The sequence below is a fragment of the Acinonyx jubatus genome, chromosome E4, assembly GCF_027475565.1.
Source record: "Acinonyx jubatus isolate Ajub_Pintada_27869175 chromosome E4, VMU_Ajub_asm_v1.0, whole genome shotgun sequence".
Classification (NCBI taxonomy): domain Eukaryota; kingdom Metazoa; phylum Chordata; class Mammalia; order Carnivora; family Felidae; genus Acinonyx; species Acinonyx jubatus.
In genome coordinates this window covers 35316466-35430725 of record NC_069395.1, presented here as the reverse complement: position 1 = coordinate 35430725, position 114260 = coordinate 35316466, and the positions used below count along the sequence as shown (strand labels likewise).

Sequence of the window (114260 nt, the reverse complement as noted above, 5' to 3'; positions counted from 1 at the left end):
ATGCGGTTGTCTTTCTCCTCTGTCTTCCTTCCTTCAGTTCATGTACTCGGAGAAGCCACCAGCACACCCTGATCTCTCTTTTCTGTGAATTTCAGCTGCCTTTGTGGCTCATTCTGCATGGGTTGGCACTGCATTGTGTACTGTTCTCTACAGCTCTCTCATTGTTCCCTGTGGGCTAGCCCTGTCTCTGTGGAAGACCAGATCTTTGTACCTTTCATGGTGCTAATGTATAATAGGGGCTTAATCAATACTAGCTAGATTGACCTGAAAGTCAGTATTGAGACAGAGATTACAAAATGATCAGACTCTCTTGGGATGTCATTTTAGGCACAGTAGCTTGTCCTTGGCTCAGAGCCTTGGGGTCAAAATTGCCCAAGACCTGGCAACTTGGCTTAGTTCCTTCCACTCTGTCTTCCTCACCTTTCACTTCCACTCCCAACATAGTGTCTGACATTGCAGTGATTGGCTTATTCTGGGGCACTCCTCCAGCCTGCTCCTGGGGCCTCAGGGTCTTGGCAAATCAACACTGATGAGCAGACCCTTGGTAGACATTTTGCTTTAGTCCCTCATGGCCTCTGGCCAAGCAGAGTCACTATCTGCTGGGCCATGCAGGATGTGCTGGGAGCAACACCCTACTGCCCACATACCATGTCTGAATCGCACTGCTCTACTTTGTAAGGTTGAATCAGCACAGGGAATTTTTCTCAAGCTCAAATCCCAGCTAGACTTAACAGAATAGGGTTCTGGAGTCAAAGAGACTTGGGTTCATTCAAGACCTGTCTTCTCTTACCAGGCTCTGACCTTGGACAAGTGACCTAACTTCTCTAGTCTCCATTTCCTCATCTGTAAAGTGGGGTTGATGATAACACCTATGAAATGAGATGTGGTAAAGACTGGATGAGCTAGAGAACTGGAAAAGGCTTAGCAGTCTGGCACAAATGAAGCAATCAATGCATGTCATTGATTCAGTCATTACTCTGTTGTCTTTGCCCCCTGCTTGTGTCAGCAATTCTTGTAGTCCTTTATCCCAGCCCAGGTCATTCACATTCTCTAGGTGACATATAGTCAGCAATAAGATCCAAAAACACTTGTTGAAGGGGCGCCTGGGTGGCTCAGTTGGTTAAGTGTCTATTTGGTTTGGGGCACCTGGATGGCTCATTCCGTTAAGCATCTGACTTAGGCTCAGGTCATGATCTCGTGGTTCATGAGTTCAAGCTCCACGTGGGTCTGTGGGATGACAGCTCAGAGCCTGGAGCCTGCTTTGGATTCTGTGTCTCCCTCTCTCTCTCTCTGCCCCACCCCCCCAAAAAATAAATTAACATTTGGGGAAAAAAAAACCCAAAAACATTTGTTGAAGCCAGCCATGTATCCGTTACTGTGTTAAGTATAGTTATAGAAAGCAAAATACAACATTGTTTAAAAAGATATATTTGAGGGGCACCTGGGTGGCGCAGTCAGTTAAGCGTCCGACTTCAGCCAGGTCACGATCTCGTGGTCCGTGAGTTCGAGCCCCGCGTCAGGCTCTGGGCTGATGGCTCAGAGCCTGGAGCCTGTTTCCGATTCTGTGTCTCCCTCTCTCTCTGCCCCTCCCCCGTTCATGCTCTGTCTCTCTCTGTCCCAAAAATAAAATAAACGTTGAAAAAAAAATTTTTTAAATATATATATTTTAGAGAGAGAGCAAAGGGGAGGGGCAGAGAAAGAGGGAGAGAGTGTGGAGCCTGATGCTGGGGCTCGATCTCACGATCATGACCGAGCTGATATTAAGAGTCAAGACACTTAACCAACTGAGCCACCCAGGTGCCCCAGAATACAACATTGCTTTTGCCCTCATGAAGCTCATAGTCAAGTAGAGGACTCAGACATTAAATAAATTATTACAATATCCTAGGATAAGCACAATAATAGAAATATACACCAGGGAAACAAATAGAGTAGAATGGGTACTATATTGATTCAGTTTGGGGAGGAAGTTGTCAAAGAAGGCCCAAGAGTGGATGATGCCTGAGCAGCTGAAGGTATTAAAGGATGGATGATGTTCATCAGTGACTCTGGGAGTGGGGGCTCAGAGTTGGGGGAGGACTGGAATGAAAGAGGGCTGCATATAGAAAGGGTAGGATGTATGAAAATACATTTCGGGGTCCAAGAGAAGTTAAGCAAAATTGGTGTCAGAACATAAAGGATGGGTTTTGGGAAATGAGGAGGAAGTAGTAGGCACAGAAACCATAATGAACAATTATGCATATGGTCACCTACATATGTGATGTCTAGTAACTAATGACCACTCACGTCTTCTAGAAATACATTCTTCTTGGCTTCCATGTCATATTCTTCTAATTTTCCTCCTATTCTATTCTGGACACTCTAGTTCTTTTTCTCACTTTTGCCTTTTATACAACCTCTATACGACCTCTTTTTCTCACTTTTGCCTTTTATACAACCTCTATACGACCTCTTTTTCTCACTTTTGCACTTCTCAGGACTCAGTCTTGGAACCTCTTTCTAAACTCTACACATTCTCTTCAGGTGATTTAGTTTCCTTGCAAGGCTTCCATTATTGCTCTGTAAAGATGACGTATACATCTGAGCCCTAGACCTCTGTATCTTCCTGCCTAGTCTACATCTGGACTTGGATATCTTGCAGGTATTGAACTTTTCATATCTGAAGCCAAAATTGATATTTCCACCTCCAAAACTTGCACCACCATCTTTCCTGGTCAAGGCTTCACAATCTATCTGGTAGCCCAGGTTGTAAGCCTGGGAGTCATCCTTTTCTCTTCTCTCTCTGTCACCTCTCATACATGATCATCAAGACTTGTTATTTTGGGGCACCTGGGTGGCTCAGTCATTAAGCATCTGACTTCAGCTCAGGTCATGATCTCATGAGTTCACTTGGTGAGTTCGAGTTTCACATCAGGTGAGCACAAGCCCCACTTTGGGTAAGCACAAGCCTGATTTCGGGTGAGCTCCAGCCCCACTTTGGGTAAAAACATGAGCCTTAAGCCCTAGGTGAGCCCCACTTCTCTATCTTTCTGTCTCTCTCTTTCTCTCCACACCCTCCCTCCCTCTCTCTCTCTGCCCCTTGCTCACTTGCCCCCCCCTAAAAAAAAAAAGAGTTATCATTCTGCCTCTTAAATACCTCTTGACTTTGTTTTCTATCCCCCTTGCCACCCTCCTAGTCTAAACCCTCATCATCTTACCTGCACTATTGCTGTAATCTCATAACTGGTCTCTCTGCATTGGGTCTTGACCTATCCAATCCAGTCTAAGCCAGTCCAGTCCAATCCAATCCAATCCAATCCAATCCAATCCAATCCAATCCAGTATAATCTTAAAAAAAAAAAAAAAAAAGCAAACTTATCATGTCATTCTTCTTTTTAGAAACCTTCGATGGCTCCCCTTCTTGCCCTTTGCATAATGCCCTGGATTCTTAGCATGGTGTATAAGTTCACTCATGACTTTGTCCTTGCCTTTTTTTCCAGTTTCATTGTATATCCCTCAACCCTTACTTTCTAGGTGCCAGCCCCACTGGTCTGTTCCTTCATAACTTCAGATCCTTCCTCATGTTGTTCTCTCCACCTGGAACACTCTTCTCATTTCCCATGATCTGGTGAACATTTACTCATCCTTCAAGTGTCACTGTCCTCTCACTGTCTCAGAGAAGCCTTCCCTGCTGCTCGGATGAGGGAAGCACCCTGTGCTGCATGGTTCCCACAGATATTTCACTTTCCTTCTCATGACCGTTGTCTGTTTCTATTGCAAGACTGTCAGCTCGATGAAGGTGGCAACTATCTCTGTCTTGTTCAGTACACTGTTCTCAGGGCTAGCACAATGCGAAGTCCACTGAGTTATTTAATCATAGCTATCAATTTATCTTATATTGAATTGGTTATCCTGCTGGCGGTCAGAGAAATTGATGGATTTCAGACAGCACAGTTCAACAAGTTTGGCATTTTAATTAGATCACTATTAGAGTGAAGAATACATGAGTGGAGCAAGAGGAGAGGCAGTGGGTGGGATATTTTTAGAGTAATTCAGGTAGTCATGGACTAGGCTAAGATAAAGGTAATGCGGATAGAGGGAGACAGATTTGAGTGATGAATTGTAGGTAAAGCTGGAAGACTTAGTGCTGTAGAAGAGAAAAGGAGTTAGAGGTGTCTCCCAGGTTTGGAGAGAAAAGAAAGAAGAACACGTTTGAGGAGGAAGAGAATGAGTTCCATTTTGGTTATAATGAGTTTGGGCTGTTTGTGAGACATGCAAGCAAAGATGGTCATTAAGTGGTTGTATATGAATCATGAATCTGGAGCTCTGGAGAGAGATTGGGTTGGGAGTTGAAGATTTGAGAGGTTTCAGTGAGTTGAGAGTGGCTGAGATCTTGGAAATGGGGAAATACCCCATGAGAGAACAGAGACAAGAGAGAAAGGATGGGAATATGGGGACTGTGGAGATATTGTTTGCCTTGGGCTAGGGGTGAAGCAGAGCAATAGGTCTTATTCCTAAATCAGCTTATGGAGTAGTTGTTCTAAGAGTATGTATCACCAAATCTGATTTTCTCCCTTCACATCCAGACTCTAGACCAGGAGCTCTCTTGGAATAAAGGACTCATTTCTTTATTTCTTTATTATTTTTAAATTAAAATTCAAGTTAGTTAATACACAATGTAGTCTTGGCTTCAGGAGTAGAACCCAGTGATTCATCTCTTACATATGACACCCAGTGCTCATCCCGAAAATTCCCTCCTTAATGCCCATCAACCATTTAACCCATCCCCCCCACCCACCACCCCTCCAGCAACCCTCAGTTATTCTCTGTATTTAAGAGTCTCTTGTGGTTTGCCTCCCTCATTGTTTTTATCTTATTTTTCCTTCTCTTCCCTTATGTTCATCTGTTGAGTTTCTCAAATTCCACATGTGAATGAAATCATATGATATCTGTCTTTCTCTGACTGACTTGTTTTGCTTAGCGTAATACCCTCCAGTTCCATCCACGTTGTTGCAAATGGTAAGATTTCCTTCTTTTTCATCGCCGACTAGTACTGGTAGAATCACATCTTCTTTATCCATTCGTCAGTCAATGGACAGGTCTGTCAGAGTGGCTAAAATTAGCAATTCAGGAAACAACAGATGTTGGCAATGATGCGGAGAAAGGGGAACACTTTTGCACTATTGGTGGGATTGCAAACTGGTACAGACACTCTGGAAAACAATATGGAGGTTTTTCAAAAAACTAAAACTAGGACTACCGTATGACTTAGCAAAGGACTCATTTCTAATGTGATAGACAGAATTTTAAGATGGCCCCTGATGTACAAGACCTTTAAAACCCCCAGCATTTGTGAATAGGATGGGATAGTGCCCCCATGATTAAGTTATATTATTGGACAGCTGATTTAATGAAATTAAAAATTCTGGTGTACCTGAGTGGCTCAGTTGGTTAAGTGTCCAAATCTTGATCTCAGCTTTGGTCTTGATCTCAGGGTTGTGAGTTCATGCCCATGTTGGGCCCTACGCTGGGCATGAAGCCTACTTAAAAAAAAAAAAAAAATCAGTTCATCAGTCACCTCAATTGCATTTCAAGCATTCAACAGCCACAAGTAGCTAGTGGCTACCATGTCGGACAGCACAGGTATAGAACATTTCCATCATTGCAGAAAGGTCTATAGACGCAGAGCACTGGGTCTCAATCTATGGAATGGTAGGAAATCATCTGAGAAGTGGTTCTCAATTCTGGCTACAGATGCTGCCTGAATTCTTTGTTCCTCTTTATAACTAAAATTGTTTATTAACAGTTGTCTACAATCACTGTATCTATTTCTTCATCAACCATTCACTCTTTTGCCCATGTCCATCTGGCTTCCATTACCACCACCCCACCAAAATCCAATGGGATATTTATTGAATGAACTGGGTTTTATCATTCAACAGATAATAAATATTTCTTCCTTTTAGAAACACCTTTTCTCTTTGCTTCAGGGACACTGCACTCTCCTTTTCTTCATTGTTCCACCTTAGTTTCTTCTTCCCAGATTTCCTTCATTACATCTTTCTTTTCTATCAGTTAGTGGTTCTTAATCTTGAACATGCATTAGAATCACTGGGGAGCTTTTAACATTTCTGAAGACCAGGCTAGATCAATTAAATAAAAAATCTTGCCAAGTAGGACCCAAAGATCAGTGATGTTTAAAGGTCTAAAGGTGATTCCAATGTGCAGCCAAGGTTATGAATTACTCTCTTAATTCTGGGGGTTTTCCAGTGTCCTACCATGATTCCTCTTCTCCATCTACCGTATTTCCCTAGGTCAGTGGTTTTCAGCCCTGGCTCCACTTTAGAATCATCCTGGGAGTTTTTAAAAGCCATCATTGCCTGGGAGGGCCCCAAGGTGGATCCACCTTAATTCCTGTGGGTGATTCTAGTATCTCCTATGGCTTAAACAAGACTTGAGAGGTCCTAAGCCCTGAAAAGATTGAGCTTTCCACCCTGCCCATGTAAATAAAAATAATAGCATTAAATTTTAAAATATATATTGGGGATTTACATACAGCCTTCTAATTTTGCCCAAGATGTTTACTTCCATATCTTTAAAAAAAACTTTAAATATAAAAATTTGTTAAAAAAAATGTTGGTACCTCTACTTTGCTGGCACCTTAAATACACATTTAACCTCCCTTTGGAAGTCCAGCCCTAAATCTCATCCCAAAGGTCGCCTCCTTGGAGAGACTCCTCTCATCCATCCTTTCTAAAGTGGCACTCCCAATATCCTGAGATCCATATCTACTATATCATCCCATTAAAATAATATTTCACAAAAATGGTGAAATTTGTAATTGTCAGATTTAGTCTTTGGTTTACTTGTTTATTGTTTACCTCTTGTCTGTCTTTTTTTTTGCTGCTATCTTGTTTGTCCTCATCTAGCACAATGCCTGGTACAAAATAAGTGTTCAATAAATATGAACAGAATGAATGAATGAATGAACGAATGAATGAATGCTGATGTATGGCAAGTAGCAGTGAGTAGGTTAATACCAAGGCATGTAGGCCACCTTGGGTTGTTACCCGTAAAAGTCTGTCTTCATGGGGTGGGATGGGAGAAGTGAGTTCATGAAAAGGGAGGACCCTGACTGGTTACACGGAGGGAGGCCCTTGGCTCCAGTAACCTGGTCAAGGCTTAGAGCAGTAGGAACATGCTATGATGTTGGGTGAATTCTGGGGCTGATGAAAACTAGTATTTATTTTTAGGTTGTAGTTTCCCTGTGTCACTTCCAAATTTTCAGTACAATTTCTTAAACTCAGCAGCTATGTGTTTTCTTCTTTGGGGAATGGAGGTAGGATTGTGTCTTTGGGTTTGAGGTCAAAATAGGCCAGAGAGATGGTTAAAAGAAAGCTGTGAGTATTTGAGGACAAATGGCAACTAGAATGAACTTGTATTATCTGCTAGCATTTCCCTAGAACTGTCAGCATTATGGTTTTTTTGATAGTAGAAGAAAGGGTGATTTGGATGGCTAAAGAAGTTGAGATCACTGTTGTTACATAATTAATAAATTATTTGGTAATTATGTGTTTAGCATCTGTGTCCCATGAGACAGCAGTCTCCCTCCAGACAGTGATTCTGTCTGACTTATTTACTACTGGTCACTGGGTGCCTTGCTTGGTGGATGCTCAGTAAATATTTGTTTTGTGAATGAATGGTTATGGATGTTTTTGTGTTTCTGGGTCAAAAGTCAGAAGAGTCTGCTGACATGTGATGAGGAGAGCCGGAAGAAAAGCCCAGGCTCTGAGGATGAGGAGCCGATAGAAGCTGGGGGTGGAGGGGTGTTATGTACACAGTCTGATTTGCCGGGAGGGTTCACATCCAAGTCCAGGACAGCTGGAGGGATAACAGGACACTGTTGGCCCTAGTTAATGAACTTCGAGAGACAACTATTCTGAGACCCTGTTGGGTTGTGGGAAGGGGTTTTTTAGTGTCTTAGGCTTGGTGCTCATTGGCCCAGGGTTGGAATGGGCCTACAAGTACCAATGGAATACATTATCTTTGGCAGCACAAGGACAGGTAGAGGCTGACAGACGTTAGGCTACATATGTTCCCTGATTCTCTGAGAGTAACAAAGAATCCTTAAAACATGTTGAGGAGTTCTTGTGTCCTAAGAACCTCTCTCCACTTGTGTCCTTTCCTCCCTTGGACCCACATTTATTCCTTTCATTGCCTCTGACTATTCTAAAAGCTGGGTCTTACATGCCTTGAGTGGCCTGGGTCCATAGCCTGAGCACAGAAGTATTTCAGTTCCCCAAACCAAAAATACTGCCGTTTTGATTCCTGGCCTTTCTCTCCCCAAGTACCAACCATGGTAGATGGAATAGGAAGCCTAACTTTGGGAACCTGTTGGTCAGCAGATTGGCTCATCATGAATTTTCTTGGGTTCTAGTTCTTAGGAGAAAAAATATTTACTTTTCAGGATGAGTTTCTCTCTATGTTGTCCTGAAAGGGAATTATGTGGCAATATTCATGACAGCATATTTTTCAACACTTTTTGTTAGGTTTTCCCTTGCCCTATGGATCCATACTAATAAATCAATATCTGTTTTTGAGCACCTACTATGTACAAACACTGGGCTACGCACTCATTAGGGGATAAAAAGAATGGCCAAGGGTCATTCCTGTCCTCAAAGAGTTTACAATCAAGATTTGGGGACAAATCACAAAATAACTAAAATTTGAATAGGTGTTAATATGTAAATTTGGTGTAGAAGGGATTTACAAACAGAACAGTGCTGATTGTTGCTTGAATTGTATAAGTAAGGTCTGCTGCTGGGACTTGGGAAGGATTTACAAAGCATAGCTGAGAAGTCATCACTGATCCAGGAACCTGATCCAACTCTTGGATTTAGAATTTATCCAAGTACACAAGAGATGGAGATGGCCAGGCAGACAGGCAGAGCTGAATGAATTGAGCCTAAATATGGTCAAGGGAATGGAATGGCTGGATCAGAGCATTTATTTGAGATAAGGTCAAATGTGCAGCTTTTTCAGCAGCACCTGAGAGTCTGGCTGTGGACTTGGTATTTTAATCTGGAGATGATGGAAAACGTACAGGTCAAAGTGCATAGCAAATCCAGCTCAGCAAATGGAGCGCTAGGCGAGTGCTAATAAGATGAAATGTACACTGGAAAAAGCGCAAAGGCATGTGTGTGTGTCTATGTGTGTACGTGTATGTGCATTTACCTCTGAAGAAGGGCAAAAGTTCAACGTGTAGGCCATGGTTTTAACAGTATTTGATTTGAGACAAGATAGAGATGTTAATGTGTCTATAAGCTCAATGTGGGTCCTTGGTGTGATTTGGCTGAGAAAAGAGCCTCCTGTACTTCAGGCTCCAGCAGCAGGAGTAGAGTTTCCAGAACAAAAATTGTACTGGAATGCTGTTTTCTTTCCCTAGGTCCTTGAAGACAACTGCTTTGATAAGATGTCTAATATTCATACAGGAGCTTCACGAGCTCTTCCCTGGGGGAGAGTCTTATTCTCATGTGCTATTCCATTCGGGTTTTTCTAGGACTCAGAGCCAACTTCACTTTCTCGAACCATCGCACATCTTCATGCGGAGTTTACTGAGCCACCTGATGTGACATGTTCAAAACTTGTCTGGGAGAGGAAGTATCGATGTACAACCAGGTGAGCAAGCATTTGTCTGAGGCAAAAGAGTGTTCTCTGAGACATAGAATTTCTGGGGCTAAAACAAGGAGAATCCTGGAAAACTGCAGTGGTTAGTCACCCTACAACATACCAGAATCTTTTCCTTGAAGATTCGCCCCCAACCCCCGTGATTTTTCTCTCAGAAACTAGAGCAACCTGCCTGTCTCATAGATATTTATCCTCTATCTACATCTTGTACAGAGCCGTGAGAACGGGCTATGTTTCTAAGGTTTTCCAAGGGGATACCACTGGTGATGCTTTAGGTTTTGCAAATCTAAAATATTCACCAGGCCATTTTTTCCTATCACTTTCCTTGAGATGTTGTATTCCACAAACTATTCCATGTGACTTTTCCTTTTTGTCAAAAACAGATTCCCTTAATCTTGGGAGGACCAGATATGCAATGGAAAGAATTTGGATTTTTGGAAACTCAAAGATACGCTGATGGATTCTGGTTTCACCATATACTAGTTGTGGTAGACAGTGCTATTTGTTCACCACGCTGTATTGCATTTTCCTTTTCTGGGCACAGAGGAAGATCACTTAGGCGCCCTCTGAGCAGTTCTGGCCAATAAGTTGTAAGCCAAATGACGGTGTCACTTTAGAGCTGAAGCATGGAATATGGGAGAACTTCTCCACACTCCTCTATCCTTGCTGTCATGGTCATTAAGGACATGTGTCCTTGTTGGTGTAGCTACAAGATGGCAGAAGTCCCTGAATGGCTATAGAACAGAGGACCTCTCCCCTCACCATTGTCTCCCATTTTACTTTGTACGAACAACAAATAAATGTTTGTTGTGTTATGCTGGTGAGGTTTTGTGGTTAGTTTATTACTGCAGCATAACCTGACTAAAATGCTAGTTCTGTGTCTTCATCACCTTGGGCTACCCAAATAATATACTGTAGATTGGGTGGCTTAAGCAATAGGCATTTATTTCTCACAGTTCTAGGAGGCTAGAAGGCCAAGATGATGGTGCTAGTAATCGGGTTCCTGATGAGAGCCAGCTTCCTGGCTTCAGACAGGTGTCCCCTTACTGTGTTCCCACACAGTGGAGGCAGAGCTCTGGTGTCGGCTCCTCTACTTATAAGGTCTCTAATCCCATTATGGGGACTGTACCCACATGACCTCATCTAAACCTAATTACCTTCCAAAGGCCCCATCTCCCAATACCATCACATTGAGGTTAAGGTTTCAACATATGAATCTGGCGGGGGGGGGGGGTGCAGACATATTCAGTCTCTAACACCTCGTAAACTTTTCAAGCTACCTAATAATGCTGAGGCTATAAAAAAGGGAAATAATATCTCCTTTAAAGAGCTTCACCTTCTAGGGCTTCTGGGATACATAAGTGAGATACTGTAGACGTGGTGTTTAGAATGGTTCCTTATACATAGCAAAAGCAGAAAAATATTTTGTTCCCTTCTGTTCTTTCAGGGAAATACATAGCTATTTCTTTCTGGAGTAATACTTAACCAAAGGAGTAAATGCAACCTCTCATGTCCAGGGAAGCATACACAGAGTCTCCAGATGATGCAGGTTGTTTAGTTCTCTATACTTTGTTTAGTTCTTGGTCTTTCACCTGGAGAGGTCTTTGATCAAGGGACTCATGCCCAGAGCATGCCGCCATGATGTCAGACATTGGACACCAGGACACCCGTGTTCACTTCTAAGCACCATATCTTAAGAAGATTGCTGACAGATGGAGGAACTTCTAGAGGAAGGTGTGCAGGTTAGGAAAAGTCTGGAAGCCATGAGTGAACCATCTACTACAAGTACGTTTGCCAGATTCAGAAAATAAAAATATGAGAAGCCCAGTAAAATTAGAATTTCGGATAAATAATGGATCCTGTTTTAGTATAAGTATACCTCATGCAATCTTTGGGGTTCTACTTATACTGACAAGGTGTCCCTTGTTTATCTAAGATACAAATTTAACTGGGACCTCTGTATTTTATCTGGCAGTGCTAGCTACAAGGATCGTTGGGGACAGTGCACACACATCAGATCGAGAGATGCAACATCACAGTTAGGAATCCAAATGTGTGATTATACTTGAGCACTGGGAGCTGCTGGGTATGCAAATTTCCGAGTGAGCAGTGGGGAAGTTCAGAATTAGGTATGTTATTCTGGGAGAATTGCATGGGAAAGGCAAAGTTGGGTGAGGGTGAGAATTTTAGTTATCCTCACTTCCTCTTTCCCCTCAAAATATAGATAAACCAGAACTGACTCTTTCTTTCTTTTGATTTCCCCTGAGACATACAAGCAGGAAGATAAGGTGCTGGTAGTTACTTGTTACATTTTCTGCCCTCCCTCTCTTTTTTTTCTGTTCTTCCTTACACGTTTATTAGCACATACATTTATTGAGGAACTATGCTAAGGGCTTTCTTGACATAAGAACTCTAACAGCCCCAAGAAGCAATCTTTCTTAAGAAAGGGAAGCCATATCTTACAAAATCTACAATGATTTACAAAATTTGTAGTGAACTCCTGGGCGGTCCCTGGGTATAGTGGTTCAGAGGAGGGAGCAAAGAGAGATGGATTAATAGTTTGTAGATGAACAAAAATTACTGTCTTCACCCTGACACTTTTTACTTTATGTTTACTGATTATTCTAATAAAATATGCTCATTATGCAAGACGAAGGCATGCAGAGAAATAGAAACAGACAGGAAGGGGAGCCTGGGTGGCTCAGTTGGTTAAGCATCCCAATCTTGATTTCTGCCTCAGGTTGTTATCTCACAGTTGTGAGACTGAACCCTGTGTCTGGCTCTGCACTAGGTGTGGAGTCCGCTTGGGGTTCTCTCTCTCCCTCTCTCTCTGCCCCTCCCCTGCTGGTTCCTCTGCACTAGGTGTGGAGTCCGCTTGGGGTTCTCTCTCTCCCTCTCTCTCTGCCCCTCCCCTGCTGGTTCCTCCCTCGCTCACACTCATTCTCTCTGAAAGAAAGAAAGGAAGGAAGGAAGAAAGGCACCTGTGTGGCCCCAGTTAAGCGTTCGACTTTGGCTCAGGTCATGATCTCACGGTTCGTGAGTTTGAGCCCTGTGTCAGGCTCTGTGCTGACACCTTGGAGCCTGGAGACTACTTCAGATTCTTCGTCTCCCTCTCTCTCTGCTCCTTCTCCATTTGCACTCTGTGACTCTCTCTCTAAAATAAACATTAAAAATTTTTTTAAAGAAAGAAAGAGACAGGAAATATTAACATGGCTATTTTCTCCCTGTCTTCTCTCTGAATATTAGTTTTCTTTCGAGTTAAGTAGATTTTATGTACGTTTATTTTCTAAGTCTCCACCCCCCCCCCCGCCCCACTTAACAGTATCCCATCAACTTTTCCCTCTTTATCAGTATTAAATCTCTTATCAGTATTTTAGATCAGAAGGGAGTCAGTTTTGACTCACATTTTCAGGGGAAGGAATGAGATTGGATAAAGACTCATCACCCTTCTCTGCTGGGATATTGCCCAGGCTTTGATCTGTGTAAAACAAAGGCCCCAGGAAAAGAAAGTGCCTTTTATCTATCGCCCTCAGATTTGCTAGGCAGCTGCCCTGAGTTAAGAACAAAACATCTGCCCGGACCAGCTTTGACTCCTATCTTTATCAGGTGTTGGACTCTGGTTTTGCTAAATCTTGATGGCCGTAAAACAGTAAGTCTGTTATCCTTACACTTGTTCCTCTGCCCTCTATCCTCTGTTTGTAAACACTCCCTGCCCTCTACCCTCTGTCCTTCCCTGTGCAGGAATGCTGGGAGCATCGCCCTGCTCTCGGGAGCTTAGCTCGTTGGCCCCCGGAGTGTCCCCTCATCCCTTCTGGTCCAAGTCATGGCTTCTGAGGACTCTGCAGCCCCTAAGGAACAGAGTGGAATGCACAAAGCACAGATTTTCGGGTTGGGCCCTGGGGCTTCCGTGGATGGCCTGCTGCCCGGTAAGTGAGCTATGAAATATCTGGATGGGATTGATATTTGCATTTTGATAAGAACAACTGCCGATTCTGCTTATCATAGGCCTTGACGCCTGCATGTGATGTGCACGTGAGCACAGACATCTTTTATAGAGGACGCACCTAGCCAGGCCACAAGTTTGCATTGTGTCCTTTAAACTTTATAAGGATCCACGAGGCAGATGGCTAATATTCCCATTGTAGGCAAGCCGTTTTGGTTGTGCAAAAGCACACAGCTGGGGGTGCAGAGTCAAGACCTTCACCTTCACCTCGCTCACCTTGAGGTCCGGGCTTTAACTGCTGTCCACCCTGAGAGCAGAACATTCTGGAGCTGGAGAGGGCTTTAGGGGAGATTCAGAAACATTGAATGCCCCAGCCACTCTGCAAGCCAATTAAATTTGGGGGTGGGGCCTGGCTTAAGTCTGTGATTTTGTAAGTCTTGCAAGTAGTTCTGAGGGACAGCCTGGATTGAGAACCAGTAAAATCCAACACCTGTATTCTCAAATGATGAAAATGAGACCCAGCAAGGGGCTTGCCCTAGTCTACACTTTAGTTGAGTAGCAGAGCTGGAGCTAGGACCAGGATTTCTGAGATGTTCCAGTCCATACGTGGACCCTATGCAGCCATAAGCACTGCAAGGAGGGGCTGATTAAAAGCCTTTAGTTGGGGCTAATTCCAGATGTGAAGCCAGATACACCGATGCCCCCCTCCCCCCTCAAACCTCGAAGTGCTCACTTCCCCATACTCCGGCAACAAACGCCAGTTTGAACATTTGGATGTTCAGTTTGTCGGCCTACTGGCCCTTTCAGGGATTGTATTTAGAAGTTTGAAGTCCTGTTTGGCAGCCCTCTGCTAGCTCGGGGAGCAGATCTCCTGAGGCAAATGCCCACAGTCCCCCTCCGTGTCTTCCCCAAATGCTGCTGACCTGCCGCGTGGCTGCACGTTGCCCCCTTCAGGCATCTGTCTCTCTCCTCTCCGGCTGGGCCATGGCCACATGGGGAGCTCCACATGGCATCTCTGTGGCCAAAGGTCACAGAGGTTGGGTGTAGATCTCGAAAACCTAATACCCTGAGGACAGTGACTGGACAGCAGAGGTAGAGGCGGTTGGGGTGGAGAATGCTTGGTCATGAGCCGGCTTGTCTGCTAGAGGAAGGTCAGGAACCCACAGTACAGGTGGTAGAAATACCAACATATTCTTCCCTCTTCTCTGGGAAGCCAGCCAACAATGGGCCAGGCATAGGCCAGCTTTCTACTCTAGCAAGCTGCAGGCTACACTGAGCTGTACCCTCAGAAGGGAAGGGTGGAGCATTTGGGGGTGTACCCTGGGAGATAGAAGGAGCTGAGGTGACCCAGGAGCCTGACCTCAGGGGAGGGGATTCCCCCTTCCTGTGGCGAGGCAGAAGTTGTGTCATCCTGTCACATACACTGTGTTTAGGTCACTGTGATGTGTTTCCGGCTACTTTCTCTCTCTTTCCATTCCTTATAGGGTACTCACGTCCTCAGTCAGAACAGCTCCCTGTCAGCGTGGTGGGGAAACCCTACCAGTATGTGCCTGAGCCTCTGAGATGGGAAATTTGATGCCAGCCCCTTCCTCATCTCTGCCCACACAAGAGAGCCTGTCAACGTGGAAAACAAACAGGAAGGCACTTAATGGTGTCTGTTCTGGATGTTCCTACAGCATCATTGCCTCCCCAGGAGCCCCCAGCGAACACCAGTCCTCCACTGGAACCAAGTTCCTGAAAGTGTGCCTCATTTTCTTCATCTGCATAGGAAGGATGATTAAGTGCCATCCTCTACAGAGATGTAGTGAGTATTAAATGAGTTAATACATACAAAGGGTGTAGAACAGTGCTTCCTGAGCACTTGGTAAAATGTTAGCTGTAGTTATTTTAAGTTGACTGCCTGATTTCTCCTGGACCTCAGGCCCAAGCTAATGTGTGCCGTTGTCCTTTGGGCAGACATTCAGGCTGAGGAGGTGAGGGTAGGGGAGAGAGAAGGGCACGAAATAGAGTCAGCCCCTGACAGGCATCCCAGGCCCCTGTTCTGCTGGCCTCTGTCTGAGGCTGGGTTCTTGCCTGTGCTCAGTAACATAATAAACTGTCTCTCTCTGGTTTTGGGGGAGGCGCACGGAAGAGTGACCAATGTCTGGGCCACTGAGCTATGGTGCAGGTGTGAAGGGCCACGCCAGCTTGAGTCACGTGGCGAATCCCCAGGGCTGTTCCTGGAGCCTACCCTGTCCCACAGACGAAGACTCAGCCATGACTCGCCATATTCAGGTGGTGCCTGGGCCTTAGTCACCTGGGGCCCTTCCTACCGACACCTGTGATCCGGCATTCACAGCCTGCACCAGGCTCTCTTATCCACCTTAAACTCCTCTCCTTTCTTCTCTCCTTCCCTCTCCTTGCTCCCTATCCCTTGATCTCTCATGGATCAGATCTTGGCTGATCTCCCTGACAATTTGGATGGGTTGAGCCTGACAGATGGATAATGGAGACTGGAGATTCTAATGCCACCCCCACACCCTGTCAGAGACATTGCCAGGAATGACTGATAAGCACACAGGATGCTGCCTACATCAACATGGTGACATTTATGTAATCTGGGGGTAGGTGCCTCCAGAAAGACCCCCCTCTCTGCAGTTGACTGCCACAGGAATTTCCACTATAAGCCGTCCATTCCGGTGACTAGAGGCCCAGACTGTCCCCTCTGAGAACGCAAATACACCCACAGTGCATGGGGACTCCTTAAACTATATCCCTTATTTACACTTTGGTGTGAACCTGTTCGTTACACAAAGAGTGAGCGCTTGCTAGGTGCCAAGCACTATTTCAAGGCACTTGGAAAACAGTAGTGAACAAAAGGGACAAAAATCTCTGCCTTCTTGAACATGTCATTCTGGTGGAAGGAGTCAGAAAATAAACGTGATTAATAGGTGAGCTATATAGTTGGTGGAAAGCTGGTAAGTGTTGCACACCACAACCAGAAAGACCCAGCCCACCAATAATGTAGGATAGGTGGGGTTGGGAGTGCTGGGGGCTGGGGACAGGGATTGGGCAGGGAAATTGCTTGTCATTTTAAATAGGGTGGTCAGAGTCATTTAGAAAGTAACATTTGAACAAAGACTTGAAAGAGGTAGGCCAGTTAGCCTTGTAGACACCCAGGGGACAGTGTTCCACGGGGAGGAAGCACCCAGGCAAGGCAGCAGAGTCCTAGGACGGAAGCAGCCTGGTGGTTTGGAGGCACAGTTGGGAGGCCATGCCCCTGGGGTGAAAGGAGTGAGGGGCAGTATCAGTAGAGACAGAGGAATCATGGGGGTGTTTGGATCACGTAGGGCCTCGCAGATGTCTCTAAGGGCTTTGGCTTTGACCCTGACCATAATGGGGAGCTAGTGCACAGTTCTGAACAGAAGAGGGTCTGTTCAGAAGAGGGTCTTCTAAAGACCAGTTGGGAGGAAGAAGAGGAAAGTTCAAGGATTTGCAGAAGTCTGAGGAAGAGAGGCTCAGGCCAAGAGGGTGGACGTGATTGGTTCTGTTTGCCTTTGGAAGGGGAACTAACAGCATTTCCTGATAGGATGATGTGGGTGCAAGAGACACCGGAGTCAAGGATAACTTGAGTAGCCATTTCCCTAAGCTCAAGTTCTAATGAGCCAGGGCTGGTGGGAGGGGTGTGTGGGGGGTGTTGGTGGGAGGGTGGTGGTGCTGAGGGCTCCAGAACGAGATGATGGGAAGCAGTTAGAGAGGGAAGAGTACACAGAAGGGAGGCTGGGGCATTGTAGTGATGCCCCCACCTGCCCTTTAACCCTGGCCAGGTCCTAACCCAGCCTCTGGCTCTATTTTAGGCTTCTTGTCTCTGAACAAATTGGGTTCTGAAGTTCAAAGCCTGTGCCTGGGGCCCTGCCATCCTGAGGGTTCTAGATCCCCTTTGGAGAGTGCTCAGTATCCCTGAGGAGTGAGGCTGACAAGCCTACCCTGGGGGTCTGCAGAAACATTGTCCTGGGTTTGGCCCAGAGTGTGGGGGGTGCCCAAACGGAGCAATTGCCATTTCCCTCTGTGAAGCGAAACCACTCCTGGGGCCTGCCCCAGCCTGTGAAGTCTGAAACACTAACGGCTTATTTACCCGGGCTCCTGGCCTCATAAGGGAGGAGAAGGAGGGGGATTTGAAGGGCCCCAGCCACTCAATGTGCGGCCCACCACACACCTGCCCCACCTCGTCTGACAGTCTGGGATTGCCACACCGGCTCCTTCTGCTGGTTAACTATTAACGAGTTCTTTGTCACATCCTCTTTCCTGGTGGTGGGCAAGGGATGGGGCAGTTCCAGGAGGGTGAAGACTTCCTGGAAGCTTAGAGTTCAGGGAGCTGGAGAAGTGGGGAGACACAGACCAGGCGGGTGGACTCTAAGCCCCAGGAGGTGGGGTGGGTGTCAGCAGTGACCTTTCTCTGGAGGATGTGATGGGGGTCTCTCTGTGTTCTTGTTGCAGAGGCTGGCCCATGTAGGGGAGCTGTTTGTACTGACTCTGGCTTGTTGAGTTAAACCAGATTTCACTGGAATTCTTACAGGGGTCAAGACACTAACATTTATTGGAGTGTTTGTTATGTGTGTAAATAACTTATTGCCCATTTGCTAATTATAGTACTTCCCATGCCCACCTAAGCTTACTGGACTAAATTAGAACCTAAGATTAGAAACACCCGGTTTAATCCACAAAATTCTACATTTTCCCCTTAAGGGTTCTCCAACCAATTTCTTGGACTTACCCCTCAAACTGTAGAGAACTTCTTGCTTAGGAGACACTGACAGACTGGACTGGATAGTTAAGAGTCTCCTTTAAATAGAAACTTTGAGGCAGCGAGTGGTGTTCCAAGACAATGCCAGTTCAACAGTGCCAAGATATGGACTGGGTGACCTTCCAGATCTCTCTAAAAGCCCTCTCTGACCCTAACCTGGGGGATGAGTGTCCTCTGAGACCAGCCTTTCCATTTGGGTCTGTTACTGCCATTTACAGTGGCTCTCAGCCCAGGAGCCCTAAGGCAAGGGTGCACCGAGAATCCCACAAAGGAAGCTGTGTTCTCAGGCCTGGTGGGGGGAGGGGGCAGGCAGGGGAAGTGGGTCTAGTTGTGGTTAACCTTTCCTTCCACCACTTGTGGTCAGGTCTGTTTTCTGGCCCTGCAGGCTGGCATTCCTGCCCTGGAAGGGTGGGGCCCCGAGACCAGCCCTTACTGAGCTGGGGGCAGTGACTCACAGGTAGTTACCTGTCCTGGGGCTCCCTGCCAACCTGCAGAGGAAGCCAGAGGGTAGGCATTTAGAGTTTATTCCTGTTTATTCCCCTTAAGCTTTCCTTGGGCTTTGACCCCTTCCTGATGAACCTAAAGGGTCTGCAAATTCCCCACGAAGTAGGGTTTTTCCACTTCCCCTCCCCCCTCCTTGGGAGGGGTCTGGTGCTTTCCAGGGTCCTGGATGTTTAGTTCTCCTCCCCTTGTAGCCCAGTGACAGGTCTGGGCAATAATACCCTGTATAACAGCCCTGACCTTTGTGTCCTCTGCTTGGTCTTCTGCCCAGGGTGGTCCAGGACACAAGAGGAAGCTGACCCCTATAGGCCTTGGGAAAGTGCCAAGTGTGGTGTCTATCACAATGTGAGTGCCGTTCCCTGCCCCCCTGGAGTCACTGACATTTGTCTGGTGCTTTCTGTTTGCAGTGGCTCCCTTCAACCACCCCACCCAGGACACCCATGGGCAGCCAGGGACTGATGAGCTCGCTGTGAGGCCTCTGAGACCGACCCACTTGCCCAGTCCTGTCCTGGGGGGGTGGGGGTGCTGTGACGGCAGATGGGCGTGCCAGCCGCCAGATTCCTGAGGCCCGCCCTGCAGTGGGCTACGCCCAGCCAGGGAGTCTCCAGAGGTGAGGCCGTTCTTTAAAAACTGGGAGCCAGGAGAGGAGCCCCCACATTCAAGGGGTGCTCTCAGAGGCCATCTGGAGAAAGAAGAGCAAGCAGCACGGAGCAAGGTATGTTACCTGTCTTCACCTGCCTTCACCTGCCCGGTGAGGGCCAGACAAAGGGGGGAAGGGCTGTCTGTATCTCTGGGTGTCTGGGGCCTGACTACAGGGCCTGATTCAGTCGTCCCTGGGAGCTCACCCAAGCAAGCAAGCTCACCTCCAAAGGCTAGGTTAAATGTCTGCCATTGTTTGGGCTGCTTTTTCACATCTGATAAGAGTCTCGGTGACATAAAAAAGCAGCTTCAGATCGGGGCTGAGCACAAAGAGTAGTAGAAAGTGTGGGCTGGCCCAGCTAGAGCTCTTCCAAGGGCCACTCAGATGCCTAGTTGTGGAAGATTCTAGCCCGGGAGTGGAAGCACAGAGATAGCACCGGATGAAAAACCAAAAAACGGGTCTTCTCTTAGGCCATGATTAGCTGCGCAACATCAGGCCACCTATCTCCTCCTGGGGCCCCTGAATCTTCTGGGAGGGATTGGAAAACAATTTTGATGAATTAGGATGTATAATTTAAAGATTCCAGGAGCGTCCCCAGGTTCCTCTGTGGCCATGCCTTGTCCTGCACGCACCCCCACCCCCCGCCTCATTCTTCCACCCCAGCCAAGGGAGTTTGTGGCTGTCACTGGAGCAGGGCACACATCCAAACGAAGACAGAGTTGGGCACTGCCTGAGCTGGGGTGGGGCTTGCCTCAGCACAGTAGGCCTGCCTGTCCCCCGGAGGGACCCTTTGAGTATCCAGCCTCAGCCTCCAGAATCCCCATTCTGGGGACTCCCTCCTGCATGCCCGGGCCAAAATGGGAGACATTTTGAGTTGCTTTCAGTTCAGATGAAATCGTCATTCACTTTTTAAATTCTGCTAGGCTCCCCTTTCTTCCCATCACATCCCAGCTACCTGCTTAGCCCAGAATTGTGGCCACCACAGTCTCACCCTTAGGGTGGCCTGGGTGGTACTGGAGACCATGGCAGTGGCAGAGAGAGCTCGCTTCCAGGCCCTCAGTCACTTTGACCCACTCACCTTTGGGCCTGGATGTTGGGCCAAGCCCTGAGAAAGGCCAACTCTGTTTCTTGGAGTAGTAACAAGGCCTCTATAGCTCCTCTTCTGCAAAGGGCCCAGCCCTTTTCTGCTCCCCACGATTGTGTGGGCAGGGTAGGGCCAAGCCTCTTTCCCTTCCATCTCAGGGGGGAAGACGAAGTCTGTGAGGTGATGGCATTTTCCCAGGTTATGCTGTGAGACACACGCCAGCTCAGACATGGGTTCAGGGCTCTGACATTTTCCAAGCTTTTGGCTACAAATGTACCTGTTGCTCGGAAGTATCCTAGGTCAAGACCCTAGGTAAAGGGGGCTAGTATGCCCCAGAGGTTTTATGGATTTTTTTAATCCAAGCTGCTTTGTTCTGTCCCAGGTGAGGGCCTCTGTGGGGATTCCCCTATTGGCTGAAAATGAGGCCACTCCTACTCCTGGGTTTTGGTAAGTATCCATTCCCGTCTTTCCAAGCCCTGTTATATAGCAGGGAGGTGACAGCCATGGGTAAGAGGATAGCTTACCAAAGTACGAACATCATCTGTCACCCTGTAGTCCTTGAGCTTGGAGCACTTGTCTACTGGGGCACCCATGAGGTTTCCCTGCTCATTTGGGCCTTTGGAGAAGATGAGAGGTTCCTAAGTGTCTTCTTATTTCTACCTGAGGGTGGCTCATGGTTTCCCAAGTGCCCTGCACAGCTGATTTCCTAGCCTTTCACTCTGGCTGGTTTCAGAGCCATCATGGCTTGATTTTACAGTGGTCTGTAACTGGGCACTCACTAAGTATGGCTGGGTCAACTTTGCAGATAAAGGAGTAGAAAGAATGCAGGCATCTCCTGGTGTTGCACAAATGGCCAGCAGCCAGCCCTGCTCTGGTTGCTGACAGAGGCCAGGCTGCAAGTGAAGAGATTGAGGAGTATGTCCTGGTGGCTGAGCATGTGCCTGCAACTTGACTCTAAAAGCCACATATGGATGCCACATTTCAGGATCATCCAAGGTTTTTGGTTGCCAGTGTTTCCCCTCCTTTCCTTTTTAAGTTATGGGTTATGGAACATGAAATCAGGGTTTTGTTTTGTTTTGTTTTGTTTTGTTTTGTTTTGTTTTGTTTTGTTTACCTAGCAGCATCAGGATTGCAATCCTCACCACCACCACCAAGTGGGAGCATGCTAGTCTAGCTGATTTATGCTTCCCTGGGGGATACTGGGTGGCCTGGTGGACCCTCCTCTCTCTAGGCTGTATCTTAGCACCCTTGTGATTTCAGTCTTGCCCAGTTTCCTGTGTGCCCAGCAAGCCTGCTCCCGTGGGGCCTGCTACCCACCCGTTGGGGACCTGCTCATTGGGAGGACCCGGTTTCTCCATGCTTCATCCACCTGTGGACTGACCAAGCCTGAGACCTACTGCACCCAGTATGGCGAGGTAGGCCCTACCACCATGGCCTCCAGGGCTGGAAAAGGCAAGATTGGGCTGTGTGTGAGTCTGCCATTTGTTCACAGAATGCCTGGAATGTACTTGGTATAGCCCCAGCTTCATGCACTGTGGAGAATGCAAGAAACATATAAGGCCAGATCACTGCCTTGACAGAATTTTCTCCTTCATTGGGCAAGAGAAAATGTACTCAGAATTAGCGGGATGGCTCTTTTCTTCTTCTGCTTATAAAACTGAAATCTCTCCCTAGTCCTTGGGCATGGGCAGGACAGGTTTTCAAGTCTTGAGAACAGACAATGGGATGAGTATTGATCCTTTAGTACGTAGAGTTTAACATGTCTGTGGTGGATGAAGTCAAGGCTGATGGAGCATAGGTGGGGGGATGTGTGCACTGGGTTGTGTTCTTGCTGTGGGATGAGCTAAGTTGTGCCATGGTTACTCGTTTGCCACCATCTCTTTGGCCAGTGTTGGGATATGAGTGGACAGAGCTAGCGGGACAATGTATGATTATAAGCTGGAGTTTACCTTCTGTGTTTTGCAACTATCATGTATGAAGAGCCAGCTTACCTCTCAGCCTCATTGGTCCACTCAGGCAAAGTGGGAAACATCCCAACTGCTCTTGGAGAACATACATCAGCAGGATAGACCAAGAAGTGATGAGGCCATAAAGGAGGTTTGGCAGCTCAGCTGATAAGTCAGAACACAAGCTGAACAAATCCAGAAACTCAAACGCTAGGACCTGTCAATTGACATTGCCTGATTAGGAAACTGAGTTTTTAAAAGAGCTTTTGTGTTTTTTTTTTTTTTTTCTTCTACATGCCTGTGGACCTTTGTTGTAGGAACTTTGGCTTTCTTTTCTTTTTTAAACTTTTTTTTAAATGTTTATTTATTTTTTGAGACAGAGACAGAATGCGAGTAGGGGAGGGGCAGACACCAAATCTGAAGCAGGCTCTAGGCTCTGAGCTGTCAGCACAGAGCCTGACGCAGGGCTCGAACCCACGAACTGTGAGATCATGACCTGAGCCGAAGTTGGACGCTTAACCGACTGAGCCACCCAGGCGCTCGTCTTTTCTTTTCTCTTTAATAAGGTGGGGATCATTCTTGGTGCCTTATGTTTACCAAGGTTGAAATCACTTAGCATTTTCTTGTTTCCCAGCTGCAGGTCTCATTTGGCCATCTTTCTGCCCCAAAGACAAAGATTTGGACAAAGGAGTGGGTGAGGAAGTGGTTTTCCTCGAATCTCTAGTCTTTTCAGAAAAAGAGAGAAAGAGAGAAACAGACATAAGGGGAGTAAGAGAGATTCATTGCCATGAAAGAGACTTGGGTTCACAGAGAGCCTGTGGTGTCCAGACAGTCCTTGTCCTTGGGATGATGGAGGTGGCATCTGATACCGCCTCTGGGCCTCCCTGGCCTTCTTGTCACCAGTGTTCTCTTGGCTACTTTTAATGACAGATGGTACTGGGTAGTGGCTTTGGAGGCACTGAACAGAGATGGCTGTGGTTTCTGCTGCTCACCCAGTTGGATATAGGAAACCCTGTTTGACAGTGTTGGGTAAGATGGCCAGCATAAGACAAGTACTCCCTGTGGGCCCAGATTACTCCACATGCATCAGGGGACCTGGAAATATTGAGCTTTCTAGGCAACAGAATGGTTTTAGCCACCCCCTTCCTACACACCCTCAAAATATCATGCTACTAGGGTATGTCTAAAAATTTCAGGGAGACTTCTGCTGACCTCCTTCCTCAGGCTGGCCTGCCTTCTGGAAGGAGAAGCAAGGAGAAATCAGAGCCCCTGTCCTGGCATGTCCCCTCAACCCCAGCCCTGTCTGGACAGCCTCTGTCCCCAAAGCCTTGGGCTTTGGGCTTCACCTTGGCCGGCCCTCTGCCTCTCTCAGATGCCCAGGGTGCCAACTCCCTTCCCTGCTCTTAAATAGCCCCCTGAGAGCAAAGTGGTGCTTGCAAAAGAGAAGTCTAGACTTTTGCAACCCTGGGGATGGATAAATATCAGCTATTTTGCCGCTGTGAAAGTTGAGAAGGATTGGCTTTTTTTTTCTCCTTTTCTATAAGGGGGAATAAAGCCATGCAACCTCTTTTCAAGAGTAGAGGATAGGGCATCTTGAATGCAATGTGTAGTCCCAGGTCTGCCACTAACTTGTGGCAAGATATTACCCCTTTCCAAGACTTCCTTCCTCTTCCATGAGTGAGTGTTAGATGAAAGTGTCTGCAGGTTTGCTCCTGGCCCCAACTTTCTCTGGAAATTAGCTGTCGAAAACCAGCTTCTCTCCCCCTACCTTCCACTCCTCCCTTATGTCATTTCTCATCCTCTCTCTTTCCTGTCTCACCTCCTAGAGGCTGTTGGGTGGCAGCCATGAAGACATACACTAAAGACACACACTGGGTGCTGTGGTGGCTGTGTGATGACAATTAGGAATCAGTGTTTTAACTCTGCTGAGTTCCAATTCCAGTTTTTAAGTTTAATTTATTCTATCATCAAATGGTATGTATAGCAGCTATAATTTATTAGGCACATATTATGTGTCCCAGACATCATAGTAAGAGGTTTATATGAACTATCTCAATCTATTTTCATGATACTTCATGTGGTGACACTTGTTATCTCTGTGACCTATTGGGAGGGCCTGGGTGTGTGCTGGGACCCCAAATTTCTGATGGAAACACACAGGTGTCGAGTTTTCTGAGTACTTAGAGATGGGGGGTGTCCTGGCCAGCCCTGGCTGGAGATGAGACATGATGCAGAACCTCACTGCTAGTGCCCTCCCCTCCCCCTTCTCCCCCTCACCCCTTTCTACCAGCTCCTGCCCTGATATACACACCTGCCTTAAGTCGAAGCTTCTGGTTAGTGCCTCTGTTCTATTTCTGTGACATGGCGAGCCCTGAGCCAATTACAGCCTTACCCAGCACCTGCTGCCTGCCCACTGATGTGGCACGAATGCAAGCTCTCATTGGAGATTTATGACTCTTGGACATTCTGCACTGCTCATTCCCCTGCTGTCCACCCCAGAGGGACTCAGTGGAATGGGAATTGCAGGAGCAGTGGGGACTCCTTCCAGTTCCAAAATTGTGTCTCCCAGCTCCTGGTTTCAGAGTGTAGCTCCTTTTTTGTGTGCCAGTCTTTGCCTGTTGGCATCCTACCTCCTCTCCCTGATTTGGTCTCAGTAGCTAAACCCCGTCAGCCTCAAGAGCTTGCTTCTGAGATTTTGGGGTCCATATTGCATCCCTTGCAATGGACATAGGACTTGGTCAGCTTGGCCTTATGGCACCCCACCCCCAACTTTGCCCCTCTGGTCCTGACCTTTAACTATCTAAGCTTGGGCCCAGTCTGTTCTTTACCAGGATGGCCCTGTTTCCTCGCTCTCCTTCCTCTAGCTCCTAGCTAACCTCTGGATAAACTCACTGTTCCCTAAAGCTCCAAGAACATCTGTGTTGCCCCCTTATCCTTGTTTGCTTCTGTGCTCTCCCTGAACGTCAGTTCCTCATTGGAAAAATGAGAGTAATGACAGAACCCACTCCAATGAGTTGTTGTGAGGACTGTACAAAGGAATGAGCAAAGTGACCATGGCTAGTGTCTGCAAGATGCTAAATGTTCCATCCCCTCTTCCCTTACACACCTGCCTACTGGCACCTGTGTCTGCGTGCAAAGGCTGCCTCATCTGTGAATCATACTCCTGAGCATTTCTTCCCTGATTAGGACACACACTCACATACTTATGGAAATCAACCCATCCTTGGGCCAGCCCACTGTGCTTCCAAGTGGCTGCTGCCAATCTGATTTGCAGTGGACTGTTGGAGACTCTGGAGACAATTATGGTCAATGAAGTCACCCTGACCGGTAGTGAGGACTCTCTGGTTCTGATCTTGGCTGTGACACTTAGATTAGGGATGGAACCTTACTAGCCCATGGGTTCCCTCTAGACCACCACTTCTCCATTTGCAAGATAAAGGAGTTGGGTTAGTTGGCCTTCATGTTTGCTTAGCTTTAGCATCTCTGCCTGCTTCTCAGAGATGGCTGGGCTGTGTGTGACCCTTTAGGTTCCTCATGGTCTCTCTCAGGCAAGTACTGGCAGGGGCTGAGCCATGCCATGTGATCATCTCTGGGCTGGTGCAGGCTCCCCAGAAACCAGTGGGTTTTGCCTGGAAGCTTCCCAGCCCTGATTTCTGCTTCTGACAATGTCTCCTCTAATGTTGTGTCTGCTCCCCTAAATGCTTATTTATTTCCCACTCCCTCCCTTTCTGGGGAAAACTTAATTACTCAGCTGCCTTAATAACAGTTTTACATAATGCACACCTCAGGTTAATTAGCTGTGTAAACGAAATAGCTGTCATTTTGATCTCTTGGAAACAAGCTGAAGAGCAGTAGCCAGTTCACATCCCCTCCTCCCCAACACACACACACATACAAGCACACACTTGCACACATGCATGTAAGTGCACCCACACCCACATGCACAAACCCCAACAAACACTGACTTTCTTTGACAATTGTCTGTTTTCTTAACCTTTGGCATGGCTAATGTGTAGACAGAGGATATGTTCATATATATCCTGAGATCCTTATCCTGTGCCCACAGAAGACTTTGAGACTGTCTCTAACCAAAATGTCTGCCCTCCCGTTTCCCAGAAGCTCTCAGACATTCTGAAACTTCCAAAGCTCCTGCCATTGGGGATTCACTCTTTTGGATGAAGCATTGTTGAATTCCTTGTTTAAAATACAAACGCTCTTGGGAAAGGCACCATATCATCAACCATTTATATTTCAACAAGGGTTTGCTTGTCAGAAAATGCGCTGTGGCTTTTGAAAAGGGTTCCAAGAAAGTGAAACCCAGGATGGGTAAGTTTTGAGGGCTAGAAGGAAATGGATAGGGACACTGGGGGATAATGTTGCTAACAGAAGGAAGAAAAACCCGGGTTGGTGGAATGTGAGATTCTGGGTGCCTGGTTGTTATGGGCTGGGAAGCACAGCTTGTAGGCTAAAAGTACAGAAGAGGAGGGAAAGATGTGATGGGAAGGCCTGGACCAACCAGGTGGCCTCAAACTTTGCTGGCCTGGTCTCTCACTCAATTGCTTTTGGGGTTCAGGTCTCTAGAAGTCTCTAGGCAACATTTTACAGACCTATTTTACTTCTTTGTCTTTGGAGGCTATAGGAACCATTGTTACTGGCAGAGCCTACAGAGGTCCAGACAGGCAAAGGATTCCCTGCACTCAGGTTTAGGGAAATATCTCTGTTTCTGTAAAGGTCCAGGATGGGGCTGAGGCTGTCCTTTCCAGGGAAGAAGGGAGGGAGCATCCTGACAACCAACTCTGGTCCCTGCCAGTGGCTGCCAAGTTACCACTGTGTCCCTTGGATCAGAATAGGAATAGAAAATTTAAAGGCAGATACTTTGGGACAGAAATCCCTGCTTCATCTCTTCCTAGCTTTATGAACTTGGACACATTTCTTAACTCTCTAAGACTTGCTTTCTTATCTGTCAAATGAGTATACCCATCATTTAATGTAAAATACCTACCTTAGAGATTTTGGAAGGATGGAAGGAGATAATGTATGCACGGTGCTCAGGAGAGAGCCTGGTGCAGTGTAATTTCTGGATGTGTGGTGCACATCATCTTTAATCAGCTTCAGAAAGGCAGCCTACTGAACTTACTTTGGATGGTGATAAGGGCAGTGCTTAAGGCTTTGGTGAAGATGTTATTTCATGATGAGAGAAGATGAAGTTGAAAGTGCCTTATAGAACTGGGGCTTTCCTCCCACTCAGCACCATAGTGGAACCCAACTTTTGACCTTTACTGGCAATATCCACGAATGTAGAAAGGCTGAGGCTTCTGGACCCCAGTGGGGTTTAATGGAGGCCTTGCTGACCAATGACCTTAAGGGCTCCTTCTTCTGCCCACTTAGCTGAGAAGAGTATTGCTCTAGTACAGCATCTGGTCAGTGTCTTTTTTTTTTTTTTCTTCCTTCCTTTGCATTCTTGTTTGGAGTGTTTTTAAACTTCTGAGCAGATAAGCTGGAGTAGGGAAGAATTCTAATAGCATGTTAGAGCAAGAGGGAACTTCATTATCTCATTCCACCCCTGCATATTACCAATGAGGAAGCTGAAGTGGAGAGAATGTCTTTTCTTGCAGGCAGCTGGATTTTTTTTTTCTTTTCTTTTCTTTTCTTTTTTTTTTTTTTTTTTTTTTTTTTTGGTCTTGGCTTCCTTTCTTATGGCCCTGGCTGGCAGCCATGACCCTGATGATATCTCCTTAGATAGACACAGGCAGCCACTGGCTTGCTCATGGCAGGGAACTGGGCCATGAAAACCAGAGGCTGTTTTCCTATTTCCCCCTGGAGTTAGCTCTGTGTTCTACAAAGGCACAGAGATTTGATTTGCGTTTACCTTCCTTTTCCCACCCATTTCCACTTTGATTCAGGCTCCTGCTGGCTCTTGCTCTTTCCTTTGCTCTCCCTCTAGTTCTCTGGGAGGGTTTCTCTTCCCCCCAGACTGCTGAGCTTCTAGAAAGCTCTAGGATGAGGGAAGAGGCCCAACCTTTCCAGATGGAGAGTAAGTAGGAGCCAAACTGGCTGGAGGCCTGACAGGCTGAACTGATAATACTGCCGCGTCTCTGAGGTCGTGCAGCCAGGAGAACGCTCACTAGTTGACCCCAGAGGGAGGCTGCTGCAGCTGAGACCTTCCACCTCTGGGAGAGATGGAAGCGCCTGACACACATGAGGGGAAGAACCTCGCATTGATAATCACGCACACACGTTTATACACGTACTCATATAAGCATGCAAGAATACATAGAAAGGGAAACTGAGATACAGAGGAAAAGAGAAAGTTAGCAACTTGTCTTCACATGGGTTTCTGCCATAAGCTGCTCTATTTCAGGTCTCCAGCCAGCTAGCTAGTTGACGAGCAGAGCTACTTAAAATACCTGGCCCAAGCCTGTTGGCTTAGCCTGTCTCTAAGGATTGTAATAAATCCCTCCTTTAGCTATGTTACTAGGATAAGCAGCACGTAGGTTTTAAGCCCACGAGGGTATCTGATCTTCCATCAGTGTCTGCACACGTGGAAGGGAAGTGGAGCAGGCACTGGGTACCCCCAGCTGACTCCGAAGACTGGGCCAGGAGGCAGGATAAAAAGCCCATACTGAACACCCTGGAGATTTTTAGTTTGTTTAGTTTTATAATGTCTACTTTCCTGGGCATAAAAGTGTGTGTGTGTGTGTGTGTGTGTGTGTATCTCCAAGGTACTAAAGTTTAAAATTATTAAAGAATAACATATAAGGAAAAGAGTTCCTTATTATCCTATTACCCAGATATATTAGGTTAAATTGCATGCCATTGCCATTTTTGTAGGTCAGATTGGCCGAAGTAATTTCATCTGTTCAACCTAATCTGTTGGTATATGTCCTTCCAAACACTTTCTATTCCTTTAAAATATATATATATTCCTTTTATATTATATTTATTTATATTTATATTATATTCCTTTAAACATATATATGATATATATATGATATATGTATACATCATATATATATGTGTATATATATATATGATCATGACCTATATACATTTATTCCCAACTGTTTTTCTTCATAAAACAAAATATGGTAAGCATTTTCCCCATGTCATTGAAAACTTCCTGTGACCAATCTTTTTAATAGTTACATAATATTTCATCTTTTGGGACCATGAAGGTCATTTTTCAGTTCCAGGTTGAGTTGTTCTAGCCCCTGTGCCCCAGGCCTGAGGAAAGAAAGAGCCTTGTTTCTGGTGCTCGCTTGGCCGGGGAACAGGCTGGGATCGGGTCCCAGCAGAGCTGAGGAGTGAGCTCTGGTGACAGGCGGCCGGAAGGCAGCTGGCCCTTGTCTCTCTGCAGGACATGTGCTGAGTGTAGACGGAGGATGGGGAGTGGAAAAGTTTGCCCCTGAGAGGCTGCGCAGAGTGGGGAGAAGGGCATGCTCACTGCCAGGGACCAAAATAGGATTCTGGAGGAGAGTCAGATTCCAGCAAGAGGCTTCTCTTGCCCAGAAAGGATTATTTTAAGTGCTCAGGTATTTATTTCAGCCACTGACACATCTACAGTTTCTGTGTTAACTGAGCTGGGTCAGCCTGAGAACCAGCTTTCTTCCCAAAGTGCTTTCTCCACCTTACATTCCCCCATGGTCAGCTACACGGTGAGGCCAAGCCCTTTGAGTGAGACAGAGATTGTCACCCTTTACTGTGCTTCCATGATGTCTGTGGACCCACCTGGCTTCCTAGCAGAAGTGAGAGGGCAACATTGATGGAGGAAGGGAGAGGGAAAGAGGGAGAGGAGGGAGAGGAGGAGGTTTGGTAGGGGACCCTCTCTGGTGTTGTGTTGGTGCCGACATTGGCTATCAGCAGAAAACTCACTAGCCTTTTGAGCCTCATCTTTCACAAATGTAAAATAGGAAAAATACTCCTTATTACCTGGGTACAGTACCTAGCCCACGGTAAGCTCTCTGTCACATATGTTGATGTTCTATTACCTCCTCTCTTCCCCACCCCTCGTTTTAAACTCCATGACTGCAGTAAGGGAATGTTTAGTAATAATAACAATGTTAGCAGTCATTGAGTATTTGCTATTCATTAAGTATTAAGGCCCTACTATGTGCTGGGCACTTTTTTAAGCACTGGGAATACAGGAGAGGAAGCCCTCGTGGAGTATATATGTTCAGCAGAAGGAGGCAGAGGGTAAACAAACAATATAAGCAAATAAATAGACAATAAATGCCCAACATTTCAAGTGGAGATCTGAACCCTGAAGGAAAATGTAGCTGGGCAAGGAAAGGACAGGGCATTGTGTGCTCCATACAGAGCATACATGCCAGCCATTATTTGAACATTAAATACCAAAAAATTATTGTTTAATAAAACACGTTTGGTCGTGATGAAGAAACCTCTGAGCAGCAGGATGGGTGACAATTCTCTCATATGCAGGTGAGAACTGGAAAGTGGGGTGGGAAGTAGAGTTTCCAGGAACCAGGACTCCTGGCTCCCCTTCTCCTTCTGCCCTGTCCCAAGCTTTGTCAGCCGTGGGGAGGGAGGATGGGTGTTGGGCAAGGAGTTCCCATAACCCCAGGCACAGGCTCAGCATATTAACTCAATCCCTTTGGGACTGATCTGTCATGTTAATTAGTGCAGGGGACACTACCCGTTCTAAGACATCACATCAGCCTTATTGGCTTATCACTTTCCCTGGTAAGGCTAGAGGTTCAGGAGCAGAAAGGCCTTGGACAAACCAGAGCTTTCCCCTGGTTCTGGTGAGTAGAGGCCTTAGGGGAAAGCAGAAGCATGGGTGTTTGGAGATACGGTTGTCCCAACCCAGAAGGAGATTCTTGTCCAAGCCTTGCTTCTACTTGTGGATGAATATGGAGCCTTCCGAATAGTGTTCTCTACTCTGGGCACAAGGTTTGGTGCCTTGGTTACGCAGAGAAAACAGAGTTTATTTGTGTTGCATGGGGGAGCTGGGACAAGGTTGTGCTGTCTCTGTGGGGGGGTACGTGTGCATGCACACATGCGCACATACGCACACACGCATAAACTTAAAGAACAAGGGTCATGTTCTATGGCCCTATTCTTTTGCTTGCTGGTCTCCACCTGCTGTGGAGTCCATGAGGTTCAGTTCTTGTGTCACTTGTGTCACCCCAGGGCTTGGGCAGGCCAAGGAAGGTGTGATTTGGGGGGGAGCTCCCCAGTGAGGCTGTTTCCTTTTTGGCTGCCTCGATCTTCATATGAGAACTCTTGCCCTGAGCCCCAAGGCTGCAACATTCCCGGCCTTGGGACCACCTACCTACAAAGCTCCACTTGGTGGGGGACCCCTAGATTCTCTCCTGTGGGTAGGGAATGCCAAACCTGAGAAGGGTCCTCAAGTCTCAGATGTCAGTGCTGGAAGGCCTTTGAGATCATCCAAATGTTACTAGAATGTTGGCTCTCTGAGGGCAGGGTCTTCATTTTGTTCACTAGTATAACTCCAGGGCCCAGAGTGGGGTCTAGCACATAGTACACACTCAGTAAATATTTGCTGAATGATTGAATGACTGTATTCTAACCTCCACTCTACCTGCACAGGAGAAAACTGAGCCTAGAAGATGGGGTAACAGAGCTAGGACTGGAACTCCAAATTCCCTTGTCCTTTTTTTGCTGTGTCCCCTCTCCCTCATGCTCAGAAACCCAGTTTTCTCCAGGCCTCCAGGATTAGGTCAGATGAGATCTAAAACTCTCCAGCCTGTACCTAGCACGCAGAAGATGCTACATTCATGCAAATCCCTCATCTTTTCTTCGTTTTGCTCTTGGTACTCTTTCCAAGGTTTTCTTTGAAGCAATGTTCTGTACCAGACTTTGCTGCTACCTCACATCTCTTTCCTAGCAGTAACACCTATTTGCTATTCACTTTGCTATGTGTTAGGAGGAAGACAAAAGAATTAAAGTCAAAGATGACAATAGCCTTGTTTTAAGAGGCTAATCCTTCCAAGGGTATTAATGAAATCAGTGGATCCCTGGGGGTAGGGTTTCACAGAGGGAATGTTCTAGGGCTCTCAGGACGTAAGGGAGAGTCTTTCCTGGACCCCACTCACAAGGCTTCTTGTCTCCCTGTCCCTCAGTGGCGGATGAAATGTTGCAAGTGTGACTCCAGGTTGCCTCATAATTACAACGGCCACCGAGTGGAGAATGTGGTTTCATCCTCAGGCCCCATGCGCTGGTGGCAGTCCCAGAATGGTAAGCGCCAGCCGCCTGTAAGGGCATAAACTGGTGGAGGCTCCCACAGCGTGGGGGTGGCTGGAAGTTTCCTGGGAACCCCTTGGGGTGTTCTAGGCATTTTTTATGGAGGTGGGACATGTGTGGTTAACAGGCAGTACCTACCACCTCTGTATTTGAGAACTTTTGAATGCTGTAGCTAGAAGAATTTACTGGAAGTCAAGGAATGGGTAAAAGGAGCAAGAGAGAAATGCCTTTATTTCACCCCATTAGTTACAATGAGCTCTTTGAAGGAATGGGGCTTGTAGAACAGACAAGTTGAAATCTCTTAGTGTGTTAGGGTCATCAAGAGATGATGGGAAGGAAACTTGGCCAAGGACAGATAGGATCTTGAGTAGGAAATATAAGTAAAAGCATGCTGGTACCATTCCTCTGCAAGAGGAGAATTGGAAGATCGAGGTTTCTGACTTCCGAGAGCTAGTGGAGTCCAGAGCCTTCTTTAGGGCTGGGAAGGTAGAATTTCCTAGTCTAAAGTTTCTACTTTTTGTCCTTCCAGATGTGAATCCTGTCTCTCTGCAGTTGGACCTGGACAGGAGGTTCCAGCTTCAAGACATCATGATGGATTTTAAGGTGTGCTTCCTAAGGATGGCAGTGGATGGGAGAGGGGGACCCTGGGCCATTTGGGCTTGGGCTTATAGGAAGCACAGCGTCCTTGTCTCCCTAGGCTTAGGGTGATGGCATCATATGGTAGGTAGGCGCCACTTCCCTAGGCTGAGGTGACACTTACCCTGAATCTCTATCATGGTGACAACAGAGGCCCACTCCTGGGAGCACAGTGGCACCTCCAGGCTCCCTGTCCTGGCCTTGCAGTGGATATATATCCACTTTCTCTCTGCATCCCCCATCCTCGACCCATCTAATTAATTCAGCTCTGCCAAGTACCAATTCCGCTTGGCCCAGTCAATTATTATACAGGTGTATATTCTTGATGTGTTTAATAATTTTGCAGATGAGATTGAGTTTAATAAATGGCCAATAAGTGGCCCATATCCATGAAAGATGTGCTCTTGGAACAGCCCTCTTGGTGGACAATCTACTCACTCACTGCTATTACTTCCCAGAATACTTTTGGATTCTGCTTGTATACTAGCATCCTGAGATACTCCTTTTGGAGGGAACATTTTTGTTCATTTGTCACGAGTCATTTTTTTTTTTCAGAGAAGATTTGATTTTATTCTTTCTACAGAAATAGTCAAATACTTAAAGATCAAGCTTGGTCAATAAGATTAGATCAGGAAGGGTGAAATCATTTTCAGAAGTTAGAATGAACCGTGAATAAGATGCAATAGGATCTAATTTCTTACTTGACTCAGAAAGTTAACTTTGAGATCCTCTCCTCAAGAAAAGGTCAAAAGTATTTTGAGAAATGGCAGCATCATCTGAATAAATGCCCAGTCTCTAAAGGTGACAGCGTTGAAGGGCAACATTCATCTGGATGGATATTGTTAGTCACATTGCTTTTTCATTACTCACTCATTCCTTTGTCCATTCTTGCCACACACATATTGAACACTGGTTATATGTTAGGTTTGGTGCCAGGTGTTAGGGATAAAAAGATGAATAAAGCTGAATCATGGTTGTCATGCTGCTTCAGTGTATGTCAGGAAGACAAAGGACCAACAGTGAGAAGATATGATGTGTACTCTGATTAGGAAGAGGTGCTGGGGAGCACAGAGTGAGGCATCCAATTTGATCTGTCTTTGGGGAGTAAGTCATAGCATGTACCCAGGAAAAGATGAATCTTTGCAGGCCACTGATAACCAGGTAAAGGGCAAAGTCCATTCTGGGCGAAAAAAACCATAAAGTGCAAAGGCCTGGAGGCAAGAGACAAGAAGGTATGTAATTGAGGAGGGGGCAAGGGAATGCACACAAGGTCTGGAAGGGAAAATATGTATAAGGTAGTGAGAAGTAAGGATGTGGAAGGCTACCACCTGGTGAGAGACGAGTTTGCAGATGTAAATGGGGAAGGAGGAAGTAGACTAAAGATCCATCCATTCTTCATTCAACAAATGACTAAGTGCCTCCTGTGTGTTAGGTGTTGGGGGTGCAACTGTGCACAAGACAGACAAGGAGGCCTATGGTTTACTGTAGTGGTTCTCAATTAGGGGATATTTGGAGATCTGGAGACATTTTTGGTTGTCACAACCGTGGGTGTGACTATTACACATCTAGTGGTGTCTAGTGAGTAGAGGTCAGGGATGCTGCTAACCATCCTGCAGTGATCAGGATGGCCCACACAAGGAATTATCCAACTCCAAATATGGACAATGTAAAGGCTGGGAAACCTGGGCTCCCAGAGAGGAAGAAAACGCAGGCAGCCAACAAATAAATTATTAGAAATTGTGGTGATATTTATGAAGGAAACAAAGTAAATTCTGGAATGGGGTAGAGTGGGCAGGATGTGGGCAGAAGAATGCATAGGTATGAAAAATCTTGTGGGGAAGTGACATTTAAGCTGAGAACAAAAATTGAGAAGGAACCCACCAGGGAGAGGAACATTCCAGGCAGAAGAAACAACCCGAACAAAGGTCTCTGAGGAGGGAATGAACTTGGTATGACCCATGGCTTGAAGAGATGGAGGTGCACAGGGCATGAGATGAGGTGAGGAGACGGGACCCCTTCACCCTTGGTGAGGGGTTAGGATTTATTCAAGAGTAGCAGGTAGAGGACTTGAGTAGACATTTCTTCCAAGAAGATGTACAGATGGCCAGAAGGCAAATGAAAGGGTGCTCAACACCATTAATCATCAGAAAAATGCAAATCAAAACCACACTGATATATCACCTCACGCTTGTTAGAACAGCTAGTCTTAAAGGACAAGAAGCGCATGTTGGCGAAGATGTGGAGAAAAAGGAACCCTTATGCACTGTTGGTGGAAATGTAAATTAGTGCAGCCACTAATGAAAATAATATGGAGGTTCCTCCAAAAACTACAGATAGAACTACCATATGATCCAGCAATTCCACCAGGGTCTATATGGGAAGGAAATGAAATCAACCTTCCGAAGAGATATCTGCACCCTTATGTTCACCACAGCATTATTCACAATAGGCAAGACATGGAAACAAGCCCAGTGTCCATCAGTAGATGAATGGACAGAGAAAATGTAATCTATAGCTATATATCTATACATAATGGGATATTCAGCTATAAAAAAGAAGGAAATCTTGCCTTTTGTGACAACATAGGTGGGCTTTGAGGGCATTCTGCTAAGTGAAATAAGTCAGACAAAGAAAGACAAACACCATGTGGTCTCCCTGATATGTGGAATCCAAAAAAGCTGAATTCAAGCAAATAGAGTAGAATGGTGGTTGCCAGGGGTTTGGGGGTGGGGGAAATGGGGAGGTACTGGTCAAAGGGTGCAAACTTCCAGCTGCAAGATGAGTAAATTCTGGAAATCTAATATACAGCCTGGTAACTATACTTAACAACACTGTTATATACCTGAAAGTGGTTAAGAGTCTAAATCTTAACTTTTATCACCACACACACAAGATGGTAATTATGTGAGGGGCTGGATGTGTTAATTATTGCAGTAATCATTTTGCAATTTGTGCATGCGTCAAAAATCATCATGTTGGACACCTTAAACTTACATATATTAGAGGTCAATAGGATCTCAATAAGCTGGAAAAAAATAGTGGGAAGCTATTCTAGGGTTTTCGGCAGAGGAGTGACACAGTCCATTTTATGTTTTAAAAAGGACATTCTGTCTGTAGGTGGAGGGCCTAACTGAGGTGAGAGTGAACAAGGAAATCAGGTGGCGCCTACTTGGGAGATCAGGGGGCTGTTCGCTGCCACAGGAGACAGGGCCTGATGTGGGTCTGTTTGGAGGAAACGGTCCAAGCTGGGAGCCGTCAGCACGAAGACCGCATTGAAAGCCACGAGAAGTGGGTGAAACCACCGAGGGTGGAAGGACACAACGTGTCATGCTGAGAGGCTTGCATTTCATCTCTAGCTAATGCACATCCACTGAGGGGCCTGGAGCAGGAGTGACATGGTCAAGTAGTCATCTAGAAAGACCTCTCCAGTGACGTGGGGAGAGAGGTTTGGAGGGCCCAGACAGCTGACTGTGGGAAGTACCGTGGGAGAATGTTCTGGCCTGGCCACCTGCATGATGCGCTGAACTAGGATCATAATCATGCCTTCTGGAATGTAGATCACTGTTCTCCTGCTTTCCACGGTCCCCCTGGGGAAAACCCGATGGGGCTTTCCAGTGTTGGCCAGGGTGTCTGCCGTCGGACCTGGATGCCCTGAAGCCCACTTGCTCCCTCTCGCCCCGTTCTCCTTCCCTCGCTGTGATTCTCAGGGACCACCAGTACATCTTTAGGAGGCTTTTTGGTGATGGTGTCTCTGCAGTGGCCCCTTCTCTTCACTCAGGCCCCCACCCTGTCTGTGCCTCTGCAGGGGCCCTTGCCCGCCGGGATGCTGATTGAGCGGTCCGCAGACTTCGGCAACACCTGGCAGGTGTACCAGTACCTGGCTGCTGACTGCGCCTCCGTCTTCCCCCGGGTCCGTCAGGGCCGGCCTCAGAGCTGGCAGGATGTTCGGTGCCAGTCCTTGCCCCAGAGGCCTAACGGGCATGTGGACGGGGGGAAGGTAGGTAGAGGGGACTTGGAAAAATAGGCACGGGTTGGTGGGGGAGGGGAGGTCCCTGACATCACATTTGCTCACACGGTCACCCAGCCTCTGGAGAAGACGTCAGTGCACCTTGCTGTTTTTCCTGCTCCCTCCAATAATGACCTCTCTGGCCGCTTTCAGAATATTTGCTGTTTGTCCCCTTTGCTACTCAGGAGGAATATTTTAACACCACATTTAGGGCCCTGCATAATCCAACCGTGCCCTCTTCCCCTCTTCCATAGCCTCCGCTCCATCTCGTTGGCACAGTCCCCACGGTGGAGAGGGTAAAATTGACTCTGCTTCAGTGCAAAGACTTTGAGATGGTTGTTAGATTCACGTGAGCAAAGTACACACATTTAATTTGATCTCTGGTTTCACCGTGGTAAAGTTTAACACCAGAATGAGCTTTCTCAGTTTAATCCCTCTGCCTCTCCCTTGGGGAAATTCAGGTAGAAGCTGGGGCTCTGTGTCACCAGAATTTAACCCTGAGCTGGAACGGAGAAACTGCTTCTAGAAACAGCTCAGAACTTTCTCCCCAACTCGACTCCTCTCACCTGGGGTCAGATTCTCACATTTCTTTCGTGACTGCCTTTCCTCTCACCACCCAGCAGCTGCCGCTGGAGGGCTTCTGTGTTCTCTGTCCTTCCTTCTCTGGTTCAGGCTCCAGCAGCCTTCAGAGCTGTTCTCCTGGGCACCCAGTGCTCAGAGTGCTGCCCTCCCTGTGGGCAGTGCCTTGTTCCTTCCCCGGAGCAAGTCCTCCTGGGTTACAGCAGACCCCATCTGCTTGTTAACCACACTCCGGAGACTCCAGATCCGAACACAGGGCTTTTTCCTGATTTGTGGAAGGTTGATATGAAAACTCTGGAATATGCAGATGAATTCCCATACAATGAATGGGGTTTTTTGGTTTTTTTGTTTTTGTTTTGTCTTGTTTTGTTTTTTTTTAGACACACACACACACACGTGGATGAGCAGGGGAGGGGCAGAGGGTGGGAGAGAACCTTAAGAAGGCTCAACGATCAACGTGGAGCCCGATGCAGGGCTTGATCTCACAAACCTCAACATCATGACCTGAGGTGAAATCGAATCTGACACTCAACCCAGGTGACCCTGAATGGTTTTTATTAAAGAGGAAAAGCATAGTTAAAATTGGGGTTGTCTAGAGTGTGGTTACCACATCCATGAATCCTTGGGCCCTGGACCTTCTTATTCATCGTAGGTATCTGGAAAATTAATATTCCCTAAACCCTCATGTGCACATTGTATATCTCACCATTATTTTTGACCCAAGGAAATCAGGAAATTCTTGGGATATCTGTATTTTTAAATGGAGAGGTGTGGTTGTCTACACACACACACACACACACACACACACACACACACACACATTTAGGGCCCAGTGGCCATCTGGCTCCCTCAGTGCAGCTGGCAGCCCTCACATCCATGGTCTACTCAGGTTCGAGGTGAGAAGGGCCTCAGAGAAGTCTGATGGGGGTGCAACATTGGTGGAAAGGGGCGTTGGGGGCACCCCATTTACCTCTTCCACAGGCCTTCCCTTTCTGTCTCTCTGTAGGTTCAACTTAACATCATGGATTTAGCATCTGGGATTCCAGCAACTCAAAGTCAAAAAATTCAAGGTCAGTGTGGTAACTTCTCCCCACTGCGGGTGGGGAACAAAACTTGGAACTTGGGACTTGCCATGGTTGGTTGGTTGGAACTTGGGACATAGAAATTGCCTGGTCTTTCCTATTTCTGTCAATATGGTTGGATTTAATACTCACCCTGCTTATTCCATCAGGCTCTGTGGTAGACTCAGGAGGCCTGGGTTGGAATGCAGGGGTCTTTCCTGCTGGGGAGGGTTGAGGGCTGAGGAGGATGGCCCCTCATATAACCAACCTTATGGAGGCAGGGAAGACCAGATGGTGAGATCAGAATTTCTTTCCTTATCTGTCCTGCCCTAGGAGACTATTTGCCTCTAACTTCCTTTCTTCATTTTTCCTTCCCCAATCCCCTCCCTCCGTGTTGTTTTCCCCCTCTCAGAGCTGGGGGAAATCACAAACTTGAGAATCAACTTCACCAGGCTGGCCCCTGTGCCCCAGAGAGGCTACCATGCCCCCAGCGCCTACTATGCAGTGTCCCAGTTGCGTCTACAGGGGAGCTGCTTCTGTCATGGCCACGCTGACCGCTGTGCCCCTAAGCCTGGAGCCTCTTCCAGCCCCTCTACCACTGTGCAGGTGACAGCCCTGGGTGGGAAGGGCTGAGGGGAGAGAGCAAGACCGAAGCAGACTGAGGACATTCTTGGGGCGCCTATAAAACAAGGAGGGCACTGAATTTAAAACTTGGGTATTTAACCTTTTAGCAACACTGAAAAAGAGTCTAATTATTATTTCAAAGATTAGAATTTTGTAGCACTTCTTTAAGCCTGCCTTATGGTTTGTAATGGTTTGTTTTTCAGTTATACATAAGCAAATCTGTGGGTCTTGCCTGGCGCTTAAGGTGATGCTGCTTAATCCTGGCTACACGTTTTAACTTCCTGGGGAGCTAAAAAAAAAAAAAAAAAAAAAGAAAGTGCCCAGACCTCCAGCCTCAGATACACCAAGTTTATTATCGCTTTTTAAAGCTCCCAGGTGATTCTCAGCACTGCCAGGGTGGAGAGCCACTGGTTTGGGGACTCTAGAGTCCCATCTAGTGGCGAGATACAGGGAAGGTGAGAGAGAACAGAGTCTAACGTGGATGCTAAGAGTACAGGGATGGGAGAGGGAAGCTCCAACTTCACCAGCAACCCTGGGGGGTTTGCTGTGAAACCACACATGGGAAGCATCCGTAGAGTGACAACTTTGCGCTCAGAAGCACAAGAAGCTGTCATTTCTATTCTTTGGAGCTTCAGCTCTTCTACTAACGAATGGGAGCTCATTTACCCTAGTGATGGAGGGGCACTAGGAAATCACGTAGAAAGGCCTAGAGGGAAATACAGGTGAAAAGAGCTCTGGCCAGCTGCATCCTTCCCACTTCTGGGCCAGCCTCTACCCAGGGCTTCAGAGTTGGCTAGAGGGGACACCAGCTCTAGGAATGTGTCATCTATTAGGGCCTGGAGACAAATGAGCAGAACCCAGGCAGAACAGGATTGCTGATAGATGAGGAATACAATATGCTGTGGGATGTAGGGGCGGGATAGGGCACACCAGCCCCAGGGGCTCTCAACTCTGGCTGCACAGTGGAATCACCACTTTAAAAAGTACCAATGCCTGGGCCTTGTCCTTGAGATCTGGATCGAGTTGGGCCTGGCAATGGTAGTTCTTAAAAAGCTTCCCACGTGATTCTGGAGTTGCACCCAAGGTTGAGATCCACGGAATTAGGGGAACCAGGGAGGCCTGGGGAAGAAGGTGCCATTCTAGCTGGCAGGATCTTACCAGAGAAAGAAGGGAATACCAAGCAGGAAGAAAAACATCAGTAAAGGCTAAGAGGTGGGGGAAAGCAGGGCTTGGACAGGACGCGGCTGAAGGTTCAGCTTGGCTGTGCTGTTCCGAGTGGGAAATAAAGATGAAGCAGACATGGTAGGAGTCTTTAATGCCAGGCTGAGGGTGTGGGGCTTAATTTGGAAGACAATGAGCACACAATAGCTATTCTATTTTTATATCTTAATAAGTCTGGTAACAATTCATCATAGCAGTCCCATTAGACAATCAGCCGCAGTCAAAGATTGCTGGAATATAAATCTGCAGAGGGTCCACAAGCTTCCAGAACCATAGTTTACCAGTAAGGGTGTCTGGGCACCTTCCAAGTGCTGCTTTGGACTGGGCATCACGGGGATGTTCAAGGGCAAAGAATGAGCTTTTTAAATACCTAGTAAGAATAGGAGGGCAGGTACATGCATCTGAGCATGTGCGCGCGCACACACACACACACACACACACACACACACACACACACCCCAGCACACAAGCAGGCAGCTGAGAGTGTCACTGGAGCCGAGTGAAGTCTGGAGGGGGTGGGGTCTGAGCTGGACCCTGAGTGGTGGTGGGGGTGGGGTGGGTAGAGGGCAGGTCCATTTCTGGGACATCCCTCTGATGATTATTCCTGATGGCTGGTGGCCCCCTTTCCAGGTCCACGATATCTGTGTCTGTCAACACAACACCGCCGGCCCCAATTGTGAACGCTGTGCGCCCTTCTACAACAATCGGCCCTGGAGACCTGCAGATGACCAGGACCCCCATGAATGCCAACGTATGGTCCAGAACTCACCTCCTCCCCTGTAGTGACTGGCTGGGGTGATGGCCCCTCTGGGCCTCAATGATCTCATCTGGGACACAGGAAGAGTCTATTCTTTATTATTTAAGTTTAACCTTAATCGCACCCCTGCAATGTAAGCTCTCCTTGCTCTGTGCGGATGGAGAGAGTTTAGGTTGCACCTGCCCTCTGCCTCCCCAGACTTTTTCCTCAGCCAGGCCTGAAGGGACCAAGGCTGATCCTTGCTTCTCATGCCACATGGCTTCATGGTAACCTCAGATCCTCTATCTTCTGTGTCCTCCACTGGTCTTGTCCTGTGTAGGACTTATCTGGTTCCCTGCTTCACAGGAGTCCCTGCAGTCAGGGCCTTTCTCTGCACAAGGGAGGGAAAGAAGGATCCCCAGCCCAGAGAGAGGCAGTGGCCCAGGAGGAGATCCGCGGTGGCAGTCGGGGTGGGGAGGTGGGGTTGGGGTGGACCATTCAAAGGTCTCTCTCTCTGGCCCAACGCAGACATTATTCTCAGGTGAGTCTCCACATTGGGAGTTAAGAGGCCTGAATTCTTACCCTGCTCTGCTTTCTTACTGGCCATATAACCTTAAATAAGTCACACAAGGCTCCTCGGGCCTCAGTTTCCCCATTTCCTGAACCTGAACATCTTGCAGAGTTGCAAGAGATGCTAGTGCATTAACATGGCATATGCTTTGTGGATGGTGGTGGTGCTGGCCTACGGTCAGCCCTGGGAATGTCCTTTTGCAGCGTGCGACTGCAACGGGCACTCTGAGACCTGTCACTTCGACCCAGCTGTGTTCGCCGCTAGCCAGGGGACGCACGGAGGTGTGTGTGACGACTGCCGGGACCACACCGAGGGCAAGAACTGTGAGCGGTGTCAGCTGCACTATTTCCGCAACCGGCGTCCTGGAGCTCCCATTCAAGAGACCTGTATCCGTGAGTAGGGGCTCTGGGGACCTAGCGTATCATCTGCCTATTACTCCCCATCCTCTCTGGGTACCACGGAGCACGTGTCCCTGGGGACACACAAGCCCTCAGGAAGCGTGAAGACTTCGTTGTTTGCCAGAACTTGTGGGGAGTTGTTTTAACTTAGCTGGGCACATCTAAGCAAATCACTTTACCTCTCTGGACCATCAATCCATCAGTCAATCAATCATGATGTAGCCCTGATTTTGTTTAATTAAAAAAAATTGTTTAATGTTCATTTATTTTTGAGAGAGAGGGACAGAGTGTGAACAGGGGAGGGGCAGAGAGAGGGAGACACAGAATGTGAAGCAGCTCTAGGCTCCGAGCTGTCAATACACAGCTCGATGCAGGGCTCGAACTCACAAACTGCGAGATCATGACCTGAGTGGAAGTCAGATGCTTAACCAACTGAGCCACCCAGGCGCCCCTACGTAGCCCTTATTTTGGACACAGGAGGGACAAAAGTAAATATAAGATATAGTTCCTGCTGTCGAGAAACACACACACTGTTTGGCAATGTAAATCACACCTGGAAAAGGCAGAATAAGTACTTCGTCCGTATACATGCTATTGCCTTTACCATGTTGTATTGCGGTTTGCTCCGTATTTTTCCATGTCCCCCAATATCGAGAACTCCTCCATGGCAAAGGTTGTGTCTCATATCCTTGGGCCCTTGTGCAATGACAGGCACATGGCTGGTGCTGAGGAAATGTTTGGTGAATGAGCATATGCACTGAACTCCCAGCAGTGACTTAGCACGTTCACAGGGGCCAGTGAGTTTGTACACGAGAGAGAGCAAAATGGACTGAAGCAATCTGAATCAGGCGGGGTTAATCACCAGACTTTTTAGATGAAGGAAGAATCTGCATTCTGAAAGGCTTGCCGAGAGGCCTAGGTGTGGGAGTTGAAGAAAGCTAGTTCACTTCCTGTTGATATTATTTATGGAAAGAGTTGACTTCTGTTTCCTGCAGTTGCTTGCTGGGTGGCCTTGAGTAACCTCAGGGTTATCCTGAGGATTTCATAAGGCAACATGCATGTGTGCACAGCTCAGCGCTTGGCATATAGTAGTCGTTCGGCAAACAACGACAACAAAAACTTCTATAGTACTTAACGTGCGCCAAGCGCTGTTCTACCCGCCTTTCATTTACTCAGTTGTTTCTCACAGGAAACCCATGAGCATTGTATAATTATCCCCATTTTACAGATGGGGAAACTGAGGTACCGGGGGCTCAAGTAACTTGACTAAGGTTGTAAGGTTGTAAGCCAGTACGTGCTGGAATAAAGGTTTGAACCAGGCAGTCTGGCTTCTACAGTCTGCTCTGAACTTTCTGTTTTTCTTCTTCTTGCTGTGGTGGCTGCTTCTGTCTCTCAGCCTGCGAGTGCGATCCCGATGGGGCAGTGCCAGGCGTTCCCTGCGACCCAGTGACTGGGCAGTGCGTGTGCAAGGAGCATGTGCAGGGGGAGCGCTGTGACCTGTGCAAGCCGGGATTTACAGGACTCACCTATGCTAACCCACAGGGCTGCCACCGTGAGTAGGGGGACCCAGTCTGGGATATCACGGGGAAGATTGCACCGGCCACCAGTCGTGAGTGCCTCTCTGTGGTGTGTGCCGGATGCTGTGCCATGGGCCTCCAGCAGGTGGCAGCACAGGCCCAGGTTAGAAGGTGGGACTGAGTCGCCCCGAGGGAGTTGGAGGGTGGGTGGCCAAGCTGCCAGGTGCCAGGGAGGAAAGTGCAGTGGCCTCGTGAGTCGGGCAGGCAGGTTCTCTGGAAAGAACGATGCTGCCTGGTTCTTTTCCCGGGTTGGGTTGTCTCCCTGATGTGTGTCCCCTAGGGGTGCATTTTGGTTGTCTTGTGAGCTCAATTCCCCTCCCTCCTGCAGGCTGTGACTGCAACATCCTGGGGTCTCGTCGGGACATGCCGTGTGATGAGGAGAGCGGGCACTGCCTGTGTCTGCCCCACGTGGTGGGCCCCAAATGTGACCAGTGCGCTCCCTACCACTGGAAGCTGGCCAGCGGTCGGGGCTGTGAGCCGTGTGCCTGTGACCCTCACAACTCCCTCAGCCCCCAGTGCAACCAGGTACAAGGAGGAAAGGGGTCTTGCCCACCAGCCTCTGTCTCCCCCCAGCGCTGCCCTTCTGGTCTTTCCGAAGTCAGACTGGTCTGGTTCTGTCCCTATCCTCTCTCCCTCTGTGACTCTGAGGCTTCTGCAATGCCAGATTCATCACACCTTCTGTAGGGCCGTTCGGGGGCCTTGCCTTCAGAGCTTGTCTTTGAATGGGAGCCATTGTTTTGGGGGGCACACTCGCTCTGTAGGCAGTCCCGGGCTCTGTGTGCTGATCAGGGATCTGGCACACGGCCCCCGATTCCAGGGCAAGGCCAGGCCTGCGAGGGAGGTCCCCTCACGATGCTCTCCCTCACAGTTCACAGGGCAGTGCCCCTGTCGAGAAGGGTTCGGTGGCCTGACCTGCGACGCTGCAGCCCTCCGCCAGTGTCCTGACCGGACCTATGGAGACACAGGCACAGGATGCCGTGGTGGGTGCTTCCTGAGAGGCGCGATGCTGAGGCAATGGGGGCGGGGGGGGGGGGGGCGCTTGGGCGGGCTCCTGGTGGAGGGCCAGTGGGTGGGTCTGTGGTAGGGGAGGACATCATACTGGACAGGTGGTGTGGGTCCTGGCAGCTCTGTGAGAGCACAGGTTCCCCACAACTGCTCCAGCCAGCCAGCCCACTTAGCCTCCCAACCCCAGGGCCAGCTGACGTCAGGCCACCCCCCTGTCTCCACGACAGGAGGGTTGCTTTGCCTCCCACTTCCCTGAGAAAGCATTTCCCAGAAGCCCTCTCCGGGGCAGGGGCAGGAAGGGGAGAGGTTCCCTCCTAGATGGAGAAAGTGAGTCTTGAGGGAAAGGTCTAAATTTCCCTAGAGTCAGTTTGACAAGTAGCCACAAGAGCATGGGACTTGGAGTGCCCAGACCCAACTCTGGTCTCAGCGTGGCCTCTGTCCTGCTGAATGACTTGGTGTGGGTGGTTTTCGCCAAGGCCTCAGTTTCCTGAGGGCACATTGTACTTAACAGCTCTGTGCCTTGTTGCTTCATCTCTACAAATGGGAAAATAAGGGAGGTTAACTCTATCACAGAGTGGCTGCGAAGTTAAAGCGAGTTCATGTGTGAGTGGGTGAGTGTCTGACTTAGAGCTGTGCCTGGTGCACAGTAGGTGCTAAATGAAGGGCTTGCTTTCGTTGCTTGCATTGCCCTGATTTTATTCTGGCCTTGGTGGTCTATTATTCTAAGCCACGTGGACAGGCCCTGAAGATAGGCCTCCGCTTCAGGCTCTCCCCACAAGGTGCCTTTATCTTCCTGACCCCCCGACCTTGACCATCATTTTTTCCCCGCCTTAGCCTGTGACTGTGACTTCCGGGGAACAGAGGGCCCAGGCTGTGACAAGGCCTCAGGCCGCTGCCTCTGCCGCCCTGGCTTGACCGGACCCCGCTGTGACCAATGCCAACGAGGTTACTGTGACCGCTATCCAGTGTGTGTGGCCTGCCACCCTTGCTTCCAGAGCTACGATGCTGACCTCCGGGGGCAGGCCTTGCACCTCAGTGGCCTGCGCAATGCCACTGCCAGCCTGTGGCCAGGGCTGGGTCTGGAGGATCCTGGCCTGACTGCCCGGATCATGGGTGCAAAGAGCAAGATGGAGCAGATCCAAGCAATTCTCGCCAGTGCCTCGGTCACCGAGCAGGAGGTGTCCCAGGTGGCCAATGCCATTTTCTCCATCAGGTAATTTCCCTTTCCCTGCCAAACACTTGGAGGAATTACATCACACGGGTTCACATAAGTGGCACACACTGGTCCTTCTTTCCACTGTACAGCCCTTTACAGTTTACAGAGCATTTTCACATATGCTCTTTTTTTGAACTGTTGCAACACTCCTATGAGGTTGGGGTGGTGGGTGTTATTACTTGCATTTTGCAGATGGGGAAACAGGCACAGATAGGGGATGTGACAGAGTCACGTGGCCACTGAGGGGCAGAGCTGGGACTCAGAGTGCAGGCAAGAGCCCCAGGGCTCTTTCAAGTGCCCGGTGCTGCCTGTGGGAGAGAGTCAGCTCTGGATTAGTCACCCTGGTGCAGGGCATTGGAGAGGCAGGGGCTCTAAAAATAACTTGTGTTTGCCTTTGGAATGGGAGCGGTCCCACCCACACCTCCTTCCTACCAGCAGGGGTGTCTTCTTGTAAGGTTCGGTTCTGGAAGTTTCTATAATTAGTTTGCATTCCCCAAGCACTAGTTGACTTTCTCGGTGCCCAGAGCCATCCAGGTGTGTGATTGACCTAAGTCTCAAAATTCAGTAGTGAGTCCATAGGTATTTGGTAGACTGGAAATGCAGGTATGGAAGGGTGTCCTGTGGAAAGATGTTCTATGCCAGAGCAAAGCCCGTAGGTGAAGGATGCAAAGCTTGCGGGGGTCGGGAGCGGGGGGGGGAGTTTGTGGTTGGTAGACCAGCCAAGGAGATGGGGAAAGAGGAATCTCTGAAAACTCAATGGTTGTGCGCCAGAGCTGATGGATCCTGACCCCCTTTGTGTGGAGATGACCAGTGGGTCGCGGCTATGGGTGCTCATGGGAGGCATGGTCTGTAGAGAAGAGACTTGGGAGCCCAGCAAGCAGGCAATACAGGTGGTACAGGCGGTGGCTGAAGCCAGCCTGCAGCGAGCTGAGGAGAAACGGGTTAGGGTGATGCTCCTCGTGGAAGCCTGCTATGGAGGTGGCGCAGGCTCAGGAAGGTTGAAGCACACAGGTCAGGGAAGGAGAGGTTCCTGCGATCTGCCTGCCGAGGGACAGGGGTGGGGGGCAGGTTGTGCTGGCTCTCCAGCAGATCCCTCCTCAGCCTGCAGGGTCTGCATTCTGTTGCCTTTTTCCTGACTCAGAGAGGTTTCTCCGAGGGGCTGCCGGGTTCTGGGGAGGCAGCCTCCTTCCCGTATCTTAGCCAAAGCTCTTCTCCCGTCTCAGGCGGACTCTCCAGGGCCTGCAGCCTGATCTGGCCCTAGAGGAGGAGACCTTGTCCCTCCCGGGAGACCTGGAGAATCTGGACAGAAGCTTCAATCGCCTGCTCATTATATATCAGAGCAAGAAGGAACAGTTTGAAAGGATAAGCAGTACGGATCCTTTAGGTATGCGTGGCCACGCCACACCGCACCTGGGCTCTGCTCTTGCTTGCCCTCCGTCTCCCGGCCTCCAGGGCCAGCGGCGGCTCAGTTCTCCCCTCGTCTTCCCACAGGGGCCTTCCGGGTGCTGACTGCAGCCTACCAGCGGTCCTCCCAGGCTGCTCAGCAGGTCTCCGATGGCTTCCACCTGCTCCTCCAGCTCAGGGACAGCCGGAGAGAGGCAGAGAGGCTGGAGGGGCAGGTGGGAGGAGGAACGGGAGCCGGAGGTCCCCAGCTCGCAGCTCTGAGCCTGGGGATGGCTTCCTTGCCTGATCTGATGCCCACCATCAACAAGGTGACTCATGGCATGGAGCCCCACTTCTTGGATCTCCCTGCTTCAGTCTGTCATATGCCAACTGCTGCCATACTTTTCCTACGAGGGCACTGTGACCCTACCCTACTCCCCCACCCATCCCAATCTTTGGCCCCTCACGGTGTGCTCAGTGGTTGCCAAGGAAACAAGTTTCTGGTGCCTGGTTGCTATGGAGATGTCTGGCGGTTTGTTTCTTGGGTGTGGGACAGGGGTGGTTGTTGAAGAGCTTTGGGTACCCTCTTTGACATCTCCTTCTCTCCACAGCTCTGTGGGGGCTCCAGGCAGACGGCCTGTACCCCAGGAGCGTGCCCTGGAGAGCTGTGTCCCCGAGACAACGGCACGGCATGTGGCTCTCACTGCAGAGGCGTCCTCCCCAAAGCGGGTGGGGCCTTCCGGACTGCGGGCCAGGTGGCCAGGCAGCTGCAGGGTTTCAACACCCAGCTCCAGCAGACCAGGCAGATGGTGGGTGCAGCCAAGGGGGGTGGGCACATGTAGAGAAAGGCTAAGGGGATGGGATCCCTGGGGCAGGTCAGTTTTTATTTCACAGCCAGGAGACAAAAGCCCAGGGATGTTAGGTGACTTGTCTGAGGCCCCACAGCAAGAGAGACGTAGAGTTTGGGGCCAATGTTCTGAGGGTTTTGTTTTGTTGTGTTGTGTTTTCTACCTGACTCTACATCATTTTTTCCAGAGCCAAACCAGGTTAGCAACAAATGTTTCCCTGGTAGATATAGGGTAGCGGGTGTCCACAGAATCCCTGAGGGCTGCTGCGAGGCTCTCCTGGGGCCTTGATTGCTGCTGACCCATAGCATGTGTTGGTAGATCAGGGCAGCAGAGGAGGCCGCCTCGAAGGTGCAGTCAGATGCTCAGCGCCTGGAGACCCAGGTGAGCGCCAGCCGCTCCCAGATGGAGGAAGATGTCAGACGCACACGACGCCTCATCCAGCAGGTCCGAGACTTCCTGTCAGGTGAGCCTGGCCCTTTCTCTCCTTCGGCCTGAGAGGGCCCTAGACCCTCCATTCCCTGTCCCTGACACAGCAGCTGGCTGCCTCCTTCCCTGGCCTCCAGGCCACCTGGGCCAGGTGCCCACCACTCGCCTGGATGGCTGCCACAGCCCTTCACTTATTCTCCCTCCCCCACCCCTGCTCCCTTACAGTTCACTCTCAACAGAACAACCTAAAACATCTTTGAAAAAATGCTTCAAATCCCTCACTGGCTTCCCCTCATTCTTGGAGTTACTGTGGCCTCTGCTCACCTCCCAGGTGTGGCCGTGTCTTCACTGCTTTGCTCACTGCCCATCCTTGAACAGGCTGGCTCTTATCCACCTCAGAGACTTATACTTGCTCTTTCTCTGCCTGGAATGCTCTTTCCAAGGCTGCTGATTCTATTCCTTATGGTCTCAATTTAAATATCATCTCCCTAGAGGCGCTTTCCTGACCACCCCATCTGGTACCCACTCCCAATCCCCCCAACCCCCACCACCGCTCCCAGCGTCTGACCTTCATTGCTTTGCTCTGAGCCTGTGGTTGTTGAATTCATTCGTCTCGGGATGCACTGTCTGTCTGTCCACTAGACTCTAAACTGCAGGAGGGCAGGGACGGCTGCCTGTCTTATTCACTGTGTCACTGGCGCCCCGCATGAGGCCAGACACAGAAAAGCACCCGGTGTCGGTTGAATGAATAAATGAACCAGATCCCCTCTGTTGGTGCCCTGGGAGTGGAAAGATTCCTGGATAGCACTCAGGAAACCTGTGACTTTGAGCAGGTTGCTTTTCTCTTTGCCTCACCTTTCACTTCTGCGAGCTGGGATGGTAGTATTTCACGTTGATTCTGGGGATCTAGTAACTGATGTAAAGTGTGCTTTGAAAAATTAAAGTTGCCTCAGGAATATGAGTTGATATTATTAGAGTTCTGTTCCCTGCCAGGGAATTTGCTTGGCTGGGAGCCCAGTTAATATGAGCTGAGGGCTTGGTGTTACAACAGGCCTCTTCGTGCTACTCTTGCAATGCCTTTGCTCCAAACAGGCAGGTTGGAGAGAGGCAGGGAGGATCTGTTGGGAGCCATGGCTTGCCTGAGGTCAGGCTGGAGTCAGACTCCCAGGGAACCCCAGAATGGGAGAGAGTGGTTGTAGGGAAATGGTGCTCAAGAAACATGGACAGGGGTGCCTGGGTGGCTCAGTCGGTAACTAGCCTCCGACTTCAGCTCAGATCGTGATCTCATGGTTCATGAGTTTGAGCCCCTGGCTCTCTGCTCTCAGCACAGAACCTGCTTCAGATCCTCTGTCTCCCTCTCTTTCTGCCCCTCCCCTGCTCACACTCTCTTTGTCTCTCTCAAAAATAAATAAACATTAAAAAAAAAAAGAAACCTGGACAAAGGGGCAGGCCAAAATTTGGGGTTCAGAATCATAGATAAGATCTTCCCCCAAGCCAAGCCCAGTGAAGGCTGAATGGTGTCAGCCCTGGCTAGGGGGTAGGAAGTCTCTCTTTGGGGTGTAGCCTGGGCTCACATGAACAAGCAGGGAGTCACTGGGCTGAGGGGACCCTTTTGTTTTCTATGTTATACGTGTGCCTCAGGTCAAGTCCTTTGACAGGATCAGGGGCAAGGAGAAGGTGCAGGATGTGGGAAAGCCTGCACCTGTGAAGGGCCCAGGACAGTTCTCACAGTGCCCATGGGAATGGGTTTTGGCCTCTAGAGTACTGTGTAGGAGGTGCAGGTACCAGTGGCTGCTGCGCACAGGGTCGGTGCGTGGGGTGTGTGGAAGGGCCCTGGAGGAAGGAGGACCCGTGGTCTTTCCCAGGTTTTCAAATGGAATTAACAAAAATAGCTCCGGCTTACTGAGTTCTTACTAAGTGCCTGGCACTGGTCTAAGTGCCTCATAGGTGTTGTGTTATTTAATCGTGACTGCCTACCACTTTGTAGCAGGGGACTCCAGGCACAGGGAGGTTAAGTAACCTGCCTAAGAGCATCCAGCTTGGAGGGAATGTGGGTGGGATTCTTCTCATTCTTTTGTCCACACTGTAGGTTGCTGTACTGTTACACACACACACACACACACACACACACACACACACACACACACACAGTTTTGTTAATATTTTTCTTCCTGGATTGCTCCCTTGTCCCACCTCTCTTGACCTGGCTCATTCCTACTCCCCCTATAAGAATCCTTTAGATGGCCCATTCTCCAGGAGCCCCCCTGACCACCCCCTCACCGGACCCATCAGATGTGGTTAGGCGCTCCTCCAGTGGCTGTCTGAGCTCCCTGTGCTCAACCTCATCACTCAGGCTGGCCTTCCTTGTTATGTGTTTGTCTGTCCCACTAGGCTTTGAGCTCTGTAAGGATAGGGACTGAGTCTGATTTGATTTGCAGTCTCAGTCGCCCACATTCTGGCCCCAAGCCCCAGGACAAAGCATCTGGGTGGGCAGGTGCCCCCTCTCCTACCACGTCTGTACCTGGAATGTGTACAAGTGAAAGGGAGACATAGGGAGGAGATAGTACTTCTACGTCTGACCTTATTCTCTGACTCAGAGTTGGTTGTAAGACCCTTGCTGATTGAGTGTTTCATTTCGTCCCTTCGGGTTGAGGATCCTTATTTCCATTTCACAGATCTGGAAGCTGAGCTTAGAGAAGCCATTTGACTTGTCCCAGTTTGCTTGAATAGTAAAGGAGAGGCCTGGGTCTGGAGGGCCTTTAGTCATTCATTCACTCTGCAAACACCAAGTGCCTCCAGGGGCCAGGCACCATGGCAGGGGCCAGGGATACGGATGACGCCCAGGCACCGCCATCGTGGAGCTTCTAGTGTGGTAACAGACAGAAAAACAGAGACCTGAGTTAAGGGTTCGGCATGTGGGAGGCAATAGATGCTAGGGAGAAAGATAAAGCAGAAAAGGAGGATAAGGGGCATTGGCACAAGTGAAGGTTGCAACTCTAGATTGGATGGCCAGGGGCGGCCTCCCCGAGAAGGTGACACTTGAGCAAAGACCTGGCAATCTTTCTCTGCTTTTGCAAAAATGAGCACTCTGGCCTGAGGAGGGGCGCGTGGAAGGGGTCTCACTGCCAAGGAAGCAGTCAGTTCCAGTTGCTGGCTGCTCTCCCCAGTCTAGGGCTGATTATGTTTGTGCTCCAGGCATTGTGCAGTACCAGCTGGCTGGCACCACCTCCTTCTCTCCAGCCTGCAGCTTCCTGTGGCACCAGACACGGAGCTGCCACAGCTGTGTCCACAATCATCCTCCTGCAGCGTTCCCGGAAACCGAGAATGGGCACCTGAGTGCGCCTGAGAGGGCGCAGCAGCTCCGTGGGCGGCCGGGGCCGAGATGTCACCGTGGCGCTTCCCATGGCGTTGCTCGGCCTGGAGAAGCCTCTCATTTTGGGGGGCTAGACTCCCCCGGTCTGATGGACGGCTTGTCTTCCAGACCCTGACACTGATGCAGCCACCATCCAGGAGGTCAGTGAGGCCGTGCTGGCCCTGTGGCTGCCCACAGACTCCGCCACCGTCCTGCGGAAGATGAATGAGATCCAGGCCATCGCAGCCAGGCTACCCAATGTGGACCTGGTGCTGTCGCAGACCAAGAAGGACATTGCTCGGGCTCGCAGGCTCCAGGCTGAGGCTGAGCAGGCCAGGTATGGCCCTGGGCCCCGAGCTTCTCCCTGCCCAGGGTTGGCCTGCTGCTTTGCTCCCCAACTCCTTTGGTTGCGGGAAGAGGGAAGAGAATCTGTACATATCAGAGGGGTGCAGAGGGCTGGGGGACAGGAGGGGTGCTTGCCGTGGTGGGGGGGATGGTGAGGTGATAAACAGCATCCACGGGAAACTTTACTCGCGTGACCCTGTCTTCCACATTGCCCGAAGGGTATCTCAGACTTAACACCCACATTGATACCACGCCTGTTTGGTGGGGCCTTGGGATGGAAAAGCTACTGAATTAATCTTCCCTGATTAGCTGGGAAGGATGTTCTCTTGAACTACTGCATGAGTTGAGCCACACATCTATTCATTCACTGTTGCTCACTCCTTCTCTCTCCGCTCTCCTCCGCTCCTCGGTCCCCAGGAGCCGAGCCCACGTGGTGGAGGGCCAGGTGGAGGATGTGGTGGGGAACCTGCGTCAGGGCACAGTGGCACTGCAGGAGGCTCAGGACACCATGCAAGGCACCAGCCGCTCCCTTCGGCTTATCCAGGAAAGGGTTGCTGAGGTGACGTGGTGTGGCTTTCTCCCCCTGTGTTTGAGAATGAAGAGACAGTTTCAGGCACAAGGGCTAGAAAGTGCCGGAAAGTGACTTGGATGGGGACCTAGAGAGGGAGGACTATGAGCTCTGGGCCCAGCTTTGAGCCCTTGGTTTTCTGGTCCTGTGGCTGGGTACAGATGGCCAGGGGTGGGCTCTGGGCTGCAGTGGGGGCGGGGGGCAGCTGAGCTGGAGAGGGAGGGGCCCCGGATGTCAGGGGGCAGATAGAGGATCAGCAGGGGGACAACAGCGGTATCCTGGTTGGAGAGAGTTTTCGCTGCCTGATGAGTCGGGCAGGGGGAAGACGAGGCCCCCGCTTGTGAGACCCACCACAACCCAGGTGTCCCTTTCCCCATAAAGGTTCAGCAGGTGCTGGGGCCAGCGGAAAGACTGGTGGCCGGCATGACGGAGCAGCTGGGTGACTTCCGGGCACGGATGGAGGCGCTCCGCCTGCAGGCTAGGCAGCAGCGGGCACAGGCAGCTCAGGCCCAGCAGCTCGCGGAAGGCGCTGAACAGCAGGCGCTGAGCGCCCAGGAGGTACGAGCAGACAGACTTCATCCTAGGCAGCACAGCCAGGGTGAGGTTCCTGAGCAGGAGAGGACTCTGTACGCTTTGTGAGACCCTGGGTTCGAAAGCAATTCCAACATGTTATTCTAGAATCGTCAGAAAGGGCTTCAGGACTCTACCTCGGGCCACCTCTGGGAAGCTGGTCAGGGGTGTTGTGAATGATCTACCCAGTCCCTCCCCATTTACAGATGGACAGGTAACTTTGTCCAGGCCCAAAGCTCACCTACAAAGCAGGTCTGTTGATACCCAGTCCAGAACTTGTCCCCTTTGTGGCTACCCAGCCCAGAGAGGCAGTCTTGACTTAGCCTAACCTGGGTCCCACCATTGTTGGAATTATGTCAGAGAGGTGATCAGAGAGCCTCTGGTCTGGGTCTCCAGCATACCAGGAACTTTGGCTCTCATGGTCCCAGTATAGTGGCAGGCAGCCAAATATGCTGCTACATGACAAGTAAGTGCCTGGCACCGTGCAGGAAGTTAGGCAGGAAATGACAGGAGCTCAGGTGGAGGGAGGGAAATACAAAAGGAATTTAAGGTATAGTTTGTGGCCTAGGGATTTTCCTGGGCAAAAGCAACCCTCTGGGGAGTGTCAGGAGGCACTTCGTGCCCGTGTGTTAATCTGGATGGTATCGAGAGCTTTAGCCAAAGGTCTTTAGAACTTTGGGTGGTGGTGATGGTGACACTGAGATTGTTCCATGTTTTTCAGGGATTTGAGAGAATAAAGCAAAAATATGCTGAATTGAAGGACCAGTTGGGTCGTAGCCCCATGCTGGGAGAGCAGGGAAGCCGGATCCTGAGCGTCAAGACAGAGGCAGAGGAGTTATTTGGGGAGACCATGGAGATGATGGACAGGATGAAAGGTGAGGGTTCCGTCCCGGGGCTCGGACTCCCGGGCATCCCAGGAGGCTGGTCCCAACCCCAGGTCTCTGAGGCCCACCCTTGTCAGAGCGAGCAGTGCTAAGGGGGCGAGACCAGAAGGGAGTCCTGAGCACCTAGGAATATGAGGCACAGTGATGGGGCTGTGGGGAATGCAGAGATGCTCATAAGACCTGTCCTGCCCTTCAGATGTGGGTCATGCGTCTACCAACCGGAAAAGGCCAGGTGGTAGCAATGGAACAAGCATTTACCTGTCTGTAGGAATTTGCTTTTTTAAAATTTTTTTTAACATTTATACATTTTTGAGAGACAGAGAGAGACAGAGCATGAGTGGGGGAAGGGCCAAGAGAGAGGGAGACACGAATCTGAAACAGGCTCTGGCTCCGAGCTGTCCACACAGAGCCCGACGCGGGGCTCCAACCCACAAACCTTTATTTATTTATTTATTTTTGAATTTTTTTTTTAACATTTATTTATTTTTGAGACAGAGAGAGACAGAGCATGAACGGGGGGAGGGTCAGAGAGAGAGAGGGAGACACAGAATCTGAAACAGGCTCCAGGCTCTGAGCAGTCAGCACAGAGCCCGATGCAGGGCTTGAACTCACGGACCGGACCGTGAGATCATGACCTGAGCTGAGGTCGGACGCTCAACCGACTGAGCCACCCAGGCGCTCCAACCCACAAACCTTTAGATTATGAACTGAGCCTAAGTCGGATGCTTAACCTACTGAGCCACCCGGGCACCTCAGGAATTTACTTTTAATTGCAGGATTTGGGGGAAGATCATGCATAGGGGCCTCCTGGGGGAGGGGACCAGGGAACATAATAGCAGCTGCTAAAATTTCAATACTTGGTCAACCCAAAGGTCCATATGGGTGCCCACTGACCGACTGGCATCCCAGTAATGCCCCTGTTACACTCTCCTGGTGGGATCTCACCCGGCGGGTGGTGTTCAGTGGTGGCTACTATATCCTCGGAAAGGATGTTGACAAAGCCTGCACGTATCAGAGGGAGGGTGAGCAGGGCTGGGAGTTAGAGAAGTGTCCATAATTGTATCGGATGAAAAATGGGTGAAGGAGCTAGGGAGATTTGATCTGAGAAGACGTGGCCTCAGACATTTGAACGACTTCCATGTGGGAGACAGAGCAAATATATTCCCACACCCCTAGGAGACAGACCTGGGACAACCAGCTGGGGGCCAGAAGTGGTCAGACTCTGGCTTCATGAGAAGCCTTTTTTAACAGCTAGAGCTGCCTGAAGTTGGAACCCTGTGAGGCAGTGCACCCCCTCCTTATTCCTGGAAAAGTTCAGGCTGATGCTGGGTGCCAGCTCTCAGGAGTGTGGTAGAGGGGCCTCTTTCCTAGGGTGACAGTGACAGGAGGGACAGGCTGTCCTCCACATCCTCCGCAGGATCTGGTGGCGGCGTGGGGAACAGACCTGGCGGGAGGACTAGATTTATCTGGGGTGCTATTTGGGGGAGGGAAAGCGCGGAGGAATTCTGGTCCCCCAGCCAGCGCTTTTGCCGTGGTGCCCACTTGAGGACCATTAGTGGGATGGCAGTGTCTGAGTCCAATAGTGGTAGGTTGGTAATCTCGGTGCCAGTGGCCTCCCTCACGAGTCTGGGACAACTGCTCTGCCTAGAGCAGAGGGGGAGACTAGGGGATTTCTGGGTCTGGTTTCTCTAGAGTAGGGTACAGGTGGAGAGCCATGAGGCTGGAGAGAACTTGCCTTAGTGACCAGGCTCCCCCACAGGTGATTTCACCAGTGGCTGCTGCCAAGCGGGTGGGAAGAGAAGGGTTTGGAGTCTTTGGGTATCTCACCAGCGCCTCCTCCCCTTGCTGTTCCATCTGCCTCAGACATGGAGTTGGAGCTGCTTCGGGGGAGCCAGGCCATCGAGCTTCGCTCGGCAGACCTGACGGGGCTGGAGAAGCACGTGGAACAGATCCGCGACCACATCAATGGGCGTGTGCTCTACTATGCCACCTGTAAGTGACGTGCCGGCTTCCAGCCCCTGGCCCTGCCCGTCTGCCCTCTTTAATTCTGGAGGACAGACTGGGTTGGAATGCTTTCCAGCTCCAGGAGACTTTTATACAGCCGAAAGCACAGCGTGGTCCACCCCTGGTGTGCAGCTGTTAAGATTGTTCTGGGCTGCAGCTGAGCCAGAGATGATGGGAAATTACATTTGAGAGACAGAGAGGGTGGAGGCGGGCCGTGCCTTTGTGACTGGGAGCTCTCAAGTGCAGGGAGCTTGACTGGGCGGCGTGCATGCCCTTCATCCTCCACTGAGGCTGAGTCCTGGACGAACCCAAAATCTTAACAAAAAGTGATGTACAAACTAAAAGCCCAATAAAAATCTTTGGAAAGAAGTCTGGAGGTTGAAAGAGTTTCAGAAAATGTCCTCCCCATTAAGTAAATCTCTGTCACTTGTGTCTGTCCCACACTTGGGGTTCCTGGGTTGCTCCCCCGCTCAAGCCCAAGGCCTGGTGGTGTAGGAAGCATAGGCTGCCCCACTTTGCTCAGTACAGCTTGCTCATCACCCAAACTTAGGGTGACTGGACCCCTTTGCCCCAGGACCCAATGGATCCCTTCCTTGAGAGACCACCAAGTATTTTCATCTTTGAGCAGCGATCCAGTTTCTCATTTACAGATGAGGAAATAGAAATCCAGAGAAGGGAAGTATTGTGTCCAAATTCACCCAGCTCCAGAGGCAGAACCTGTGTCTCTTGGGATCTCAAAGAGAAGTTGCAAATGGATGACGGGTAACTGCGTGTGTGTGGCACATATGGAAAAGGCGTGACGTGAGTGTACTAACCACAGCCCGTGCAATGTGCTAGGCATTTTACCTACATTAACTTTTTGACTGTTATTAATCACGTTAATTCCTTATTGAGCACTGCGCGAGAGACATCATGTGCATTATCTTGTGAGGTAGGTGCTGTTCCCATTTGACAAGTGAGGAAACCAAGGCACAGGCTGTGTAACCCCCCCAAGGTCACAGATGAGGCAGAGGGCAGGGCAGAGCTGGGTTTTAAACTCATGATCGTCTACCACAGTCATTAGGAGAATGGATGCTGGAGCCTGACGGCTCGGGCTCGCACAGACCCTACCCCGGGGGTCGTTCTGAGGAGTCAGTGAGTCAGTGCGCGAAACTCCTGTCATTAAGTACCTGGCATACCTTATGCTCCCAGTCTGCATCAGCCACCCCCCTGCCAGACCCCAGGCTCTCCACCCGGCACGGGCTCAGAAGTCCCGGAGCCACTGCTGACTTTGAGAAGAACCACATGAAGCCTCGTAGAGAAAAATATGTCCGTTTTATTGAGCACAACACCGAGCATGAAGCTGGAGGGGACGGGGTACAAGAAAACTAGGGAGGGACAAGAATAAGGTCCCCCGATTTCCAGGGAGAGAAAGAAGAGCAGAAGCAGGATGAGAATTAACCATCTGAAATGAAAACCGTCAACTTGCAATTTGTACTTCATTGGGTGTGGGTGGGGCGTCTTGGTCAGGATAAGGATTCCTCGCAGTACCTAATCATTGATTTTTTTCTTTTTCATCTTGGAGGCTGTGGGGCTGCTTTGGGCCCGGGGCAGGGAGGGAGGTGGTTCAGAAGTGAGCCGGGGGCAGGCTGGCCGCGTCTCAGCCCGGTTGGAGCTAATCCTAAAGCCAAGGATGGGAACTTGAGAGCTCACGGGTGGCCCACAGAGCTGACTGTCATTCATGCAGATGGGCAAGCGACTACATTAATGAGCCCATTCTGGCCGTGAGGACAAAGGCCTGGCAGGCAGGAGCGAGTGTGTGCTGAGCGGGAGTCTGGGTCGATGCTCCATATGGCTTTGCTTGGAGAAGGTGACACAGCCTGGCCAGCCCATTAAGCTTTTCATCACAAACAACACAGACCCGGGCAAGAGCTACCTAGTACACTGCACGGAGCCACGGCACGCAGGGTGTGGGGGCGCAGAGCAGGCAGGTCAGGGAGACCTGGAAACGGGTGGATGCTGCCCTCCTGCCCACGGCTTCAACGAGGCCTCCGCGCCTCGGGGCTCACTGCTGGGCCTTCCGTGAGGGTCTGCCCCGGGCGGCAGCGTGCTGCTTCCGACCCTAAACCACTCCTGCCAGGCCCTGCTCCGCTTGCTCCGCCTTCCTCCCTGCTGCAGGGTGGATGCCGGGTTTGGAAGGGTAGAGAAGAGATGACAACTCTCCTGCAGAGGAAATGGGTTCAGGGTGGGGGTGGGCCTGCCGCTTCCGGTGCCCCTCAGACCCCTTCTTTCAGACCCTGTGCTGGGGCTCTCCTTCTGGGCCAGAAACCCTCCCCGAGCCCCCCGCCCTGGCCCTCCCACCTCTGGTCGCCTCACCTGAAAATTGACACAGGCGTGGACTCCGGGGATCACATGATGAGACAGACTCCAGTCTGCCCCGCCCGGCAGTGGGAACTGCCGCTGGCTTTAACCGGCACCATGACCTCTGATTTGTAGTTCCTGGAAAGCAAACGAGGCAGCAGACTGTGAAGTATTTGTGGAAGCAAGAAGATCTGGGTGGTTCCCCATGACCGTGGCATCCACTCAGCCCTCCCTTTATCAGGTTTGGAAAGTACAAGCCCTTGCCGAAAAGACCAAGATGACAACGAAGCTCCCCTCCTCCCCCAACACAGCGGTTCTGGAAAGTCAAGGAATCTAGTGTGCATCACTCACACGTGCCCAGTTTTCTGCAGGCATTTATAATTCCTGTTGCTTCACTAAACTTTTAAGTACCTTTGTGAGGCAGGCTGAGCAGGTGGGTAGGATTTTACAGATGAGCAAACCAGAAACAGACACGTTGCCTGATCTGTCAGCAGCCACACAACTAGTGGGAGGGACAGGACTGGAGGCACTTCCCTTGACCCCTGATCCAGAGCTCTTCCCACCCTGCAGAGCCTCCTCCTTCTGGTCAGTGTCTTTCAGTCCCTTTGCCTGAGCAGGGCTAGGCCTCTGTCTTTGGCTGAAAATACGTACTGTTTTCTGTTAGCTTTTTTGAGGAGTGTGGGTTCGGAGCAGTAAGAGGACTTCTCTTTACTCCCGATGCTCAGGCAACTAGAACAGCAGCCACAGGGCCCAGCGGCCAGGGGCCCCTGCTGCATGGGCACCAGGCTGCTGCTGATGCGGAGCGAGCCATTGACCAGGCAGTTGAGGGACCTGCCACCGGGCGCAGCGGTCCGGGGGCCGTGCTGGCAGGGCAGCCGGGGCAGGGCAGGAAGTGCGCCACTCTGGTCCAGGGCAGGTGCCTCGGTGATGGTGAGCTCAGAGGAGCTGGGTCTGGAGGCTTCTGAGGCTTGAGTGACGGGAGGCCTGTTCTCCACCTCTGGGTGGATGCCTGGGCTGTGCAAGTTCATGTGCAGCTTCCTCATGTGATGCACCACAGCTGCTGCATTGAAGGCTTGCTGAGGAGACACAAGAGCAGCCTCTGGCCACCTCTGCTCCCAGAGGGCTGAAGGGCTCAAACTTTCCCTTTGCCCTGTGGCCTCTTGAAACTTGCCCACTTCTCATTTCAGACAGGGTCCAGGGAGCTCCAGCGTCTGCTAGGAAGCCCCAAGGACAGACCCTCCACCAGCCCTGCCCCAGCTCAGCCTCCAGTGGCCCAGAAGAGCCTGCTACCTCCCCAGAAAGGGCGACCTACCCTCCACTTGCTCTTGGCAAAGTTCTTCTGGATCTGGAGACTGACTGATGGGTAGATGTCCCGGTGGAGGGCTGTGTTTCCATTGATCCTGTAGATATAGAAGGGACACCTGGCTAGTGGGTGATTATGGGACTCATCCAGGAGCTGGGCAGGGAGCTGTGCATGCAGGTCCTAGTTGAGTGAACTCAGAAGAAGAGTGACCCACCGTAGGAATGGGCTGGAACCAGGCTCCTCTGTCCCCCTGGGCAGGTCATTAGGGGGCCAATGCTTTGGCAAAACCAAAATCTTGCTTTACAGCAGGGTCGGCAAACTATGGCCCGTGGGCCAAATCTACCCATTGCCCATTTCTGTAAATAGGTCTCACTAGGACACAGACGTGCCCATTCATTCAGGTATGAGCTATGGCTACTTCCAGGTGATAAGGGCAGACTGAGTAGTTGCAATATAGATGATATGGCCGGCTAAGCCTAAGATACTGACTCTCCAGCTTTTCACAAACAAGGCTTACCAGCTCCTGTGTCAGAGGGTGCTTGGGTTGCCCTCTCTGTTAGCTCAAAGCTTTGCTTGGAACCCATCTCCTCCTGGAAGCCTTCTTGAAGGAGACCGCCCAATACAGGCTGCCCTTGCCCTCATCATCCATTTCTACGTGTTCCTTAGACATTTGCCATGTGTGCAGTACTTTCTAGGTACTAGGGACGCAGAGGAGCAACACACGTTGCTACTGATTCCTGGGGCTTTCCAGTGTAGGGGTGGAGCCTTGTTCCATGCCATGAACTAGAGTCATTCATGTAAGCTGTGTGATTGATAAAGAGAAGTGAGGAGGGGTACCTGGCTTGCAGGAGCCAGGGCATCAGGGAAGGGCAGAAACTGCTCCAGTCCTCAAGGATGCTACATACAAGGCAAGAGGCAGGACATTCTAGGTGGTGAAAATAGTATGACCCCAGGTGTAGGTTGGAAAGAGCTTGGTATATGGGGTGGGGGAGGGCAGGAAGAGAAATGCAACTCTTAGGCCTCTCTGGAATAGAGGATGTGTGTCGGGAATTGGGGGAAATAAAGTTGGAGGTAAAGGGTCAGACCAGAATGGGGAAAACCTGAAAAGGCACAGGAATCTAGGCTTGCTGTGGTAGGAAGTGGGGAGCTACTGGGAATCTTGAGCAGGGGTGTCGCATGAGAAAAGAAAGTGTTTCAAGACTTTATTTACTCAGTTTACTGATTGGTTGCTTTGTGATTCCTCACAAATCGCCTCACTTGGGATGATTCTCTTAAGGACAGGGCACAGCTGCCTCTTCCCGGTGCCTCCTGCACAGCTGGTACTGAGGGTTGCATCCTAGTACTGATGACAGAGGCTGGTTGCGTCTGTCTCCTGCCCTTGACGAGATGATGCAGCCCCCACGTCTGGGTCAGAACCCACTTCATTAAATGCTGTTTGCATCTCTAGCTGGACCGGATAGACAAGTCTATGCTCCTTGGATGCTGCAAGAGTAAAGAGCTCAGGGCAAGCAAACTCTGGGGATACACCATGTGAATGAGTCATCATGGCATCTGGGGAACCAAAAGGCTAGGGTCCAGACCCCACCCCATCCTCACTCACCAGGGGTGCCTCAAAGCCTTCTCACAGGTGTACCGTTCATTCGGGTCCTTCTCCAGCAAGTGGCAAATAAAATCCTTGGCTAAGGGGAGCAATCAAAGACACAACTAAGGGCCAGATTTCGTGACTGATGGAAATTCACTTCCGGGCTGGTGGGTGGCAATGAATGCATCTTTAGTTAATCTTCCAAAGAGGCAATTTTAAGAGTCTTAAAAGAGAAAAAAAAAAAATCCAAGCCACCTAACGACAACCCACCATAAACCACCAAAGAGAGGCTCTACGTAGCCTCACCCACACAGCACTGCAGATACATCTCTTATCACGAGGCACCAACGTGCCTGCATGCCACGAGTGTATTCGTTTGCACCATTCAGGCGCAGGCACCCACACGTGGGCACACATGTGAATGCTGCCTTGTCCCAACGCTGATCTGCACTTAATGGGCCCCACAACATGTAATGATTGCCTTCTCTCCCACATACAGACATTGCATACTCTCAGTCTTGATATCTGAAAGGAAAAACTTGGCCTTGGTTTTGCTGCTCCTGCCTGGAACATTCCCCTGTGCCTCAAGCTGCCCTCCTGGCCCCTCATCTAAACCACCTCCCCCCTCTTTTACCAGGTATGCTGTGGTTCTGCCTCCAGAAAACAAAAGCCTAAACATTGGATGCAAATAATTTATTTGGCCTTTGAGCCAGATGAAGATTTCTCCACTCTCTCTGGCAGCCTGGTCTATAAGTTTCCCTAGGGACTTTCAAGAGCCAGGACTGTCATCTTTTGTTAAGCTCTTTTCTCTTGGCACCCTCTGCCTTGAGCCTGTCATCTTGTCCTTCACACCTGGTAGCCTTACCTGACTCAGAAATGTCATCCCAGAATGGAGATTCAAATTCATAGTAGCCCTCCTTGATCTTCTCAAAAAGCTTAGACTCAGTTTCTTCATAGAAGGGGGGATACCCGCACAACCTGCAGTGAAACACGGAAGGAGGTATGCTGCTAAACAACCCCAGTCTCCCTGAGCCAGCCTCTCCCTTCTGCCTAGCCTCCACTATACACAGGCATGAGCTAAGGATCTCCAATCAGCAGTATGAACAGGTGGAATCGGGAATGATGCAGGCCCCATCAAGTGTTTATGCAGGAGCCAAAGCTTAGAACAGGCAGCCCTGGAAGGCCCCTTTGTGCATTGTTCCCCCAAACCTCTCACCACCTCTCCTATACCTCCCCTGACACTTAGATAGGTATACAAGATCTTTAAGAGGGATGATAGAATGTCTGCTTGAATGTAAGTTTCCTGAGGGATTATTTAGGCTATTAACACAGAATAGACAATCAATGAATATTTGTTAAGTAAATGAATGAGTGACAGTAGTTACTCAACATAAGCTTAGGAAATAGAGAACTGAATCCACACTAAGGGGTAAATGACAGGTTATTTTCCTAACAGCAGAGTCTGCTATAGATGAAGAGGAATGGTGGGGAAGGGGTGATGAGTAGGTTAGTAAAGGAGAGCCCAAGAATATGTGAAGAGGAACAATGACCAGATTCATTCGGGCTATCATTTTGCTTTGGGCTGACTTGCCAGGAGTGAAATTTGAGATGTGAACATTGTACCCACTTGACTTCCAAGCTTGGCTTGGCCTCCCCTTTTTCCATTGCTCATTCCATAGAGCGGGACTCAACACATTTATATAGAGTAAATGGGGGTGGGGTGCAGGAACAGAGAGTACCATATGGCTCAACAGTGGGTTCACACTGAGCTCTGTTTTTATAATCTGGTGGAGACCAGGACAGAAACCTTTGGAGCTGTGTGCATGAGTAAGCGTGTGTGCGTGTGTGTGTGTGTGTGTGTGCGCGCGCGTGCACACACACACACATGCATGCAAGCACTCGCACATGCACACGTGTACATACACATGCTTTGGAGGTGGATGTTGCTTGAGGAGCTAAAATAGGGGAGGGGAGAAAAAGGATGAGCAGGTTGTGAGATTTCCCAGGAACTGAGCCAATGACAGCTTCTACTTACAATATGTAAGTGATGACGCCAATAGACCAGCAATCCACAGCCTTGCTGTAGGGCTTCTGTGCCAACACTTCCGGAGCTACAACAAACCAAAGGCAGAGTCAGGGCTGGGACAAGAAGAGAGGGCCGACGGGTGAGGGCTGAAGGTCAGGATGAGGCTTAGAGAAGAGGACTAGGAAAGTTCCTGGGATGGCAGTGTTTCTGTATCACTGAAACTTTTCCTAGGGCAGGGACGGTGTCTCTCCCATCTGACTGAATCTTCCGCCATCAACCTGGAAGGTCCCCATGACAGGGCCTATGACTCTTACATCAGACTGGGAATATCCAGGGCTACCTTGCCCCCATCAGATGTAGGTCTATGTCTTCCCACACAGATGGGTTAGCCCAGGGCTGGGGTTGTGTGTCTGTGTTCTGATGGGGACATCTGCCAAGTAGGAGCAATCTCTCTCCCACTAGACTGGGATCTCCCTGAGGGCAGAAACTGAGCCATCCCTCTTAAAATGAGGAACTCTTAGAGGGCAGGTGATAACTGCTCCCTCTGTCTCTGGTACCTTCTGAGGGCAAGGCTTAGTTATCCGTATCAGACTGAGAGCTCCCTGAGAAAATGAGCCAGGTCTTCCTCTGAATGGGAGCAGTAGAGGACTACTTTCTGTATTTATCCCAGATCCCAGGGATTTGTACTCATTGGGACTCAGTACCTACTAACTGACCTCTCTTTGGGGGTGAGAGCAGATTTCCTCTTAAGTTAGAGTTCTCCTTCCTACTACCGTCCTCAACCAGGTGATGAGTGGTGAAGAGGGAAGGGGCAGGAGTGGACATTCTGAGTTTTGGCTTTCTCCCCATGAATTTTGGGGATGCTTTCACCTGGTAACTTGCCTGCCTTACTTTTTGGGGGGCCTTGAAAGCCTGTTGTTTAGGCAGGAAGTCCCACCTCTGCCAGTTTCCTAGGATGTTTTCTTGGGGATACGTTTGGGTGGGAGCATGCATGCCTGAGTTCCTCGGCTTCAAACTCAACACTATGCCTCTGGGATACCACCAACTGGTGGGTTGTAGTCTCCTGTGGAAGTGGGAAAAAGGAAAAGGGGTGGCTAGTGGTCAAACCCTTGGCAATCTAACGATCTCTGGGTTTGTGAACTTGTCTCTGCCCCTGGTTTAGCTGGAGAGACAAAGGCAGGAAGTTAGCCAAAATAATGAGAGGCAAGTATAGGCAGGGGCTGTTGGAAGAGTTCAGGGGTAGGCTGTGTTTAAAGATGTAGGGTTTGGGAGCAGTAGGGGTAGTTCCAGACATACATGGATTTACCCTAAGCCTCATAATGAATGCTCTCCTGGGATTGCCCCTGAAGTTGAACCCTGTCTCCTTATAACCACCCCTCTCTGTTAAGTAATATCCATGAGGTTGAATGCAGCCAACTGGTTAACCTTCCTCCTGTCCCCAGACTCACCCACATAGCCCGGGGTCCCACAGGCAGTGGACATGACTCCACTCTGTTCCATCTTGGACAGACCAAAGTCTGTGATCATGATCTTAGAATTCTCTTCAGGGGTTAGGTACAGCAGGTTTTCAGGCTGTGGGAGAAGAGCAATACCATGCAGTGTAGGATATAATCATCTGAAATACATATTTATTTTCCTCCCCTGATAGAGAATTTCTTAGGAAGCTACGCTCTGGGCTCCTGACTTCAAGGACAGGCTCATGTCCCCCAGTTCTTCCCTCCTTCCTCCTAGCTGCAGCTCCCCACCCCATATTGAGCACTCTGTATTTTGCTTATGGCCCTCAGGTTGCTCATCTCTGTAGCCATTAAAGAACTACTCCCTCCCTCTCCTCAGCCCCAACTACCCTAAGACTGTTTTTTGAGGAAATCAAACCATAGTTAATTGTCTCTGACCTTTCTAAAGTCTAGTGTGTGCCTGATGCAATGTTGGCCTCCAATTAGTATTTATTTCTTCTGATTTTGAGTGTGGCTAGGTTCAAGAAACATGTGCATTCTCTTGGTATCCTAATAGGGTGAGGCCTAGGGCAAAGTTCAGGAAGAGGCTGAGATGAAAATTAACAATGATTGTTCGTTCAGTCATTCAAGATTTGTTTAAGGGATCCAACAAATGATGAGGTTGGTCCAACCCTCTCATTTTACACAGCTTAGGCTGCCCATGACCCATGCAGCTTCCCGAAGGGTCATTCTATTTCCCATTGAGGACTCCCACTCGGGCACCTTCAAGTCTCTGTGGACGATGCCATTCTCGTGGAGGTATTTCACTGCTGACAAGACCTGCTGGATCACCAGGCTGGCATCCTTCTCGGTGTAGACACCCCGCTCCAGGATCCGGTCAAAGAGTTCCCCGCCAGAAACACTGTGGGCATAGGGGCAAGCGCAGGAATCCAGGTCTTATTCCAGGTCAAAGGGACATAAGTGTGTTTATTCTGTAGCTATGAAGACACAGCAGTGGCAGAACAGGTGGGTGCCCACGGCCTAGGTAGGGAGGTCTACCTTAGTTTGAGAATACCTCCTTTGGGTGGTGGAATGATATCACGAGCGAGTCATTTCTTTGGGCCAACCATTTCCCTCTCCCTAGACACTTCTTTGAAGTGCAAAATGCCCCTCGTTAGAGTTAAGCAAGAAGCCAATAATCCCTTAGTGGACACACGCTTAGCTGCCTATTTTCCTGACTGAGGACACAGGGGCCATGATGAAAGAAGAGGTGAAATTGAAATGAGGCAAAACAGGAATGAGGTGTACACGTGACACAAATTGTGCTCGTGTCAGGATTTCTGTCCTCACTGGAAAACTGGGCTACTGACTGCCGAACTTGTGGGTGGAGTTCTAGTGCTGCTTGGAGACTCCAATGGTAAGGTATCTTAGGATTCAGGGGAGCTTCAGATCCACTCTGCTCCCCATCTCTTGAATGCCATCTACACTATTTTTGCCAAGAAGTTTCTTAGCTCGTCCTGAAACACCTCTGAGGCAGACAACTCACTACCCCTAAGACAGACTGTTTTATCTTTCACCGCCTTCTTAATATTTCTGTATATTACGACAGAACCCACTCCCTGTAGTTTCCACCAGCAGATAGCCCTTCTACCCACTGGGGCCATGCAGAGCAAGAATACCACCCTTTCACGTGGATCTCTTCAAGTATGTGAAGACAGTGAAATGCTCACCTGAGGCCTTCCCTGGGATAAACATTTCATGGGCCAGGGTTTCCAACTCTTTCACAGTCCTTGCCCCCTTGTCACTGTTCCATGACACCGGATGCGGACGTGCACACATCATAGGACCATGTAGTGATGAGGAAGGAGAATTTCTCTAATCAAGATGCACACCGCCCTACTCCTTTTTTTCTGTCCTGAAGCTCTGGGCTCTGCCATAGGATCTAGAGGCCCAGGAGAAAGACAGTCTCTATGCACAACTAGCAGTTCCTGACACGGGGTGGCCTGGGTCCTAGAGCTGACACCCTCATAGGCTTTCCACTCTTCGGTGATATCTGAATCTGCCCGCTTCCCTGCCTCCCCTTAGCTGGCTATCTAAATGTGTGCTAATCCTGTTGAATTGGCCTCATTAAGGTGCCACATGGTCGCTGCTCATTTGTTAATGCTGTTCTGCACCCCTATCCCCAACCTCACTCCCTTGACCACCTGCTCCCTCTATTCACTGGGCCTCAGGTGAGCCTTGGAGTTAATAGGCTGCTTAGGCCTGAATCAACTCATTAAAGTTTCTGAGGAATCAGCCTGTTAGTCAAAAATATTGCATCTAGCCATAGAGATAGCAGAGTGGTGTGTGTGTGTGTGTGTGTGTGTGTGTGTGTACTTTATAAATAGAAGTTTCTCTGAGTCCAAGGCTGAGCACTTGTAGGAGCACCGACCAACTCCTACAGCATTCAGTCTCAGACAGAACTCCTATTTATATATGACAATGATGTGGAGACCTTTCTAGGGAGGCACCATTTCTGTCCCACAGATGGACACACACAGTCACAGCCTGTTTTTAACTTTGGATGGATCTCTTTTGAGAAAATCTTTTTTTTTTTTTTATATGTATCAAATTGAAATCTGTGTTGTGTGGTTTCTAATCCCACAGTAATTTTACCCTAGAGTGGCATTAAACTATTTAACGTTAGTTTGATGGACTGACTGGTCAAAATGGACTCAAGCCGTGGCGCCCGAGAAGGGTTCTGGAAGGTTCCCTGCTATGCCAGTCATTATCCCTTCAACTGTAGCATTGTGGGGAGGTCCAGAAAGTCTGAGGGGAGTGGCTGGGGCACAAGGGAGGATGGATGGGTTGGAGTCACAGCTGCTGCCGGAGTCGCTTAGCTGACTTGTAGCAAATACTTTAGGGGCACCTGGATGGCTCAGTCAGTTGAGCATCTGACTTCAGCTCAGGTCATGATCTCGCGGTTCATGGGTTAAAGCCCCATGTTGGGCTCTGTGCTGACAGCTCGGAGCCTGGAGCCTGCTTCAGATTCTGTGTCTGTCTCTCTCTCTGCCTCTCCCCTGTTTGCGCTCTGTCTCTCTCTCTCTCAAAAATAAAGAAACGTTAAAAAAATATTTTAACGATCGGTAAGGCTGTCGTGGTACAGACCATCTCAATAATCAGTCCTAGTTCTACCCTTCGGTCCACACAGAACATGTTCATGACCAGAGGCATACTTAACCTGAGAGAAATCTTAGCATTTGAGAGCCTCTTGAACTAATTCTTGATCTCATCTTTTAAATCACCATACTCCCCTCACCACCGAGCAGCTTCCTCTAGGTCTCCCAGGCCCCCAGAGACGTCTGTAGAGGAAGTGGGTCACCTTTCACTTACAGCTGCATGACCAGGTAGTAGTGAGTGGTGCTCTCATAGATGTCCTCCAGGGTCACGATGTTTTCATGCTTGATCCTGGGGAAAAGGAAGGGTCATGGTACGTGGTTTAGGTCTCCAGACAAAGAATGGACTTTTTTATTTCTGTTAGAGACTTTGATGACAATATTTAGGAAGAGTGGATCCTTGTGAAACCTTCCTAATAAATAGGTGGTCACAAAGAAATCTTAAAGATCCCAGAGTGGTGTTCAATCCATATTTTTGAATGGATAATTGATCATTCTGCCTTCAGGGAACCAATATTTTGTGACTACTCCAGAAATCTCTTTAAACTTTGCCAAAAGAGAAAGTTAAAATACCTGAAGAAGGCCAAGGGAACACCCGAAACTAGATTATTTTACAAAATGGGTATCCAGAAACATCCTCAAAGAAAGTGGACTGCAGCAGAAGAGAATCGGGTTAGTTAAGCCTCCTCATGGGTAACCACGGAAGTAGTGTTGCAAAATTCTTATTCCGGAATATTTTGAGAAGCCGGGAAGATGCTATTTTCTGGGGTCAGTTCTGTGGAATGTCTTTGTTGCTGATAGTAATTCTCAACCAGCGGCTCTTTTGTCCCTGGGGGAATATTTGACAATAACTAGAGACATTTTTTGTTATTGTGCCTCGGGAGGGGGTAAGAGCTACTGGTATCTAACGGACAGAGGCAGGAATGCTGGTCAATATCCCATAATGCACAGTCCACCATGCCACCACCCCAATAAAGAATTATCTGGTCTAAAATGTCAGTAATGCTGTGTTCAGGAAAATTTGCTCTAGGTTCTCTCTGAATGGGATTACTCAAGGGCCAAGGCAAGCAGAATAATCATACTTGCCGTGGGGCTTGGCTTCCCGGGCAGCAATTCTGTGCATAGGAAGAACCTTTCTAGGAAGTTTGGTTCATGGCTGGGTAGCATAGGGGTTAAGAATTTGGACTCTGAGTCAGTTGGGTTTGAGTTCAGATCTGGATGAGATACTTAGGAAATGGATGACTGGCTGGTTTTCTTAAATCTTCTAAGCCCCACTTTTTTGGTTTGTAAAGTACATCTCTCTCATAGGGTTATATCAGGATTAAAAGAGATAATGCATGCAAAATGCTTAGTATAGTGCCTGGGGAATAGTAAACACATAATAAACAGTATCTAAACATCTTTAAGTTTAATTTCTAAAATTATAGACCAACTGCAGTGGGTACCTGATGGATTCAATTACACTTACAAGTTGACAATACTAACATTAATATATCATTTACTGAACAAATCTTTACCAAGCATCTATGCTGTTTAGGGACTGATGATACAATACAATGGTAAGAAAGACCACCATAGTCCTTGCTCTCAATGAGTCCACAGTCCATCTCTGTTCTAATCTCTCTGGAGTCCAAACTGGTATCTCCAGCACCCGCCATGTAGAGATTGGGGGATACACGTATTCAATATGTTCCAACAAATTTCTTTCTATTTCCTTCAAGCCTACACATCCCTTTTGTTCTCTATCCAAGCAATGACATTACCATCCACCAAATCGCTCAATCTCAGCATCATTTTTAGTACTTTTCTCTTTTATACTCGAAGCAGTCGATCCCAAGCCCAATCACTCTCTCTCTTGAATCCAGTCTTCTTGCTGCCACATGATCCTGCTGTTACCTTTGCTTGTATCCTCATCCATTGTCTAGATTATTGAGAAAGTCTTAAATCCATCTTCCACCATGCTTAAGAGGCATGGCTCTAAAATATAAGTCTGATCATGTGATTCCTTATTAAAAATTCTTTGATGACTTTTCTTTGCCCACGGAAAAAAGTCAACATTCTTTACCATGGTAGCCAAGACCCTTTATAATCAGATCTCATTTGATTTCATCTCTTGTCCCTTGATGATCCTTACCCTAAGCTCAGGGGCTTCTAACACCGACTCTTTCCTAACGTCCGTTGCACTTACACAGTTGAGTTTCTGTTACTCTCAGCCTGAATTACCTTTCTGCATTGCCTCTCCTGTCTCCATTAAATCCTACTCACCTATCAAGGTGCCTCTTCCTTAAAAATGTACCTAATACCCCATACTCATAAAAATGCACATGTAGGGGCAAAATGAATCTCTGTATTTTTCAAGCCTTGCCTTCTGCTACTATTGGCTCATGTCGAATGGGATTAGAGTTTGTTATGGGCACCTGTCTCTGCCCAGAAAATGTGAGCTTCTGAGGATAAGGAATTTTGTAGGCCTTATTCTTGTGTTCCTAATGCCTAATACACTTTTGGCATACCATGGGGATTCCACAAGGCTTTTTTGTTTGGGTCCTGCTGTAAACAGTCAGATGGTTTGTTAGTGTGGCCTCTACCATGATGGCTGGGGTGCTGAGCCTATGTTTGCTTTGGAATAAAGTCAAACCAATTTCTAAATCTTCTGCTTCCTTAATTACTGATTTTTCCTGCTACTGGCCCCAGTTGATTTTTGTTCCATTGAGCTAATTATTCTCTGGTCTATGTGCACAAACCAGGTCTGCTATCAGTTGGTTTGCTAGTCAGTTTGCTGCCCCCCACAACCACCCCCCAATCAGCAGAAGCACCTGCCTGGCTTAACTTGGCCGATTGATCCAATGGACACATTAATGCAATCAAGGGGAGTAAGTAATGCCTTTGGGTGTGGAAATCCATCTTCAGTCCTACTCAAAGGTAATTTGTGAAGGAAATGTTATGATCTCACAGTTGTACCCGACCAACCCTAAGACTCACTCACTTTTTCAACACGGCAATCTCATTCTCCAGGCTGCTGTCCCGGAAGGCAGGTGACTTCTTGATGCACTTCAGGGCAAAGAGCTTCCCAGTCATCCTTTGCTTCACCAGGAAAACTTCTGAAAAAGCTCCTCTAAGTAGAAGACACCAAGAGTTAAAATTAGTCCTGGCTGGCTAGAGAACATTGTTAGAGGCGAAACCAAAGGGTAGATGAAGGAAGGTGTGGCTGGTAATTGGTTTCCATTGTCACTGTGGGTACCTGAGGAGCTGTACTGAGGGTAGAGCCTATCTTACATCGAGCCCTGTGTCCTTTCTCTTGGGAAAGAAAAGATTCTACTACAGACTCAGGCACTAGATGGATGCTATTTCCCGATTCTGTGATTTGGAAGGGACACCCAGGGACTCCGCTTTGGTTATGGAGAGATTTCTCCATTTGGCCAACCCAGTAAAGAGAGGCCACCGCAGAGTCAATTTACTTGCCTTCTTCCAGCATGTTGAAGCGTGGCACACTGGAATGGCAGCTGGAGGTAGCACTGGGAACAGGGCTCAGGCAGTGATGGAACAAAACTCCCCTCTCAGTTTTAGATGGTGATAATTATCTTGAGCCAATTACCAAAGGCTAAGGGGGCTGAGAACCCTCTCATTCAGTAGGATCTATGAGAATGAAAGACAGAACCCAGCAGCTCTGGAAAGGTTTTCTGAAGAAGGAGAGGTTAGAACCCAATGGAAACACAGGGTAGGATTCCAAATTATAGCTTTCTCGTTTTCAAGGGGGTTCTCTGGAGACCAGGCTATTGAATAGCAGTTAGCTAGCCATGGATGTTGGAGCCCAAGTGCCCAGGTAAGAACCTCAGCTTTTTGGGTGACAAGTCACTTAACTACCCAGTTTCTTTACCTGAAAAGTGGGAGTGTCAATAGTATCTGATTCAGAGTTGTTTAGAAGATGAAATGAATTAACATATGTAAAGTGCTTACAAGCATTCCTGACATCTGTTAAATTACATGTGTCAGACACTATTATTATTACTATTATTAGTTGAATACCATTAGGGAGAACACCTGGTAGTAACAAGAGGCAATAGCGTTTAAGTGAGGAAACAGCTGAGCCATCGCGTCCCCTGCCATCTGGGGATTTTAGACTCGGGGCCCAATAGCAGTCAAGCTCGTGCAATGGCTTTGAGGATCTGCATTAGGAAATACTTGGTGTGGGGCGCTTGGCTGGCTCAGTGTGTTAAGTGTCCGACTCGGGTCGTGATCTCACGGTTCAATTCGCGAGTTCGAGCTTCGTGAGTTTGAGCCCCGTATAGGGCTCCGCACTGACAACGTAGAGCCTGCTTGGGATTCTCCGTCCGCTCTTCCCCGCTCACACTCTCTCATGCTTTCTCCCTCCCTCTCAAAATAAATAGCATTTAAAAAAAGAAAGAAACTACTCAGTGTTTCCTGGGTCTGAGTTTCCTGTTTCCCCCAGCTGTATTTGGAATTGAATTAATCAGAGCCTTCAGAGCTTGCTCCATTCATTCATTCGTTCATTCACTCATCCCTTCAATCAAGATTTATTGAGCACCTACTGAGTCAGACACTGGAGATAAAAAAGGTAAGTGTTTCTGTTCTTAGGAAGCCTGCAGACTAGTGAAGAACGCAGACAAATGAGCAATTAACATTGGATTTGAAAGATGTTATTAGACATTCAATGAATGCTTGATTATCTGACAGAACAGATAATCCGCGTGTTAGTTAGGCGCTTGGATTAGTATCGGTTTTGAGAGTCTAGTGTGAGAGATGGACACATACAAATAAGCAGGGGGTATCATGAGACCACCGACAGCGAACATTTAAGACAGGGCCTCTGCTCTAGCTGGGCAGGATGCATGGCACACAACTCCAACACATGCCAGTCACCTTGGAACCGCTGTACATGTTCATCCAATAATTATTACAACACTTTCCCCCCCAGCAGCTAGCAGGCTAGAAAACAAGGGCACCTTTTTCTAACGTGCACGCAGCGATCGCTTGGAGCAGCTAAGGAGCCCGTCATCCGTGGCCCTCTGACTTAACACCCTGAACTCAGTTTTCAGGGATGAATGAGAGTTAGCCCAGCGAAAAGGTGGAAGTGATGTCTCAGGAGGGGGTGAAAAAGAGGTAGAAGAAACAGCATGGAGGCACAGGACAGCAGGTAGGATGGGGCTGCCAGGGTCCAGCACCATCTGCGAAGTACGACGCAGGGAATACGGGCACACAAGTGGGCACGAGTGCCAAGTCCTCCACCCGGTTGCATACGGAAAGTGCTCAATAAACGTGTGATGGGTGGATGGGTGGAAGGAGGGAGGAGGGAGAGGTTTGGACTGGGATTAGCTGTGTGTTCTACTCCTCTTTAGATCCCACTTTCCCTGTTATAAAATGAGAGAGTTGAACCACGTGGCCTTCAAGATTCCTTCCAGCTATGACCTTCCGGGACCCAATTTCAGAGTTCTCCCTTTCGCCTGTATGTGGGTGGTACAGCTGACTTCAAAGCCGATATCCACTCTGGGTTCTCTTGTGGAATGAGGTCAAATTCCAGCCTTCCTTGTGGGGGGAGGGGGGGTGGGCATTTACATTGCAGTGTATGCAAATGGTGCCTCCTAGGGTTGTGCAGTGTGGTGGCAATTTGAGACGGTGTTACTGCTCTTCTGCCTCAGGCTGCTTTGTACACTGTGTGTGTGTGTGTGTGTGTGTGTGTGTGTGCGTGCACGCGCACGTGTGCGTGTGGTGTGTGTGTGTGCGTGTGTGTGTGTGGTAAGTATGGCCGGGCAGTGAAGAGGGATTACAAGACTTAATTGTGCTATCTGTCAGAGTGGGGAGCAGAGAGCTAGTTCTGAGCAGCTCAGGTTGCTGGGGTCAGAAGGCAAGACGGGCAGAGGCTTCAGAGCCAGGATTACTTTGCTGCAGTAGAACTTGGTCTGTGTTTCCTGCTCTGAACAGCTCTCTCCGCTTGCTGGAAGACTCGTTGATGGGGGAAGTGGGGGAGGACCAAGGAGATGTCTCTTCCTGGGCAGTGAAAGGAGGAGGACCGGGGCCTGGTGACATTTCCCCTGCTATGGACTAGCTTTGCCCATTGTCCATAGGCTACCCTAGGGCCCTGGAATTGTGGGTGATCTCTGGGCAGATTTAGCAAAAGCCTTCTCTACTGGTGGGTTGTTCCAGAAGAGCTGAGGGCTAGAGACAAGAGGCATTCATCAAGATTCCAGTACATCCTGCTCAGAGGAGTCTGCCCCACCCACTCCTCCCTTCCCCTCAGCATCTCACCTTGGTAACTGCATGGGGTCTGCAGCTTGGGGCTGCCTGTCCCCCTCCTGGGCACTTCAGGGGTGCCTTCTCTTTAGCTTTTGTTCAGCCCCAACTGCGGCAACAGCTGTGACTTGCCCCCTCTCTGGTCCCCCGAGTTCCCCAGATCAGTGCGGGGCTGGATATGTTACAGCCACCAGAAGCACTTAAAACACAGATTCCTGACTACTCAGTCCTATCTCCACAAACCCCAGTGCGGTAGGTCTGGGACCAGGAGTCTGTAGTTTTCAAAACTTACCTATGCTAAAATGATAGTGGGAAGTTATTACTGATTTTCTTGAGTGTCGCAATGCTATTGTGGATACAGATGAAAATGCCTTTATTTTTAGGAGATGCAGACAGAAGGATTCAAAGGTAATATGTCATGAAGTATGCAACTGCTGACAAATTGTCCAGGGAAATCAGTGCGTGTGTGTGTGTGTGTGTGTGTGTGTGTGTGTGTGTGAAAGAGAGAGAGAGAGAGAGAGATGAAAGTTTGTAAAACAAATATAGTGAAGTGTTAACAGCTGTTGAATTGTGGTGTATATTGAGGTGGTGCATATATTTGTTGTTCACTGTATTATTATTTCACTTTTCAGAAAATTTAGTTATTTTCACAGCTAAAAGTTAGAGGGAAAGGGGACACCTTGGCTCAGTTGAGCAACAGACTCTTGATTTGGGCTAAGGGCATGATCTCACTATGGTGATATCGAGCACTGTGCTGAGTGTGGAGCCTGCTTGGGATTCTCTCCCTCCCTTTCCCTCTGCCCCTCCCCTGCTCTCTCTAGCACCTACTCTCTCTCTCGAAATAAATAAATCAACTTAAAATAATAGTCAAGAAAAAGTGGCGACTCCGCTGTCCCCCTAGGTTGAGGACGGCAGTGGCCGACTTCACTGAGTTCCGTCTTCTAACAGACCCACAGCACAAGTCTGAGCAAACAGTGAATAAGCCCTTGCCAACCTGGGCATCCTTCTCCCTCCTTCTCTTGATTTTCGGGATGCTTGGCAAATCATTTCTGATTCATGCATGAGTCTCGTCCCTCTCTCCTGCCAAAAATCCCCTCTCTAGCCACCCCCGTCTTGGCAAAGGTCCTTGATGGAAGGCCAAGGCTCTGATGACCAGCGCCACCCCCGAGATCCTCCTGCGTGCGCAGAGCCCCACGCTGGCCTGAGCAGGGAGAGCTCAGGGACTTCCTGTCCAGGCCAGGCCTGGCTCCTCTCCGTCTACAGTGAGAGTGTGGGCAGCTGTCATTGCCCGAGGTCAAGCCTCCCAGCCAAGGCCCACGGAACTAAACTCAGCCCGAGTTGGCTAAAGGGAAAGCTTGCTTGAATGGACAGCCTACTAACTGCCCCTCACTTCCTGGGGCCCAATTAGCCCAGACCAATTAGCAGGCCAGCTAGGGTCCTGGGGCTACAGAGCTGGTGGCCCGGAGCCCCTGGCAGCCTGCGTCACCGCCTGCACCCTCCCCGGGGGGGGGGGGGGGGGGGAGAGGCAGGACTGAGCAGACTGTCAGCTCCAGACAGGCTGTCTCTGTTCCTCCAGCCGTGTAATCGTTGTCAAAGGGCAGGCACAGACACTCCAGAGGCGGGTAGGAGTTTGGGCTACGGCATGACTTTATTTTTCCAACACAGCACTTAAGCTACAGTGCAGACTCGATGGGGAGCTGACTCCAGTATGTGTACCCATCCACTCTCTGGGGCCCAGAAGCCCCTTCTCCTCTGTCTACAGTACACAGTGGGGTTGGGTGACCTGTTCACTGCCAGGGGGAAACGAAGAACTGGATGAGGAGGCCCAGGAAAGTTCTAGGGTCACTCCACAAGTGCTCCAGAATCCCGCTTTCCTGCCAAGTTGTCCCGGATCTAGAAGTAGGGCAGGGATCCCTGGGGGTGGGCCAGGACGCGGAGCCCAGGGAAAGGACTGGTATTCCCTGCGGGTCCCAGTGTATGAAACCGTCCTCCGTTCTACCCCACAGTGACTTCCCCTACCCCACCCCCTGCCTGCGAGCTGCTGGGCTGATTTCCCAGGGGCCTCAGTCCCAGCTTGTCAGCTGCAGCTGGCCCAAAACAACTCTTTCCGGGTCCCCCCAGCGCGCAGCCCTGCCACCCGCCAGCTCTCAGCTCCCACACTCACGATCCCAGCACTTCCATGAAGATGAAGGTTTTCCGGATGTTGGTGGTCTGTTTCTTCCAGGAGCTGGAGTCTTCTTCCTTTCGACCCATCGCCTCCAGAGTTGAAGCTTTCGGGGATGCTTTGAGGAAGGGGAGGAAGAGTCTGATCAGCTTAAATTTCTTAGACAGGATGAGAACAAGTTGCAAAAAGAATCGAAAACACCTCTGTCACATAATAGCTAGAAAGAAGGACAAGAAGCAAATCCTGGATAATTGGCAAAAACAAGACCATTCTCTCCGCTTGCTTTTTAAAATGGCTCCAAAAAATACGTTGCACGTCTGCTGCATGCCCATTGTACTTCCTACCGCCCAAGGAGTGGAGGGTCTCGGAGTGCAAAGTCCATTTTGTACATATGTGTTTAAGGGCAATAACACACACACGTATGGATTCACACGTGAATATCCACCCTGGGGGAAATCTGAGCTGTGCGGAGGGGTTTCCTGCATTTCCTGGTGATGGCCAAGGTGTTTATTCAAACCACAGGGTCAGCCCGACTTCCCTTCTGTTGTCACACATTGTATCAGGTAGGCCACGTCTCCAAGTCATTCCGACCCCCACCTCTCTCCTACCTGTTCTGGGCTAAATGAATGTTGGATGAAGGAACACTGTTTCCTCCCAAACACCCACAACATTGGTACTGTGCTGGGAAAGTCGTTATTCATTAAAATCGGAACTAAATCTTGTCCTAACCTTGTATCGGGGTTCCAGAGTTACCACCTTCATTCACCTGAGGCAGCACCTATGATGTGCCAGGTGCTGGCTCCATACAGATGGTGGCTCTGTCCTCTGGGGACTCGCAGGCTAGAGGAGGCATACGATGAGCAGGGAGGGTACCACGTACGCGATGACAAAGTGCGGGAAAGCCATGAAAGAATAAAACCTAGGCTTGCAAGAGGGACAAACAGGGACAGTCATCTTTAGATAAAGTCAGGGGAAGGTCTACGTAGCAGGTCATATGTAAGCTGAGATCAGAAGTTTGTGAAGGAGCCTGCCAAGCACAGGGTGTGTACGAAGGAGCATTTCGGCAGAAGATATCAAATACAGGAGCCCCAGATGGGGGCCAGGCAGGAACCACCTGAAGGGATGGAAGGGACAGGGTGTCTGGAGCAGGGGGAACTCTGCATGACACGGGGTCGATGAGTGGGCAAGGGGAGGTGGGCAGGGGACAGACCATGTGTAAAGCCTTATAGATCCTGCTAAAGATACTGGGCTTTTCTTCTAAGGGAGACCACAAGACACTGGAGGATTTTTAGCAGGGAGTTAAGTTGCACATTGACTTTAGAGCTCACTCTGGCTGCTCTGTCGAGAATGGGGTGGAGGGAGTAAGAGTCAATATATGGAAAATGGTGGGGGACAGAATTCCAGGACAGAAATGACGGTGGCTTGGATCACAGTGGAAATGAGGGAGAGAGAAGGGGTGGACTTGGGATACATTCTGGGTTTCCGATTATGTGCGATACCAGGTGATGTGACTACAGAGCAGGGAGAGTCTAGGCTGGCTGCCATGTTTCTGGTAGGGGTATCGGGGTGACGGTGCCCCTAGTGAGGCAGTAAATACTAGAGAGAAGCATGTTCTTGGGGTGGCTGGGTTGGGGGGGATCTCCATGCCTTTGGGCGCTCTGCCCTCGTTGCTCTACTACAGACAGATATTCGTGTCTGGAGCGGTGGGTGAACCCCATTTCTGCCAACACCCTTTCCCCCATACTCCTTGGGCCTAAGAAGTAGGAAAATATGTCTAATGGTCACATCTCTTAGGCAATACCCCTCCTTCCCCATTGAAACAAATGCCTGTAGACTCTATGGGGTCTTCTATTAGCCTCAGGACAAAGGGAAAGTTGGTGCCTCCCTAAATGAACATCAGGTAAAGAACAGAGGTTTGGAGGTCAACCTGAGTTCGGATTCTACTGCTGCCAGTTACTACTTAAATGGCCTTAGGCAAGCTACTAACCTCTTTGAGTTTATTAACTCATCTGTAAAATGGGACAAAGCCCATTACGGTTATGGTGAAGGTTAAATGGAATTGTGTACACAGAGACTTAGCACATTGTCTCACATATACTAAACAGTTGGAATAGAGATAGTATTTGGGGGATGCTAAATCGATGTCTCTTCATTCCTGGTAATCCCCATCTGGAGGAGGACTCGTGTCCTAAAATAGGTTCTATAGTATAGAGAGGAACCACTTCTGCCATTCAGACACAAGTGTGAGACTTAAGCCCCTGTGGATACGAAGAATGTGACATAAGAGAAGGCCCCGCTAGAGAGGAAGAGGTGTGGAAATGACCGACAGTTTTGGCTCAAGTGGATCCAGGGAAGGAGAGCGGGGGAGATGGGTGTAGTTGCCCGAAGCACACATCTCTGCGTTCACCTTCCTGGAGTTGAAACCCATCCGGGCCCGGGAGAGATAGGTGACACAGATGGGTGGGCTTCCCAGGCCCCCGCTGGTGGGAAGCTATAAGTGTAGGAGGAGTTTCCAGTGCAAGCACATTTAACAGGGCGGGAAGTAATCATGGGGCAGACCTAGAGGGAGAAGGTGAGTGAGACAGGGTGGCATGACCCACTGGGACTCCAGAAGTCTCCCCGGGCCTGTGGGGGGCTGGGGCCAGCTTGTTCCAGATCATGACGGCCAACTGCGGGTGTCTCCCTAGCCCTGTGTTTGGTGACGTCATGTTGTTAGCTTGAAATTAGCCACAGTGGGAGTGCTTACACCTGGACACAGGCAAATGCTACAATCAGGGCTTCTCCCCCACTCATCCCCTACCTTCTAGAACCAGTCCTTCAACAGACATGTCATCTCACTTCTGCCCCTGGCCCTGGTGAAGGGACACAGAGCTGCTAGAGGGCCTGTCACCTGGGGTCCAGAAGAAGAGACAGGCTTAACCAGGGCTTCTCAGGTGGAAGCAAATGGCTGGGAGCTGGGCCTTTAGTAGAGGGTGTCAGCACGGTGCCCGGTGGGCCAGATGGGACCAGTCACACTAAAGAGGTCAACAGTCATCTTCTGGTGAGATCCCAGAGAACTAGGATCTGAGGTCCCTGATGAGTCTGAGGCCCCTTTCTCCTATCTACAAGCAAGATCAAGTAAGCACCTTATAACACAAAATGCCCCCTTGAACCAGAGTAAGAGGCGGCGAGGCCATCTCAAGGCTGCTCAAGGCTGTGTGTTTTCCTGGAAGAAACTGAGTTAGCTAAATGAGACTCCGTTGAACCCGAGATGCTATAATGAACACATTCAAATTTAAAGTTCCCCATTTCCTGTTTTTGCTGCCTGGTGAGAGTGGGGGTTCATGAGAAGGATTTTACGGGAAATAAAGACGCTACATTTTCTTCGCACATTTCAGTATTGTGTGTAAATTTGCAACCTGGCTGTATACTAGTTGGTGGCTGTTATTATGAGAATGCGTGTGAGAAGTGTTATGAAATCCTTAGCATTTGGAAATTCCAGTGTGAATCTGGTGGTTTGTGCTTGTATCTTCAGGACCATTTGTGGACTTGCTCCTCTTGGGAGGGGGGCAGCCCAGAGGGACCACAGCAGTTCAGGGCCCTGGGCACTAGCCGCGGGGGGGGGGGGGGGGGGGGAGGGGGCCTCACCATCCATGCAGTGGTGGGCTGACCCTTGATTTGGAGGGCACGGTCCACAAGGCAGAGAGATAAATGAACCCTGACTGGCAGACTGCTTTAGGGAAAATGAAATATTAGAATAGAGGGCTATCTTTAGCCAGATACCATTCTGCAGATTCTTAGCCCCAAATCTGGCAGCTTCCACTTATCAGACTGGGTGGCATCTGGGCTCGGACCAAGTGCTTCTTATTGTATACACTGCAGCTGGGAAGTCTTGAAGAATGTAAGGGGTGAGGGCAAAGGGGTGGACGTTAAAAGGAGCCATATCAAGAGGGTCAGTCTGTTTGTCTCCCTCTCTGTCTCTCTCCCCTCCACAGACCCGCAGGGCTGGGGGCGGGGTGCTGCTTTTCCAGGTAAGGAGCCAATCAAGAATCTTCTTTCCAGCTCGGGGACCATCGGCTGGGCGTTCATGACTCCCCCTGCTGGAGCCCCGTGGAATGACGGCCCGCCCTCAGGGAGGCTCCCCCAACCACCTCACTAGCAGATCTGTACTCCCTGTTCCCTCTCTCCCATCTCTCTTAAATAGCTTAAAAACATAGTATTCTTAGCTAAGCCAGGCTATAAGAAAACATCTTTCCCGCCCACCCCTCCTCCCATACACTCAATCCCAACAATTTAGTTCCATCTTCAGAGCAACGTGGAAAACTGGGGGGCCCGGATCTGAAACCCCCGGTCGTTCCCGCCCCTCCCGGACCTCAGAGAAGTCCCCAGGCCCCGTGCCCCGCGCGGTGAAGATCTAACCTTGGGCTCCTAGAGGGGCAGCCCACATTGTTTCCGCGTCCTGCTTCTTTCCGTTGAAGTCCTCCCCCTTCTCCCCTGACTCCTGTAATCTAGGTTCTTTCAGAGGAAAAGAAAACACATACTGAGAAGGTTGAAGCCCCAATATTGCTGTTATTTGTTCCCAAAGCACTTGCACCTCTCTCTTTTGGGCCAAGACTTTCACTGGGCTTCAAAGCTCGGGAACAGCCACTGCAGGGTTACAGCTGATTTCCCACGTGTAGCTGGGGGTCGCGGTGGGGGTTGGCATCCATGACCCCCGCTCCCTCAACAGGGCAAGACCCTCAGGGATATTTTGCAAAAATGACTCCAGGCGAAGGAAACAACCTTACTCATGGGGCCATCTTTGAATTGTGAGGGTAACACTTCTTCAATCAACAAGCGTTTATTGAGTACCTCCTGTGTACCTAGGGCACTAAACACGGACATTTCTATGATAGGAAGCTACCTTTAAAAGTTCTTCCGATCAAGGTGGAAAGACCAAGCCTAGGTATGTACATAAGCAACTAAAAACACGGACCAGTCCAGGGGAGCGGCAAACGAATGCACACACTGTTCATTGCTCGGAGCCAAAGCGGTTCAGAGGTCAGTTGCAGATTGACGGCGGACGTGTGAAAGTCCCTCACCAGGCTGTGAGTGCTTCCAGGGCAGGGGATGTGTGGTCCTCAACTGGAATCCCTAGTGCCTAGTACTGAGCCTGGCATACACCAAGGTCCAGCATGCATTTGATACGGGATTTAGTGAAGAGGAGAGCCCAGGTGGGTTGATCAGGGAGCTGGACTTAAAATGGCTTAGTGCAAGGTGGGAAGACAGATTCCTTACCTTGCTCTAGAAACAGACCTTCAGCAAGAAGACCTGCACTTGGGGAAGAAAAGGCAGTAGGGCCTCCTCTCTAAAGTTCTCTCAGCGAGGCTCCATTTAGGACATTGCAGCAAGACCTATGACAATCTGAAACTCTCCTGTTTCTTAGTGTGAGGTCATATCCTCACTAGAAAGTAACTCCATGTGTACCAGACCTTGCCCATCTCCTTGTCTCCCCTGGGCCTAGGGCAGCGCCTGGCTCCTAGGTCGTGCTCACTCGTCGTTTTTTGAGATGGTCTTCCTGGTCTGTTGGGGGACACAGCTGGGGAGGAGCTTGCAGAGGGAAAAGTTCTTCCTAAAGGGTAGCCCTGGGCTGGATGCCACCTCTGAATGCAGCCCTTTCTGGTGCTTCTGGGGACAGGCTATGTGATCCGTGGTGGCATCCAGCCTGGCTGTTTATGAGGTGCTGGTGAGAGATGCTCGGGCTGTGAGCCCAGGAGGCAGGTGCCCTTCTCATGCTTCCTTCATGGAGCATCACTGCCCTTCTCTCCTTCCCATGTTCCATTTGGTCACAGGAACACTAGCACCAGACAGAACTCTACGGCAGATGAGGCTTATTTTCAATGACCTCCTCATTGCCATCACCAATCCCCAAAGATGCCAGGCATTCAATTCAATTCAATTCAATTCAACTCCATGTGTTTCCCAAAGCCACAGTAGGGCTCCTAAAGTGGACAGGAGTAACCTAGAGGAGATGGGGACAGGGAAGGAGGGGATCTTGGAGCAGAATGTCTGCAGCCTTCAACCCACAGATAACGGCTCTCAACTCTACCTAGGGGAAGAGTCACTGTACCTTTGCTTATGCTCTCACTTGGGGCTTCTGAGCAAGCAGGTATAAGTCACTCTGGGGCATGGTGAGGCATGTGTGGCTCTTTTACTGACCTCAGTGGAACCAGGCCACCCTAAGACCACTTTATGATCTGCATACAGGGCTTTCCATTTCTTGGGAGCATGACTCAGAAAGGCCTGTGGGTCTTGGGAGGGAGGTTATCAGTTGGATCATCTTTAATAAGAGTGTGCTCTCTGCCTCCAGGCTGGGGCACATGGAGCCATGGCAATGTATAAATTGTGTGGTTATAAGGGGCTGAAAGGCTAAAGCTGGGTTGTTTTCTTGCCCTGATTCCCCCCCCCCCCCAATCTCCTGGGCTCTGGCCCATAGTGGACTTTGCGTCATCCTTTGGATTGAGAGGGACATTAGAAAGAGTTCAAGTTCTGGTTCCAGTTTTGATTTGGTATGGAGAAGCTGTGCAGCCCCAGGGAAGTCACTGTACATCTCTGGGCTTCCACATTTCTCTTTAGTGAAAAAAGATTGGAACAGACAAAGGTTTCCTGAAGTTTGTTTTTTAAAATACTAGTCCCAGAAGATTCTTTGTGTGCAAAGCGGGTTTGCTGCCCCTTCTTTATTTTTTTTATTATTTTTTTTTTTTTATTTAAAAAAAAATTTTTTTTTTCAACGTTTATTTTTGGGACAGAGAGAGACAGAGCATGAACAGGGGAGGGGCAGAGAGAGAGGGAGACACAGAATCGGAAACAGGCTCCAGGCTCTGAGCCATCAGCCCAGAGCCTGACGCGGGGCTCGAACTCACGGACCGCGAGATCGTGACCTGGCTGAAGTTGGACGCTCAACCGACTGCGCCACCCAGGTGCCCCGTTGCCCCTTCTTTAAAGATTCATGATCCATATTAGCTTATGAAAGGCTCTGAGGACTATTACACACCCTCGGTTAATGCTGTTTAACCTGTCATGCCCCAAACTTATGAGATTGTGAAACTTTCCTTTTGTGACATCTGCTAGCATCCAGGGACTCCAGGGTTGCCCAAGCTTACTTTGGAAAACGGGGTGACTGGCTGTTTCTGATACTTTGTGACTCTCCATTTGTTTTAGTCATAAGAAATTTCCAGCAGTCTGCTGCCCTCAGCCATACTACTTCATGAGGTCACAGGCATATAGCTGGGCCTGGGTGGCTGTCAGGCCCAGTTCATGGGCTGCAGCTCAAGTGGCTGGTCAGTTTTCCAGAGCCCAAGCCCCGAACCTGCAAGCCTCCTGGAGACTTCTGGCAGAACAGAACCTCTGAGGAGTATGGACTCCATCCCCAGTGCTCCCACTAGGCCTGCGTCTCACGGGCCAACTCTGAGTGCCAGTTTCTGTTCACAAAATCACGGAGGAAGCATGTTTTTCAATTGCCTCCTGCAGTTTATTTCAGGCTCAAACCCACATTTACGTCCTGTTGCAGCAGTGACAAGCCAGAATCCACATGTTGCCTAAGGTTTACCGTGTGCCTCTTATAAAATAAATGAAGAACACGCTCCAAGGCTTCACTTAGTGGCTGAGAGGTCAACACATGGAGTCACTGGAGAGAGTAGGGGGTGCTCCTGATTCCCGATGTGCTCCTAAGCACAGCGGGCCTCAGTTTCCTCATCTGCTGCACAGGAATAATGATCCCTGCTCTAGTTCTCAGCACACCCGTGGCGTCAGTGGGCACAACAGAATCATTCTGCAGCCTCGACGATGCCATGCAGCAGGTCCACATTATAGGCACATGAATTAAACACCATGCACCGGCCGGGAAAGAGAGGAAAACAAAAGCACTTTTAAATAGAGGCGAACACGCAGGAGGAAACGTGAATCCACTGCTCCCTAACTGGTCTCCGCTCCCAAGTGCGTCTCACCGTGTGGACATCTCATCTCACAGTGATTTTAAAGTGTTTGAAAGTATCTAATTTTTCATACAGCACGGTCTTGAAATGCAAACCCACTACTTCATCTGGTATCGAACCAGCAGAAGAGAGCTCTGAGGCCACACTGGGAAGCTGCCTGGGAAGGGTTTATGCTGGTCTCTCTGGGGCACCTTTCTAAGGAGTTTCCAGGGGGAATGGTGGTGACCGTGTATCTGCCACACGCGGCCCTTAAAGCCAGACCCGTGCAAGAGGTGCGTCCTCTGTGCAGGTGCAGGGCTCCTTCCTGGCACCACCAGGCACGGTCCGCCCCGGGAAGGGGTGCACGAGGCGAACTGTGGCAGGATGCTCTGCGGGACCAGCCCAGCTTCCCGGGACTCGGGCTTGACCGGCTGGCAGCGCTCGCGGGGCGGGGCGGGGCAGGGCGGGGCACTTGCCGCCGGGCCCCAGCCCCCAAGCCCCCAGCCCCCCGCCGGTGACCGCGGGGGCGCGCCTGCGGTTGTAGCGCGCGCGCGCGGCCGCAGTCTCATTCATGCCGCAGCTCATTCACTGGGCGGGCTGGCGGCGCCGGGGTGGGGGGGGCCGCACCGCACGCGCTGAGCGGGGCGTTTATTCTAGCCGCGTGCGCGTGTGTGAGCGCGGGAGAGGGATCGAGGGCGGCGCTCTCTGCCTGGGGGGGGGGGGAGTATTTCCTGTCCCAGCCCCCTGCCCCCAAGTACTCCCCGGCCTCGCAGGGTGCCTGCTGAGCGCTGGCAGCCGCACCTTGCGGGCGCCTCACCTGCCTCCCCTCCTCCCCTCGGCCTCACTGTCACCTTTAGGGGAGGTGTCATGAAGCCCGTTCTGGTAGATGCGCTGCTGATGACTAGAAATGTTGAGCAGGATGCCCCAAATCAGATAGTATGTGACAGAGCTGGCCTGGGAGCCCCCGTCCATCAGAGAGCCACCACAAAACCTGTTGCCTCTCTCCTGGAGGTGATTATCCGATTTCACTTACCGGGCTCCACCCTTGGGGTGCTTTCATGCAACCCCAGCACCCAGCTCCTGACTGAGCCCCCCGGGGAACACGTGACTTGGATGATCTGAGAAAGGCACTAAGGCCGGGCCATCTACTGCCTCTCCTGCCTCCAGCTCAAACCTCTTGTCGCTCGCACCTCAGGCTTCTTTCCCCAAGTTTTGCCCCGTCTCTCTCAGGAGTGCTCTTAATACACACGCACATCCACACCTGTCCCCCACCCCATACACCATAGCTATCTGTGGTATCATGGAGAGGTCACTGATGATGTCAGAAGTTCTGGGGTCAAACGCCACCGTCATTAACCAGATACCACCGATATCCAGCTTTGCAACCCCAGGCAAGCCTCTTTGAGTCTCATCCATACTAAGGGAGAACTATTACTTGCCCCACCAGCTCGATGGGCTTGCCCTAAAGCCAGTAGTTTAAAAGCACATTATAAACTGTAAAGCGCAGTTCCCATACCAGGTATTACTAAGCACTTTGTGTCATGGCCTATTGGAGCTCATCTTTGGCCCCGGGTTAAGCCTGGGTCAAAAGAACTGCCCGGGGCTGGGCTGTTTCCGGCCTCTGATCTGGGAAAGATCATCTCCTTACCCAGGAGAACCCCGCTCGACTCTTTGACCCTCCTCAGAGATTTTTCTCATGATCAGTTTATCTGGCTCCAGAGCAAGCCGCTGGCCAGCCATGCACTACCGCCAGACCAGCGCGAGCCCTGGCCGCTGCCTCCGGGAGCTTCGGGGTTAATGTTTGTGCGTCAAAGTTACGTGGAGAGAAGGGGCCACAGTGCGGATGGGGGTGGTGGAGCAATCAGACCTTCTTTTAACGTCTTCACCTGCCAGCGCAACTGGGGAAGTTTCAAGACGGAAGGGAGACAGAAGCGCCCCTGGGGAAGGTGAAGGAGCAGTCTCGTGACTGACAGCAATGAGTTCTGCATCCTGAAGCCGCCCAGGCGGGACGTGGAGCTGGCGCCTGGCGGTGGACCCCGCCAGGAGGGACTGAGGCTGGCCCGCTTTCCTGGGGTTTGCAGAGCCACAGGCTGTTTACAAACTGCCTTTTCTGCCCACTGGCTCTCTTAATGCTCACGACAGCCCAGACAGGTAGGCAGAACGCATTGCTCCTTGACAGATGGGGTCAGAGAGGTTAAGAGATGAAGGTTGAGCAGGAGGCAGGGTTGCAAGCTCGCTGGAGGTCCTGACACCCCCGCAGACAGACAGCCCCTCCCAGCCACAGAGCCCTGAGGATTGTCCCTAGAATGCAGCCTGCAGGCAGGCATTGCAGGAGGGACATATACAGATATTTTGCCCCCCTTTCCCTGCCCAGAAGTGCAAAAGGTTCCCCCTCAAGCCAACCCCGAAGTGATGGCAGATGGCTCTGCACGGAGGTTCCACCTGGGCCCCGTTCAGACTTATTTTCCAAGGCAGCTACAACTTACCCTTGATACCACGAGAGTCAGGCAAGCCTGGAAATGGGGCAGAAATGAATAAAATACCCAAGTTGCTTGCAAAGGTGGCTCTTCTGCCACATCTCTAGGTGCCACATGCCTCCCCTTAAGCAAGGAAGCCTCCTAAAACCGAGAAAAGAGTCAGGTTCATCTTACCTGAAGACTCGGAAGGAATGGTGCTCCCGGTGCTGCTACTCCAGCTCCTACAGGTCTGTGAGGATTAGCTGCTCCAGCGCTTTAACAATAAACCGAATTAAAGGGGAGGAATGCAGGGGTTTTCTTTCCCAGGACCGTAACCAGGCAGTCTTAAAGGGGAGGAAAAGTAGCTATGGTGGCTTGCGTCTCTCCTGCCTTTCCTCTGCTTTGCTTTCCCTCCCTCCAAGCAGCATTGAGTCCAATCCAGAAAAATGCTTTTGCAGAGGGCCCTTTTATGCCCTCTGTGTGTGTGTGTGCGTGTGTGTAATTGTGTTTGCATTGATGTGTGTAATGGCAAGGGAGCAAGAAGAGAAAGCAGAAACAAAACTGCAAATTACTGGTTTCCATTGGCCTGGATGGGGTGATAACAGAACATTAGAGAAGCTTTCTAGGACTGCCTGCCTCAGTTTCTTTTTTAACCACTCAGTTGCCGGAGTGTTGTCTAAAAACACCTTCCTGACCAAGAGGATATCTACTTGGATCAAAATGTAGGGACTGAAGACCGCTCTGTGTCCAGTTGTCTCTTACAGAATGGGAAGAGAAGCAGGGGGACCCTCTGTTGCATGGCCCCACCCCAACTCTCTGATCTATCATCTGCCCCTGTTTCTAGAAGCATAGCATCCTGATCCCAAAACCTACCAGCCTCTTTTCAGTCCTATCCCATTAGACCTTAGGAGATCATTCCCTTTCCTCTGGAAACTCTAGCTGACTCTGTTGCCCCCTACTCACCTCTCCATCCTGCTCTTGACCATCTCAGCCTCCTTTGGGCTGTTCCTTTCCGTGAAGTTTCCTTGAACTTCCGTCTTTTGCCCTTTGCTTTCTCTTTCCCTCCTCTTCCCTTAATCCTAACATCCACTCACAGAGTCTGTTACCATCATCATGTGAATGTCCCAAGTCAACACCCCGTCTGGGTTGTTGACCTTAACCTTGACATCCAGATGTCCAACTCCATCCACAAATAATCCTGAACATGTAAGAGCTTTCTTCAGACCCCTCTCCCCCTGTCTCCCCAGCTAGGCTGTGGAGCTACTATCTTCCCAAACACTCAAGGTAGGGTCCCAGTCACTTTCTTTGACTGTGTTGTCTCTTTCATTGCCTTCCAAATCCAATCAGCTGTTATGCACTTTTAATTGTTCCCTTTAAATTAGCTTTTAAATTGTGCCTTTTCAATTTTTTAAACTCGTTTGTGTTTTTTGAACAAATAACACATTCATAGGGGTCAGAAATCAGAACTATATTAAAAGACATATATCAAAAAATAAAAATAAAGAAATAAAAGATATGCATTGAGGTGTTTCACCTTTCCATCCACCCTTTCCGGCCCACCCACCCCCCACCCGCCCTGCCCTCTATAGGTGGCCACTCTTATTGGTTTCTTGTCTATCACTCCAGTATTTCATGTGGATGCAAGTAAAAGAATATAGAATATATTCTGTAGAATATGGAATATAGCTATAGCTATAAATAGATAGATATAGATCTTCCCTGCTATCCTTTTCACACAAAAAGTAAGTAAATGCTGCCTCTTTTATATCTTCATTGCTACAATTTTAATTCAGGCCCTCCTTCTCTCTCTGGTACTATTGTGATAGATTAGGCTCTAACTGGTCCCTGGGGGAGGTGGCCAATTGAGATACCTAAAAGTGGCTCTGGAGAAGTCTTCTAGGTTAGACTCCTGGGTTGTCCGTTGACAGGATGTGTGGCCTTGGACAAGTGACTTAACCTCTCTGTGCCTCAGTTTCCCCACCTGTGAAATGGGATAATTTGTGAACTTATTTCATACGCTGGTAGGGTGGAGTGCGACAGAATGCCAGTTGCTTGGAACAATGACTAGCAGATGATAAAGACTCAGTAAATGTGGACTAATACTGTTTTCCCTCCAATCCAACTTTCATTCTTGCTAGAATTATCTCAAGAAAACATATTGCTTTTACCTCAAAAAAAAAAAGATCTATTACCTACAGGATAAAGTCCAAACACCTTGGCCTATCACTGAAGGCATTCTAGGATCTGGCACAAAACCGTCCTCTCTCCCTTGAGTCCCTCCATCCATCCAGCTAACTCTCTAGCTTTGCATCCGAGACCCTGATTTCTGACACACCACTTTACCCAATGCTCCTGACCTTCGCTTGTGCTGGTCTATCAATATAGAATGCCCTTTCCTCCTTCTCTGCCTATGGAAATGCTATAGATTTTAAAAATCCTCATCAAATACTATCTCATCCGCGAAGCCTTCCATGATTTCCTGACTTCCTTGCAACTAGTCATTCCTTCCTCTGTGCGGTTCCCAAAACTTTGTCTACAGCTCTTCATCATCCTTAATCTTTTTCTGCCTTGAATTTTAGCCTGTGTTTCCACCACTTAGATTCCCTGGGTACAGTGTCCCTGTCCAGCAGCTGTCTTCCTCCTGTCTGAACACTGGAACTGGGGAGTTCATCACAGCTTGAAACAGTCAAGTAATGCCCTTGGGCATCAACATGTGTTAGAAAGTTTATCTCCATAGGGGACTGAAGTCTTCTTCAGCACAGGCACGCATGCACTCATTCCTTAAATGTTTATCAACACTGACCACGTACTAGGTACTGGGGACACAAAACCAGACCCAGACTCTACACTCCTAGAACTACTGTCCAAGCACACGAACCAGCCAAGTCTGTGCTACGTAATGTGCGCTGATACAAGTTTGAATTGGGCAAGGAACTGCTTGCTGGTCAGCACCAGCCCCCTGGAACCCTCCCTCTTCTTCCCCTTTCCTTCCATCCACCTGCACACTGCTGGCCTTGGTGAGCCACAGAGCCAGAGATGAATTCTCAGCTGTGGAAATAGAAATGGGTTCCATGTTGGGCGCCATGGGACAAAGTGTTACCTCTTTATGCTGAGTTCCAAAGGTAGATGTCCTCGCAGGTACTGACCAGGCCATATGCTGGACATCAGAGGCCGGGAGCAGGGGCAAAGAATCCACGGCCGGAGCAGTAGCACAGGTGGCTAGAGAACTGGAGGGGCATCCATTCAGGAATGTGTTCCAGGGAGGTAGAAGAGAGACTGGGGCATGAGAATGCACGTGTACTTGGGCACACATACATGCATGTGCACACTCACACATGCTTGCAACGTCGTCTGGTTCAGATTCTTTTAATGGCCTTGTCTCTATGGTTTCTCTAATTAGCAGTCCAACTGAGTGTCTATTCAACATCAACTCTGTGCCCAGTAGAGGAGGCAAGGCATAGAAAACAACTGGAGATGAATCAACAGCTGCATCAGGTACTATTACCTCACATTGTCCCCAGGGACGGGGCCTTGGCAGGAGAGCTGGGGGTTGGAGGCGTTAGGAATGGTTTCATGGAAAAGTGTCACGGAAGTCAGCCTGGTCCTTAAAGGTGACTAGGACTGGATGTGGCAGATGTGGTGGGTGGGGTGGGGTTAGGGAAAATACAGAGGCTGGAATATGTAAGATGCATGCTGGAAATGACAGGGTGGCCCTGCAGTGCACGGGGGACAAGTGCATGGGGGACAAGGCTGGCCCAGGAGGGTGTTTGAGCAGCCTGACTGAGGCTTTGGACTTGGCTGTGAGGCAGTAGAGGCACTGTAGATTTTTTTTAAGTTTATTTATTTTTGAGAGAGAGAGAGAAAGAGAGACAGAGCGTGAGCAAGGGAGGGGCAGAGAGAGAGGGAGACAGAATCCGAAGCAGGTTCCAAGCTCTGAGCTGTCAGCACAGAGCCCGATGCGGGGCTCAAACTCACCAACTGTGAGATCATGACCTGAGCTGGAGTCAGACGCTTAGCCAACTGAGCCACCCAGGCGCCCCATCTGCACTACAGATTCTTAAGCAAGGATGTCTTAAGCAAGATTCTTAAGCACCAATGTCAGGGTGCCAGAATTAGGGAGAAATTAGAGACTAGAAAGTCATCAGGGAGGCTCTACTGTCACGGAGATGAAGGTCTGAACCAAAGGGGTAGAGGAGAGGAGAAGGAAGGCCCATTCTCAACAGGAAGCTCCTTCTCTCACCTAAAGTGACGTGTGCATCTGAGCTTGTCACAGGGGATGTCAGCAAAGGGAGAAGTGACCAAGTGTACTCACTGGGTGCCCACCTCCACTGCTCCCATGTGGTCATGCTTACCCTTCAACTGAACAAAGTAAGGAGTCCTCTTATGGTTTGGGGTAAGGAGGAGACAAGGGAGGTGTGCTCATGAGAACAGAACAATGTTTTTCTTTCAAAGAGCATTGGTCTGCACTCTCTTTTATGTTTGATTAGACCTCCAGATTGAGCTTTTTGGATAACCAAATGACGACAAGACATAATGAGGTGCCAGGGTGGAAAAGGGAAGGGAAAGCAACCTCCATCCATCTGTCCATCCGTCCATCCATCCATCCATCCTTCCGTCCATCCATCCTTCCATTCATTCTTGCAACAAATATTTATTAAGCATCTACTCTGTTTTGGGCAATATTTTGGGCTCCAAACATACAGTAACAAATAAGATAAGCAGTTTCTTCCCTAATGAGTCTTGCATTCTAGCCGTGGAGTCAGATTTTAAACAAACACAGATCATCACAAATGCAGTAAGTACTATGAACAGTTTAGGACACTGTGAAAATATGTGTTAGGGGACCTTACCAAGCCCGGAGACAGTGACTTTCAAACTGGACTCAGAAGGAAGAAGAACTAACTACGTGAAAAGTTAAGCAAAAGAACAGCTTGTGGAAAGGCCCTGAGGTAGAAAGGAGCCATGCCTACTGGAGAGACAGAGAGAAGTGCATTGTTACTGGGCAGCAAGAGCAAAAGGGAAAGATGCCCCAAATGCAGCTGGTGAAGCAAGAAAAGAAACATTGTCCAAGGCCTTGAAAGTATGACAAGCAGAGTAATGAGAGGGGAGAGGGCCACCAAAGAACAAACACCACTTATTTCGTAACACATTTCCAATTTGAAGTTGGATAAGAGAGAATGGAATGGGCACCCAAAGTGGGGGCGAGAGGGAGGAAATAAATGGAAATTGTAGGACGGTACCGACAGGCTGGCATGCAGGCATGAATCAACGTAATACTTGCTACTTTCGTGTTTATTTGTTTTAAAAATAAGACACCAGATTTCTAGTACTTCCAGGAATAGATGCCGCTTGGTCTACATTGTTCCCGCAGCCTGCGATGCACTCATCTTTTTGTTTGAGCCGGATCGTTAAGAAGTCTCCTCCCCTGATCACTGTTCCCCGGGCACAGGCAAAATGGATGTTCTCTGAGCCCAACTCTGGAACCGCACGCACCCTGCTCCACTGGGTGGAAACCGGTCTGCCACATGTCAGGGTTGTCCAGTAGTGACGAGCTCTCTAAGCGTAGAAACCATGCTTCAGTGACCTCCGTACTAGCATATCACCTGGTGCAAAGCAAGTTCCACAAGGGGTCTGAAAAATCGAAGGGCAGAATAAGACCTAAAAGAAGGGTTTTCTGCTGTGTCCTGAGTTTGACACTATTAACAGCAGAAGGAGGTGCATTCGTAATGGGTTTACCATCGGCTGCCCCTACACACACGCAGAACCCAAAGAATATATATTCAAACAGCCATGCCTCCTGGTTTGTGCTGCAGCTTCCGATTTCTTTAGAGGGCACAGAGAGTTGAGTGTCAGGGGTGGGCTGGTCAGTCAGGATCTCTGGGTACTTCCGCATGGCCCGTCCACCTAGGGAGGGTGTGTCAGCTCATTCCATCTGAACTTTCTCTTTCTTCTCCTTTCTCCGATCACTCCTTCACCGTGTATACCCTGTCCTTAGCTCTTTCTGTCTTTCTCCTCCACCCCTGCCAAGGTTCAGCAGACATTCAGCTGTATCTCGCCCTACCCTGGGTGGGGCAGGCATCCCATTGGTTCTCGCAGGTTGGATGTCTACAAGGTGAGTAGATTTTCACCCGATCCCCTCCTCACATGTTCGCTCTGTGTCTCTGTGCCAAAAGAATCTACCGTCTCCGTTGCTTTGAGTCACATTCCCAAATGAGCCCAGCCTTTGTATATGCCATGTTCCAGGAATAAGTGGGGTAACGGACAAAGCCTATGAGCCTGGCTTCAGATTTTTGGCTGATGACCTAGTCAGTTCCCATGTGAGAGCCCCAGCAGAGACTGTAGAACCAACCTTTCTCCTCTGTATCCAACATTATCTGCGTGTATTTCTCTGTCCACGACTGGAGGAATCAGTCACGACTCTCCATGGTCACCAGCACGTGACCTTGAAAAACAGTGGGGATGGGAGGGGGTCAAGTGCAATGAGTGGGTGATCCTGAGTACCACTTGGTGGAAAATATGTTCCAAACTTTTATCAAGGCTACTGACAAAGTACCTGATTGTCCTCTTTGATTTTAATTTCCTTTTTCTGTCTCTTCCTAAGCCTCCAGGGAATGAACAAATAACAAAGGAAATGGCTGACAAAGGGAAAATTATGATGTGAGAATTTCACTAAAGAATTTAGCCCACTTTACTCTGTTCGCAAAGGCCCTGGAATTGGCCCCGAACTGGGGTTTAGGGAATCTATCATTTGTTCCCACGGTGTCCTTATTAGCCAGGCAACCTGGGCAGAGTTTAAACCTCAAGGATCTTCCTGTTCTCATCTGTCAAATTGGGCTAATGATGTCAATCCACCCCACGAGTCTCTCTACTGTCGGTGTCCCAGGTAAGGAAAGGATTGTATGAGTCATGGAAAGTAAGGTTACACTTGTTCCCTGCTGAAAGTCACATGCTCACCTCCAGGTCCTGCCCCCACATAGGGCAGAGTTAGAATGCAGCAGGATTGCTCTGGACTTCTCCGGGGGGAGAAGGGACTCAGGGCTCCTTCACTCCCAAGAGCAAGCTGCCACTGCCCTCTAGTGACAGCATTCTGTCCAGACCAGGTGCCTGTGTCCACCCCTCTGGCTAATGGGGGAAAACAGATCTTTTTCTTGACAGGACTCTTTCTGACCAACCTTTTCTCAAAAAAGCCGTGCCTCAAAATTCTCCATATTCTTGCTCTGTGTGGTGATTGCTGTTCTTATCTATCATATTCTAAGAACTAGCAAGTATTTTTCAAGTGTCTGCTATGGGGGGTGGGCAATGTGCCAGGCACTGAAGTGACAGTCCTCCCCTCCTCCCACCTCCCTCTGCTGCCCATTGTCCCTTAGGAGGGGGACATCTCAGACCAGTCGTCTTCAGGATGTCAGCCTTCTGGAAACTTTCCAGAGATAATGACTGAGCCTCCTTCTCCCTCTTCCGTGTGGAAAGGACCCAATGGGACTAAGGACACTACCTACTAATCTCCTCTGTCCTTATGGTGCCCAGTGTAGAGCAGGCATTCTGGAAGGATTTGCCTGTTGAAGACGTTGTCCGCTGAATGAATAGCTGACCTTCAGAAGTGACTCCTGGATAGACCTTGGAATTTTATAATATATAAACATCTTGGAGAGCCACAGTGAAGAGCCTAAGAGTCAGACACAAGACCAGACTTGGGATTGAATTTTGGGTGCTTTATCACTAGAAGTGTGATCCCCAGGCAAATTCTTCAACATTTCTGCACCTGTTTCTCATGCATCAAACGGGCATAAAGGGATACTTTGCTCAACAAGAGGGCCATGAGAATTAAATGAGAGAATGTAGGTGAAGTGCTTGGAAAATGATAAGCACTCAGGAAGAGGACCTTTTGGGCGCATGACTCAGTTAGAGCCTCTGCAGAGTAAGGCAGCTCAGGAGAGCGGGGTGGAGGCGGGACAGGGAGCCAAGAAAGAGGCAGAGTCTGCATCGATGGGCAAGCGTGCATGCGTGTCTCAGGTGTCCGGGACAGAGGACTCCATGTCCAGTGAGCTCTCACCTGTAGAGGTGACAGGTCCTTTCCCCTCTTGGGGTAACTGTCTTTGCCAGAAGGAGGGGTGGTCTAGAGCAATCTAGCACCCAGTGAAGCCCAACGAATGCACCAGTTATGGACTTAGTCACAAGTGGGGAGGTAGCGAAAGACAAATCCTCTCCTTAATAACGGGAGGGTGACAACCAGGACTCTTGGACAACTGGGGTGCTAGGACCTGAGAGCTAGACAGCATTCTGGGGACGTATCCGCCCCCATTGTCCCTGGGGAAAATAGCAACAAGAAAGTCCTCCTTTTTCCTCCTCTCCCTAGACACTTGCCCAGGGCAAGTGAACCCCTTCTCCCGCCCCAGTCCCTCCCCTGTTCCAGGCTTGCAGGTGGAGGAGGGCTCCTGAGGCTGCCAGCAACATCACTACCTAGATGTTCTCATCTGCCGTTGTTCCCGAGATGGAACATTTAAATAATAGAACTGACGATAAGTAAAATTTAGCAGCAACAATTTGCTTCCAAGGAAGGAAAAATTGCTTGATTTAGACACCCGATCTCTTGTTTGCCTGTTTTCGGTGCTGCGGTTCAAACCTGACCTTCGGAGATGGATTGACAGAACGTGTGGGGGGCGAGAATGCAGGCACGGTGTCTCCAGGGCAACTCCTGGAGTCGCAACGGCCTGGCCGTGGCTCAGTGCAGTGCCTTGGGAACAGACACAATACACTCCAAGTCCAAGGCTGGTTCCCGCACTTCTACTGGAGGTGAGTCCACAGCATGGGGACGGGAGCAGGCTGGCGCTGACAGTCGGTGTCATGGATCATTCTGACCTGAGCTTTCACCATTCCTGCCTCTCCCCCAGCTGGTGGGAGGAAGCCCAGAGGAAATGGTCTGCCTAGGCTTTCCAAAACCTTGGAGAAAACAACCACACTCAAGAATTACAAAGAGGACAAGGGCCCATGTTCCTGCAGTCACCAAGCCAGTGTCCTTGGTAGCACTAGAAAATTATTGATTGATGCTGGGGGTTAGAGGACCTGAATTCGTCTGCTCAGAGGGTCAGGTTTGGGGCCAAGGCCTGCAAGCTGGTGTGTGGGAGAAAAAAGAGGAAGACGTTTCTTCCATTGTTCTGGACTAGGGCATCGTCAATTCCAAGGACAGAAGAACAGACCAGCATTAAAGGCAGATACCATTGTTTTCACAACCCTGGGAAGCTTTGGAAATACCGGCCTTTGAAACAAAGCCAGGCCAGTCATTTTGGACATTTCTCTGTAAGGGGAGGTTGACCTTATCATAACCTGTAACCCAGATGAGAATGGAAGGGTTAGGGACCAGATGGGGCTTGGTATCTGGAGAGGGTGGCAATGTCAGCAAATTGTCACATCCCAAAGTTCCCACGAGAGGTAATGGGGACGTCACGAGTGTGCAGAGAACAGCAGTGGGGCGTCTAGGAGAAGCCAGTGTTCTGAGATTGTCACACCACATGCATTTGCATGGGCTCCTTCCTCTGCCTGGGATGTACTCTCATTTTCTGCTTAGAAGATTACTAGCCATGCTTCCAGAACAGCTCACAGTCTACTCCCTGTATGAAATCCTCCAGGCCGAAATAGCACACTCTTGCCACAGTATTTTGGCCATACCTTATTCATTCTTCCATTTTATTCAAAATTTTAAATTATTGAATGAATTTATTTCAATAAATTTGGGGCCCCTAGGGTAGACACTGTCTATATATGCCTAGCATGTAGCAGCTAGTAATTTATTAATTCATTCGGCACATATAAATTAGGATTGAGGAAAGCAGGCTGAAAGATAGCATGGAGGGGGTGAGATTTGGTGAGAGATACCAGGGTGAGAGTCTAAACCCAGGTTAGGGGTGGGCACAAAAGCAAGAAAGTGCCTCTGTCCTGGAGGAATTGCGCACTGGGCATAGTTTTAATGCACAGATCCCAGCACAGGAATCCAGGTTGGAAATGGGGTTCAGGGAGGAGCACTAGTTCTATGAATATTCAGCGACTCAGAGAGTTCAGCATTAGCCCTGAGAAGGGTTGGATGCCGAATCTCATGAAACCTGTCTCCTTGTGGAAGACAATTCCGATGTCTGAGCCCGGCATGGGGCTGGGTCTGTGGCTGGGAGAATTACACTGAAGGGGCCTCAGTTGCAGCTGGAGGACTGGGGGTATCATGAGTCCACAAGTCAACAAGCCAGACTCCTGGGCGATTGCTTTGTCCTTTTTTTCTCTAAAAAGGGAACCGGGGCATAGATGGCCAGCTTTCTAACCCAAGGCAGGGCAGCACAGCTGATGGAATCTCAGGAGAATGGACCCCATGCCGCCATTAGTTACTAGACATTTCGTGCACAGAATCCGGAAGTGAAACTTGCAGAGACACAGATATACCATCCATCACATACACATTACATACACCTGCCCACGTGTTCCACAGATCCTATTGCTAGTTTTTAAACTTAAGAACTGTTCTGTGGCTTTTCTCTTCCCATGGGGAGAATCACAGTTTGTTGCTCTAGAGCAAGTCTCCTGGAACAGATTCTGCTCCTAACCAGGGACTGGAGGAGGGTGAGTTGGAGCTCAAGTTTGAAAAGCATGTCTGTAGGTGGTGTTTAATCAACATGAAACAGCTAGAAAGTCAGTTGATCTTAAGTCTTAGAATAAAAACAGTTCATGGCGGAGTGGGGGTGGGGCGCCTGGGTGGCTCAGTAGGTTGGTTAAACATCCAACTCTTGATTTTGGCTCAGGTCATGATTTCATGGGATCATGAGTTTGAGGCCCATGTCAGCTTGAAGCCTGCTTGGGATTCTCTCTCTTTCCCTCTCTCTCTGCCCCTCCTCTGCACTCTCTCTCTCTCTCTCTCTCTCAAAATAAATAGACGGTGGAAAAAAAAAAGAATAAACACAGTTCAGGTCCCATTGTCCCTTTGCAAATCCTTATCTCGTGAAAGGGGTTTTCATTCTAGATTTGAGTCTTTGTTGGGTAACTTCAGATAAATCTGAGCCTCGGTTTCTTCATCTACAGAATGGGAAGAATAACGTGATCTTGCCAGCACGGGGGTTCTCATGAGCATACTGGATAGCCTCCTGTGGGGTCTACCCAGCCCTCTATCCCCTTTCTGGGTTCACACCTCAACCCTTTTTCTGCTGGGGAATGTTCATTTTCTTGTTACTTGACTCCAGTGTGAGCCATCATGTCTACGTAGAACCTACTCCTGGCCACACTTGATGGGTTAAATGGTGAGCTGGAGTCAATTTTGTTTAGTTTTGCTATCAAATAAATTTACTTCGAGTTTATGTAATAAAAATTCCTTTCAGATTTGCTGGACTCTTTGGATTTTGGAATTGTAGATAATGGACTGTGGCATTGTAGATAGTTGAGTCTAGGCAAATTTTGATCCTACGTGTCTGTGTTCTTTATCAGAATGTGAATTCGTCAAGGCCAGGACTAAACACCTCCCCCAGGGGTCCTATGGTCCCCTCGCATTCAGCATGTGTAAAACCGTACCTAAAAGAAGTGCAAAAGGTTAGGGGTGGAGTGGAGCTACGAAATCGAACCTGATGTCTCCCCACACCTCTTCTTCAGCCTGTATCCTGTGCTATCCTTGTAGTCAGTGAATCTGGAAGCCCAAGTCCGTTGTGACTCCCCACCCTCCCTGACCCTTCAACATCCAGTAAATCTCCAAGTCTCACTGATTTAATTTCCTAAATACGTCTTGATTTTGCCCCTTCTCCATTCCTTCGTGTTTTAACTTTATCATCTCTTGCCTGGATTACAGCAAGAGCTCTGAATTGGTCTTATTTTCTATAGTTCTGTTCTCCTCCCATCCCCATTCTTCTCCCCAGCCACTCCCTGCTGGAGTGAGTGATCTGTAATGCAAATCTGAACATGTTACTCTTACCTAAAAATCTGCCCATGGCTCCTCATTGCTGGCAAGATCAAATCCAAGTTCTGTGGCACGGCGCAGATCGAGCTCAAATCCCTGTGCACACTTTGCTATTTTTTATGCTTCATGAGCTTTATTATGTTGGCACTCTTGTTTTCCTTAGGACACCCATCCTGCATTTATTCACCTTTAAAACGCATCTCAAACTTCAACTCCTTAAGAAACCTTGCTTGGAAAAGACAAGGAGCGTCCCATAACATCTTATCACTCCAATGATGTGCCTCTGTCACTCAATATATGATTATCGTGTTGAAAATACCTTCTTGATGACTTACTTCCCAGTTAGAGCATACATTCTTTGAGAATACATACCACCATATCACATTTATCTTAAAAATTTTTATGTTTATTTATTCTTGAGAGAGAGAAAGACAGAGAGACAGAGTACAAGCTGGCGAGGGGCGGGGGGGGGGGGAGGGGGCGGACACAGAATCCGAAGCAGGCTCCAGGCTCTGAGCTGTCAGCACAGAGCCCAATGTGGGACTTGAACTCACGAATCGTGAGATCATGACCTGAGCCAAAGTCAGATGCTTAACCACTGAGTCACCCAGGTGCCCCTCATATCCATCTTTAGAGCCTTAGTTCTTAGTATATTATTAGAACTTAGTAGATGCTTAAGAAATGCCGAATGTGATAAAGACATACCTGGGATCATCTGGGAAACTGGTGAAGTGGACTTGTTTGTTTGCATGGAGGTTGAGTAGACCCTGAGAAAGAACCTTAGTGAATGTTCACTGATTGGGTTCAGAAATAACAGGCTAGGTCTTGGTAAAGCACAAGGATTATTCTATAGAAGCCACTATGCAGGGGAGCCAAGGAGCCTGATAAGAGCAGTCATTCTTAGGCATAATGCACTTGATCCTGGGGAAGGCATTTTTGGTTAGATGGGAGGAGTATGGCCTAGACAAGGTTACCTGAAGTCACCTTGTGCACCTGGACAGGGCTGAGGTAAGGAAGCATCAGGGTCAGGCCGTCTCCCCTGCACATGAGCTGGAATAAGAGCTCCAGAAGACCCCAAGTCTGCCTTTGCTGCCCTCTCAAGACGTGGATTTGCTGACAGTGTGAAACCCTCAAGCCTGTTTTTGCATTCTCAGTGTGGAGTCAGAGCCCAGGGGGTGCCCTCCAGGAGCTGTGTATGCAACAAGCTTTACATGTCAGAATTAGCTGAGAAGTGAGTTGTTGTTGCCTCTTTTTCAACACACAATTCCCACTGCTGGTCCATTTGACAGGTATTCCTGCAAGAAAGGAAAGATATATTTCCATGCCTTTAACCACCTGGTGACTCGGTCAGAAAGAATTGCTTCAGTCACCACTTGATAGAACTATGCCTTGGTAGTGCCAAGCACACCCCTAAACAGGTTGGAGACCCTTCATGATACAGACCTTCAGTGCAGAATAATTTATTTGAACACTCAGTTAATTCCCAATCGTCCGTCTCCTCAGTCAGATCCCTGGCTGCAGACAGGTTTGAGTTGTCAACAGAAATTCTGAATGTTGAGTGAATGATTGCGTGTGTGTGTGTGTGTGTGTGTGTGTGTGTGTATGAGAGAGAGAGACAGACAGACAGAGAGAGGGGTACAGAGAGAGACATGCATGGATGGCATAACTGACCATGAATCTTTGATAGTCGTCTGAACAAAATAGCCAGTATTTTCAGACCGCCTTGAAAACTGTTGTTTTAAAATCACTGCCAAGGAGATTTTGAACTTTTATTCAGAAAAACAGGAAATGAGAGGATTGTAAACCCAGGGAAGAAATCTGATATTTTGAGGCCAAAGACCGACTCCCTTTGAAGCACTAAGTGTCCTGTGTTTTGGGTTAAACAGATCCCTCTTGATGACCTAACATTCCCCCAGAAATATGGAATGATCAAGAGGGGCCAAGTGGGAGCTCCGGAATGGACTCTTTAAGGGACAGGACCAGCGCCCTCTGCTGGCCACTCATGGATCAGCCAGAGGCCTTTTCACCCCCAAGTCCTATCCACTTCATCCATGAGGAAAAAACCAAACTCCTTGAATCCTGGGTGTCCAGGTAGGATCTTTCTCTTCCCATTCCTAACTATACATGTTTTTAGCTCCTCCTTTCCCAGTTTATTGCAGAGTGGGTTGGGGGGGGGGGCGTCTTTGGTAATACAGAACAAAGAAACAGTTTTTATTAGCCTAATCCATGGATGCTTTGAAAGCCTATCACTCTCAGTGGTAGAAAGGCTTATATTTCATGTAGATGCTCTAACCTGAGGGATTTAGTCCTTAATCATTAGGGCTGTGTCTCAGTTACACTAAAACTTAAAGGCCCTTTGTATGATATTGTCAAATGAGAGCTTGTCCCTTGCCCACCAGGGTACAGTGACAGGAGATGCCCTGATCTTGGGGTGGGATACCACAGCTTGAAGCGTCTCTCCCCACAGAGCAGGGCCAAGGGGAGGGTTTTGGGGGAAAGATGAAAAGAGGATAGAGTAAGGCGATCCCTGGGTCCCACTTAAGGAGGATCTGTATGATCTGGGAGGCAATCCTAAGAGAAAAGTGGAAAAATGTCTTGCCCCACCCTCCCAAACTCTGGTCAACTACTGGGCAGATTATGATCTTTTAGGGGACCAGAGACAACCTGCTTGGTCTTCTAGCCAGTGTGGGTCATCAATGAGGGCTTTAAAAGACCCTCCTTTGGAACTGAACCCCATTTGCATATATCAGGCTTGAGCCAACTCCTTTGTATATCAGTAGAGTTATAATGGTTTCTCTGCGGACCTGTTTATATTTAGAATATTCAGGACTGGACTTACCAGAAACCAGATTTTCCCACTACAGTCTGCCCTACTCTCTCTTCCAAAAATAAAGTGAACCTGGGCGCCTGGGTGGCTCAGTCGGTTAAGCATCTGACTTCGGCTCAGGTCATCATCTCGCCGTTCATGAGTTCAAGCCCTGCCTCGGCATCTCTGCTGTCAGTGTGGAGACTACTTCAGATCCTCTACCCTCCTTTCTCTATCCCCCCTCCCTCTGCCCCTCTCCTGCTTGTGCTTTCCCTCTCTGTCTCTCAAAATAAATAAACATTAACAATAAAATAAGATGAACAGCCCAGTGGTGGAGCAGAACAGTCGTTAGAAGCATGGACTTTCATGTCAGATTGGTGGGGTTACAGTCCCTGCTGTGTCTCTTACTACCTGTGTTACCTGGGAAAGCTACGTAACCACTCTTTGCTTCAGTTTCCTCATTTATACAGTGGGAATGTGAAGGGGGCTTACCATACAGGGTTGTTGTGAGGGACGAGTGAGTTCATACACAAAAGCACTTAGAACAATTCCTGGCACATATGAGCACTCACTAGTTATTTCCCACCACCATCATCGTCACCTGATGACCAACATCTGAGAGGCTGAAGATATGTCCCCAATAACCACCACCCCATTTCTATTTGATTGCACATGCTATCATGAGTGAGAAGGGAGATGCCTGGGTGATATGTCCATCAGTACAAGGGCTCACCAACATCCAGTTCACCTGTTCTCTTAGGGGCATGGATCACTTCTACCTGGAACACGGGCAGGGCCATCCATGGGAGGAGTTCTGGTCAATAAAATGTGAATGGATAGGATTTCTTTTTTTAATTTTAATTTTTTAAATTTACGCCCAAATTAGGTAGCACATGGTGCAACAATGATTTCAGGAGTAGATTCCTTAGTGCCCCTGACCCATTTAGCCCATCCCCCAACCTTTCCAGTAACCTTCTGTCTGTTCTCCATACTTAAGAGTCTCTTCTGTTTTGTCTCCCTCCCCTCCGTTTTTATATTATTTTTGCTTCCCTTCCCTTGCGTTCATGTGTTCTGTGTCTTAAAGTCCTCCTATGAGTGAAGTCATATGATGTTTGTCTTTCTCTGACTAATTGCACTTAGCATAATACCCTCCCTTTCCATCCATGTAGTTGCAAATGGCCAGATTTCATTCTTTTTGACTGCCGAGTAATACTCCATCGTGTGTGTGTGTGTGTGTGTGTGTGTGTGTGTGTATACACCACCTCTTCTTTATCCATTCATCCATCGATGGACATTTGGGCTCTTTCCATACTTGGGCTATTGTTGATGGTGCTGCTCTAAACATTGAATGGATATGATTTCTCACATCACTTCTGGACTGAGACAGTTCAAAGCCCAAATAGGACTCTTCACTTTCTCTTCCCTTGTTACAGCAGCTGCGAAGGTCAGATGTGCTAGAAGATGCAGCTATAAGATGGTGGGGCACTTATTAGCCTGGGTCCTCCAGTGACTGTGTGGAGCACAGCCATACGGACTCTTTCCATACGTGGCACGAACAAGAAATGAACTTTCGTGCTGTGAAGCCACCGAAACTCAGGAGTTATTACCACAGCACAACCTAGTCCACTAGTTCTCAGTCTGGTCTGCTTATGTGGGGACCTATTAAAACTGCAGATTCTCTTGGGGCACCTGGGTGGCACAGTCGGTTGAGCGTCCGACTTCAGCCAGGTCACGATCTCGCGGTCCGTGAGTTCGAGCCCTGCGTCGGGCTCTGGGCTGATGGCTCAGAGCCTGGAGCCTGTTTCCGATTCTGTGTCTCCCTCTCTGCCCCTCCCCCGTTCATGCTCCGTCTCTCTCTGTCCCAAAAATAAATAAACGTTGAAAAAAAAAAAACCTGCAGATTCTCAGGCTCCACACCACACACAGTGACTCAGAGACTGAGGGTGGGGCTGGCAATCTGGGTTGTAACAGCTCTCGTTGACACAGGTCAAGTTTGAGAGCCCCTGCTCTGACCTATCCCGAATGCTTCTCAGGTTCCAGTTACACAGGGACTTTGTCCCCATAGGTGGCCACTACTTAGGATGATCCAGTCTGCTTTACCCCTTTCCATTGGGAGAGATATCTAAGCACCAGCTACCTCAGGATGGTTAACATCGAACATGTCAAGGCCTAGGGTATTTACCTGAGGTCAACAAACAACCTGGAAATGGGTTCACTGTTGCTTTAAGGAGGTGAGTGCCCTCTGGTTCTTTTCAGGTGTGTCAGAAAGCACTGGGTTTATTGCAGTCTTTCTCACTCTCTGGTTTAGAGTCCTCCTTTACCCCAGGGAAGGAAGAGGCTGATGATCCCTATTTCGTAGGTCTCTGAGGCTCCAAGTGGTCAAGTTATTTATCCACAGCGTGGAGCTATCGCTTCGCCCCCCACACAGCCCTTGCGCTGTGCCTCACACAAGCAGATACTCAGTAAATGGTCGTAGAAAAAATGAAGACACAAAGACATCAGCTGCCCCAGCACATGATTTAATTGTCTGAGCTTAGCTGGATGTCAGTCTGGTGCCTGTTGCTGTGCCTGGGGGGGTCCCAGGGGGACCAGGGGGCACCGAGGCAAAGAAAAGGTAGACCCAGGAGGGACAAAGCAAAAGGCTGGGTAGAACAATCTGATCCTGCCCTTCGGGAGTCTTTTGCCAGGCGGAGCTGTCCCCGAGATGTGAGAGCCTGTGGTCAGCAGAGGGCAGTGTTGTTTTAGCAACTACTTTGATGACTTCAGAGAGGGGCTGCTTGCTCACATCTGCTTTGACAATATTGATGGAAATGACAGAGGCCAGCGGGTCTGGTTCATTTGAAGAACGAGAACAGCAAAAAACATGGACACCTACATACCCACCATCTGTATTAGACAATTAGCATTTCTTCTATGATTCTTTCAAATTTTCTGTCTGAACATTTTGTTTATGTTAGAAGAAGAAAGAGGATAAAGCCCTAAGCTGTGCCACCTCAGCCCTCCGGCTGGTGGGCAGCTCACCCATCTGGACCAGTCCCAGAGCAACTGGATGTAAACAGTGGCATCAGCCTTCGTCAAGCGTCTTACTCATCATATTCTTGCTGCTCAGAGATGTACCCCCAAACGGCTCCTTTCTTCTCATGCTCTCTTTCCCTGCCTGTCTTGTCTTGCTCGTTCGCCCCACCCTCACCACCCTGTACTCTCTCCTTTACCCCTGTATCTAGGCATGGCTCTAGGTGGGTAGCTGATGGCTTAGCAGGGCCAGGTATTGGGAACCAGGAGGTAGGTGTGAAAGACGCAACACACCCATCCCTTCTCTTAAGAATGTGTAGTTTTGGAAAAACCAATCCACAGAAGCAGAACTTCAAGGAGAAAGACAGGAAGACATTTACATCATGTTATCTGAGCCATAGGATAACATGCATGTTTGAGCCTCTGACTCACCTTGGCAAGAGGCTCTGAAGGTTTTTAGGACTTCTTCATCATGAACTGTCTAGAACGCACCTTTTCCATGTCTCTAAACATGCTGCAAGGTTTTCCAAGAGCCCACTCCTAGACCCAAGAGAAAAAGGGACAGATTCCTTAATCTGGCTATGAGACGGGCAGCTCAGCTCAACCAAGAGGTCCCAGATAATCCTTCCCTTGGTATTACTATAATCCGTCTTGCACCCACCTGAATCATTGGGTCAGGCCCCCTAGGACCACCCCAGCCAGAGGCAGGGGTTAACCAGTTTCTAAAATTTTTTTTTAACCTTTTATTAATTTTTGAGAGACAGAGACAGAGTGTGAGAAGGGGAGGGGCAGAAGAGAGAGGGAGTCACAGAATCGGAAGCAGGCTCCAGGCTCCAAGCTGTCAGCACAGAGCCCGATGCCGGGCTCAAACTCACAAACCATGAGATCATGACCTGAGCCCAAGTTGGACACTTAACTGACGGAGCCCCCCAGGCGCCCCAGATTAACCAGTTTCTAAATCAGCCTGGCTCTGTGTCCCTAGGCTTAGCCTTCTGAGAGGGAAGGTATTTCCTACTGCTGTGTTGCCAGAGACCCAGGGTATCCCACTGCGACCTGGGTGCTGGGAGGTGACAGGCACCATCAGCAGCCATGGCTACACTGGCATTAGGAGATTAATGAGCCTTTTTGAATAATGAATCTGTAGCTACAGCCAACTGTTGGCAATTAGTTAGAGCAAAGCCATGCTGTGCTCCAGATCTGTCAGCTGGGACCTCCAAAGAGGCAGAACAGCAGGAAGAGAGAGACAGAAAGGAAGGAAGAGTTGAAATCCCACCTTCCCCATCCTAGGCCAGCACTCTGGGTCTGTAATGATCCTGGGCTCAGCTTCCATAACCATATGAATCTGATACCACTTTGATCTGAGAGACATATAAGGTAGCGAGGGGCCTTAAGGGGTCATCTTGTCTACCTTCCTGCCTCTGCTTAGGACCACACAGCAGTGCTTCTCAAAGTTTAGTCTGGGTATAGTTCACCCGGGACCCTGGCAACCTTGCTCCCAGGTGATTGCCAATGCTTCTGCTTTGGGGGCTGCACATAGGACCCGGAGCTGGGTGAGGGGTGGGGGGAGGGAGGAAGAGAGAGAGAGAGAGAAACACTTATTTCATTGAGACCTTAGTGTTTATACTTCATTCATCATTTATGTATTCGTTCATCCAACAGTGTCTACTGTGTGCTAGGCAGCTGGATTCACATGTATTGATACAGAGATAGGTAAAAATAGCCTGGAGTAACCAGAAAGATGCCCTGGGGCTAGAACGAGGAGACTTTGGGAGGCAGGGCTGCCTCCCTTCTGAGGATGCCCTCCTAAAGCAGCAGTGACAGCAGCCAAGGGCCAAGGCAGGCAGTAGGGAGAGAGAAGTAATGCTCACATCATTGTCTCTTTAAGAGAGAAAATGCATCTTAAAAGCAGTGGGAGCTAATTTGCTCTTCTATAATCAATCACCCAGTACAGAAAACAAAAACACACTGCAGCAAGCTGGGAACGACCAAGAAGGGATGTGAGGCTGGCAGGCAAGGGGGGAGGGCCTGCAGAGAGGATCGTTTTCTCCTTATGGGTTTAAAATAAAATGCATCTTAAAGACATATGGCATCTGTGTGCGCATGTGTGGCTGTGTGTGTATGTGTATCAGGGGTCATGTCTAAAGTGGTGCCAATCTTCTCCCAGTTCCCAAGCAGCCTCCGGTCTGCCCCCTTTGTCTTGCCCCCCCCCCCCTTTTTTTTTGATGTATGTATGTGGGCAGTGGGAAATGATGACTTCAGTTCAGGCTGTTCTGTACATCTGCCTCTGGAAAGGGTCCCCAGAAGCATGGAGCCTCCTCTTTAAAGAGCTTTCCCTCGTTAAACTCATCACTGGATAGCTTCTGTTCCTTCCTGGGTCTTGGTTCCCTCCTCAGTAGCACAGGGAGATGCACTTTCCCTTCTCGTTCATATTGCTGGAGTGAGGGAAAGTGGGGTGTTACGAAAACTGATGTAAGATAAACTTCCAAAGAGGCTGGTGCTCTGGGCTATAACTACATGGCCATGAGACAACCAGTCCGGGTCAACGCGATGCCAGATATCCAGATGTTTAGAAACGTCCAGATGGTAGATTTAATTTTGCAGTTTTGTTTATTCTGGGTGCTCAGGGCCCTGTGGACACAATTCAGTGAAAACGAAATAGATGGATAAATAAAGATGACCTCTAGAGCCTCCGCAGTGAGTTGTTTTAACATCTCGTCTTCAAAACAACTGGTTGACAGATTGGGATTGTTTTCTTCCTGCTGCCGTTGTTTGGTAGTGTGCCGTGTGACTTCACATAAGCTGTCCCTGACCACACTGGGGACTTTCCCAGGAAAGAGACTCTTCCAGTGAAATTACACCATGAGAAAGAAAACCATGGCTTGGTTTCCTGGAACCATGGGGTCTGTGTAATAGTGAGTGGAGTCCCTTATCCAAATCCCCCCATCATCCACCCACCCATCCACCCATCCATCCATCCATCCAACTTCCTCAGTTACTCACCTGCTTCTCCTTCCTGTTTCTCTCCCTCCTTCTCTTCCCTTCCTTCTTTCCTTTTTTCTTTCCTTCCCCTCTCTCCTTCCTGCTTGCCTTCCTTGTTTTCCATCTTTAAATGTCTACTATTTGTCCTGCACTGAGCTAGATACTGGTCTTTGCCTGCTATCACTGCATTTGTGGGGTGAGACAGATGTGCAAAGAGCTGTTAAAATGATGTGGCAGAAGATACAGTCATGCGTTTCTTCCCTAGACCCTTCCCTGGACATTCCCACCCTCCCCAGGGTGGGGGCATTGTGCCCAGGAGTTCAAAGAATCACAGAGAAGGGCCGCTCCTTTGCGACAGACAGGTCTCATTCCAGACGATGAGGGGTGGCTGGAAGAAGGAGCAATTTACATATAAAAGTTTGAATGATATCCTTTTCTTTCTTCTCCCTGTGGAGCTCTTAATTCATGTTTCTCCACAGAATAGTAGTCCTCCAGTCACGGGGAGAGGTAAACCTCTGATGAGGGGGAAGACATTTCTTCCCTCAGAACGTCCTGCTCTAGCTTCACCACCTCCTAGTGGGAACAGATCGACAAGGAAGCACAACCATTCATTTATTTCAGTTCTGGCTGGTGTCTGGCCTGGTGGGAGAGTGTACCAAGAAGACAGAAGGCTCGTGGCTTTTGGAGCTTAATTAAACATATTTACAAAACCCAGTTCTGGTTAGCTAGTGAGTCACAACGAGACAGAGGCTGGTATTGCGTTGTAAGATTAATAAACCAATTAAATAAAGATTGCGGCGGCTTGGCAACCCCATTGGGGCAGGAGGCGATCCTGACAGCTGCTCTTTTCTGATGATTGCCACAAATGTTAGGAGAAAAGACAGCCTGGGCTTCCCCCATTCTAGGAGAGAATACCCCAGGCTGTTGTCTTGTCTAATGGCTCAACACTGCAAGTCAAGTTGTTTTCTGAGCCTGCAGGTCAGATGTCATGTTTAGCCGACTGGGAAAAAAGAAAACAAAAGCTATTTCTTCCTCTCTAATCCTTTAAAAAGAAATCAAAACCCACAACTGTGAGACCATTTATCTCTCCGCTGCAATGTACCACTTCCGGGGGGAACAGGGAAATGGAGTAAGCAGGGGACTTCTGGGAGTCCCAGCAGGAGACTCAAGAGAGAGGGCTCCCTGTGGATGGAGTCCCCACCTCCTGCTGGTCTGCCTCTAGTCCTCTTTCTCTCAGTGTTAGCATGCTCCTTCAGAGCTCCGGTTCTCACAGTCAAATCACTGTTTGGAATTTTGCAAGTGTTTTGTTTTGTTTTGTTTTGTTTAAGTGTGTTTATTTATTTGAGAGAGAGAGAGAGAGAGAGAGAGAGAGAGAGGGAGGGAGAGCAAGTGAGGGAGGGGCAGAGAGAAAGAGGGAGGCAGAGGATCCAAAGCTCAAACTCAACAACCATGAGATCATGACCCGAGCTAAAGTTGGACACTTCATGGACTGAACCGCCCAGGCGATCCCAAGTTTTAGACTAGGTTCAAATGTTCCCCCCAACCCTTGCCGTTGCCTGGGGCATAATTAGTAAAAAAAAAAAAAAACGGGTCCTTTTGTGAAACGCGATGAAGACCTTTTCTTTTGTGAAGCAACAAGCACCCTTATTCAGGGAATGGCAGTGAGGAGTGAGACCCACACACGTCTCTTTCTTCAAGATCTGCAGGCAGGCCCTTTCCTCTGCCCCTGGACCCGGCCCACAGGCTTTCTGCTGAAAACTCTGAGACTGTGGCCAAATAGGTCTCGACAGTCAGTTAGGAGCCCTTGCCTTCAGTGATATCCAAAAGCATGACAGAAAGTGTATTAAGGACTCCATTCCCTGGCCCAGCCGTGGGAGCCCTGTGTGGTCTGGTGTCACAACAGCTGCCGTGGCTTCCCTCCCACAGCCGTCGGAAGTGCTCTGGTGGATCAGGAATTAGGAGAATGTTGGTGGGGTTGGGCAAGTCAGAAAAGATTCTTGAGCGCTTTCATTTTCTCATTTGCAAAAAGAGGGGAGAAGGATGGCAATTATATAATTATAATAATACACAAATCAATTATAATAAAATAATTATAATAAAATCAATTCTGTCCACTTTATAAAACTGGCAAAGAAGCAAGGCGAATAATGGACTTGGAGAGTTCTAGATAAATGTGAATATTTGTAGTCATGGGGCAGTCCCTCGATTCCTCTCTGGAACAAAACTGGGAATGAATGAATCAGACTCACCTGGGACTTACAAATTATGATCTTGCCCACTTGTTTAAACTCCGAGAGCTTCACTTTAAGTGGGTATGGCTTGCAGTCAAAAGTGTGGACTTTGGCATCATGATCAGTCCTTCTTACTTACTGGCTGTTTAACTTCAAAAAGATTTGAGTCTCATATTCCCATCTGTAAAACGGGAAAGAGCCTAATTCCTGCCTTATGGGGTTATTGTAAAGATTCATGAACATCACTAACGTAAAGTTTACAGCTCTGTGTCTGCTATATGGTAAATGGCCAGTATAATAATAATAACAAACATATATGGTAACTTTAATTATTCTCATTAGAAAATGAGATTATGTCTATAAAGTATCCTCCACAGCGTCTGGCACATAGCAGATGTTCAATAAATAAAGGTCCTACCTCCTCTCCTTCCTAAATGAATGATCCAGTCCATGCATTAAAAAACAAAAACAAGACCAAAAACAAAACTGGCTCAACTGTGTTTCCCGTTGAATAGAATAGCTGTTGTAATGTAGAGCCATAAAAGGTCCCCTGCCTTTTGAAAACTCTGGCCAACAGGGTCACCTCTTTCCTCCAGGAAAAAGGAATGCCCTTAAGGAACGAGCTGGGGAGAACAAGGATAGAAAATCACAACTGCACAGGGGGCCCCAGGGTGGTCTCCGCAGCCAGGACCCCTCCTCATCTTGTCCCAAAGGCAGTGACCCGCAGATTGGTTCCCCTGCCAGATCCTAAAATCTCATAGTCCCTCAAACATCCTTAAGTTAACATCTACAGTTTTCTCCCTAAGTTGAAATGATTTCAAGATATAACTTCAGAGTATTATAAATACTGACTCTTTAAATGAAAACATTACCCCTTGTTAAATGTATTCAATGGAATACACACATGCGATTTGATATCTGTCATCAACCACTTACAAAGCATATGAGTAAACTCTCCTTAACGTCAGGAAATTTTATTTCATTCTCTTTCTTAAACCCATCTTTCTCTTCTATGTCTCACAGAATTTTATTCTAATGTCGTATGTTTTTATGCTTGATCATGTTTGATAGTCACCAAATATACATTTCTTAAATATTATGTATGAAATAATATTATATACACATGTATATTATGTTTATGCCAGAAAAAAATTTATTTTTAATTATGGCAAAAAAAAAACCTCATAATATTATTTACCATTTTAACTATTTTCTTTTTCTAGTGGGCTCCATACCCATCATGGGGCTTGAACTCACCACCCCCGGGGTCAAGAGTTACTCGACCCACTGAGCCAGCCAGGCATCCTTCCATCTTAACCAGTTCTAAGTGTATAATTCAGCAGTGTTGAGTACACACACAATGTTGTGTATAATGAGAAATTGTAATATTAAAATATTTCCATAAGTTTCAAATGTTAAAATTACTTCTTGAATGAGTGATCATTATAATTGTTATAAGTGTACAAATAATCAAAATAACGTAAATATAACAATTTTTCCAAAAAAAAATGAAATAGAAAAAATGTATTGGGATGTCATTTCTCAATGAAATGAACATGATTCTCCCAATTAGATAATAAATATTTCCTATTAGAGAATGAGAAGGGTGCAACATCACTTCTGTTCTTTTTGGAAAACTTACTTATTTCGTTTTGTCTTTACGGATGTGAACAGTGACGAATCTTGCTTATCTGAACAAACTGATAGGAATAGAAAATGTTCTGTTGTGATAACTTTACTAATGATTTGAACTCTCTTTGTGTTCAGTGCCCCAAATCACACAGTGACCCATCAACCAAAATGATTTTTTCCCTTCAATTTTGTTGACAGAAAAAAATTTTTTTCCTAAAGGATCTGTTATCCATCATTAGAACTATTTACTTTCTCAATTTCTGGAATATCCAAAAAGCCTTTTCTAAAATGTATTCAATGACTTTTAATTACGTCTTTTATGTTTTTCACCTTGTCTAGTCCAACTCATGAAGACAGGGTTGGAAAATTAAAATATTGTTAATTTCATTCTACTTTCCCAATGCATTTTTTTAAAATAAAATGCTTTTATCTTATTACATGCTTAAGTACCTTTTTGTCAAATCTTAGAGCTCAGATTTAGCTCATTCAATTGATGGAAAATGCCTGTGCATAATCTATTTAGCAAAGCCAGTCTTCCTTGTCAAACCAGTTTGCAAATCAGACTTACTGCTCTAAGAAAAAGTCTGACTTATATTTTTAATTTAGATCAACATTACAGTGTATTTTGAGGAATATTATGAAAACCACCGTAAGAAGGATTACTTCTAATCTTGTAAAAAAGATTACTAGATGCAGTCGAGATAAAAATCATGAAAGATACAATGTAATTAATCTATTTTATGACAAGTTATAAAAGCAAAAATAAATCTATGTTTCTCGTCACTTAGTTTGCCATAACTCAATGTTATGGGCAGCCCAAATTGTAAGCTATTTATGAAACAAAAAACATGATGAAAGATATGGCAGTTTTTAGTAAGTATGTGTGTGGGTGTGTACTAAACTTTGGAGTTGGCTTTTGGGAATAATTAAATAAGAATCTTGTGTGAAAACACAGAACTACTTTAATTTTATTGGACCTTGAGATAAACTCTCCAACGCATTTATGAAAGAGAAAGGTATATATTGCTGACAATAAATGTGTCTAGCAGCTAGCATTTAGTTTTCTTTTTTGATTAATAGGAGGTGTAGGAGGAAAAGAATGTTTAAACATTTTATGAGATAAAATGGTCGCAGGATTGATTGTAATTGGAATACATATCTCGTTATTTGATAAAATAGATTTTAACTACCTTTTGAATAATGCATATTGCATTCAAAAGTAATCACATAAAATTTTTATCTGAGCGTTTTATCCAGTACAACTTGTCAAATTTAGTAGCCCCTGAAAACGTTTCAGTTGTGTTTAAAAGAATTAGCAAACCTATGCTGGTTTGGCTTTTCAAAGATTTTTTTGGGGAGGGGGGTTCTTTTTAGTGTTGTTTATCAAGAAGAGCTGAAAAGGTTGTTTATGTTTAACACGGGGAGAGGGGCGGAGCATTCTTAGTCTTTATTATTCCTTACAGTGTTGTCTTTTCTTTCTTCTCCCCAGAACCTGTCAAGAGCAATGCTTTCTTTGACAGGACTTGAGGAATGCAGACATGTCATCCTTACAAGAAAATTGCCACGAGGCCCTCGGCCTGTTCTCTGTAATATATTAAAGACCTCTTCTATGAAAGCCCATGACTAAAAAAGGGGTGAAACAGGGAAGGAATGGAAGTCCGAAGGTGGGCTAATTGTGCTTTAATTCATCAATGGGGAGACCCACCCCCAAATAATATTTTTAAGTGTCCTTTTTGTTTGGTGCCCTGAAGGATTTTACATCCTAGGAGAGGACACCATGGTAAGGTTGGGAATGAGTAAGAGAAACACCTTTCTTTTGTAACATGGGAGAAGGGCAGTTAAAAAGGGGGCAGAGTGAGAAAAGGAAACCCACACACCAGGAAATGGGGTCTGTGGAATTTGAGAACATGCATTTGATAAAATTAGCCACATGGGCAATCCCATTGGAAAGTCCTATTGTATGGAATGTCTTTGTTCAGCTATATACCACACACACACACACACACACACACACACTCACAACCTCACACTCATCGTATACGCCCGAACACTCTCATACACCTTCAGGCTTGCAAATACTCTCGCACTCACACACACACATATACACTCAAGACTCACAAGAATGTATAAAGGTGTGTGAATGTGTGGTGAGTGTGTGTGCACGTGTTTGCACGTGTGGATGGTGGAGAAAGGGAGGGTGAGGCAAGAGGGAATCTTTAAAGGAGTATTAAAAGCATCTCAGTATCTCCT

General features: G+C 48.7%; 2 protein-coding genes and 2 long non-coding RNA genes across 8 annotated transcripts; 2 read left to right on the top strand and 2 right to left on the bottom strand.

The window, feature by feature from the left end:
- Window positions 1-4219: 4219 nt before the first annotated feature.
- LOC128313087 (uncharacterized) lies at window positions 4220-18460 on the bottom strand. Of its 3 annotated transcripts, none has more exons than XR_008293293.1 (3): window positions 18363-18460; window positions 5414-5519; window positions 4220-5092 (listed from the first exon to the last, which is right to left on the bottom strand). It is a non-coding gene; the product is annotated as an uncharacterized LOC128313087 (long non-coding RNA). The 3 variants fall into 3 exon arrangements; XR_008293292.1 differs by having other exon boundaries at window positions 5414-5522; window positions 18363-18424; XR_008293294.1 differs by lacking the exon at window positions 18363-18460 and adding an exon at window positions 14533-15099.
- LAMB3 (laminin subunit beta 3) lies at window positions 15212-57166 on the top strand. 2 transcript variants are annotated; one of them, XM_027074534.2, is made up of 24 exons: window positions 15212-15349; window positions 19301-19608; window positions 21000-21064; window positions 21878-22032; window positions 32667-32781; window positions 33317-33390; window positions 37229-37420; window positions 39015-39078; window positions 39482-39675; window positions 41545-41665; window positions 42425-42613; window positions 44016-44171; window positions 44525-44721; window positions 45065-45176; window positions 46036-46414; window positions 47641-47801; window positions 47909-48129; window positions 48412-48609; window positions 48967-49111; window positions 52556-52763; window positions 53189-53330; window positions 53721-53897; window positions 54631-54784; window positions 56657-57166. In XM_027074534.2, the coding sequence occupies exons 3-24, from the start codon at window positions 21037-21039 to the stop codon at window positions 56791-56793; spliced, it is 3519 nt and encodes a 1172-aa protein (XP_026930335.1). In that variant the 5' UTR covers window positions 15212-15349; window positions 19301-19608; window positions 21000-21036; the 3' UTR covers window positions 56794-57166. The 2 variants fall into 2 exon arrangements, with proteins under 2 accessions (XP_026930335.1, XP_026930333.1); XM_027074532.2 differs by having other exon boundaries at window positions 15245-15413.
- Window positions 57167-58092: 926 nt separating this feature from the next.
- CAMK1G (calcium/calmodulin dependent protein kinase IG) lies at window positions 58093-87841 on the bottom strand. Of its 2 annotated transcripts, XM_015079975.3 has the most exons (14): window positions 87629-87841; window positions 81445-81540; window positions 77047-77164; window positions 71620-71748; window positions 68854-68928; window positions 66265-66403; window positions 65497-65620; window positions 64058-64133; window positions 62888-63000; window positions 62041-62119; window positions 60450-60537; window positions 59789-60213; window positions 59153-59275; window positions 58093-58999 (listed from the first exon to the last, which is right to left on the bottom strand). In XM_015079975.3, the coding sequence occupies exons 2-13, from the start codon at window positions 81470-81472 to the stop codon at window positions 59185-59187; spliced, it is 1485 nt and encodes a 494-aa protein (XP_014935461.1). In that variant the 5' UTR covers window positions 81473-81540; window positions 87629-87841; the 3' UTR covers window positions 58093-58999; window positions 59153-59184. The 2 variants fall into 2 exon arrangements, with proteins under 2 accessions (XP_014935461.1, XP_014935462.1); XM_015079976.3 differs by lacking the exon at window positions 81445-81540 and having other exon boundaries at window positions 87629-87840.
- Window positions 86822-94864, top strand: LOC113603848 (uncharacterized). Its single transcript, XR_003425588.2, has 4 exons — window positions 86822-87128; window positions 90834-90928; window positions 93462-93545; window positions 94035-94864. It is a non-coding gene; the product is annotated as an uncharacterized LOC113603848 (long non-coding RNA).
- Window positions 94865-114260: the final 19396 nt, after the last annotated feature.

Bases quoted from the DNA above. Each gene is read 5' to 3' on its own strand.
- CAMK1G (XM_015079975.3), bottom strand. From the start codon at position 81,472: ATGTGGGCTGCCCCTCTAGGAGCCCAAG. The intron at 77,165-81,444 runs GTTAGATCTTCA...CCTTCCTCAAAG, and splicing joins TGCCCCTCTAGGAGCCCAAG to CATCCCCGAAAGCTTCAACT. The intron at 68,929-71,619 runs GTGAGTGAGTCT...CCTTTTCCCCAG, and splicing joins GAGATTGCCGTGTTGAAAAA to GATCAAGCATGAAAACATCG.
- LAMB3 (XM_027074534.2), top strand. From the start codon at position 21,037: ATGAGGCCACTCCTACTCCTGGGTTTTG. The intron at 21,065-21,877 runs GTAAGTATCCAT...TTGTGATTTCAG, and splicing joins ACTCCTACTCCTGGGTTTTG to TCTTGCCCAGTTTCCTGTGT. The intron at 44,172-44,524 runs GTGAGTAGGGGG...TCCCTCCTGCAG, and splicing joins TAACCCACAGGGCTGCCACC to GCTGTGACTGCAACATCCTG.